At 43.7% G+C, this 144,179-nt stretch overlaps 3 protein-coding genes, 1 long non-coding RNA gene and 1 other non-coding gene across 9 annotated transcripts in view; 3 read left to right on the forward strand and 2 right to left on the reverse strand.

Annotated features, from left to right (window-relative positions):
• Abca4 (ATP binding cassette subfamily A member 4) overlaps nucleotides 1-18,455 on the forward strand; it is a 134,899-nt gene extending 116,444 nt beyond the window's left edge. For 4 of the 5 annotated variants that reach the window (XM_076933199.1, XM_034500722.2, XM_076933200.1 and 1 more), the window contains 10 exons: nucleotides 1,888-2,008; nucleotides 2,464-2,526; nucleotides 3,391-3,497; nucleotides 6,282-6,423; nucleotides 9,631-9,765; nucleotides 10,506-10,609; nucleotides 10,689-10,781; nucleotides 12,185-12,434; nucleotides 14,578-14,664; nucleotides 18,105-18,455. In XM_076933199.1, the coding sequence (XP_076789314.1) occupies nucleotides 1,888-2,008; nucleotides 2,464-2,526; nucleotides 3,391-3,497; nucleotides 6,282-6,423; nucleotides 9,631-9,765; nucleotides 10,506-10,609; nucleotides 10,689-10,781; nucleotides 12,185-12,434; nucleotides 14,578-14,664; nucleotides 18,105-18,227 (1,225 nt within the window). In that variant the 3' untranslated portion in view covers nucleotides 18,228-18,455. Of the gene's footprint in view, nucleotides 2,009-2,463; nucleotides 2,527-3,390; nucleotides 3,498-6,281; nucleotides 6,424-9,630; nucleotides 9,766-10,505; nucleotides 10,610-10,688; nucleotides 10,782-12,184; nucleotides 12,435-14,577; nucleotides 14,665-18,104 lie in introns of those variants that run through there. The other variant, XM_076933202.1, reaches the window with a different exon arrangement.
• Nucleotides 18,456-32,128: 13,673 nt separating this feature from the next.
• Nucleotides 32,129-34,133, reverse strand: LOC143442122 (uncharacterized). Its single transcript, XR_013110103.1, has 2 exons — nucleotides 33,971-34,133; nucleotides 32,129-32,525 (listed from the first exon to the last, which is right to left on the reverse strand). It is a non-coding gene; the product is annotated as an uncharacterized LOC143442122 (long non-coding RNA).
• Nucleotides 34,134-54,670: 20,537 nt separating this feature from the next.
• Nucleotides 54,671-78,184, forward strand: Gclm (glutamate-cysteine ligase modifier subunit). Its single transcript, XM_034501362.2, has 7 exons — nucleotides 54,671-54,808; nucleotides 64,480-64,545; nucleotides 67,986-68,070; nucleotides 70,662-70,721; nucleotides 71,253-71,455; nucleotides 73,475-73,589; nucleotides 74,368-78,184. The coding sequence occupies exons 1-7, from the start codon at nucleotides 54,683-54,685 to the stop codon at nucleotides 74,535-74,537; spliced, it is 825 nt and encodes a 274-aa protein (XP_034357253.1). The 5' UTR covers nucleotides 54,671-54,682; the 3' UTR covers nucleotides 74,538-78,184.
• Nucleotides 78,185-82,063: 3,879 nt separating this feature from the next.
• Dnttip2 (deoxynucleotidyltransferase terminal interacting protein 2) lies at nucleotides 82,064-94,772 on the forward strand. Its single transcript, XM_034500989.2, has 7 exons — nucleotides 82,064-82,503; nucleotides 83,245-84,863; nucleotides 87,614-87,752; nucleotides 89,292-89,387; nucleotides 91,312-91,476; nucleotides 93,761-93,870; nucleotides 94,552-94,772. Exons 1-7 carry the CDS (start codon nucleotides 82,444-82,446, stop codon nucleotides 94,643-94,645), a joined length of 2,283 nt encoding a protein of 760 aa, XP_034356880.1. The 5' UTR covers nucleotides 82,064-82,443; the 3' UTR covers nucleotides 94,646-94,772.
• Nucleotides 94,773-102,243: 7,471 nt separating this feature from the next.
• Nucleotides 102,244-102,328, reverse strand: Trnar-ucu (transfer RNA arginine (anticodon UCU)). Its single transcript is given in 2 exon segments — nucleotides 102,244-102,279; nucleotides 102,292-102,328. It is a non-coding gene; the product is annotated as a tRNA-Arg (tRNA).
• Nucleotides 102,329-144,179: the final 41,851 nt, after the last annotated feature.

Raw genomic sequence — 144,179 nt, forward strand, 5'->3', positions numbered from 1 at the left:
CCTGTCTAGGGCAGAGGTAACTCCAGCCAATCTAACTTTGTTGCTGTATCTTTTCCTCAAGGGGCGTACCATACACAGCCCCAATCTTAAATGACACATAATTGTCTGAGTATAGTAAGAGGCTTTTAACCTGATCTACTGCCAAATTTTCTAGCCCATCAAATCTTGTTTATCTGTTACAGTTTACTTTGTTCTGATTATCTTGTTCCTAAGTACAGGGCCAGATAATAAGTAATACTTCCAAAAGTATCTTGGAGTCAGAACCTCGTAAGGAGATCTCTGGCATCTTTCTTTGAGTCATAACCTTTAGGGTGTAAGAAAGACCTTCAAGAAAAGTCAGATAAGAATATCTCCCTAAAGACGGGAGGGATAGTATGCTCAGGACTTTCCCAGGAAGCTTAGAGGCAGTTCTCTTGGGATGGGGTGTAAATGAGTCATGAGGACATTTTCATCAATCCTATATCCCAAGTTGTACAAATATTAAGAGCTCCCAAGCATCCAACACATGGAGATCATAATGTGACGTGGAAGATGGCAAGACGGTGATTGCATCACTTGGCTCAGCTTTGTTGATCTTTGCCAAGCATCTGTGCTGGCTTTATGTCTTTTGCCATTCCTATTAGATATGGCTGTGCCAGAAATTGCCTGCACAAAAATATGGCAACCCCAGAGGGTAAGACTGGTATACAGAATGAAAGGACTTCCAGGGAGCCATGGAACAGGAAGAGGAAGTAGTAGAGAATGAGGGCAGAGGGGCACAGCATTGGGTCAGGAAATACTCCTCATCTTGATGGCTTGGGACCCAAGCGACATGAAATCCCTGGGGTATTTTAACCCCGGTGGTGACATGACCTTGCCACACTGAGAGGTGAGATAGGAGTCCATGTTGATATGCAAAGAGACAACAGAGACCTGGGTATGAGGGGGGCATTGGAAGAGATAAAGTAGAAAGGGCTTTAGACAAGACTTAGTGATACGTCAGATGCAGTCAGTAAGGGAGAAAGGAAAGACTGGAACCCTAGGTCGGGCATGTCTAACTTACAACCTACAGGCCTCTTGCATCCGAGGAAAGCTAGGAATACAGCATAACACACTTGTAGATGAGGATGTCAGGTATCCGTGCCAAAAGGTTGGTCATTCTAGACGTAGGTAGTCAGGAACATTTTCAAAGAGTCTGTGCCTTTAAGGATGGGAAGATTCTGTTGGCAGGGCAGGAGCAAGAGAACACATTAAGGTCAGCAGGTGGGAATGGCCTGTGTGAGGTAGAGACCAGGGGCAGGTGCCAGTGGTTGGTGGAGAAGTGAGTGCAACTTAAAAAAAAAAAAAGTACAGATGGCAAAGGCATATGGGACCTGCCTGCAGGACAGAGAAGCTCAAAGAGGTTAGACTTGGAACTTAACAGATTGGACCAAGAAAGATTTGGAAGCATGTATTAATAAGATGCCAAAGCTATCCTGACATCGCACTGGTAAGGAGGGCTGGAGGAAGAGGGAAGGTAGTTAATAACTCACCTACATTTCACTTGCCACAGAGCAATGCTTTTATAATATAATGCGGCTCCCGAGTCTTTCAGACTCTGTCTTCACCCAGCCCTGAGGCAGCCTTCATCTCTCACCTTTATGTGGTCGAAGAAGACAAGGCTCAGAGAGGTCCAGGGACAAGGTCATGCATGAAGAGGCAAGATGGCGGCGCAGAGAGGATTTCAACAGAAGTGCTTGACCTTCCTGCCTCGGGTCCCTCCTGACGGGAACCGTTTTTTAGACTAGGTTTAGAGGAAAGAAGTCCAGAGGAGTAAAAGTGGGGGAACGGGAAGGACAGTTGGGTGAAAGGGACAGCATGATGGTTACTGCACGCCCTGCACAATCCTGCCCGTGCTCCTTCCTCTAGGATTGCTGAGCCCGCTAGAGAGCCCGTTTTTGATGAAGATGATGATGTGGCTGAAGAAAGACAGAGAGTTATGAGTGGGGGAAATAAAACTGACATCTTAAAGCTAAACCAACTAACCAAGGTGAGGAGCGGGTGTGGGCCATATTTTCCTGGCGTTGCAGGCTGAGTGCACAGATGGCACAGGACCGTTATGCTGTCCCATACACCCCCATGCTGTCTCTGTATTGTCACTTGCCTTCCTGGAGCACCTAGTTCCCATGATATTATATTGCCCCTGCTGTTCATCTTGGGTACCACAGGGTCTCCAGAAGAGCTTCTCTAACTGAGCACTGGCATCTGCTGTCTGTTCTGTTTGTGCATGGCATGGCTCGCCCTCCGTACCTCTCTGTGCCGTGGCTCCTCTCCCAATGTGGTGTTAATGTGTAGCCTTGTAGTGTCTGTGGTTTTCTTCCAAACTGCTCTGTGCTGCCTTTTGCTCTCACCCCTCTGCCCTGCCCTGTCAGAAGGGACCCTGTTCATGCACACACTGCTCTACCCTTGTCTTGGTCGTCAGCCCAGCTTCTTTGAATTTTACAGGTTTACTCAGGCGCTTCCAGCCCGGCAGTAGATCAGTTATGTGTCGGAGTCCGCCCTGGAGAGGTGGGTACCACACCGACTGACATGAAACAGCTCTTGAGAAAAATCAGCCCTCCGCCATGAATCTTCTCCCTCTAAGCAGAGCTGGACAGTAGAAATCGAATGAAAGCCAAACTTTCTGGTAGATATGGTAGCAGAGGGTATTAAATTTACTATTCTTATTTTATACAATATATCTAAAACGTAATTTTGATGTATAATTAATATAAAACTGTCTTAGTTGGGGTTTCTATTCCTGCACAAAACATCATGACCAAGAAGCAAGTTGGGGAGGAAAGGGTTTATTCAGTTTATACTTCCACATTGCTGTTCATCACCAAAGGAAGTCAGGGCAGGAACTCAAGTAGGTCAGGACGCAGGAGCAGATGCAGAGGCCATGGAAGGATGCTACTTACTAGCTTGCTTTTCCTGGCTTGCTCAGCTTGCTTTCTTATAGAACCCAAGACTCCCAGCCCAGGGATGGCACCACCCACAATGGTCCCTCCCCTCCTTGATCACTAATTAAGAAAATGCCTTACAGCTGGATCTCATGGAGGCATCTCCTCAAGGGAGGCTCCTTTCTCTGTGATAACTCTAGCTTGTGTCAAGTTGACACACAAAAGCAGCCAGTACAAAAATGTTACTGAGATATTTTTCGTTTTTCTTTTTTGTTCTTGTTCTAAGTCTTCAAAGCCAGTGGGTTACACAATTAGTGTCCATGTCAGTTAGGATTAGATGTATTTTGTGTTGGTAGCCACACATGACCAATAATCTCAGTAACGGCAGCCAGGTATAAGATGACTCTTCCAGCTCTCACACTGGCCTGGGGTCTGGCAATGAAGATGCCCTTGGTCGCTAGAGTAATACCTGGTCTCTGTTTTCTCCTAGTGCTTTGGCCTCCTGGGAGTGAATGGTGCAGGCAAAACCACCACATTCAAGATGCTTACTGGGGACACCACAGTGACATCGGGGGATGCTACCATAGCAGGCAAGAGGTGAGTTCTCTGCCCTTCCTGTTGTAGGGTGTCCCCACAGGCCATGTCCTTGTCCTAGCATAGGGAAAGCCATCCAGTGACATATGCCAGTATAACCCTGAGACCCAGAGAGATCTATGCAGAGAAGGGCGCCTCCCACAGAATGTGATTCAAAAGTACACAAGACATATATACACTGGAAAAAACCAAACCAAAATGTGATGGTTGAGAGTATGCTCTTAGCATGAATTCCCAGAAAGTTCTGGAAAACACTAAGTCAATGGTTCTTCATCTCTTTGGGTTATAGATCCTTTGAACAACTGATGAGCCCTGCACTTTCTTCCTCTGTAAGAATATTCCACACCCTCCCTTTCACTCCCTCCTGACAGCTTGCAAAGCTTTGAGGGGTTTACTGAGCCCTGGTACATCTGTGATCCCACTGCAGCCTCTGAGTCCCAGGTTAAGAACTCCTAGGTTGATATACCCTTTCTCTGGGTTGAGTTTTGCAATGGAGGCCCTCATCTAAGGGACTTCAGGAGGACCTCAGCAGCATTAGCCATTTGTGTGCCAATCCTTGTTCTTATCAGACCAAGGAAAGGCGAGAAAGAGAAAGTTGGCCTGTGTTGTTGGCCTCTGGAAAGTGACTATTGGCATCTATAATAATGTGAGTTTAAACAGACTTCTACTCTATGCGGCAGGCCATGTGGGTCCACGTTCCACCCTGCTGCTGGGATGCTGGGCAGCACCACTAGGCTGCACTTACCCTGCACCTCTGCTGTCTAGTGCTGGGCCTTAGCAAGGCACCAGGACACCTCTCAGGGAGTGGGAAAACACAGCGTAGGATGTTGGAGGCCGAAGCTGAGGTTCCCACGCTTCTGGGTGTCCAGTCGCAGCTGGGGTGTCACACAGAGAAGTGGGGAATGAAGTGTTGAGGCTCCACAGCCTGTGACAAGGCCAGGACCAGAGGCTCCCAAACTCCTGGACATCCAGACCCCTGCTGGGTTGTGTGCAGTTGGGAACAAGCTGGAGGGTTGTGAGCTGAGAACTACAATGACAAGCTCGGGGACAGGGGAGTGGAAACTTAGTCTTAGCTCATCTGCAAAAGTCCTTAGCTTAGGGACAGTTGTCTGGGAGCGCAGATTGTCCTTCTGCAGGAGACTTAGTCATCGAAGGCTTTCTCCATGCTCCCCACTGCAGTTCTTCGAGACAGTCTGTGTTTATCCATACCATTTATTGACTGTTCGTTGTGGAGAGTAAATCCATACCAACTCCTCCAGTGGAGCAGAGATTAAATACTTTATGCAGGGAGGAATGGCCGAGAAGGGAAGCTTATTGGCTAAGCCCTCAGGGCCTCTGAGAACATGGAGAACTCTGTTTTTGGCTACATGAACCGGGCACCCACAGTTCCTCTATTCCAGGCCAGGAATCTAGTAGGGAGCAGAGAGCTGCCTAATGTCTCAGGTGGGTGCCTGGGTGTCAGAGACTCTGAAACCACTCAACCATACCAAGTTTCCTCCTGGCACAGACCACTGTCATAGAAGGGCAGGAAAGAGAATGGCTTGATTCCTTGCTGGCTGCCCCCCGAACAGCAGCACCCGCACAGAGTGTGCTCACGGCTGCTCCATACTGGTTTGTTAGTGGAGACAGACTTTGTTGACAGCTCCCCAACATCTGCTTGACTACGACCTCCTTCTTTTACCCAAGAGCCCTGCTCAACACAGCCCCAAAAGCAGGGAGAGTCTTAAGCATACCTCCCGGATTCTGATAAGACGAATCTGGGATTCCAGACCCCTCCATGGCCATGTCTAGTGGGTCTGAAGCAAACACTGACAAAGATAGAGCCAGGTCATGGCTGAGTGCACTTCATCTGCCACCCAGCTATTTGCCACCAAGCAAGTGGTGGTAACAGTGGTAACAACAGGAATTACGGTGAGAGGGCTCGGTGGCAGATATAATAGGACATTATTAGGTGACACTAGTTTTAGTATAGATGAGACACAGTCTGCTATCCTTAGGTAAAACTGAGCTGCAATTTAGAGAGAAAGCAAAGATTTAAAACGGACTTGTAGGTGGGATAACTCCTGTGAGTTTGGAAAGGTTCTTTCCTTATTTCCCTGAGTGGTTTTAACTGACCTACCTATACCTTGAGTGATTTTTGTCACAACAGGGAACTGCCCTGGACTCTCTGGATCCCATCCTGTTATAGCTATCATTTATTAATAAGCTCTGACCTGTAAGTGGTTAGACAAAGGTGATTGGACAAAATGCTCTATGCACAAGTTTTTGTTGTTGTTCCAGTCAATACATTTTCTAGTAGGGTATTGATAAGGGATTAGTCAGCTGGGGAAGATAGAAACATATTCTGCTGCATGCCAGCCTCCTTTCTCTGGGTAGTTATCTGATTATCCCTCTTTGTAAATAAATACAGAGGAAGACGTTTACTTCCCCTGAGAGGTATCACATTTTCCAGGCTGCCCTTAAATGTCTGGAAGGGGTTAAGGTCCCTGAAGATTCATTGATCATTTCTTAAACCTTTGCTTCTAAGCTCTTAAGACAGGAGATCCAACCTATTCACTCAAGTGGCAGGTATCATCTTAGCTGTGTGAAACTTGGAAGAATCCAACTATTTAAAGCTCAGCACTCTGGAAATTCATGTTTCTAACTAAGGGATCCCCACTTTGATTTCCAAATTCTGTGTGTTTCTAAATGGAGAAGGTCTTGTCCCATGGCCGAAGGCTCTCTGGCTCCTGCTCTCTGCTCACCCCTCTATGAAGGAAACTCACTAATTGTTCTTTCTTCTTACAGCATTTTAAGTAATATTTCTGATGTCCATCAAAACATGGGCTACTGTCCTCAATTTGATGCGATTGATGACCTACTCACAGGCCGAGAGCACCTTTACCTCTATGCCAGGCTGCGGGGCGTGCCATCAAAGGAAATCGAGAAGGTGAGAAACAGTTTGTCATGGCCATGTGGGAGATTGGCAAACTATGTGCCTACATTATGGAGTATAAAAGTAAAATCATGTGGAGACAGAAAACTGGGTGCACTCTCCACCCACCCCAGCAATGGTCATGTCTGCTGTGTGCCAAGTCCTGACCTAGAAGCTGGATATAGCACTAAACAAAATGGACACACGCACAGTAAATTCTTGCCCTGAAGTCTTCTGTCTGGTGATACATGCATTTTTGTCTTTTAACCCATCAATTAGTATAGGATGAAATTTAAAAGTGGCAGTTTTTTCTAACCTGGCTAGCTCCTAAATAATTGAGATGGAGACTTACAGATTTATTCAACAAGCTTTAAGCACAGTAACTGAGCAGATATTTCTAACCTTTTATGCTACCCAGCTACTTCCCAGACATATGGCCAAGTTAGTTGCATTCAGTCTCTCCTTGGCTCGCTCTGCTGTAGTTATCTGTGCTCTTGGAGAACTCCCTTGGCGACCTCCCCCTATTCCTCCTCCTCCATCTGCCTCATGGCCCTTCTTTCCCTGGACACTTTCCTATCTCATGGTGAATTCCTCTCTGACTCTCCTCCCTGAGTCTCCTGGCTGGGATTGGAAGTCCAGCCTTCCTATCTCCTCTGCCCAGTCATTGGCTGTTCAGCCTTTTACTAACCAATCATAGATAATTGAGGAACATTCTTTATTCCACATTGATGCAGGAGATTCTTCAATATTCATAACAATGCCCGCATCCATGCCAGATCTCAGGGCTCAGAAATCAGCATCTGCAACACGCTGCCCAGGACCAAACCCCAACAAATCAACATTCTGGAGACTTATCCTAATGATCTACAAGTCACAGTACACAGTGCTTATGCACAAGGTCATTCATTACACTTGTGGTTGCAAAGTACCTGATATCACCTAAATATTTAGACATGGTCAGCTAGATGATACATGCGCCATTCTGATGCTGTTGTAGGAAAAGAATAAGGATGGCCTCTGCAGCCTGTTAAGGACTTATTGTCAGGGTTCTTTCTAATGTTACTGTATGAGAGCAGGCAAGGTGTGAAGGTGAGCATGTGGGTCGCTGCTTTTATGTAAGAAATAGGAAAACAAGAAGTGGATGTGCGGGTGCTTAGCTTTACAGATAGAGCCTACGAGGGGTAAGCCAGCACACCAGATGACAATGGTTTGGTAATAAATGGCAATTGGGATGAAGGGCAGATGGGAGGGAGTCATGGTTCTCTGAGGTTATCCTTTTGTTTAGCTTTGACTCATGCAGGTGTGTGCATGTTCTACAGATTCAGAACTAAGACTGCATCAGTAAGAATAAGAAGGGAGATAAAAGTGGAAACAGAAACAAAAAGAAGTCAAAGGGATACAAATAGGAAAGGAAGAAGTCAAAATATCTCTATTTTCAGATGATATAATAGTATAGTTAAATGACCCTAAAACTTCCACCAGAGAACTCCTAAACCTGATAAACAACTTCAGTAAAGTGGCTGGATATAAAATCAACTCAAACAAATCAGTAGCCTTCCTCTACTCAAAAGATAAACAGGCTGAGAAAGAAATTATGGAAATGACACCCTTCACAATAGTTACAAATAATATAAAATATCTTGGAGTGAATCTAACTAAACAAGTGAAAGATCTGTATGACAAGAACTTCAAGTCTCTGAAGAAAGCCATGCTCCTGGATTGGCAGGATTAATATAGTAAAAATGGCCATCCTGAATCTTACTTTTAAAAAAATAAGACAAATTCTAAAGAAATAATATTCCTTATAAAAGAAGGTGAGAAAGAGGGATTATGTGTTTTGAATATCAGAGTCTGTGGAAATATCCCTGATCACAGGGTGCTAAAGAAGAACAGAGAGGGCGAAAGACAGGTCTTTATGTGGGTAAAGCACTTGTGCAAATGTGAGGATCTGAGTTCAAATCCTCAGATTTAGATAAAGTCAGTTGTGCTGGTGCATGTCTGCAAACCCGGTGCTCCTAACAGCCAGATGGGAGGGGAACAGGAGAACACTCAAAGCTCACTGGCCACCTAGCCTGTCATACACAGCAGTGAACAAGTAAGAGATCCTGTCTCAAACAAAGAGGAAGGGGAGGAACAGCATCCAAGACTGTCTCGTGTCCCTCACGTGGGTGCTGAGGCAAGTGTGAACTAGGCTGGGGCATGACACTTCCATGCACGTACACACATTGGGTGTGGGGGAGGGCGCTTGAAAGCATTTCCAAACAACAAGTTTCAAATGGAGACTGCATCCTAATGGAAGAATGACAACAGATCCAGGAAAATATTCAGTGAGTTAGAGAGCCGCAAGTTCTGAGAGCAATAGTAAGCAGAAGACGATGTTGGGATGAACTCTGTGCTTGTCCATAGAGTGGCCAGTCCAAGTAAAGGCTCACAGGAAGTGATGAAGGCTCATAGGAAGTGACATCTAAGTATAGGACTAAAAAAGGGAAGTGAGTCACAGAGCTACCTACAGGGTGAGCTGGCCTCAGAATACTTCCCAGTGTGTTCCTTTCCCAGTGTGTTCCTGGGTATGACTGTGGGTGCATGCTTGCACACACACACACACACACACACACACACACACACACACACACGTGCACACTTGCATGTACACAGTTCCCTGTTGGGGTCCCTCAACACACTGTTCTGGTCCATCATTCTTTTTGTTAAAAAAAAAAAAAAAAAAAAAAATCTGTCACCTCTGATCTGGGAAGTATAACAATGGCAATACCCCACTATTCGTCCCACTGCAGTGCCTGCTACAGTGCCTGCCTGGCTCATGCTAGATGCTCTGTAAATATTTGCTACATGCACAAGTTACAAGGTTCCAGATGTATCCCTGCTTGGGGGGGGGGGGTAGAGCCAATGGGTTTGAGGTGCACTGTCTTCTCAAAGAGACCCTAGAACTCTTGGTGAGTTGTGTAGTCTTTGGAAGGCTGAAGGTTCTTTCCAACAGGGCTGCAGAACTCAGGAAAGCCACACTAGTGAAACCAAAGGTCAAGAGTAGAAAAGCTACCTTCTCACTTTAAAGTATGTGCTGGTGGATACTGGCCAGCAGATGGCCCTGCCACACCAGGCAGGATGACAGTAGAGAACACAACCTCGAACCTAACCAAACCACGCCTCTTCCTGGGGTCTTCACTTGTTCATCATCCACCAGCTGAAATTTCTTCTCTTTCCTAGGTTGCCAACTGGGGCATCCAGAGCCTGGGCTTGACTCTGTACGCTGACTGCCTGGTGGGCACCTACAGTGGAGGCAATAAGAGGAAACTCTCCACGGCCATAGCTCTTACTGGCTGCCCGCCCCTGCTGCTGCTGGTGAGGACATCGAACCCTGCAGAGTGGAGATGTCTCTGCACGTCCTGCGTTGGGGAAATTAATTCAGGGCTTGCAGCTTTAGAAAGACAACAGTTTGCTTTTGTCTGGATCATTCACTCACATGTTGTCCCTTTAAGGCAAATTAGCCAAGTGTTTGATCACAGCACAGTCTGGCCTTCAGTGCCGGGAAGTCTCTTGAAGGGCCAGAAGCTCAGAATGGGAAAGAAAGCCCTGTCAGCTCTAGGGAATGTTGTTATCTGGTTAGAAATTAGGATGAGGAAGTAAGTCTGTGTGTACTGGAGCATCTACTTGAATCAGAGGCTCTGGGGACCCTCTCATGAATTGGACCACAGTAGAGTCCCTGAGTCCATGCAGTCTGGGTTTTAAATGACACAGGACATAGAGGGGACTGTAAAGTTACTTGGGCTATTTTCCCTCCCCTGACCCTTCCTAAGGATAATTTTACTGTTGTCTCTATTAATTATTGTTATTGTTCATATTATTATTATCTTATTTATTTCTATTGTCTTTAATTTAGTCAGAGCTAACATGGACCTATAGGTGTATTCCATGTTTCCGTACTCTCCGATTCCCTCCTGCCTTTATGTCCTACAAGACATGCTTCTGCCTTGCTTGCTGGGAAGTGGTTGTGCACATGTCCATTAGCCCAGGAAGGATGTAACGATGGAGAAAGACCAACTCTGAGTCCATAGCTCCCTGTTTCCTCTCCTACTTCACAGGATGAGCCCACGACAGGGATGGATCCCCAGGCACGCCGTATGCTATGGAACACCATTGTGAGCATCATCAGAGAAGGGAGAGCTGTGGTTCTCACCTCCCACAGGCAAGAGATCCCCAGGGAGGTGGAGGGAGGGAGGAGCACCCCCTACCTTCTGTCTCACTTCCTCTCTCCTGCTTGATAGCATGGAAGAATGTGAAGCACTGTGTACTCGGCTGGCCATCATGGTGAAGGGCGCCTTCCAATGTCTGGGCACCATCCAACACCTCAAGTACAAGTAAGCACATGAGGGGCCTGTCTTCTACTACATTCTGTGGGTTCGTCCAGGCCTTGAGGTCACTGTGGACATTGGGACAGTTGCCTCTTCATCCCACAGGCATTGGCTAGTGATATCTAGGCCAGACTCTCTAGAGGCAGATGAAGAAAGCTGATAAGATATTCTATGCTGGGCTAACTGCTTGTGGTTAGAAGCTCACAGGAGTCTCTGGATAGGAGAGTTCTGACTGAGACATTTACAGAGCCTGGCTGGGATGGGTGAGGGCCACTGTCATTGACCCCGTATCAGCCCACATTTCCCTACAGATCCAGGACCCGTAGCACATTTTGTGAGGGTCTACAACCAATGTAAGAATAAATAAGAGACCAAACAGCTTGAGAACCAGTTTTTCTTTCTAGAATATTATATCCGGTTGGGTCTGAAAAAAAAAATGACCATATGTCATATGACAAACTAATAATCTTGAGCAATATTTCCTTGTGACCATAAACTTATAAATGGTTAAAGATAATTCCTTATTACGTATAACTTGTGAGGTAAAGCTAACAATTCATTAAAATGAGATTATCAGAACATTATCTTTCCTCGCATCCTAATATGTAAGGGGAAGAGTGGATTTATAGTTATCACTCTTTCCCAGGCCTATTAGAATATATTTAACATGGCTATGCAGAGCCCAGGATATAAACTATCAAGCTAGCTGGTTAGTATAACAGAGAATGTCGCTTCTCTGTGCTGAGATCAAATCTTAAGGAGTTCATGAAGCATGTTGCACAGGGGCCACCATCCTTCACATGGGTGGAATGATCGCATGTGTGCACATGCACACACAGACATCTTCAAAAACATGTCCCCATGATCTGCTTGCTTCAGCTGGGTCCCACCTTTGATGGAATCATCCACTGATAACATAAGAGTGCCTCATGATCACCCCTTAAGGTCCTACCTCTGATCAGTGCTGCAGGGAGTGCCAAGCCTTTATACGTGAGTCTTCAGAAGTCTATCATATCCAGACAACAGCAAAGCTCCACATTCCTCATGAACTTTCATCAGGGAGTAGTGCCTTCCCAAGCCTCTGTTCTTCCCTGGAAAATCATATAAAAGCCATTCAGTCTTCCCCACATAGAGCCGAGTGCTCTAGTCATATGTCTTTGTGGGTGGACCCAGGATCTCTACAGGGGGCTACAACCACCTTGGACTTTAGCAAGTATGTTCATCCAACTTCACCACACAGACATTTAGACCTCCAGAAACTGATGCCAAACATTTTTTTTTCCTAGTTCTAAACACGCATAGAAGGTCAATGTTGTGGGCTTTTAATCCCTATTACGCCGGATGAGTGTACTCTTTGTCTGGGGATTGCCTTAGCTCTTACAGTACTGTTCACACTGTGCACTTGCTAGGTTTGGAGACGGCTACATTGTCACAATGAAAATCAAATCCCCAAAGGATGACTTGCTTCCCGATTTGAATCCTGTGGAGCAGTTCTTCCAGGGCAACTTCCCTGGCAGTGTGCAGAGGGAGAGACACCACAGCATGCTCCAGTTCCAGGTCCCCTCATCCTCCCTGGCCAGGATCTTCCAGCTGCTCATTTCCCACAAGGACAGTCTGCTCATCGAGGAGTACTCAGTCACCCAGACCACACTGGACCAGGCAAGTCCACCCAGGGTACTAAGTGCCAGTGGGCTGTGCCCACTGTGCTAACACCTGACAAGAGTAGAGGGTAACATGGAAGGCAGGCAGGATGGCCTCAGTTTTAACACAGTCTCTGTTCCTTAAAGTCTGGCATTTCAGAAATGTTTTTCCAACATCATTTTAGTCATCCACAAACATTACTGACTATTTTTGCTTCATTTTCTTCTTATATTTCATGCTTGCTGTTTTATGGTGGTAGCTGATCTCTTTTTCTTTCCAAATCAACTTTTCCATGTGCAATTTGAAAAGAACAAATAGACATATTTAATTGTACGGCTCAGTGAGTTTTGACAAATAATTGCTTTTTATGCAGGTATTTATTTATTGGCATAAATGTGATGTTTGTGTGTTCATATGTGTTTGCATATGCATGTTTGCATGTGTGCAGGTACATATGAACGTGTGTGCGTGTGTGCATATGCATGTAGAGGCCTAAGGTTGACATCAGGAATCTTCCTTGATTACTCTTCCTCCTATTCTTTGAGGCAGGGTCTCTCAAATCAAACTCAGAGATTTCCAACAATATAGATACCCTTGTGAGCCAGCTTGCTCCAGGGATCTCCTGTCTCTACCTTCCAAGGCTATAACTATAGTTTGCCATACTTACCAGGCATTTATGTGGGTCCTGAGGCTCTGATCACTGGTCTCCATACTAGCATGACAAGCATTTAAAATATTTTAATGACTGAACTGTCTCCATAGTTCATCTTTACTCTTTTCATCTTGTGTCACTGAAATGCTATCTTCTAAACACCACATCCCCATTCTTTTTTTCCCCAGACAGTCCCTGGCAATTACCATTTCACTTTATTTTTGAAGATATTGTTATGTGTAATGCAGGACTATATGTAAGCCTGCTTCAGCTTCCCTAGTGCTGGGATTACACGTGCTAACATGTCTGGCTCTGTCTACTTTTTTCTATAAAATTGTTGATATCTATCTATCTATCTATCTATCTATCTATCATCTGTCTGTCTGTTTATCCTTCTATGAACCCCAACTATCTATCTATCTATCTATCTATCTATCTATCTATCTATCTATCTATCTATCTATCAATCATCTGTCTGTCTGTTTATCCTTCTATGAACCCCAACTATCTATCTATCTATCTATCTATCTATCTATCTATCTATCATCTTTCTATCTATAGATATATAGATACACACACACACACACACACACACACTCCTAAACATATAATTACAACCTGATCTGTCCTTGTAATGTTACTTACATATATATGTTTTTGTCTAACTGCTATGCTCTCCCTTGGCATTCCTTAGATGTATATAGTTCTTTTTATAGGCTTGGGGCTACAGGAGCTCCTCTACAATCCACACTAGTATGTCTATTGGTGTCTTCCTTGTTCAAGTCCTTCTATTGTCTATAAACCTGACTACTCTAGATTCCTCATATAAGTGAATAGTGATTGTCATTTTGTGACTGACATAATGACCCAAGAGTTCATGCCTACACTGTATCATGTTCAAAATTGCCTTCCTTTTTAAGACTGAAGAATATTCACTTATATCCACATTTTACTTATCTGTTCATTCATCAGTGAACATTTGAGATTTTCCTGGGTTGTTAGGGGATTGGCTCTTTTAAATTTTCTTTTTGTTGTTGTTGTTTTATTTTGTTTTAAATAAACATTCTTAAAGACCATTTGGTAAAGCAAAGAAAGTAGGCGAGTGTTTATCTCTAGAGAAGCTCTTGCCACACTTAGGCAGGTGACAGTCACATTGGACTCCTTCTGCGGGAGTTCTGGCCACACTACTTGTAGAACAAAGAACACAGCATAGAGCAATTGCCTTTGCTCAGTTGATTTTAGAGAGCCTGGACTCTGACAGCTGTGTTAGTTATCCCAACTTAGCATGCCCAATGCCCTTTGAACTCTCCAACAAGCCCTTGGGCTCAGGAGTCTAAGAAGCAAGCCTTGTCTAGGGCACTACTGTGGAGGCCTGTGACAAGCCACAGAAGGAAACAAGCTACACCTGCCTGCCTGTCCATCAACTATGAGAAACCCAGAGCAAAGCACATAGGTGTTGTGGCGTCCCATTTTTCTGGAAACTTCTACTTACTTTTCTCTTTCTTGCAGGTGTTTGTAAACTTCGCTAAACAGCAGACTGAGACCTATGACCTCCCTCTGCATCCTAGGGCTGCTGGAGCCGGCTGGCAAGCCAAGGTATTTCTACTGCTCTCTCCCTGCCCAAGCCACGTCTCCACCTGCCCAGATCATGTCCACAATCTTCTTTGCTAGGTCCCAGGGGTTCTCTATTAGGAGCCGGTCTCAGTTGAACACTTGACACAGTTGAATACCTGAGTGGCTCCCCACTGTCATCTAAAAACCATTTGGATGGTGTGGGTGAATGACATTTTAAAAGCATTCATCTATGTGTGCTTGCCTGTCCAACTCAAGTTGTCAGGCTTGAAGGCACATGCCTTTATCCAGGTATGCCACCTCACAGGCCCAAGGATTATTTTTGAAAGAAACTGTTCCACAGATTTTTTTGCCAACAGCATAAAACCCAAAAATCTCCAAACTTTCATGTTTTAGGAATAAGCAGGGAAAGAAAGAATATTGAAACATCTTGGCTGTTGAGATATTGACAACACTTCTTGGTCACACTTTGGAGCTTAAAAGGATGAGGGCTGGGATACTGTGCTTCAGTGGTAGACATGTCTGGTTAGAGACACGCTTGGAAGGTGGATTCTTTGTTCTTCATGGAAATATCAAGATGGTAAAGGAAGTGATAGAAAGTGACAGAAGGTACAAGTTCTGGCCCAAGATAAAGCCTGGGATGGACGTCCCCTCCTGCTCTGACACAGTGCCCACACCAGACACTCACCTCCCAGTTTCCCAGGTTGAAAAAATGCTGGAGAAAGTAGTGGCATCGATGCCAGCAGCCAGATGGCTAGGCTTACTCATGAGACTTCACAAGGACAAGTAAGTCGGCCATTCTGTCCAGACTACTGGACAGCAAATCAAATCAACTATTTTATCAAGTATTTTTTTTTCTTTTTCGAAAAGAACAGATATGAAAAACCCTTATTTCCCATAAAGTTCCTGCTCTTCCAAACAAATTTCTTGATTGCCAAGAAAAGCCAAATACAGCTGAAAAGCAAAGCATGTCTTTCCAAGGGCATGCTTCTAATAAATGTGTCACCACCCCATGGCCACTTGCAAGGTTGACTTTGACTCTCTCACCCTCCAGAGGGCCCTGAATGCCTGTCCAGGGCAGCTTACTTTGGCCAATCTTCTAACTGTTATCTCTCATTTCATTTCTCCATCTTACAGTTGCTGTTGATACAGGTTGAAAAGTTATTCCCTGAGAGTCATTTACAGTCATGCGTCCTTTTTAAACAGAGAATACATAGATGGCAAAATTATTTCTAAGAACTACCAGTGGCCCCTTCCCCATACCATGGCATACTATTTATTTATTTATTTGCTTGTTTGTTTGCTTATTGACTGGATCTCACTGTGTAGTCCAGGCTGTCTCCAAGGCCATGGTCTTTCTGCCTCAGCTTCCTGAGGGTTGGGATTACAAGTGTTTGCTGCCATAGCCAACAGTCTTGTTCCTTCTACAGGGATAACACCAGATAACCTCTAGAGCAGGCCACGGTGTTCATGGTCTGTGATGTGGACTAGTCAGTTCCACCTTTCCCCCTTGTCGGCTGTGATCATTACTGTGATGTCACTTTGTTTCTTACCAATGTTCGAGAACCTATTGTTTCACATTGGTTAAATTATCATTTTATAATGAATGTTTTATTCAAAGTCTAACGCTGACCTAATAACATACTATCTTCATAAAAGTTCACAGAAATCTTTTATATGGCATCATATATAAATCTGTCATAAAACAAATAGGAATTAAGTGTGTATCTACAATATACCACTTACGATAATTTTCCTTAAAGTACTCTGAAAACAAGATAACAGATGAATTATCTCAAGGGTTCTAGAGAATATTCCTAGCTTATTCAAGCAGGAAAGCCAGCTTCTGGAAGTTCCTCAAGCTGATGGCTTCTGAGCTCCTGGTTTTGAGCACAGATTGAACTGATGTTTTATTATCTGGAAATCTGCTTGTGGAGGATGTTTTAAAGCTCTCCAAAAAGATCTGGTCTTAGGAAATGTCTCTTGGAATTTGGCTTTATACACTCTCAGTCTGTTTTATGGAAACAGTTGAGTGAGTACCAAGGACTTGCTAAAATTGGCGATCAAAGATGATCTGTTAGCCTAGACATTTACTGAGCAAGCCAGTCATTTTACACCCATCATATTGGCTTTAGACGATCAGGAGCAACTCAGAACAACAATTCTTATTTTCCTACACGGAGCCCACCCCCACCCCCCATCATGTTTATCCTTTAGTTATATCCCTATGTGTTTAAAGTACCTGCAGCCTTGACATCCTTGTATAAACTCCGTCTTCAGCTGGACTTGGCTTTTCTTGAAATTAAGAAATTGGTTTGGAGGAACAGGAACTCTATAGGAAATTAGGTTTTTACACTGGTTCTTTTTGAAAACAGATCTCAGAGTCTGTTTCATCCCTATATGCAATTGTTGACTTCTTCCTGGTGGTGGTGGTGGCAGCAGTACACACCTTTAATCCTAGCACCCAGGAGGCAGAGGGGGGAGGACTTCTGTGAGTTTGAGGCCAGCCTGGTCCATAGAGCAAGTTTCAAGATAGCCAGGGCTACACAGAGAAAGCCTGTCTCTGGGTGGAGGTGGGGGTCGGATTGGGGGTGTGGATCCATAAAAGTCTGTGTGTTTAAACCAGATAACTGGACAAGTCACATTTTGCATAGACTGGAAAGGGCTACTTCCAACCCTCTCTTTCCCCACCACCCACCCCAAAGCTGATGTGTGATTGGGAAGGTAACCTACAATTTATGATTAGGGATTGTATGTCTTTAGCTAGAAAGCTAGTGAGAGAAATGTACATTTTTCCAGGTTTAGTGCACAAGTTTATCTAGATTCATTATCAAAATGCCATTTGAATCTCTCTTGATGATATATATATACATATACATATACATATATATATATATATATATATATATATATATATATATATAATCTCCCAGTCAAATGTTTCTTCTTTATAGGAGCTCACTCTAAACAAACTGGACAAAGAGAAGTATAAACTCAGGGCTGAACTCAAAATAAAATTTCTTGGCTTTTAAGCCAGCAAGGTGATGGTAATTTTCTCGAGTTAAAAAAAAAAAAAAAAACCACCCAGGGCTGGAGATTTAGCTCAATGGTAGAAGCCTAATACAAGGGCCTAGGTTTGGAGCCCAGCATGGGAGTAGGGAGTATTGTCTCCAAAACATCCATTGGAAGAATACCAAGGGTATAGCTTTCTTCTAAGATGTAAACACACACAGAGGCATGTAAGTCTCCGTAACAAACCCATGGATCTTAGAGTCAGATAAGAACAAGGCAGCCCACTTGGTGTTCTGACAGGATCCCAGTTCCTTCAGCTGAGCCCCCTCCAGACACTGCCAGTGGTTCCTCTTTTAAACCTAAAAGTTTATTACTCCAGAAACCCAGAATGAGAAGTGTCCACGTGATCTCCCACAGATCTCATTTCCTTCCACATTGCTTTTTCCACGTAGCTTGAAGGGAAATCTGGACGACTGGAGACACAGGAGCCTTTGCCCACAGGATCATCTGAACAACCGGCTAAAACAAACAACCCCACTGCAGCAGAAGATAAGCACACCAGGAGTCCACAGTGAGCTGGAGGAGGCTCTTTCAGAAAGAAACCAAACTTCACTGGCTTACCCAAACTCCTAATGGCAAAACTGACCTATTGGAATGGTCACCTTTTCATCCAGACCCCTGACTAGTGGCTTTGGCCTTAGTGATACTTTCATTCTGAATGGATCTGCTTTTGTGGAGTGGGAGGGGTGTGGATGTGTGGGTGTTATTTGGGAAGAGGAATAAAAAGCAGTCTCCTAATGAGATATTCTGCTCATTAATTGCCTGCTCTGCACGAGGTCATCAGTGTTCAGTCTCTGGTACAGTTTCCAAAACTTTCTCAGAGGGTTGAGCTTCCATGAGAGTCATTGACACAGCCATACTAGTTGCGGCAAAAATCCTGCAACACTGGGGAATGGGCTCGTTGTAATGTCATGCATCAAAGTCTTCATAGGTTTGGGCTAAGAAACACGCCTACCTGGTAATGCATGTGAGCACTAGCCACAGGTAATACATGTAAAAACTATCCACAGACATTCTCTGTATGTAAGTTTGACATCTTTTTTGCCTGGCATGTTTATGCCTACCCATCAGGTACAATTAGGACAGGAGGCAAAGGGATATGAATGAGCAGAGATGAGTGGATTATTACACCTAGCATGTCGCTATGAAGAAGCCAAGGCCTCCCCTGTTCACCAGTCTAGTGGCAGTGCGAATCAGGAAGATCAGGGTCTAAGAATGAGGCAGACTAAAGTCCTTTGCAATAGGCAACTTTATTCAGAGCATTAGACAATTTATACTTGAAGGGTTAAGAAGAGTCACCTGAACCATATTTTCTATATCCATTCTTTGGTTGAGGGACATCTGGATTGTTTCCAGTTTATTACAAATAAGGCTGCTGTGAACATAGTAGAACATGTGTCCTTGTGATATGGCGGAACATCTTTTGAGTATATACCCAAGAGTGGTACAGCTGGGTCTTCAGGTCGAACTATTTCCAATTTTCTGAGAAACTGCCAGATTGATTTCCATAGTAGTTGTACAGGTTTTGCAACCCTGTGAACAGTTGAGGAGTGTTTCCCTTTCTCCACATCCTCATCAGCATGTGCTGTCTGTTGAGTTTTTGATCTTAGCCATTCTGATTGATATAAGATGGAATCTTTGGTTGTTTTGATTTGCATTTCCCTGGTGACTAAGGACTTTCATGGAATGTACTCACTGATAAGTGGACATTAGCTATAAGGTACAGAATACCTATAATACATCCCACTGACCCAAAGAAGTTAAGCAAAAGGGAAGGGGACCAAGCAAGCATGCTTGAATCAGATTTGAAAGGGGAAAAATAGTCATAAGAAGCAGAGGGAGGGAGGAAACTGGGTGGGCGAGGGGAGGAGGGGGGAAAGGGAAGCAGGATCAGGTGAGGGGAGAGATAGGAGAGAGGCCCAGAAGGCCCTATAAAATAGAAATCTGCAACTGCTGGGGGGGGGGAGGGGGGGGAGGATCTCTAGGAAGTCCCAGAGACCTGGGATAGGGGAGGCTCTCAGGAGTCAAAGCAGGTGACCTTAGCCAATATGCCTAACAGTGAGGACATGGAACCTGAAGAGACTATCTCCTGTAGCCAGGCAGCATCCCCAAGGGGAGGAATAAGGACACCAGCCCACTCAAAATTTGTCCTGTCCTGTCTAAAAGAAAGGCAGGTATGAAGCAGAGACCAAAGGAAAGGCCAACCAATAATCAGCCCAACTTGAAACCCATCCCATGGGCAACACCAATCCCTGACATTATTAATGAAACTCTATTATGCTTAGAGACAGGAGCCTAGCATGGCTGTCCTCAGGGAGGCTCTATTTATCTGAAACAGATGCAGACATTTACAGCCAAACATTAGACAGAAGTCGGGGACACTTATGGAAGAGTTAGAGGAAGAGTTGAAGACACTGAAGGGGTTGGGAAACCCACAAGAAGACCAACAGTCAACAAACTTGTACCCCTGAGAGTACCTCAGAGTTTGAGCCACTTACCAAAGAATATATACAGGCTGGAACTACTCCCCACCCCCCACCCCCAGCCCATAGGCACATAAGCATCAGACAAGTAGCTAAGCCTCCATGGCTCTGGCTGCCCTCAGTGGGAGAGGATGCACCTAATCTGGCAGAGACTTGATGTGCCAGAGTTAGGGATACCCAGGAGGGATCCCACCCTCTCAGAGGAGAAGGGGAGGGGATGGAAGGGAGAGACTCTGCAAAGGAGGGACCAGGAGGGGAAGCAGCATTTGGGATGCAATAAATAAATAAATTTTTAAAAAGATTAGGAGGAGGAAAAAGAGGAGGAAGAGGAGGGGGAAGAAGAGGAGGAAGAAGAAGAGGAAGAAGAGGAGTAGGAGGAGGAAGAAAGGGTCACCTGAATAAGGACAAGCCACAAATGGTAAAAACATGTTTTTTCACAGAGGCATATAAACAAGTAATGACAGCCAATTGTAATGTAACGTGACTTCACTCCTATTCACTACACCTGTGAGGAGCACAAAAGCACATTCCAAGAACAACCCACGTTATGGAGGAATGGAGATTACATACACACTCTTGTCTTGTTTACTTGGAGTTTTCTCAGTAGGTCTCAGAAATCTCCTCACACAGCTTCCTTTATGGACGAGTTCTGACAACCCTCTCTGGTGCTGAGTGCATTTGCTGCAGGGGTATCAGAAGACAGTGACGTACATGGCTTCAAGCAGTGTACACCAGTGCTTACCAAGAATTAGAAGCTAAACGGTTTCAACCCAAACTATTTCAAGTGACTGAATAAAGATGGGGAACAGATTTCTTTTTCCAAGTTAGTCTGACCCATCAGGCCTACAGATGGTCTTTGTTATATAAACCCTCTTTCAGCAGCACTTCTCAGGCCCATCATGGTACGGCTGTTCTCCAGAGTCCTGGAGGGCTTGTGGGAGAGGAACACAGCGGCCGAGGCCCAGCAAGTGCTGCTGGCAAGGGAACATGGGAAAGTGAGCTTTTACCTGAGGTAAAGCCTTTCGTTCAGCCTTGCTGGAGGTAACTTAGCCTGTGATGTGGGAGCGAAGACTAGGCAAGGAAGGGATGGGAGTAGTCATCTACCTAATGGGGTTTCAGAAAACCATGGAGTCAGTTCTCTTCTTCTCCCACGGGGGACCCGGGGTCAAATTTGGGTCATTGGGCTTGGAGGTCGGCATCCACTGAGCCATCTTGAAGGCCTTGTGAACTCTTGAGTGACGAATTACCCTACTTCCCTCATTCCTCTACTAGATCGCAAGATATAAATCTTGAATTTTCACTCAGTTTTGTATGTTCTGTTATTTATGTTCTTTCCTGATATTTTACTATGTAACTGATTTTCCCTAAATACTAAGTGGGCAGCATGAAAGTGTTTGTGTGGGAAACAGTGCATAATTGGTTGGGCACAGTGCAAAAGAAAACTATGAGAAAGCAGCTACCTAGAATTTCAAGATGGCAATAGTGGAGCATCAGTTTCAATACAGGACCCTCTCAGGGTACAGGCCTGTGCATCTCCACAGCTGCACACTCCTGAAGCCCCTGGCTGACTTTGGCCTCACAGCTCAGAGGCACCTGACTGCTACCATGTGGTACTCGGTCATTCTCCTTAGAAATGGGTATGACTTGTTGCACGGTTGCTCACATAAGATCTGCATTTCTCAGGCTCAGCGGTTAAGAGCACTGGCTGCTCTTCCAGATGTCCTGAGTTCAGTTCCCAGCAACCACATGGTGGCTCACAACCATCTGTGGTAAGATTTGATTCCCTCTTTCTGCTGTGCATGAGACAGAACACACACACACACACACACACACACACACACACACACACACACGATAAATAAATAAATCTTTAAAAATAAGAACTGCATTTCTCAAGCTTATACTAAATGTTCTCCCTAGCTAAACAGTGGAAGAAATGCATGCAAGGTCCAAGCAGAAGAGCCCCTACGTTCTCTTTCCCAGCTCTGTAATCTAGTAACCCAGCTTCGACCATAAACATTCTGAATGACTCAGCATCCAGAACACAGTTGGAAGGGCTCTGGGTCCATGAGTGGTGTGATGTGTGTGGAACAGGCATGCTCCTGAGAGACCAGATTTTGGGTTCAGACTCCATCTTAGAGAACCTGACCTAAGGTTGGATTTGAATTAATGAACATCCGGTCCCTAACACCAGTTTCCAGGTTACTCCCCGACTACACTTGGCATTTGTTTCCAGGTTACAAGCTGGCACCACCTATCAGGAGGAAAGCAGAAGTTAAGTTTATGGTTTGGCTCCCAGTACCAGCTAATTATGTTAAAGGGCAACAAAGTTTCATAATACCCCTGCCATCCCCCAAGTCACATATGTGCCAAGCTAGAAACCCCCTTGCTTGCTTGCTATTACCGATAAAACCTGGTCCCACTGAGAGTTCCAGGCTTCACACTCCGGTTCTGCTGCGTCAGAGATGGCAGTGTGGCCCAAGCTCATGCTTGTAATAAAGATCCTAGTGCCGTTGCATCGGAATTGGCTCCTTGGTGGTCTTTTGGGGTTCACAAAACGGGCACAAAACCCAGAAACACAGCACGCCTCAGAGTAGTGGCTCAAATCAGTGAGAAGATCTCCTATCAATAGCTTTGTTGACAGATAATATGTCAGAAACATCTTTTTCATTCACTCAGCAGCCAGATACATGTCACTAGACCAGTGGCTCTCAACCTGTGGCCTGTGACCTCTTTGGGGGTCAAATATCAGATGTCCTGCATATTAAATATTCACACTACAGTTCATAATAGCAGCAGAATTACAGGTATGAAATAGTAACAAAAATAATTTTATAGTTGGGGGGGGGGGTCACTACAACATGAGAAAGGTGGAGAACCACTGGTGTAGACGAAGCCAAAGCTGGAACGTGCCTGGAGCTCCTGTGTATGAATATCAATAGATACAGGCACTTCCAAAGAAGGCACTTGGCTTAGTGTAGGGGAGATATTTAGAAAACGGCACCCAGTCCGGCTTGTTCCTGGGCAGCCGCCATGTTCCCGCTGCTCCTTGCCTCTGACCGGGGCTATGGCTAGCTAGATGCACAGGCCCTGCCACCCACGACACGCCAGTGTGGGGGATGGCAGCATTCACAAAGCTCAGCTGAGCCCCAGATAATACCCGCCATCCTCGTGGTACCTGGTAGAATGAAGACTCTTAGAGCTTAAAGCTTATCCAATGGATTTATATATTTGGAAATGCTCAAATAACGAGATGCCCACACAATCAGAATTGCTACCCAATAGCTAACCTTTTGATAAGTAGCTACCCCGGACTGCTCTCCAACCATGTGACCTCCTCCTTCATTGCTAAGCCTCCTGTTTTTCCTCCCCTTCCTCTCCCAACTCCTCACTCCGCCTACCTCTCATACTGCCCAATCACCGAGCTCTGCTGCATATACAATGTAGCAGTAGCAGGAAAGTATCCTGCTACAGCTTAGTAAGGGAGCAAACCATGCTTAACTATGATCTCACCTGCTCCCTCCCAAGAAACCCAAACATCTTAAATTAAATTAAGCTAGCTTTATGTTAAATTAACCGAATAAGACAATATAGTCTCCAAACTAGTGGCTGAAACCTGGCTAATCACAAGTTTTCTGCCAGCTACAGACTACAAACTGAGGAGCTATGTCTATTTAAGGGACATAGCAAACTGTATGTCACCAGGCTATTTCTCTGTCTTTCAGTAGCATTTTCTAACAGTGTGGTAGCGCTGTCTGGATCACTTGTACCATCTGATTCATCAGTCTTTCATCTGCTCAATTAACTCCTGTTGAGTGTGTCTTTTTCTTCCTAAGAGAAATGAGTCGGAAGTGGGATCTCAGGTAGAATTGCAGGGTGCTAACACGGAGCAGAGCTGCTGGACCAGGGCCCACTGCATCCTTGGCCTCTCCCGGTGACTAGAGGTCAGGGGTGAGTTCACTCTTGGATTCTGAACCCCACAAACCTGTGTTTTGAGCTGTTTTGACTGATTTAAGCAACCCTTAGATTAGACTGGGTCTAGAATGAACTATATCCAATATCTAATTGGATCAGATCCAGTTAGAAATCTCAGCTATGTACATTTCACTAATGGGTTTATCTATCAGAGCTTATCTGGGATTCCGTATGATTTAATCTGTAAGAATTTTAGACCTAGACTTTTTTGTAGATTAAGAAAAATGTCTTGCTCTTACTAGAGATTGAATTGCACTGATATTATCATAGTGGTCCAGATGTGGTAGTGCACACCTTTAATCCCAGCATTGGAGAGGCAGAGGCAGGCAGATCTCTGTGAGTTCCAGGACAGCCAGGGTTACATAGAGAGACCCAGTTTCAAAAAAACAAACAAATCATCATAATGGAGATATTTTAATTTGATAATAGGGGCTATTTAGGGGATATATTAGAAAAATTGGATCAAAGACCCCCACAAAGACAAAGTGCATTTTAATTGATATACAGAAATATTTAAAAGATTGAATGGATCAATTCCCTCCCCAAATCTTAAGCAGTGAACGGAGTATGTTATACAGGTTGACAGCTTTGACCAAATCACACTATTCATTCCATCAGTCACTAGCCATACCTACCTTTCTGCTCACCATCTTTCATGCTGAAGATAATAAAAAGAAGAGTTTAGGCAAATGCCATACAAAGCGAGGCGCTCCAGTCAACCTCCCGGCATAGCCACTTTTACTCCATAGTCTAAAACTGAACAACATTTTTAAATTCAATCTTAAAAGTTTTCTTAATAGATTAGTCAGGCTGACAGGATGGCTCGGTGGTAAAAGGCACCAAGCCAGAAGACTTGAATTTGATCCCTGGCACTCTTATGCTATAAGGAGATCTTTTATCTATCTGTCCTCTGACCTGCATGAGTGCACTGAGGTCAAAGAACAACCTTTGGCAGTTGGTTCTGTCCTTCCATCACTTGGATCTCACACTGGTGCAGAGCTGACCAAGCAGGCTACCAGCTATTGGCTAGCCCCAGGCATCTACCTGTCTCTGCCTCCCCAGCACTGGGATTACGAGCATAAGCTCGTAATTCATGAAGATGAAACTCAGATCTTTCTGCTCAAACAGCAGACATGTTACCAACTGAGCTCTTTCCCCAGCCCTGAACTTGTGGATCTTAGCTGAATATTTTGAGAGGGCTATAAAAAAAAAATCTAAAAGGCCAACCATATTACATCTCTCCACCTACAACAGTTATAGGGGCCAAGACCAAAGGGACTTTCTTGTCTACAATGAGATCCTAAGAAAAGATATTTTTCTTTTCTTTACACACACACACACACACACACACACACACACACACACACACACACACCTTTATTGCAAACAATCAGGAAGAAGGAAGATAAATGATATGCTTTTATGAGTCTACCAATGAGCCCTCTCCTTCCTTCTAGAATGAACTATATACTATTGTCCCCTTCCACTAGGGGGAGCCCATGAGACCATCAGCATCCAGGGAACTCTGGGATTTTCTGCTGAGTTGTTCCCTATAATATCTTTAAATAAGCATAGAAAAACAAAAGTTAAAATAAATGGGTGTGTGTTGGGGGGTCCTTCTGCAAAATCCTGGTGAAGACTGAAAACATTTTATCTACTCTAAACTCATTCTACTAAGTTAACAAACTTCTCAGATCATTTCTGTGACAGAGGTATCAAATCAAGTGTGAGGACAGTCCTTTGGCTGAACCAGCCCAATTGGGGTCATGCACAGAAAATCACATGTTACATTATATAATATTGTTCTTGTAAACCTATTAGGATGAGACTTGCCTCTGGAGCCAAGGGGGCATACAAAACTATTCTCGGGGCAGGAGAGATGGCTCAGTGGTTAAGAGCACTTTCTTTCCAGAGGTCCTGAGATCAATTCCCAGCAACCACATGGTGGCTCACAACCATCTGTAATGAGATCTGATACCTCTTCTGGTGTGTCTGAAGACAATGACAGTGTACTCATATACATTAAATAAATCTTTAAAAAAATAAAAACCCTCTTCTCAGATGAAAAAATAATCTTGAGTTTTTCCAGTTCTCTTAAACCACATTAATGTTTCTCTATTGGCAGAAATCAATAGATCAAAAGATATTCCAAGCTTTCTAAAAGGCTTAAATGGGAATCTTCCCTAGTTGATACAGGAAAGGTTGAAAGTCTGGGGCCTCCGTTTGTTTGGAATCCAAATGGATCACTTTAAACCTTTGTCTATAGCCCTCTGACATCCATTAAAGTCTAAAAAAAAATTCAAAAATTGCCACCTTTTATAAAAGATGTAACTAAATAAAGACTTAGACATCCAGGTACCAATGCTTAACCCTCTAGTCTTACCATTTGAAAAATAATAAATGAACTTAAAGATCTAGCCAAGATTTACAGGTAATTAATAAAATTGTCAGAGGCTGAAGCATTGGCTGCATCAGCATGAGGGTCTGAACTGATGCTCAGGGGTCGACACAGGACACAGGACACCATTCAAGAATCTGGGACTCTTGTAAAAGAGCTGAGTGTGGTTGTGTGAGCCCATAATCCCAGTACTGGGGAAATAGAGACAGGGGGATATCTGGGGCTTGTTAGCTGGCCACCCTAGCCAAATTGGTAAGCTTCTGTCCAGTGAGAGAGCCTGTCTCAAACAATAAGGTGGAGAGCAGTTGAACAAGACACCTGATGTTATTGTCTGGCCCAGTACTCAAGGCATGTGCGCTCTCCTGTACACACACACACACACACACACACACACACACTCACACGTACACACGTACACAAACAAATAATAAACCAACTCTGAGACAAAGATTTTCTATCACCGTAACCCTCTACTGTTTTATTGTCCCATGTGCCCCTAATTCAAAATGGTTCATAGTAAATGAACTCTGCTTAATCTTCTTTGGAATTCCAGTTGAGAAAGTCGGTTTTGCCTTTTCCTGGAAAGGTCAACAGCACACACCCAAACAACAATGACACAAAGCTTCACTGAAGCCATCATTCTCCCACACCCCCCCAACCCTACTCCCACCCCCACCCCTACTCCTCACTCCCAGCCCCCACTCCCCACCCCAGCCCCACACTCCCCACCCGCAGCATTGAATGGGGACTGAGTATCCCAAGTTTTCTCTGGCTTATAACCAAAAGACAATCAAGGCTCTTTCAGACTTGTGGGGTGATGGAGATTCTGGGTCCTGCATGTTTCCTCAGCAGCCTCGTCTTTCTCACTAGAAAGAACCACAGCCTTTATTTTAGGAAGAGTATCACGGTAGCCCTTTAACCAGATGACACTGGCCTCTGACCCTACTTTTCAACCTCTCATGTTAAACCTGTTAACCTTAGTTGTCCCTATATGATAATCATGTGCTTTTATACCAGGGCCTGGGGATGCTATGTCCTCATATATTATACTGTGCAATTAGATTGAATAGCTTAGGCATGTCTAAATTATTTAAAAGCACTGCCCGAAGCAAACAGATTGGCAGAAGTTTCAACTAAGGTGGCTTTAGGAATAAATCTTATTAAGAAGTCTTCACATTCTATGGAAAGTCTGTTAAAACACAAATAGCTGTTTTCAGTCAGTAGAGTAGTGACTCGACTCCTAAAACTCCTCTCTTGCCTCCTTCCAATCTCCATCTAAAGTGTTGCATCTTGGGCTGCCTCTTTGTTGCCTTTGTCTGGATGATGAACCCAGTCAATCCAGTGACATCATATAAGCAATCACTCAGCCATCAGTGGTGGGTCTCAGGTCTTGATTATACAGTGTTCAGAAGCACAATGCATCTTTTATAGGTATCTCATAGATAGCTTTTCTGTATTTGGTAACAATGATGTTGGGCTTTGTTTTGCTTTGTTTTCCCCTTTCTCAGCCCTGGAAACACAAACCAGAGCATAGATGTGCTAGGTAACTGCCCTGCTACTGACCCACAGCCCAGCCCATAATTGGGATATTAATGAGGGTGTGGGTGGGTATTGTGTGCATCAAACTAAGTCCATTTTGTTTTTTCTTTTCTTACTGTATGTGGTTCTGTACCTTAGCAGACTGCTATCAAGCAATGCTTCTCAACCTGTGAGTTGTGACCCCTTTGTGGGGGTCAAATGACCCTGTCATCGTGGTTGCATATCAGATGTCCTGCATATCAGATATTTACATTACAACTCACGTAGCAAATTTACAGTTATGAAGTAACAACAAAATAATTTTATGGTTGGGGGTCACCACAACATGAGATTTAATACACAACATGTATTAAAGGGTCTCAGCATTAGGAAGCTCGAGGACCACTGCCATAAATGGACTATGGAAAGTGATTTTATCATGGGACTTTGCTCAGGAGCCATGTGGACTCACAGGCAAACAAATTTAACCCATCTGATCAAACATCCGCTTGCAGCAGCCACCATGGGGCATGTTAGGTCAGCAGCCCCACCTCCACACTGCTTCAGATGCTACTCCTCAGTTTTGTCTCTCACAGTACTTGCCCTGAAATATTTTGTCATACATTAAGTGGGATGCACTCTGAGAAATTCGTCAGTAGGTAATACTGTTGTATGACTATCACAGAACACACTTATATAAACCTACATAGGGTAGCCTATATAGGACCTAGACTGCTTGGACTAGCCTAATCTTTCCTAGGTATAGCATGCTACTATCTCAGCACTGCAGGCAAATGTGTAAGACAGGCGAGGGTGTGTGTAGCAAGATACTTATTCTGCTACATAGTATTTGCAGTGGAGCTCGGTGATTAAGCAGTGGAAGAGGAGGTAGAGCTGGGAGAAGAAGAGAAGAAGGGGAGGGGAGAAAAAGAGGAAGGGGAGGGGAGAAAAAGAGGAAAAGGAGGAGACTACTGGAGAGGAGGTGGTGGGAGACTACTGGAGGAGAGAGGTGGAAGGACAATGGAGGGGAAGGATGTGGCCTGGAAAAACTGCAAGTTATAAAGGATCTCATAGATGGGGAATAAAATAGGGTAGTGGTAAATCTGACCAATTTAAGCATGCAGTTTGTATTCATAATTATTGAGTTGTGTTTTCTTTGATCGGTCCTATTTGGATTGGAGATTTACCCCAACAGGTGTATTTGTATAAACAGAAAGGACACTGGGAAAACAGTCTGAAGCTTTAAGGAACTCAGCAGGAAGAGAGGGTGCCAAACCTGGAGTGTCAAAGAGAGATGAGTGGGGTGGGGTGAGGTGGGTGAGTGTACTTGGGGGTTCAGGACTTCTGCACTACTGTAGACTTTATAGACACCATACATTTAATAGTTTTTCTTTCTTATTTATCTGTTTATTTATTATTCTTCAATAATAAATTCATCTTATTGTACAGTAGCTTTCCCCCACTAAAACCTTTTTTTAAACCTTCAACTTTTAAAAACACTGATAAAATCACAAATGTATAGAGTTGCACAGAAATAGTTTCTTTACACCTTTATTCTATAAGCTTTTTGTGTCTACTTAAAAAAAAAAAAAAAAAAAAGAACCAGGCTCTCATGCAGTCCAGGATAGCCTCAGACTTCATATGTAGTCACCAGTCCTTCTGAAGTCCTGATCCTTCTGCCTCTGTCTCCCAAGAGCTGGGACTACTGGCATAAACTACCATGTCCAACTAAACTTTTTATTCTTTTACTATTTTACTTATAAAAAAAATGTTGGTTAACACTGAAGACAGAAGCCTGGAGCTCCGCAGGGTAGACTGTCAGTGGTCTTGACCTCCACAGTTCTTCTCACCAGAGTTTTCTGAGTAATAACTCACACGGAGCTTCACCTCCTAGGACAACAGTGCCTTCTGCTGGAATCGCTCATGAAGGCCTTGCCTGACGCTCTTATTGGAAACGTTAATAAGATGCAGCAGGAACATGGTGTAATGGTTTGTATAGCTTGACCCAGGGAATGGCACTATTTGGAGATGTGGTCTTGTTGGAGTAGGTGTGTCACTGTAGGTGTGGGCTATAAAACCCTTCTCCTAGCTGCCTGGAAGCGAGTCTTCTACTAGGAGCCTTCAGATGAAGATGTAGAACTCTCAGCTCCTCAAGCACCATGCCTGCCTAGATGCTGCCATGCTTCTACCTTGATGATACTGGACTGAACCTCTGAACTTGTAAGCCAGGCCCAATTAAATGTTGTCCTTATAAAGAGTTGACTTGGTCATGGCGTCAGTTCACAGCAGTAAAACCCTAACCAAGACACATGGTGACTGGCTCTTTTCCCAAGATGCTTTCTTGAGGTGCCATGCCAGCAAAGCAGAGAAGCATTGCTTGGAAAAACATATTTCAAGGTTTTCCTTTCTGTTGATAATGTTGCCACACAGCTCACCCCTTTACTGGCAATGTGCTTGCCTCACAAGGTCACAATGATATCTTTCCTCCAAACACCACTCTCATTTCTGTAACGTGAAAACACCAAAAGACACCATGGAAGCCCATGAAGCTTTTCACGAGTCTCCTATTTCCCTGACACAGATTTGCTTTAAAACAGACAGCACACCTTGAACATGCCTCTTAACTCATGAAAATGTTTGGCCTTGGGGTCATGTTTCCAAACTCTTGAGGCTTATTGAGGGCTACAGAAACTTCTAGATTCTGAGACTCTTCTTGGCCTTCTACTCCTTTTGACTGTTCTTTGACTCCCTTAGTTTCTGTTTTCTTGTCTGTTCTTCAGCCTCGTGTTCCCTCTTCTTGTGCCAACAACTCCTCATTAGTCACTTCCTCGGGAGCTCCTAGATGTCACCCTCAGCCATGTGCGCCCAGGTCAAGTTTGCTGTTACAGTTTTGCAAGCTCCTCATCCATGGTAAGCCCTTTAAAACCATGGGCAAAGCCCTTGTGTTCCTTCAGATGCCATCCTTACTTACACTCCTTAATGAGATCACCTCAAATCCAAACAAGTTACGATCCACTCGTGGATGTTTTAATCTCTCAAGAATTCATCTGTGTCTTTAGGTTACAGCAATGACTTGGGCAAAGCAGAGAGTTGTGTGGGGGTGGGGTGGGGATATAGTTCTGATGTTGTGATGTGAATGCTAGTAAAGGAACAATGTGTGGAGACTTTTTAAAAGTATAGAATAATGTTTATTTAGGGCATGGGAAGGGAAGTTGAGGGGGTAGTAGAGACAGAGAAAGAGAGAGGGAGGGAGGGAGAGAGAGAAAAGGAGTAGAGGCTAGCCATGAGCACGTGGAGAGATGGGGGGTGGGAAGGGACAGAGGGGGAAGAGGGTAAGGAGGCAAGAGAAGAGAAGACAATTGGTGTAGGGACATTATTAACATCAGAGAAACCCTAGAGAGCTCTTTCTCCAGGCAATGCTTCTCTGCTTTGCCAGTATGGCCATTCAGGAGCACCCTGAGAGAAGAGCTGAGTTACCGTGACTTGCTATTCCCACCACACACTGGCAGTGTAGGTGCAGTGGTATGCTCCAAAGCCCTAGGGAAACTCACTCTGCCAGATCACAAAGGGTTTCAACATGTAGCCTGCATCAGTACCCTCAAGCCAGCCAGACTGTAGTCTGTCTTTGGAAGCCTTAAACCCAGTATTGACATGCCCTCCTAAAGGTGAAAGTCCTGTCAGGCATTCATTTCCAAAACAGAGGGTTTTCATCTATGTTAAACATTTGCTCTAGTAAATATTTTTTCCCTGAAGTCATCCAACCCAGGGTTTCTAAATTTCTTCAACTGTCTTCACGTTGGTATTCAGAGACTCGACATTCTGTACACATTACATAGTGAATAATTTCCTTGTTTTAAAACCCCATAATTCACCCAGAGTTAATAGTAAAGCCAGCATCATTGCTTGATCTAGCCTTCTCTTTCAACGTTGAGATCATCCTTTGTGCTTTGGTTATGATTGCCATGTGCTGGCAGGGATATGCTTCTGTGCCTGGGCTTTAGTCAGATCACTGGGAGCTTCTCCTTAACTGATATAGGCCATCGTGGGATTTTTCTTAGTCTTGTTGCCTTCTGTGAAGCAGATTATTTAATGGTTCCCATTGCTCTTTTTTTTTTTTCATCAAGATGACAACTTTGATCGAATGGGACATGACTGACTGACACTCAGTAACCTTTACTGATTTCCCACCGCCGTAGTCCTTACTGCTTTTAATTCTGTTTCCAAGTCTATCATTCCTCTTAGTCTCTTGATGGTGAAATTAGTAGAGGGTTTTGAGGTCCTGGTGAACAATACAAGATTCAGTCAAGCACAGTGGGAAGTGGGAACGCTGCAATCCAGAGATATTCGACAGAGGAGACATTCGAAGCTCCTGACGCACTAACATAGCCTACTGTTTTACAGGAAGCTTCTTTTTTTTTTTTCCTGATGGAGAACAGCACCTGTAAGAACAACAATAAAAAGGATATTATATTATCCACTTGCATAAAACAGTAGTGTAGTCATTTATTATCATTGTCAAGTATTAGTACATTACATAGTTGTGGTTCTCTGTTTTTATTCGATGGGCACAGAGTTGAGGTGTTCGTACCAGCATCACCACAAATACGTAAGTAATGTCTTCTGCTGCAACTTTAGAATCACTTTGAGATGACTGCGTGCCAAGAATTTTCCAGCTCCAGTCTAATCTTATAGGACTGTCATATGCATGGCCTATCCTTGACCAAAGTTGTCAGTATGTAGGGTATGACTGCATGTCCCATAACCAGAGCCCACAGCTGTCCATAGTCAAAACTAGCACCAACCTTGAAAGAAGATGTGTTAGACTCCTTCAGTAGGGGAATATTTTTCATTTTTACTTTATTTTACTTTGTTTGTTTGCTTTTGAGATAGAATTTTACTATGTAGCTTAGGTTGTCCTGGAACCCACTATACAGCCCCAGCTGGCCTCAACCTTGAGGCAATCCTCCTGTCTCAGCCTCCCTGATATGTTATACTCAAGCTTGATAGTCTTGAAGATTTGTATGCTACCATTTTTTGTTCAATAATGGTCTGTATAATTAGGATGGTAAAAATACGATCCAGCATGGTGGCACACGCCTTTAATCCCAGCACTTGGGAGGCAGAGGCAGGAGGATCTCTGTGAGTTTGAAGCCAGCCTGGTCTACAGAGAGAGAGAAAGAGAGAGAGAGATAGAGAGAGAGAGAGAGAGAGAGAGAGAGAGAGAGAGAGAGAGAGAGAGAGAGAGAGAGTTAGTTCCAGATAGCCAGGGCTACACAGAGAAAATCTATCTTGAAAAAAAAAAAAACAAACACACAAAATTAGGAAAAATATGAAGGAAACATACAGAGTCATAAGAGTAATTTGTGTTATAAATTTATGTATACTCCATCCTGAAACCAAATGAGTCCATTCTGACCAGTGAGACAAACTCACACTTGGTGCACAAGGTTTTGACCAGTCTCTCAAAACTGAGGAGCAAATGACACATTGCATTTATCCCAAAGCTGCCTTTTTATGTAGCAAAGTATAACTTAGAAATATCCAGACAAACTGTAACCTAATTTGAGAATACATTCTTTAACAAGTAGCTGAGTCTTCGCCAATGATGGCAGATGGGCATTTAGTCAGTCACTGACTGTAAACCAATAAAGCAGCTGCCGACTTGTATCTATATGTAATTTCTGTTTTCTGCCAAATTGTTGAGTAGAATCTCCAAACTGCCTTTATCCCAAGGGATAGCCAGTAATAAATGGATCTTTTGTTCAGCTCAAAGTGATGCTATTAAATGTAATGTGCCTAAGGTTTTTCTTCTTACTGAGCGGCCGAGCTTGTTAAAGTCCAGCAGAACGAGCTGAAGTTGCCGCATTAAGAACATAAAGCATACCACAGAGATCTTGGGAACATCCAGAGTCCCTGGTGCAAGTTTGGAGCTGGCTCCTCACTGGCCCATTCAGAAAACTTTGCCTGGGCACTCTAAGCAAGATCACCATGCCTGAAGACCAGCAGAGCCTTGTCAGATATATCAGCAGAGAGACTGTTTGCAAACAGAATCGAAACTCCAAAGACTCATCTAATACCCACCAAGGCTACAAGCAGCTCCCTTGGCGGCATCCAGCTACTCTTTGGATGGCATCCAGGGATCAACGGTCAGATGTTACATAACGTAGCACGTGACCTACCAGCAGTGTACACATACACAATCATCCTTTGGCAACGGGCCTTGGCTTTCATAACCACATTCTTGGATTTGCTCGTGAATTGTTTAAACAGCCACGATAAATGAATGCCCATGCCTGATGATCCTATTTTGCTATGAAAAAGTGAATTGGCTAGTTGAAGGTGCTCAGACAAATGTAAACCGAGATATCTGACCCTGACTGTACAAACAAAACCAGATAAAGACACAAGGATTTGGAAATTGCCAAAGAACATAGCTATATGGTTAAGGATATTTTCAATATTTAGCATTTTCAGCAATATTTAACATATTCTCAAGAAACAACGTAAGCTACTAATTAGAATCAGCAAACACTTACACACACACACTCAGCTAACCTGAGGGCAACAGGAAACTTAATAATGCCCGCGCCACGGTCAGACTCAGGTCCTAACAGCCCCAGTCCTGTCTCCAGCCCACATTCACAATATGCTCTCCTTTAATGAGAAAGAATGGCAGAAACAGGCAGCAATTGAACAAGGTCCAACACCACAAGTGTATACTAGTCAGGCTCTGCACAAAAGCATGCCATTCCTACAACCGAATAGCAAAACGGGGCTGGAACAGTGGTAGCGCTTACGAAGCTGGGAAGAAACAAACGCTGGGACTGGCTGAGTACTGGCTGAGTAGGGTAGGATGGATAGCAAAGCTGAAAGGATGCTGAAGGGCACTCCAGGAAACCCCGCACCAAGGGCAGGTACATCTACATCTGAGAGGAGGTGGGGAACCAGACCAGAAGCTTTCATGGGATCCCGCAACATCATAATTCCATGAGAAATCCATTGTTTTGATTAACCTTTGCATGACGTGAAAAGACCTGTAGATACAGGCCGAGATGGAAGAACAAGACAAAAAGATCTACAAAAGCTTTAAGTGAGACTCTTAGAGAATACCCATGCCTCTGGGAGCAGATTCGCCAACTCAGAAAGGGCAGGCATAGGCTCTTTGTCCAGCTAAGATCGAAAGGCCTGAAAAATAAAACAGGAGGTGGTATTCTGGGGAAGGTCAGAGAGATGTTTTTCTCTCCAAGGCTCTTGCAGGCCCCAAAGGTTTGTAGCACTAGAAGTGTTACTATGGCTTCACACGCGCGAACTCACTGGCCTGCCATCACCTGATCCGACTTCATTTCAAGAAGGCAACCGATAAAGAAAGGGTCGTTTATGGTCGGTCAGAGCAACAAGACAGGTGGTGGCCATTTTGTAAATGATCAATAGCAGGTCAGAGAGAGGAGGCTGGGATGGGTTTTTTCTTTTTCAAGAGATTCTTAACCTCCATGCCTTCCCACCCTTAGGCCAATGTTGCCAGGAACATTCACCCAGATCTTCAGGTTAATTGACAGCCCCAAACAAGGCCTTCATTATAAAACCTCGTTATGAGTTCTGCTGAGTTGGCCCAGGAACCCCGCAGAGCAGTGCTGGCTCTGCCTTCTTCATTTCTTCACTCTTCTCCGCCCCAGTTTTGTCTGATCCGCGACTCTTGGTGATGATGTTTTATGTAACCATGGGCCTCTCACTACTTCAGGACTTGGTGTGATTAATGGTCTTAGGAACACTGCCCCTTGGCACTGTTGTGGGAAACCAAAAAACACAAAACAAAACAAAACAAAAAAACTAAAACCAAAACCCCCTAGAAAGCAAAAAATCAAAAACCAAAACAAACAAAAAGCTCACAACTTTCACCTTTGAAGGGAATAAAAGATTTTATTCTGGAGCCAAATATCACTGCTCAGGATCCAGGTTCCACAGTGGGAGAAGTTTCTTGAGAGATGGTACTAGTTACAGATCAAGGTCATAAATCGAAGGACTTTTGGAATACATGAGTGGGGGCCATGGGTGGGTGGGGTACAGCAAGTAGGGAAACTGTTCTAGGTTGCAGATGTCACCTGATGACGTTCCTAGCTTTTGGATTGTGGAAAGCACTAGAGTCCTTGGATTACATTCTAAAGACTTTGGCAGTCGCCAGGGTGCTAAGTCTGATTTGAGGTAGACAGTGGGAGGATTCAAAGTGCCCCAAGATACGGTGGCTCTGGCCTGCAACCTCCCACTTCTAACCAAGCCAGCACATCTCATGAAGCCTGCCAGTTTCCTGACTGTCTGTCTGTCTGTCTGTCTGCCTGCCTGCCTTTACCATTCCCTTCCTTCTCCCTCTCTCTTGCTGTTATTCTTTTGTTCTTAACAACTGGCTTAACTACCATTTCCTTTGGATTAGGCAAGCTTATATATTTACTTCAAGAGGGTACTCACACAAAATCAAAGCCATTTGGGTCTCTCTCTCTCTCTCTCTCTCTCTCTCTTCCATTGGACTACAAGTCACAGAATGAAAACTGTGGCATAGAGTTGGCTCTACTCTTTTCCATAATAAAGAAGTCCAGTCATTTGGTCCCAAAGAATCTTTTTTTGTAGCTTTCCCCCTCCCCCATCTTACCCCCACCCTCTTCAGGTTAAGGACTTCACTTGCCAGCGCCTTTACCAATGCTTACTCAGACCTCTGCCTTCTGTCCACTGTCCCTACCAGTGCTACACTGGTTCTGAGTCTGGCTTTATTGCTAGTAACGCCTCTATCTGTAATGTATCCCATACATTATGACCAGCTTAATCCTTAGCAAACTGTATGTGTTTTTTTTTTTTTGATAGCTTATGTTTATTTCTTGTTTATCAGTGTCTCATCTTTTAGAGACCAGAGTTTGAGATCACAAAGCTCTGAAACCTCTGACAAGATATTGAATCATTCCTACCTGTCTCTAAGTTCTTACTCAGGGCCAAGAAGCAGCCATGCCTAAGACATAGTTTTCTTTCTGTGGGGCGGTATAGTCCAGCCGGAGAAGGAAGGAAGGACGGACCAAATGGTTATGATTCCGTGTGTGTAAGAGGTAAGTGGAGAAGGCACACCTAATCTAGAGGAAACAGATAGCTAAGCCAGTTATTAAGAACAAAAAGAATAACCAGAGGGAGGGGGAACTGGGCGATGGCACGGAAGCTATTTTAAAACCACAAGAGTAAGGAGGATGCTCAGACAAGTTTTCTGAGGTGCATAGTGTGGCTAGACGTGGAGATGTGGGTTTCACGGGCGCCTCCAGCAAACAGGAGGAGATCCACAAACAGAACCACATCCTGCTAGGCTCGGGGTACTGTGCTCTGCAGCTGGGCTTTAATCTACCCTGTACTTTACTTCTTAAACCTCATTGAATGGAAGAATAAGAAGGGGAGGTTGTGTTAACTGCAGATTCCCGAGCTCTGCATGAAGAAGCTCAGATTCAACAGGTCAGAGAATAAGTCAGAAATCTGTATTTCTCACCACCCCTCCCTTCTCAGGGTGATGCCTGGTGACGATTGGCTAGGTGATTCCTTTCCAAACACAGCTGTAGGTAGCATGATCAGATCTGTTTCAGAAAAGTCACTCTAGCAGAAAGTTCCCTGGGTACCTGCTCACTCAGCAAGAGACCCTAATCCTCTGATAATCCTCCCATAACCCTCTCTGTGGCTTAGGGGCTGCAAAGCTTAGGACAGACTCTGAAAGGCTGCTAACAAGAGGCCTCTGAGAAGGTCTGAATTATATTTTAATAATTTAATTCAAGACCACTCTGAGTGGTCTTGAATTATATTTTAGATTTTTTCTATTCCAAATATGGATGTAATATGTATGCGGTGAAGGTGGCTGGTCGTGAACGCTTTGACCCTGGATCCTCTGAAGTGGATTCTGGGCTCTGGAGGATGGGCTGTACTGAAGCACAGAGCCTGGAGCCAACGATCCCTATTCCATCTAGTCTGGGCTGCAGGAGCTCTTAGCAGAACAGAACCTGCGCTCGTTAACACAAGTCCAGGGGGTATTTGGGTGCAGGCCACAAAGCTACTTACCCCGAAATACCAATTATATCATGTTAGAGAGCTGAACCCACTTGGACTAACGTAGTCTAGTTTCTTGCAGTCAGTGATTAAATACACTGATAACTATTTCGTGTTGGCTACAATCTTGGCTTTCCGACCAAGCCTGTACGTCCACTTTTTGAAACTGCATACCAGGAGCTTTCAACCTTTTGCCTCATTTCTTACCATCTTTAAATTTCACACTAGAGAACCATGTGATCAAGTTACCAATAGAAGGAAAAAAAAAAAAACCCTCATGTTTTAAGTAAGTTACAATTTTGTGTTCGGCTACATGTACAGCTCTCAGTGGCTGCATGTAGTCCATGGGCACAGTATGGATGAGCTTTATAAAGGTAGCTTTCTTTTAACCTGGTCATTCGAGGTAAGAAAGCCAGGCCACTGGATACTAACTGATGACGGAGAAGGCAAGGTGATGGCCATCTTACTTGGTCTTCCAACCTCCATCCACTTCACGTTTCAGGTCTTCTGATGCTCAGGGCTCAGCTTCTGTCTCAGCTTCATATAACTTTTCCACAGTAGGTCTCAGCTCTTCTGAAGGCGGACAGAACTTCTTAAAAGTAACATTCTACAACCCCAAAGGGCAAGAATTACATCTTAAAATTCTTTTTTTCCTTGGCTCTCTGTGTTAGATTTCTGAGGCAGTATAAAGAAACAGAAGGCAGAAGAGACAGGCGTCTGGCCTTCAGCAGACCGAACTGAACTGCGTTGATTAGTGTTCACAGAGAGGGGCAGTCTTTCTCCCTTGGGAAGCTGAGGGATCTGTCAGAGGGAAAAGCTGTGACTCTCTATAGTGGTGGGGTGAGGGTTTAGGAATGAAATTGTTGCACCGTAATTCTGTCCTGCTAACCCACATCTCTCTCCTTCCTAAAGCTGTTTGCGGAAAAAGCAAGACAGGTTGTCCCGACAGCCCTTCCTAGGATGACAAAGCTGAGTGTCTGTGATATTGTAGGATCCTATTTTATGACTGAAGCACTCTATTACCCTGAGCTTGGGTGAGTGGGGCTGGAATAATCAAGAGGGTGAGCTGAGACCCTTTGGTTTCCTTTCTCTTTCTTGATTTTAGGATTTATTTATTTATTTAAGATCACATGTATATGTATATGTATATGTATATGTATATGTATATGTATATGTATATGTATGTATAGCTTATTTCAGGCAGGAGTATTTGGATTGGGCTGTATCTATGACTGAGCTCAGGGTTCAGTGCAAGCCCCCTGTGTACTATTCAGGATAGTCATCTACCACCTTGGCAGGGTCTCAGCCAGCGAGTGACCCAGCCCTGTATTTTACTCTGGGGACATTCACGCTTACAAGGTAGCAGGATTTTCATAGTCACAGATAAAAGAACCTCAGTCTTCAAACCTCCTTAGCGGGGCCTTGCAACCCTTATTCATTCCTAGGAGACTGACTCTGAGAGTTTTGTGCAGGGAGTCTACAGTCTCCGAGACTCCAGCCAGCATTCTATGCTTCCCATGTGCACAGTTTTCAGTAGAAGACATTTGAACGAGTGCACTTCTGATGAAGAGGCAGGGAGGAGGGCAGTGTAGCACAATGCCCTGTACCTGACTTGACCAGGATGCCAGGCCAATACCTTATTCACTAAGCACATATTTCCTGAGCCATTTTCCCAGAAGCAGAGGCAAGCATGGTAAATTCTACAGCCCTGGCCAACAGCAAGCACACAGTATGGTAGGGGTCACTGCAAGCAGTCAGGGAACCTTTCTATAAGGATGCTTCCTAGGATAACCCCAGAGTGTTCCGAGAGGAGAGCTGACGGTGTTTAACTCGGAGGGGTCCCAGGGAGGCCTCTGCAAAAGGCAGTGACACAGAGGTAGTGAGGGAATGAGCCACAGGGTAAATGTGGATCAAGGAACTCCAGATTACAAAATGATTGCACCTAGTGTAGTGGCTGGCTGGAGAGCTGAAGGGAGCGAGGGGGTAGGGAGGAAAGTGGGGCAGATCACACAAGCCTCTGTCAAGAGCAGATGTTTTCAAGACAGCAGTGGACATAAGACTTATTCCATCTCCTGTAACCTAAGCACACATGAGAAACTCTAAATCTACTGTTTGGACTACTGTTTGGAGGTGTGCTCTCGGAGCTCTGGAAGCAGGGCGTGTCTGCTAGGGATAACAGCTCATTTTGGCACCTCACAATGGTCACCAAACCAAGTTTTACCCCTGGGCGTGATTGCATTTCAGACTCTGGAGCAAGAAGAGCTTGAGATCCTCCCGCTGCCTTGCGTGTCACCCACCTCCCCCAAGGGTCTGCCCTGCACTACACAATTGTGGGCTCCTTCCTACTTGAGCCTGGCCCCAGAGAAAGGCTCAGACCCTCGAAGCAGAAGCTGTAGCCTGTGTAGCTTTTGTTTTCTAAATGTGAATACCTTCTTATGAGTTATCTGATAATATACATGCTCTGTTCTCCTGTGTCTGATCCTACTTTGCTGTGTCCCAGTCTTGGAAAAGTTCATGGAAGACAAATGTCCATGCCATCATTGTGTCTCCCTATCCGCTAGAATTTGGTAAGCAGAATTGGATGTGAGTTCCAGGCAGATGTGACAGAGAGCCATTTGTTTATTGTGTATCAGTAACCTTTGCCATCTGGGTCCCCATGAGTTCTCTGCTTCAATGTTGAGTCTCAGGAGGTCTCTTTTGAATAAACCAGTCAACTTCTACTCCAACAAACGATGTTGGTCGCCTCACAATTAGTCTAGGGGTTGAATCTCAGGATGCAGGAGGCCAAGGCAAGGGGATTGTGAGTTCCAGGCCAGTCAGGGATACATAGTCCCTAGCTCAGAGGGGAAGGATTTTAATTAGGTCCCTATAGTTGAGTTACATTGAAACATCTCCTTATGGCTATGTAAAGCACCTGAATATTATTACTTTTTTCATTTTATTCCTTCAGCTCCTTAATTCCATGCACACATGGGTGCATGAGCCTGAACACAGACATGCACATACACCCACACAACCACACCACCACCTCCACACACAGTCAGTGTCATGGCATTCCAACCAATAAGGATCCAGCTGATGAAGGGGAAGGGGGAAATCCTTGTTGAAGTTATTTTATGGGTGCTGGGAACCAAACCAGGTCCTTAGGAGAGCAGCAAATGCCTTAACCATGCAACCTTATCTTTCCAGACTTATCCACTTGCTTTCTAAACACTTCCCAGAATCCTTTTTATACGTATGCTTAAAATGACTTGTTGGGGTTGGTCTTGTCTGTTGTGCATTCAGAAGCTGACTTCTGTGCCCCTTCTCCAGATGGCAACCTGATCAGCACCAGCTTAATGATCAGGTGACCCTCATCCCAGACCCAGGGATGAGTTGGCAGGAGCTCTCTGCCTTGGCAAGCTTTTGCTTACTCATAGCCAGAACCTTTGCAATAGTTACATTTTAATCTCATTAAAAAAAATATCCCTGTAGCCTAGGGGTGGGGGCAGGAATATCAGGAGGCTGAGAGCAGCATCCAGGCATGTGACAAAGGGTGGCATCTGGAATGAAGAGGCAGGTCCTCAGTTGTCCATGCCAGCACTGGGGCCAATAAACTTTATCGTTCTGTTTGGACTGGCTTCAGGTTTTTGTGTTTAGAAAAACCTAAAGGCTCTAGATGGAGCTGGCATGGGGGTCAGTGAAGATTAACGACCCAAATGTTAAGTTGGGGTCCTCAGCTAAAGTTTCCCTGACTTGGTTAATAAATAAACCAGTGATTAAGCTGCTCCAGCACATTCTATCCTGCAGCCCAGAAAGAATCTTCCTTATTGCCAGCAGACACAAAGACTAGATTAGTAACTCCAGCCTCTGTCCAACCTCATTGTGGCTGTGTCTGCTCTACAGAGTGCATGGCAAGGCCACCCCCAACTCCATCCAGGGTCACCATGGGAGCACCATGGAGGCTCGGAGGCAAAGGCAGGCCCCTGGAGCCCTGGTGTGTGGGACTGGCCCAGGAGGGTTTGGGTGTGTCTGCCAGTGCTCCCCCACTGTGCCTACCCCCATGCCCACTGCCTTACGTACACTTCTTTCATTACTCTCATGATGACCCCACACCACAAAATTGCTGTGTGTGACCTCTGCAACATACGGGAAATTTATAGCTCAGAAACATTAGCTAACAAAAGTACATTGAAGCTGGGCATGGTGGTGCATGCCGATACTCTAGCACTCGGGAGGCAGAGGCAGGCAGATTTCTGAGTCTGAGACCAGCCTGGTCTAAAGAGTGAGTTCCATGACAGCCATGGCTACACAGAGAAATCATGTCTCTAAAACCAAACCAAACCAACAAACAAAAAAACAAAGTAAACAAAAAAACAACCCCCCAAACAAAACACCCAAAAAACCCAAAAAATAAAATAAACAAACAAGTAAAAACAAACTAGCAGAAGCTGAGGTCCCAAGTCCCACGACCTAATGTCAGAGACATTATGGGCAGAGAACCTATGGGCAGGGAAGCTGCAAAGCACCTAATCTGTATGTTGAGATCTACTGGAGCATGTATGAATGTGTGCTGTGAACGGCAGCCAGGCCCCAGCACTCAGGGAGAGAGCGGCAGAGCAGGCAGGTGGTCCCCATGCAGTTCTTCTGGGCCAGCCTTTGTAGACATGTTTTCTGATATCTGGGGCATGGAAAACTGGGCCAGCTCATGATACTTCCTCTATGAAAGCTCTTTAGACTCAAAATCCTTTCAAAAAAAGAAGTTGATCTTTCCTGGTGTTTTTGAACATTTTGTTTGGATACTGCTGCAAATTTTGTCATTCTTGCAGAGATTGATTTGTTTGTAAACAAGTCAAATATGTTTTCTCTTAAAAGTAGTGTTTTGAGTGACTTGTTCAAGATTCAAAAAAAAAAAAAAAAAAAAAAAAAAAAAAGATGAATCCCAAGTGTTTCAGTTACAACTAAGCATTCTAACTGTGAAGCTAGAGCCTTGTGGTTGACCATAAAGCCCACATGGTCAGCCCCAGACAGCAGGACTCTCTCTCTCTCTGTTCCTCCCAGCACCGCAGCCCAGAAACTGTCCTTCTAACATCTCTGCCTGATTTCATATCCCGTCTCTGTGACGGGCCCATATTCTTCTGAGGTGGCCCATGCTTCATTCACTCTTCAGGGAATATGCATTGATGTCTGCTAAGTGCCAGGCAAATCTCCCCACTGGGATTGTAAGTTCTATGAAAGCTCTTTGCAATGGAAAGGCGTCTGGATTGACACTACAGATGCTGGAGACATTACCTGGATCACAGTCTCAGCTTGTTAGATATAGGGCCCTGGGAATATCATTCTGTAGCTTGGTATAGAGGTGGCAGCAGTACCTGGAGGTAGCCCAGCCTTTGTTGGGAAAAGTGCATGAGTGTAATGCAGATGATGGCAAGGTGTGAGGAGTTGGGTCCCCACACGGCAAGGACCTGTGGGGATATTCATGCAGAATCTCCTGGCCAAGAGAATGCTTTGTTCTCTTTTGCCTTGTGTTCGTGTTCTTGAGTTTGCTATCAGAAGTCTCTACTTTCACTTTGTCTGTTACAGCCATTTCCCCAGAATTAGAGAAAGAAAGCTCAGACTATGATCCATTCTTGTTTGTCTCTGAGGATCATGGAACAGAACAGATCACCACTTCTCTGCCGATGATGGTGATGCGGTTGAGTCAACACAAGGCCTGGTCTGGGTACATTAGCTAATGTCCGAATGTTCTCTTCCAGTGGGAACTTAATTCGAACAACAATTTGCCTACCAACCTGTTCCCAAAAAATGTTAGATGGTTATCAAAAAGTTATAAAGGTCTTGCTGGATCACTGGCTCCAAGATTTAATAGGAACACTCAGACATGAGGCAAGCACGAATGATGAACTGACCCAGGTTCCTAGTTTGCTGAGACCACTGGGCATTAGGAGAATTAGATCAGAATATGAGATGCTAGACGCCAATAATTAAATCAGAATTTTCTTGGTATGTGTCTATCATTTCTCTATACTGTGACCACAATTGCTAACAACCATGGTCAACTGGTTATACATCAATGTGCTGAGTTAGATATTAACTGCTTGTTGAAGCTGTGCTTCCTCTTCTTCATCCAGTTCATGGGTTGGCAGGAAACCACAGAAATTGAGGAGGAGGGCGGGAAAAGTACAGTGTGCACATTACTGTCAACCGTAGGGAGGGCTTAAAAGAGATTGTATCTGAGAAAATGAATGTGAAACCTTTTCAGCTGTGAAAACACAGATGCATAGGTAAAGGCGGCCTGAGCTGTCTCAGTGCCAGAGCATGGGAATTGCCTCTTGGTCAAAGTCTTCTTTCCCATGTTCCACACATCCTCCTTCAGGTTCTGAACCCTGCTGGGGCTGGACCTTGCCAAGAATCACATAAGCTCACAGATGAAAAGTACATCCGTGGTTACAGCTAGCACTAAGTTCTGCGGATAAGTCACCTGTAGGGTCATCTCGACACAATACAAGTTAGCAGGAATGAGCAGACTAATACAATAAAGAATAAACACTTCTCGTCACAGTAAACACAGGCTGTTTTAGGGAAACACAAAGAGGCATGTGTAACCCAGGAGGTTTCCCAAAGATTCACATCCTAAACGAGAATTTTAAAAATCAGCTAATCATAAGAAGGGAAAGCAATGATAGGGAGAAGAATGTTCCAGATGGCTTGCAAAGAAAGACACAGAGGAAAGGATGCTTGCTCTCTATGATATGTCCATACAAAACACAAATCACTAACAACCATGACTACATGCTTTCTGTTTCTGTTCGATTGGCATTGTGACTAAAATTCCTTAGAAAACCATTTAGAAGGAGGAAAGATATACTTTATGGTTTCAGAAGGTTCAGTCCAAAGGAACAAGACACCCACAAAAGCCTACCCTGGCCACCTACTTCCTCCTGCTAACCCCACCTCTCCAAATGACCACAACCTTCCAAACCAGCACCCCCAGCTGGGGACCAAGCATTCAGAACACGAGCCTGTGAAAGACATTTGATATTCCAACCAGGACACTGTATCCACTGAGCCTTTAATGTATAATTCCAGAGAATTCAGACTCAGATGTCAAAGGTCAAGTCTAAACTACATTCATCTCCAGCAAGGTCAAAACGGCTCACACATTTTCTTTTGTCTTCAGCGGCAAACAAGCATGCAAGCTTCTCCAAGGTTAATCTACTGGTTTTTTGGATGACTTTTGCTACAGGCTCCCTGGGACACAGTGTGGTTGATGCTTTTCACCCCACGCCCCCAGCACAATGCATTACACATAAAAACTGCCCAATAATGTGCTAAGTTTTCATCTGCTGGCTAATTTTTATTTTTTTTAAAGAACGATTGCTTTCATGGCAAATGTTCAGATGGGTCCTGCCAATGCATGCACTGTTTCTCTCGCCATTAAACTCGCAAAAGGCAAGTTTGGGCCTGGCTCCAACCTCCAACAGTCTGCTGATCTTCAAGATGAAGTCACCACAGAGCTGTGTTGTAGGCCCAGCAAGCAAATCTCAGCGTGAACAGTGTAAACATCAGAAGGACAACAGGCAAAGTGGGTTGTGCACATCGAGAGTGTGCGTCAAGATTGCTCAGGGAACCAGCTGGATCTGTGATTAAATGTCAAATTTTAAAGACAATAAAGGGTTAAGAAAATTTTCCAGCAAGTAATAATTTTTCTTAGAAGGCCGATAAAACTTCTTTCTTAATTAAACAAAACAAAACAAAAGGATTTTTATCCAGACATAATGAGAGGAAAGAGATTTTGTAATTCATCTGAATCAATGATTTTTCAAACAACTTTTGGCTGAGGAACCCTTTGTTTAAACCATTACCAAGAAGTGTAAGCAAGCAAAAACACCAACTGCTCTGGCAGGGTCAGGGGTGCCCCTCTAACCCTAATTTAATCTACTAAAAGAACTTAAGGACGGGCAGGGGATAGTTCCCCTAGCAAAAGGCTCATGGTCCAAGCCAAGAGTGAGTACAGTCCTGAACGTCCATGTAGAGAGCCAGGTACAGTCACATGCATTGTCACCTCAGTGCAGGGGAGGCAGACAGCAGGATTTCTGAGGTTCACTGGCGTGTCGGCCTAATCAGCCAGACTCTGTCTCTGATGGTAGAATCATGTTCTTTTTTTTCTTTTTCTTGTCTGCATTTGCATCTTTTCCATGGTGAACAGGTATTATCATAAGAGAGGTGGAAGCTTAAAAATGTCAACAGTTAGTAGTCAAGTTATCATCCAGTGACATCTTCTTGCAGTACACCTCATTAACTATGCTCTAAAATGTTATTGCAAAGCCAGATGCTGGCCACCCCAGCTACTCTGTTCTTTCTAAACTGTCTTTTGTTTTTGTTTTTTTTTCCAGTTCCTGGAATCAAACCCAGGGCCTGACATGCAGTAGGCAAGCATTCTACCATGAGGCATAGTGTCAGCTCAGCACAGTCCCTCATGCTTAGGAAGCCAAGACAGGACAATTGTGAGTTCCAAGTCAGTCTGAGCAATATGGACACCACATAGTAAGTAAGACCCTGTCTTAAAGAAAAATGTTACTTAAGAATAATTTTAATAGTATGAGGAAACATTTGTTAAGATGTCAAACTTAAGAAACATAGTTGTTACTGGGTAGTGGTGACATATACCTTTAATCCCAGCACTCAGGAGGCAGAGGGAGGTGGATCTCATCTAAGTTCAAGGCCAGTCTGGTTTACAGAGTGAGTTTCAGGACAGCCAAGGCTACACAGAGAAACTCTGTCTAGAAAAACAAACAAACAAATGAACAAACAACAACAAAAAGAAACAGTTGTTGAGGCTATGAATAGTAGTCAAATAAGATATGTATTTTTAAAAAAAATAGTTGCCTTTGAGTAGTATAGATGTTTTTTTCTTCTATTTTCTGCACATTCCAGATATGTTACAATAAAATTAGATTATTTTTATAATTGAAATATGGGGCAGGCCAGATGGCTCAGCAAGTATAGCATTTAGCACATAAGTCTGATGACATGAGCTTGATCCCCAGAACCCATGTGAAATATAGAGAGAACCAGTTCATAAACATTGCTTACTGACATTCACATGTGAGCTGTGGTGTGGATTCATACACATGCCCCCTCCATATACATGTGTATACACACACTACATTCTAAAACCTAATGCTCTTCCAGTTAGTGTCCTGTCATGTTGCATAAGCTTGTCTGTAATTCAAGTGATCCTCTTGCCTCAGCTTGTCAAACAGCTAGGGTTATAGGCACATACCACCTCACTTGACTCAGAAGATAGACGTATTTAAGGGAAAATGCTGGGCAAGACAGATTCCTTAACAAATCTATGACCAGATGTCAAGAAAATATATCTGCAAGATCAACAGTTCTCAGAAATTATAAGAGATACTTGTAGTTATTTTAAAAGTAGAGTTCCGGGGTTGGAGAGATGGCTCAGTGGTTAAGAGCACTGACACCTCTTCCAGAGGTCCTGAGTTCAAGTTCCATCCACCACATGGTGGCTCACAACCATCTGTAATGGGATCTGATGACCTCTTCTGATGTGTCTGGAGAGAGTGACAGTGTATTCACATACATAAGTAAATAAATCTAAAAAAAAAAAAAAAGTAGATTTCCAATCTTTGTCTTCCCAAAGTCAAGACAATCCACCTGGACACATACAGCTGACAATCTCTGGTTATTAGCATTCAGATTATACTTGGTAATCCACATCGGGAATAGTTCAATATGCAAATATTAATATCTCAATTCAATATCTTCTGATGGGAGCAATTTCTTATCATACCTCTAAATATTAGGATATAGCTTACATATTTTAATACTCTTACGAAAATAGCTCCTTTATAAACTTTGAGTTCTCGGGTACCAGTTATTGAGAAGAGTCTTTCTTTGGGGAAAGTGAGCTAGCCATAGGAAATAGTATCATGCAATTCAACCCTGTCACTTCACAAATGAGATTCTAAACATTCTTGGAGTGAGTGCCTGAGGTCCCTCTGCTATTTAATATCTCTGCCTATTCTATGACTCTGGATTCTGGTTCCTGAAGCCTGTGATTCGCTTTAGTGAATGAGAACTATTCTTTATTTAACGGCAAATATATTTTCCGATTTTGTGTTCATCTTGGGGTGGTGCCCTATTCAGGGACAGTTAATTTAGGATCCAAGTTTCCATATTCTTTCACCAATTTTTGAATACTGTTGATGGTAATAATCTCCCTTCCCCTTCCCTACCTGTCTGTGCATCCCTGACTGGCCTAGAACTCATTATGTAGACCAGGCTGGCCTTGAACTCAAAGATCTGATTACCTCAGTCTCTCTAGTGCTGAGATGAAATGGATGATCCACTGTGCCTAGAAAGTTTTCTTTTCTTTAAGTACTTTGTTATAGTAATGAAAGACAAAAATACTCAGTATTAATTATTAATCAACATTAATTAGTCCACAAATAGTCTTTGCTTTAAGGAGTGTTGTTTGTATTTGTTTGTTTGTTTGTTTGTTTGTTTCAGACAGGGTTTCTCTGTGTGGCCCTTGCTTTTCTGGAGCTAAATTTGTAGACCAGGTTAGCCTCGAAGTTGACCTCCTAAGTGCTGGAATTAAAGGCATGGGTCACCATGTCTGGCTTGTTTGTTTGTTTTGAAATTGAATCTCATGTATTCTAGGGTGGCCACAAACTACCTACATAGCCAAAGACGGCCTTGAGTGCCTTATTTTCATGTCTCTAGATGCTAGAATTCAGTTATGTGCCACCACATCCAGTTTCTACCAGATATTTTTAATCATGGAATTTATTGCCAAAAAACTTAATCCTATTCTATATTTTCTTTGAGGCAACATAATTCCAATTTAATTATTATCATCTACTGAAGAAACCAAACTGAATAATTAAATGGAGGACTTTTATTTGCTGTTTTGTATACTGATTGACTACTCAGAGCTTTAATCTATATCGAATTTAAATTGTTTGATAAGCTACTCTTGAGTTACCAAGCTTCTCATCTAATAGACTCCTCTGATCAGCAAGTACGATTGCATTCCCAGTAAGAATGCCCCTTACATCCTGTGCTTACGGGAAGCACTTGTGCTAGCCCAAATTACCAGCTGCAGTCCTTAGAGCTGCATCACTAATAAAACAGGAGACTCCAGAGCAACACTTCTCAATCTTCTTAATGCTGTGACCCTTTAATACAGTTCAGCTGTGGCGACCCCAACCATAAAATTCTTCGGCTGCTACTTCATAACTGTAATTTTGCTACTCTTATGAATTGTAGTATAAATACCTGATATTCAGGATATCTGATATGGACCCCTAAGGGGGTCACAAGCCATAGGTTAAGAAACACTGCTACAGGGCTGGAGAGATGGCTTAGTGGTTAAGAGCACTTCCAGAGGTCCTGAGTTCAATTCCCAGCAACTACATGGTGGCTCACAACCATCTGTAATGGGATCTGATGCCGTCTCCTGGTCTGTCTGAAGACAGCTACAGTGTGCTCATATACATAAAATAAATAAATCTTAAAAAAAAAAAAAAAAAAGAACCACTGCTACAGAATAATAAAAACTATTATAATTCCAAACACTGACAGAACATATAGCTTATCATTTCTTATATTATCCCAGCGAAAGATCAGGCTCTACAAATATCAAGTGCTACTTGTTTAAATTTAAACAGACTTAAAATCGCCAGTCGTGAGTCTGTCAAGTCGTATACAGCTAATTACAGTCATTCTTAGCCAAGCATCGTTAAGTTTTTCGGGAGCCACAGTCCTGGTGGCCCACAGTCACAAGCTCTCATTGCTTCATCTCACAGACGTAAAGAATGAACGAAGCCATAGTCAGACTATACTGACAGTTTGTCTATTACAGATTACCTCCCTCTCATCTATGTGACGAGGTAGCTTCACTATTATCCTAGTAGGACTCGATATCCTAGCTATGACCCTATATTCTTACATGTTAGTCACACCATAAAGATGTTCGTATGCCACTTTAATAATATCGAGGCATCCTTCACACCAGACAATACTCTGATGGTCACACATCTACCTTCTTTCACATGATGCCCAAATTATTTGAGGATGTATGTACTATAAACATAACTTCAACTAAACATTACACTGCTAATTCAATAATAGAAGCATAAAATTCCTAATTAAGTGGTCAAGAAATTACAGAAGAATCACTAAGACCACGCGTCCATTTATAACCATATGACCACCCCAACTTTAAGCAAAGTGTTGTTTCAGACCCAAAATATCCATCAGTACAGCTCTACACAAAAGTAACACATTTATTCTTTTCCTCCATCACCTACCATTTTAATACTGCCAAATATTATAACGCAGCAGCTCTCCGGATATTCTTACATGACCACACTAGACAATGGGTTAATTAACGGTATCAGGTTTGCTAGACTCAAACATGTGGGATTATTAACAAATTTCCATTTTCAGACCCAACTCTCACATGTGTTGTTGCACCAGTCTTCCTTTCAACCCCCAATTTTTTGGAAAAGACTATCTTTTTTTTCTTTCTTTTTTTTCTTTCTTTCTTTTTTTTTTTTTTTTTTTTTTTTTTTTTTTTCTGGCTTGGTCTTGGTGCTTGTGAGCACTGTCATGGCAGTGTTAGTCTCCTTTCTAAGTAGGGCCAGATGAAGGCTCACACCGTTCCGACACACCTTTTTACCCTTTATTCACTGTGGTTCCCATTGAGCCATGATAGATAACACCCAAAGTCTTCTTGCAGGACTCCAGATCAAATCATTTCCTACTGTAATTTTACAAGCCACTTGTGGGTTTAACGCTATCTGCACCTTTCCTTTGTAACAACCACCACAGGATAATTTGCCTTGCTTCTGTTCTATGACTGGCATCGGCCTCCTCCATTGGATTGCAAGTTACAACAGAACGGGGAGCACTGTGCGCTTACTGGGAATTTGCCTGTGTAGCCTCCAGCTGAAATCCTGGATACTTGAGAAATATCTACTGAGTGGCATCTTAAATAAAGATGTTTTGCAAGTTTCTCGGTTCTGTCAATACTACCTGCCTTACACTCGTGTCTCAGACACCAAACCCAAAGCCTCCTTTTGGTCTTTTGTTAGGCACACTCTTGTTCATGCTGATGAAGGGTACCAGTGCTCAAGGAACATGCCTCTCTCCTGTCATCAGACCAAACCGATTTCTTGGCACTTGCCTAGCTCTGTCACAGACCACATCCTTAAGATGATGTCACTTAGTGACTCCTAGGCATGGAAACAAAACCACAGTAGTTGAGGAAGTTAAAATAAAAATAGAGAATTTCATAATCTACTTTACCTTATAAGAAAAACATCTCAGGTAGCCTCCTAATGCTAGAAACAAGTGTGGGGTCACACACACAAAAAAAATCATTGTTTCAACTGAAGGATCTGGACAGTGCTTTGCTCTTGATCAATGGGGTGTGCTCAGGGAGACAGAACACACCTGGGCAGTTTTTCTTCTGAGGAAGGTGGTGACTGTGTTTTCCCCGCTGGCTGGGATCAGACCTCACAGTCTTAATGGGTTAGTCTGGAAAGAGTTGACCCACAGGAAACGGAGAAAGGGAAAGGTGTCTGGGCTCCACACGGAAAAGAGTCACTGCTCCAGGCCAGCCAATTCCTAGAAGGAAGCAGTGGGCCTTTGATTTAAACAAAGATTTCACTGGGTGAGAAGAATCAGGACGTTTGCCAGTCAAAAAAGACTGCTATCTGATATTTCTTGCACTACTGACAACAGGAATTTAAATCCTTAGATGTTGTTTGTTCTCATTTATAACAAAAACAACAAACAAAAACTGGGTGGAAAGTGTTATCTCTTTCTACAGCAATGAATTCTCCATGAGTTTTTTTTTTTTTTTTCTTGTCTCCTTTGATGTAAATACTTAGAACTTGTGAGTTGGTTAGGCTTTCAAAATGGCAGAGCTTGTCACAGGCCAAGCAGAGGACTAGGTTTAAAAGGAAAGTGCAAACAGTGCTCTGAGATTCTACCTGATGTCAAGGAAAATGAAAAGAACTGAGAGGCACTGGGTGTTAGTGACTCCTCCTATTTACACAGGAGAGTGTTAAGGCTCCTGAAAACAGAGCTTACAGTGTACCTAAGGAGGAGGCCTGGCCCGCTCTCCCTGAGACAAAAGGGGAGACTCACAATGACCTTGCAACCGAGTTCTTCCGGTTTGTATTCCTTTCTTTTGCACCCAGAGGAAATGTAGATTACTTTTCTCTTCACCTCGAAGCCTTGGTGTTACTGCAACAGTATCATTAGGTAAAATATGTAAGGCACTGAAAGCATATAAATCATGCACAGACACATTAAAGAATTTAAGTTACCTGGATTATATGTACCAGTAGAGTTTAAAATAAAGCACATGCAGGTTCCTCTGCCCACCCACCTGTCTTGTTTGTTTTGAAGTAGGTTTCTCATTACATAGCCCAGGCTAATATCGGATTCCTGATCCTCCTTGCCTCAGCCTGCTGAGTGGAGGAACTGTAAGTCTGTGTCAAAGGGTCTACAGATGCAAATCTCAGAAACATAATGTGAAGCCTGCTATGCATTCCTCTTACAAGTCTGTCAACCTGTGATAGCTAGGTTGTGGCAGGAGAGAGTAGACCAGGATAACAATTTTGAGGGCTAGAGATGCTCACGGTCAGAATGAACATGTAAGCTTTCGACCCCAGCATCATAAATAATAGTTCTCACTTACAGAGCATTTACTCTAAGCCAAGTTCTGAACTGAGAACTCACCAGACCTTCTCTTAGTCATTCATCACAATTACCTACCCAATGGAGGATCTGATGTCCTGTGGCCTCCAGGGGCCCTGAACATATACGGTGCCCATAAACTCATGAAGGAAAACACACAGATACATAAATAAACAATATTTTTATATGTTTGTTTTGAGACAGAGTCTCTTTACATAGCTCTGGCTGTCCTGGGGACTCCCTATGTAGATCACACTGGCCATGAATTCACAGATTCACCTACCTCTGCCTACTAAGTGTTGGGAGTAAAGGGGTGTGCCATCACTGCCTGGAGGCTAAACCGATTTTTAAAAATGATCCCAGCCAGGATCTAGGAGAGATCATTTTAGAGACAGAAATAAGTTTAGGAAGTACGGCCACTAAGTTTTAACCAAATATTTACACGGACTTAAGAGAATATAATCAAAAGTCTAACAATGACCACAAACAATTCAGAAAAGAATCAGTTGTTTATATTTAGTAAGGACATGTGAGGGCTGCTTCTGGGAAAACTCTTCTTATCCATGGACTCTCGTTCATTGGATGTGCACAAATATGTACTCAACATTAACTTCACTTTTTCTGGAAGGATCGTCTAGCCTTCCCCATTTCTTACCAGTTTACCAACTCAGATTCATTTTTCTTTTGAAAAGATTTTGCCCCCTTATAATGAAAATCACATTTGGCTCTAACATACCTGACTCATTTCAACAAAAGTTTAAGTTTCTTGTGTAAAACTTAATAAATGGTCAGTTTGCTATTATACCCAGCCAACTCCAGTGGAAGGGTGAAGAATCACAGTTGTGGAAGTGAGAGTCACAAAGCGTTGTCTGTTACCATCTGTTCCTTATGCTTAACTTACGGGGAAACTAACTGCCCCTGTGGTGTTTTTCTTGTTTAATGGTTCATGGACTTAGCCCTCTCTCTCAAAGGATTAGGCTTCTGTAAGGGAAATATTAAAGTGTTCTCTGATTTCATACAGCACCAGCAAATAGGGTAAATCAACACGCTGGAAGAAAAATGATCAGTTTGGGAGTAAGTGCAAAGCAAAGGGGGGGGGGGGGGAAAGGGAGCAGGGCGCGGGGAAGGAGGCACTCGTGCATTCTCGTCGGGTCCTGAGAAAAAGATGCAGGAAAGCTTTCAAAGCCAGGAAGGATGGACCTTTGGCTGTCCTTTTGAAGAGGGCGTGTCCAGAGCCGCAGCGCGTCCGCCATTGGCTGAGCGGCTCTCCCGGCGCCGTCAACTCTCACGCGGCGCCAGCGGCGTAGGCCGCGCACCGCGCTCTGGCCGGCAGGGGGCGCCCGTCCGCGCGCTGCTCTCCCCGCGGCGCCGCCCGAGCCCCGCCGCCCGGCGCCACGCCCGCCGCAGGCCGAGGGCCAGTCACCCGCGGGCCTGCGCCCCGCCGGCCCTCCGCGCCCCGCCCCTGGCCCGCCGCGGGACGAGTAACGGTTACGAAGCACTTTCTCGGGTGCGGTTTCTGCTTAGTCATTGTCTTCCAGGAAACAGCTCCCTCATTTCAGCGGCGGCGGCTCGAGTGGTGGCCGCAGAAGCCGCAGCGACCGTCCGCGCCGGCGCCTCCTTCCCTCCCTCCGGGACCGCCTCTCCGTCGCCGCCCGGCCTCCTCGGGCCCGAGCGCACACCGGGCTGTGGCCGCGCGGTGTCGGCAGCCTCGCGCTCGCCTCTGGGGCCTGGGGACACCGCCGCGCCCTGCTAGTCTGCCCGCCCGCCCTCCCTCTGCGGCCCCGGCGCTGCCCGGTCCCCTCGGGCGGCAGCTGCCATGGGCACCGACAGCCGCGCGGCCGGGGCGCTCCTGGCGCGGGCGAGCACCCTGCACCTGCAGACCGGGAACCTGCTCAACTGGGGCCGCCTGCGGAAAAAGTGCCCGTCCACGCACAGCGAGGAGGTGAGCACGGTGGAGGCCGAGCCCCGGGGGCTGAGGGTCTCGCAGTGGAGACAAGCAGGGCACGCCGGGTCCCGGCCGGCCCCGGAGGCTATCCCCGGAGGTACCGCGGTGAGCAGGGTGCCATCCCGGCTTGGCAGGTGCAACTGCGGGGCGAGAGGCGCCTCCGCTTGTCTCAGAGTAGATCGCACAACTCTCAGGTTCTCAGGGTCCCCTCCCTGGCTGGACAGAGCCACTGCAGCCCTGTGTCCTCATCTTCCGTCCCTCTCCCTTAGCTAGGTAAAGGAACATTAGTTTAGTAATTAATTAGGTAATTAATTAGTTAGGTAAGTGAACAAACAATACGCTTAACTTTGATATTATTGACATTGCTTTCTCTATTGTGCTGAATTTGGATTTGGGACAGATACTTACTGGAAGTTAACATTTTATTTGCTTCAAAACTAACCATTTCAAAGAGGAGCATGGAGGTACACGCCTTTAATACCAGCCCTGGGGAAACAATGGCAGTAGGATCTCTGAGTTTGAGGCCAGCTTGGTCTGTATATCGAACTCCAGGACAGCCAGGGCTACCCTGTCTCAACTTCCAACTACCCCCACCCCCATCCCCCAAACCATAATCACTAGTTGGAAGTGACAGAGATTAATCTAGAATTAAAATATATTACATTTGTGTTAATGGCCCATTCCTGAGCCAGTAGTTCTCCATGGACTGTGCAACTAATTGCAGAGGCATATTGGTAATATGAAACATGTTTACTACTTTAAAAAACAAAACAGATGTGCAGTTATTATGTGTTGGAAGTAGTAATCTGGACATTGTGGTGGACTCCTCTAATACCCAGACTAAATGGGCTAAGTCAATAGAATGTAGAATTTGAGGCCAGCCTGGGCTGCCATGCGAGATCCTGTCTCAAAAAATAAATAATATAAATAGGAACATTTTTAAAAGAAACATTTACACTTAGGAACTATATGACTTTGAGACTGTTTTCCTGGCTATAACTTTAACCTTGAGTAATAGCCTCTCATCAAGTAGTTGAGGTAAGTGAAAGATGGTGTATGAAAATACACAGGCTTTTATCAACTGGATCATCAGAAAAGTAAACAAATCCTGATTAACGAATACATTTCCTGCTGGGCAGTGGTGGCGAACGCCTTTAATCCCAGCACTTGGGAGGCAGAGGCAGGCGGATTTCTGAGTTCCAGGCCAGTCTGGTCTACAGAGTGAGTTCCAGGACAGCCAGGACTACACAGAGAAACCCTGTCTTGAACCCCCCCCCCCAAAAAAAAAAGTACATTTTCTAAGTTATGTCATATTGTAACATTAGTATCTGTGATCAGAGACAAGCTTCTGCTCTTCTAATGAGGCAGGCTATACAACAGCACCTGGAATTCTTCTAAGTTGCGAGCCTGCACTGGTCAGATTTAGGAACCTTACTCCCTAACCTAGTCTGTGTTCTTCGAGCTAAGTTGGTACGTTTCGTTTGAACTGCCCACTTTGCCTGTTTCTCTCAAAGGTATTGAGAGCCCTAGCTTCTCCCAGCACTGAGTTCAAGATAGTATTTTGCCATGATTATAAGTGTACCTTATCTCACCATAACACACTGTAGTGGCTTTCAAAGTTTGGGTTTTTTTTTTTATTTGTTTGTTTTGTTTTTATTCTTTGATAATTTCAGTGCATCTTTCAACCATCATTATCAGAGAGGCTTTAACTATTTTTTCTTTTATTGAAATAATGCATTTTATTCATTCAGTTCATATGCTTCTGTCTCTAGTTTGTTCAACATACTAGAAACAGGTTGCACTGAAAAGATATTACTAACTCTTGTATACTATGTGGGAGATGTTTTTTCTATCCCGTTGCACTTTGGAAAAATTGCCTTTTTAAGCTGGGTATGGTGGCCAGGCCTTTGATACCAGCACTCAGGAGGCAGAGGCAGGAGGGTCTCTGAGTTTGAGGCCAGCCTGCTCTAAAGAGCAAATTCCAGGACATAAAATAAAAACATAATCGACTTTTTAATTATATGTGTGTGTGTAGGAGTGTGTGCATGTGAGCATGTGAAATCCCCTTGGAGCCGGAATTACAGGTGGTTGGGAGCTGCCTTGTGGTGCTGAGAACCAAATTTGAGTTTTCTGCAAGCATGGTATGAGCTGTTAACATTACTGAGCCGTCTCTTCAGCTCTTTCAGAATGGATTCTTAAATGCACTAATGTATACAGCTTGAAAAACATTGTTCAAAGGATTAATTATGGTCTGTACCGTTTTTCTCAGTATATTTCATAAGAGTAGGAAAGCTAGAAAACATTGAAGAGTCCCAAGACTTGTCGTGCATTGTAAGGACACCCATAGCAGATTAGTTAGAATGCAGGGCATGTGTTCTATTTGTATACAGAGACTTCTCCTGTGTGTGTGAGCTCAGAGGCCAGAGGTTGATATCTGATATTTGCCTTTGTTACACTCTATCCTGGTTTTCAGACACAGTGTCTCACTGAATACAGAGCTCAGGGATTGGCTAGACTATCCTGTGTCTCTTCCCTCAGGCCCCAGCACTACCTACTGGCACCTGCCACCATGCCTGGCTTTTCTCTAGGTGCTGGGATCTGAGCTCAGGTCCTCATTGCTTGTCTGGCAAGTGCTTCATCCCATGAGCCATATCCTCAGCCTACGTAAAGAATTTTCTAACAACCAGAGATCAAAGTGAGATGTGCTATTAAAACAATTCCACTTCACTGAAGAAATGAAGGAAACTGGAAAACAAAACGAAAATAACCTCTTTTTTTTTTTTCAAGGCCTGATCATTTTTTCTTACAAATTCTTATTTTTTGATTTTAAATTTGATTTATTTTGAGTTTATTTTTTATTTACTTTTATGTGCATTATTGTTTTGTCTGCATGTATGTCTCTGTGAGAGTATTAGATATTGGAGTTATAGACAGTTGTAAACAGTTATATTGGTGCTGCGAATTGAGCCAGGGACCTCTGAAAGAGCAGTCAGTCCTCTTATCACTGAGCCATCTTTCTAGTCCCCCAAAATTTACTTTTATTTATTTTTTTACACATTTATGTATTTTTGTGTATGTATTATATATTTATAAATTTATGTATTTTGATCATATTTTCCCTAATGTGATTCCTCCCAGATCCTTCCCATCGAATTTTATGTTCTTTCTTTAAAAAAAAAAAAAAAAAAAAAAAAAAAAAAAAAAAAAACACACACATGCCACAAAACTTCAAAATGAACAAGCAGAAGACCTTTGTTTTGTGTTGCCCTGGAGTGTACTTGATATACCCAGTGACACTCTATTGGAGAAAATTGATTTTACTGTAACCTTACCAGTTGGTATCAATTGCAAATTAACTTTTAAGGTTAGTCGTGAAACACTTAAACTACTTTTCATTCAGTGCTAGGAACTCGTCTGGCTTGAACCTGTGCATGCTGCCATGGTCTCTGTGAGTTCATATGTGCTTCATTCAGTCCTCTGTGTCTGGAGGACACTGTCTCCTTGGGGTCACCCATCCCCTCTGGCTCCTACATCTTCCCACCTCCTACTCTGCATGGATCACTGTGGTTTGAGGAGGGTTGACAGAGACATCCTACTTAGGACTGTGTGCTCTGCAGTCCTCCACTCTGAACATCGCCCTTCAGTCTCAAGGCTAAGCCCATCCACTAGCAGAGACAGCCACGCGATGGAGTGGAGCGTGGCACTGATCTCTGGGGGTTCATGGGGTGGAGATATATATATATATGTATATGTATATGTATATATATACATATACATACACACACACACACACACATATATATATATATATATATATATATATCTTAAGTTTTTAATTTTGAGTTTGGGTTTTTTTTTTAAGTGGTTCTAGTTCTTTGTTAAATTCTACTTTCATATCCTGAACTGTTTTCATTATTTCATTCAGCTGTGTCTTCACAGACTTCATTTATATCCTCTTGAAGGTCCTTGAACAGTTGCTACTTTGAAGTCTTTGTCTTGTGCTTCAGCTAAATTACTTTTCTCAGGGCCTTTTACAGTAGAGTTGCTGCCTTCTGGAGGAGCCATATTGGCTGTTCATGTTTGTCTTTAAGTGTTGGGACCTAGGCATCTGGAGTTAAGATGTTTGAGATGTTTTTAGTGTAGATATCTGTTCTTGTCTTTTGGGGCTGTTAGTGTTCTGGATCCTAGCCATAGTCTGGTGGCAGTGAAATCTCTGGAAGAGTGTTTCTGTGGATTGGTGGGTAGTACAGTGGTTCCCAACCTTCCTAATGCTGTGACCCTTAAATGCAGTTCCTCATGTTGTGGTGACCCCCAATCATAAAATGATTTTTGTTGCACTTCATAACTGTAACTTAGTTACTGCTATGAATTGTAATGTAAATATCTGATCTGTAGATGGTCTTAGGTGACTCCTGTGAAAGGGTCATTCAACTCCTAAAGAGTCTCAGCCCACAGATTGAGAGTGCTGGAAAGGGGTGGCAATGAGCCAGGAGGACATGCTGAGAGGGGCAGCAGAAACAGGCTGGGAGTGTCCCGGGTCCTTGCCAAGAGGTGGAGCTGCGGTGGAGGAGGGCCTTCTACGTTGGGAGAGTAGAATGGATGAGAATAATAGTGTAAATAAATCACTTAGCTGAGTCTGAGCCCAGTGTGGCCACGGGGGTCAGTGGCATTTCTGTAGTTCAGTGGCTGACACAAAGGAGATGGGCTAGAAAGGGATTCTTATTTTTGTCAGGACTCAGGTAGAAGAGCTCATCAGTAACAACAGTCTGTTCCTGACATTCTTTGGCTTCCTTCATTTCCTTGGTCAAAACTCTGCAGCCTTTCCTTGTTTTTCTTAGTGCATTGTTTCTTCGGAGCAGTACTTAGTGATTGTGTTACATCACATGGACACGTGAGTAGCAAGATGCTAAATCTTGGTGCTTCTCATCTTCTTTGTTTAAGCGCTTTATGAAAACATACTGGTGGATATCATCATCTTTAGAGGGACTGAAAAGTTTGAGGATGCTACTAGCTCTTTTGGGTCCTAACTACTGAAGCACAGTAGTATCTGGCAGTCTGGGAATACTTTTTTACCCTCTTCTTCCTCTTTCTCCTCCTCTTCCTCCTCCTCTTCCTCCTCTTCCTCCTCCTCCTCTTCCTCCTCTTCTTCCTCCTCGTTTTCCACATCCTCTTCCTCCTCCTCTTCCTCCTCCTCTTCCTCCTCCAAACAGACTTACATTTTCTCACTCCAGTTCTTGGTCTAGGTCTACAGTAAGATTGCCCCTTGCAGGTGCACACTGCTGTGGGGCAAGACAACATGCTTCATGAAAAGGCCTCATTCCCATCCCCACCACTGGTTGAGACCACAGTACTCTTCCACTCCTTATTCAAGCTGTTGGCAGTAACTCCTGTGGCTATGTGGTCCTCATAGAAAGTGCAGAGTTCGCATTCATTGTTGGTGCTGATCTTCCTGATGCAGCTTACCTCCTAGGAGGATCCATGAAAAAGAGAAAAAAACCCAAAACAAAAAACGCCCTAACTAAAACAAATTCACATGTTAGTAGAGTTGATTATTTGTTTTGATTTTATGTGTGTGGGTGTTTAGCCTGTACATAGGTCTGTACATACATGCATACCTGGTGCCCATGGAGACCAGAAGAGGGTGTAACTCCCAAGACTGGAGTTACAGGTGGTTGTTAGCTGCCATGTGGGCACTAGGAATCGAACCTTGGTCTTCTAGAAGAACAACCAGTGCTTTCAACCATCTCTCCAGCTCCCTAAACATACGTGGCCCAAAACACAACTGTATATATACTTAAAATACTCATTTGTAACTCTGTTGTGTGATTCTGCAGCCTGACTTTTGTAAGTGACATTGCAATGTCAAAAGTTGGACAGGAAACCTGGGCTTGGTGGTGCTCACCTATAATCAAGGTTCTTGGGAAGTAAAAGCAGGTGTCAGCCTAGGGCTAGATCACACTCAACAACTCCTCAACCCCCAAAGGACATGCATGGTTGGTGTTTGCCAATTGAACTATGTGATAGTTTTGTTGTTGTTTGTTTGAGACAGGGTTTCAAACAAACTCTGGTGTAGTCCTGGCTGTCCTGGAACTAACGTTGTAAGACCAGGCTGGCCTCAGAGATCTGCCTGCCTCTGTCTCCTGAGTGCTGGGATTAAAGGTGTTTGCCACCACTGCCCTATATATGATATATTTTTTTTTAAATTATTACATAATTCCAGATCTAATGACTGGCTAAGTTGTAATATTTATCTTTAGTGGTATTGTATGAATATCATAAAAATAAAGAGAATAGGAAATGAAAAATACAAGGCACTATAGATAATAAGTAATTTATAAGATTAAAAATCACTATTTTTATGGTAAAGCAAATGAATTAAGTAATTAACTTTGGAAATTTCCTATAATTTGTTCAGAATCCAAGATTGATTAAAGAAATAGTTTCAGAAAAGGGGCCACTACTTTGAAGATAAACTAACATCTTGAATTGGAGAGTTCATCAGCAGAGTCCCAATATGTAAAGCAATCGTCTTGCCAGGGAAAACCACCTTAGACTGTTTCCAACATCTGTGCTGAAGTACTGCTTGTAGCATTGTTAAGCGGTACTCGGTCCTGCTGCTTCAGCAGTGCTAGTTTGTAAGAGACTATGACTCACAGACACACACTGTGTAAATAAGGAATTGTGAGGATGAGTATGGACTGTGAACTAGAAGGCCATGACGGAGAAGGACAAAGGCATGTGTATTAAAACCACTGGAGAAGCGCTGAGGGTGGAGGGAGGGAAAGGGATTGGGAACAAGGAGGAGAGGAACACCAGAGACAGATTTTGTTTTGAAAAATACAGTAATTTGTATGCTAAAAACAAAACAAAGAACTCCAAAACTTAAAAAAGAATAAGCAACAAAAGAATACATTGACTTGTAATTTTTATCTGACTTTAATTTAATTATGCTTTGCATAGCAATGCAGATCTTGTGACTTGACTCCAGGTGAGTTGTTGTGAATGGCACATAAAGTACTATTGTTGACTGCAGAACCTGACATAGTGGCTCTGTTACAAGTGGGTACCCCCTTGCCCCTTGTAAACTATCTGTACTAAGAAGTAGTAAAATACATGTTGTATCAGTCTTTATCTTAAGCAGTCATAGTGAGATAGTGAGTCACTGCTGTAAGAAAGTGCCTTTGCAGCTCAGGCTTTTAGCTTCTTGGTCATGGATTGCTCACAGAATGTGAACCACTGTGCCCTTGGTTATCTTTAAAAGCAGTGATTGGTTGTGAATCACTGGTTGTGCCAGAGTTGGTTAATTAGTGATCAAAAAGAAGTTTAGGGTCAGGCTACCAAGATGACTTAAGCAGGCACTTACTTGCCTCTAGGCAGGACACCCTGAGCTTGATTCCTAAGACCTGCATGGTAGGAGAGATTTGATTCTTAAAAGCTGTACTGGGCTGGAGAGATGGCTCAGTGGTTAAGAGCACTGACTGCTTGCTCTTCCAGAGGTCCTGAGTTCAACTCCCAGCAACCACATGGTGGCTCACAACCACCCTGTAATAGAATTTGATACCCTTTTCTGGTGCTCTGAAGACAGCTACAGTGTACTCATATACATTAAATACATCTTTTTTTTTAAAGCTGTTCTTTGACTACCCCCACACAGTAAAAGGATGTAATGTGGTTTTTTGCTGTTGTTTTTCTGTTTTTAGTTTAGTGAAGAGTTGGAGAGATGGCTCAGCAGTTAAGAGCATTTGCTGCTCTTGCAGAAGACTGGGTTTGATTCCCAGCACCCACTTGGTGCTTCACAACCATCTGTAACTCCAGTTCCAGGGAGTCCAGTGCTTATTCTGATCTCTGTGGACACCAAGCACATACATGGTGTACATACATGCATGGAGGCAAAACACATAAAATCAAATGAATAAATCTAATAAAATGCTAAAAACAAAAAAGCGTAGTGAATAATGAAATGGTGTATTTTCCCTAATAGAATAGTAGCCCCTGGCATGCTTGGTGTTTAGTGATAAATAGCATTTTATATTTTTTGTTATGTATATCTAGGTCTTCATTAAGTAAATCTGCATTTTATATGAGACTGTCGTTGACATTGACATAAGTACAAATGTGTATTTTATAACATAAAGTGATGTTAGAATAAAAATATTTATAAAGCCCTGCAGATAAGGTAAGAAGTGTACCCAGTGTGTTAGGAAATAACGTGTGGATTGTCAGTGTTGCAAGTTGGTCCATGCTGGTGATTTTCACATTGTAGAATTATGTAGCAGTTACTAGAATGTTAAAAGGAAAGTCCTGGCTGTTCTTAAGAGTGTGTTTGGCAGATCTCTAATTGAGCAGGAGTTTGAATGCTGAGTTTTGGTGCTAGGGACTGAACTAAAATCTGGCCTCAGGAATACAGGCAACTGCTCTGTTACTGAGCTATATCCCTCAACCAAGAGTGATTTTTTTTTTTAATGTATATGTGTGTTTTACCTGCATATATGTCAGGGAACCAGTTGCATGCCTGGTACCCATGGAGGCCAGAAGAAGGTGTTGGATCATCTGAAACTGGAGTTAACAGACAGTTGTGAGCTACTTGTGGGTCCTGGGAATTGAGCCTCGGTCCTCTGAAGAATAGTCAGTGCTCTTAGCCACTGAATCCACTCTCCAATCCTAGGTTTGAATTTTTAATAATATAACACAGGTGAGTCTATGTAGAAGTTCCTCTGGCCATACTTATTTTTTGCTGCTTTTTAAATTTTTATTTTTATTTATGTATAACATGTATGTGTTGCTTCTTGTTATGTACACCACATGCATGCAGTTGCCCAGGCCAGACACAGGTATTGGTTGCCCTGGTACTGGAGATGCTATTGTTTGTGAGCTGCCTGATGTTGGTGCTGGGAAATGAACCTGGGTCCTTTCAGGAGCTACAAGTCCTCTTAACTGCTGAGCCTTCTCAGCAGCCCATTACTTGTAGCATAGTGACAAAGTGATTTCTGTGAATTCTGCTCCGACTCTCCATGCTTAGATCGAAGTTCTCAGTGATTTAGTTCGGGAATACTAAGAAATACCAGAACTAAGAACTAAGAAATACCAGAACTTGTGGTATTCCTGCTTCTACCTCCTGGATGTTGCAATTATAGCTTGGAGTTATTACAGCTTGGTCCGGGTCTTTTTATAACAATGTCTTTGAAATAATTGTATATAATACATTGTATATAATTGTATATAGTAAATTGTATATAATAATAAATTATGAATACTTTAATATCTCAAAGTTTCACTGGTACAAAATCACCATCAAAATAATTAGACTGCCACTTTCAGCCAAGAATGAGTTAAGGGTTGGGTATGATGATGCATGTCTTAATGTAGCATTCAGGAGGGAGAAGCAGGTGGGTATCTCTGAGTTTGAAGGTAGCCTGCTCTACACAGTGAATTCTGGGACAGCCAGGGCTATGTAGAGAGACTGTGTCTGAACAAACAAAAAACAGGAATTAGGAATAGAACAAGATTTGAATTTATAGTGTAGGAAACAAAAAAATCTTAATAAACATGGGTTTGTATGGTATTTCCTATTACTGTCTCGTTCCCCTCCTCCACTTCCTGATGCATCTTTACTGAAGTACTAGGTATGCAAAGCTGTTGATTAACTTTGAAAATGCTTCTTTTTGCAGCTTCGAGACTGTATCCAAAAGACCTTGAATGAATGGAGTTCCCAAATCAGCCCTGATTTGGTCAGGGTAAGTGGAATGTGAATGCAGAAATCCTGCAGGCCTAAGCAGATGTGAAATTAACCTCCAGTTTGCTGAATAAGGCCCAGCAGACGGTTGGCCATGAAGCTCTGTGGCTCTTTTGCTGAATGGCGATCAAATCTAGAAGAGTTGAGCATAAAGCAGAATATCTGGTCTCTAGTCCGATCCTTATCTAGTTTTCTCCTGCGTAGTTCCCACTACAGTTCCTCGACCATCAGTGCTTTGTTCCAGTTACTGTTCGATCTAGAATAAAAATGATTATCTGCCTTGGTTGTTAGAATATCGCTCCAATAATACAGCTAGGAACAATTCTTTAAATGTCAGTTCCTCAAGACACAGTAAGGAGCTCTACTTTATTAAATGTCAGTACATGGCTATTTTCAAAGAAGTTAACAGACACAATAACTGTCTGCAGCTGCTTGTCTTTAGTCATACATTACTTTAAAAGCATGGAAGAGCAACCAGGCATCAGGGTACACGTCTGTAATGCTAGCCCTTAGGAAGCTCTAGGCAAGAGGATTGAGTTTGAAGCCAGCCTGAGCTACAAACAAAGAATCTATGCTGGTGTCTTAGGGTTTCTGTTGCTGTGATGAAACACCTTGACCAAAAAGCAGGTTGGGGTGAAAAGGTTTATTTGGCTTATATCCCCACATTGCTGTTCATCACCAAAGACAGGCAGGACAGGAACTCAAGCAGGGCTGGAACCTGGAGGCAGGAGCTGATGCAGATGCCATGGAGAGTGCTGCTTACTGGCTTGCTTCCTATAGCTTGCTTAACCTGCTTATAGAACCCAGGACCACCAGCTGGGGGATGGCACCATCCACAAGGGGTTGGGCCCTCCTTCATCAATCACTAATTGAGAAAATAATTTACAGCTGGATCTCATGGAGCCATTTGCTCAACTGAGGCTCCTTCTTTTCTGATAACTAATTTGTGTCAACTTCACACACAGAACCAGCCAGTGCAGCTGGAAATACTGGTTTCTTTGGGCATACTGTTTTTAACCATATAGCTGCTGTACAGAAATTGGTTGTCTGTTTATGTGACATAACCATCTTTTCTCCCTGTGCCTGACTTTGCCAATACCCTGTACTGAATGGTGGTAGGTATTGCAATGTGTGTGTGCAGAAATCTCAAGAAAGACATTGTTGCTTTGTTAAGTCTTAGGTAGTATGTTTCTGACTGCTAGATACTATTTATCCTTTTATAATTATTCTAATAGATCATTCATTGGGATGGCCCCTGCCTTTTTAAAAATTATACTTGGGAAAATAAATATTTTAAATTAAAATATTTATAATTACAAAACTTAATATACTATTATACAGCCCAGCAGTCTTATGCATTGGTATCTGCCCGAAGGACTCGAGTATTTATGCACACATAAGTCCTCCACATGGATGTTTTGCCAGCTTTATTAATAATTCAAACAACAGTTTGAAGTAACTTAGATGTTCTTCAGTAGACAAATGGACACAAAAACTGTGGTGCATCCAGGCAGTGAGATATTACTGAGTCCTGAAAAGCAATGAGCTATCAAGCCAGAAAAGATACGAGGGAACCTGAAATGCGTATCGCTAAATGAAAGAAGTCAATTGGGAGAGGGAGTGTTCTAAATGATCATGGTGAAGCATTCTGATGAGGATGTTGATAGTTGCAGAGGCAAAGTATTTGTGGGAGCAGAGGTGAATGAGAACTCTCCGTTCCTTCCTGCTCCGTATTGCTGTGAACCTACAATGCTCTTTTGTTTTTTTTTAAAGATATATTGAGGAAAAAACAGTTAAGTTACCTTAACAGGTCAAAACTTGATGACTTCGAAATAGCAAAGAAAGATAAGATGTTTTGTTTGTTTGTTTGTTTGTTTGTTTGAATTGCTGTGGTGAGAATGAGAGCGGCCTCCCATAGGCTCATTGTGTATTGGGAAGGATTAGAAGATGCAGGCTTGTTGAAGGAGGTATGTCACTGGGGAGTGGGCTTTGAGGTTTCAAAAGCCCATGTCTAGTGTCTCTGTCAGCTTGTCATAGGGCTCACCCTGTGAGTCTAAGGCTGTATGTTTGGGAGCAGAAGCCATTGTAACAGAAGTAGAAACCATAAAGACATTTGGGCAACTTCTTCATGTAACTTGTATATGCCATCAGGAGCTGCTCAGGTCTGATCGTGAATATACCACTTACATCTGATAATGGATTGCTACTGTACATGTCCTACTTTATAGTTTGGTAGGTCAGATACTAAGTTCATGATGGGCAGCTCAGGTCTCGTGGTAACTTGGTGGCCCATTGTAAAACATTCAGTTACTACTAAGGTCCAAAGCAAGCTAAGAGCTGTCACTCTAAGGGAGAATAGTTGTCTGCAGATGATGGTACAGCCTTGCTCCAAATCCTAAGGATCTCCTCTGTTGTTCACCTATAGGGACCTGCCAGAGTCTCCAGATAGCATCCCTATCTGCCACTGACAACTCAATACCATTGGGTTTGTGGATCATATGATCCAAGTGGTAAAGCGCCTGCACAGCAGCCTGGACCTGTTGAAGAGCCTTTTCCTGTTCCAGGCCCTAGACAAAGCCAGCAGCTTTTCTTGGCACTTAGTATATGGGCCAAAGTCACACACCCAAACTGAGTGATGTGCTATCCCCAGAATCCACCTAGGCCTCCTAACTATTGAGCTTCTTTCTTGGTTGTGGGAGGGCCAGGTACAATAACTTATCCTTCACCTTAGAAGGAATATCTCTGCACGCCCCACACCAGTGGACTCCTAAGAATTCCACTGAGGTAGAAGGCACTTGAGTTCTTGTTGGATTTATTTCCCATCCTCTAACACACATATGTGTGGGTGTGGACGTTTCGGAACCCTAAGGCAGCTGAAGTCTGTCTCTCTGCCTGCTGCCTGTGGATCAGGATGTAACGCTCTCATCACTGCTCCAGTGCCATGCTTGTCTGCTTCCTGCCATAAGAATCATGGATTACCCGTCCAAAACTGTGAGCAAGCCCCAACTAAATGTTTTCTGTTACAAGAAAACATTTGCCTTGGTCATAGTCTCTCTTCACAGCAAGAGAACAATAACTAAGGCAGTTGATAATTAATATAGAAGGTTTTAAAAAGATTTTAGCATGTCTTTATTCAAGACATGTACTTTTCATTGATTAAGTTTTTCATTGATTAATTGATTGATTAAAGTAAACCTACCTCTGTGCCAGCAATTCTGACCCTCACATAACTCTATGTGCTTCTATTTGTTTATTATTTGTACTTTGGGTCATTATTAATACGTCTGAATAACTGGCCAAAATGAGACCTTTTTACTCCAGAGAACAGAAACATACACACACATATTTAACCTTTATATCTGTACTATGCTTGTAAAGTCTATTAGACGTCACAAAGAATCTTGTCCCATGAGTGTCCATTGTATGTTGTGTTTCCTGCAGGAGTTTCCAGATGTTTTGGAATGCACCATGTCCCACGCAGTGGAGAAGATAAATCCTGATGAAAGAGAAGAAATGAAAGTTTCTGGTATGCTCTGCCCTTTACAGTACACTTTCCTGTGCAGTGGATTTTCGGAGTGGGGAGTATAAATTCTTCCTCTGACAGTGAATGACTCAGTCACCAGTGTGGAAAACAGACTCTAACATAATGTAATGTCAAGTCTTCAGGGGGAGTTACAGGATGTCATGCCATGCAGTCAGGATGAACCTTTGACTGTGTTTGTGTGATCTGTGTGTACTCAGCAGTAGAATGATTAAAGTGAGAAAATGGAGAGGATAAAGGGAACATTCAGGAACAGTGTCTATGCAAAGCAAACATAAGTCTTCCCTTCCTGAGATACAGGGATGCAGTGGCTTGGGTTGCCTGCAAGTACAGAAGGTTGTCTGGGCAACAAGCCATGTGGAAAGACAGACAGTGTATATTAGTATTATATATACATCAGCATATGTCAGTGACTGCTACATTTCAGAAGCAGCAGTGAAAGTTAACAGTTTCTGCCCTTGGCTTACATAGCATAGCAAAGTCATTAAAATCTTGAGCTTGCCTATATTTAGGTTCCTGCATGTGTAGATTACCGACTAAAATAATCTAGGATTAGCAACTGTTCAACCTTTCTGAGCCTCAATTTGTTTATCTGTACAGTGGGATACAATTATTTCAGGCTACTTTATAATATGGATAAAATAACAAAAGAGGCACATAACCAGGGCAGTACTTGCCACAAAGTAATGATGGATAGTGATTGTTTATTAACATATTGAGATGGACATGTTCATTCCAGTCATAATACCATCTGTTGAGTTGTGCTTTATGCAAAGCACTGAATGTTCCCTTATGATTGTATTTCTTCATACAGTTATCAAAATAAATGTACTAAGGAGGGCTGTTCTTCCCACCACTCGAGGATGTTAAGTAACGTGAAAGTTAGCACAGACCTGGGTGGTACATGTACACAGCAGTAGTTTCAGCTACTTAGGAGGCTGAGACAGGGAGATCAGAAGGTTCACCTGGCCTGGCAACATAATGAGACTCCACCAGGTAAAAAGGAAGAAAAGGGAAAGCTTTCTTTCAGCCAGTGAATTGATGAACCAGCGGGCTGTGAAGGCATGGTTGACTCCAAAACCTGATTCTTCTGTTAACTTCACATCGATGCTTGTGTAGGAAAGGAAGTAAAGCCAACATTTTTGTGTAGTTGATGGTAAATCATCATCATTTTGGGTTTCCTCCAAGTTGTCCTCCATTCCTGCACCATTAGAGAATTTTAATAGGAATAAAATTCTCAACTGTAAGAAGCTTTTCTCTGTCTATCTCAGAGTACCCCATCTTTGAGAGAGGGAAAGAGAAGGCCATATCAGATGGCAAAATCTAGGGACCAGGGATTAGTAGTGAAAGGATTTTATTTGTGGCTAGGGGCGAAGCATCAAACCCAGGGCTTCACACATGTAAGGCAAATGCCGTCACTCAGGGTTGTGTTTGCATCCATACATATGAGTGTAGTTAGCAGCACTGAAGGGTAACCAAGAAATGACTACAGAAAAGTGTTGAGCAATGGGACTGCTTGCTGTCTGTTTGGTCTATCCGTTTTTATTGTTCTTCCTCATTTGTGTAATAAGCACATTATTTCTAAGAAAACTTTAAGATAACTACTGTATAGAAACACATACAAAATGTTTAACACACAAAGATAAGTCAAATGGGGCTGGAGAGCTGGCTCTGTAGTGAAGGGCACAGACCCCTTGCACAGGACTGGAGCTGGACTCCCAGCACTCATGCCCGGTTCACAGCCTCCTCATGCCTGAGGACCTACACGCATGTGCACTTGCACACATGTACATAATTTTACAATTTTAAAAGATCAACTATAGCTTTAAAAACTTTTAATGCTTTTTTTCTTCAGTTTTTGTCTCATTATACACTTTGAGGCTTTCTTAGATTTGGCTTATTGTAGAAGGCATGTAAAATGCTCCATTATGGGGCTGGAGAGATGGATCAGTGGTTAAGAACACTGACTACTCTTCCAAAGGTCCAGAGTTTAATTCCCAACAACCACATGGTAGCTCACAACCATCTGTAATGGGATCTTTTATGGTGTGTCTGAAGACAGCAATAGGACAGTGTATTCATATATATTTATTATATAAATAAATTGTTTTAAAAAATGCTCCATTATGCTTAGTTTATAAAAATAGACATTAACAGTAATTTCAGGTCTTGTTTATCTACCATGCCCTGTAATACATGTATTTGTTTTATTCTTGAGAAACAGACATCTTGACAATTAGCATGTAATTTAAAATTTACAGTTAAAGTGCATGTGTCTGGCTTAAAGTGGACCTATACAATTACAGAAATAGAAAAAGAAAACCAATTCTTTTTTTTTCTTTCTTCTAGACAGGGTTTCTCTGTGTAGTCCTGGCTGTCCTGGAACTCACTCTGTAGACCAGGCTGGCCTTGAACTCAGAAATCCGCCTGCCTCTGCCTCCCAAGTGCTGGGATTAAAGGAGTATGCCACCACTGCCTGGCTAAGAAAACCAATTCTTATCATGGTACTCCTGCACAGTAAGATGTAGGCACATGAGGTGTGGATACGCACAGTAATTACTCCTTTTGTTTTCCAGCAAAATTGTTCATCGTAGGATCGAATTCTTCATCATCAACTAGAAGTGCAGTTGACATGGGTAAGCAAAAATTTATTTTTTTCATAATAATGGATTTTTAATTATCATAATTAGTCATATCCAATCTAGATAAATAAGCTGATTTCAATTTTACTGTTTAAAATTCTAGACTAATTTTTTAAGACTTGAATAGAGTAAGTCTTCACTTACATATAATGATATTTTTATAGAAATGTAAAAGATGTATTTAATGTTATCTGAGAATAGAGTTTCTCTTTAATCATTATTAGCCCTTTAAATATTTAACTATAGATGAAATACTGTAATTAGAGACAGCAAAATACAAATACTTTGGAATAATTTTCAGCAGCAGGCTAGTAAAAAAATAAAGGAAGAAGGCAGGTCAGAAAGCCACCTGTCTGCTGCAGAGAAGTAGGTGAGTGGGCACTTGCAGATAATGACAAATTATGCAGAAATCTATTGGCAGAAGTGGTTGGTAACAGACAATTCAGTGGGCCATGTTGAAGACAGTAATAATTGGTTTTAGTATGTAACACTCACTTAGCCTTTTTGTGTCTTCCTTTCCTTCAGCATGCTCAGTCCTTGGAGTTGCACAGCTGGATTCTGTGATCATGGCCTCGCCTCCCATTGAAGATGGAGTTAATCTTTCCTTGGAGCATTTGCAGCCCTACTGGGAGGAATTAGAAAACTTAGTTCAGAGCAAGAAAATTGTTGCTATAGGCACCTCTGATCTAGACAAAACACAGCTGGAGCAGCTGTATCAGTGGGCACAGGTAAAGCAGGTCCGGATCATGGTGCTTGCTTCAGCTAGGGAGCGTTGTGCATCTGGTGCGTGCTCCCTGTGGGGTGACTCGAAATGTGGGAGCTTTGAGACAGGCTTTATCTAAAGCATTAGGTGCTTAGAGTTTCCTGTTTAGTATGCTTAGTTGAACTGAGTATTCATCCACTTAAAATGAATGAAGAAAACACTAAACATTAAGTTTTCAGAGCTAGTGAATTAAAGCTATTTGTTCAGTGGGCCATGTTTACATGTGATGAAAATACTACACTTTGTGTATTAGGGCTCTAATTTCTTTTGTTTTGTTTTGTTTTTTGTTTTGTTTTCCGAGATAGGGTTTCTCTGTGTAGCCCTGGCTATCCTGGAACTCACTCTGTAGACCAGGCTGAATGTAATTGCTTAGTTATAGAAGTATAGAAATTCGCCTGCCTCTGCCTCCCAAGTGCTGGGATTAAAGGCATGTGCCACCACCGCCCAGCGGGCTCTAATTTCTTAAGTAAGGAAATATATGTCAACATTTTTCTATTATGTTAAGATAATTAGACTTAGTTTATAGAACCTGATATGGGGAAGGCATCATAAAACTGTTGTCCCCTCACTCTTGCTCTAAGAACCTACAAAATTATGAGGGAGGTTACCTACATGTTAACCTTTACTTTCTGTATTTTGTCTTTATTCCTTTTATTTCATTTTCAGCTGCTTCCTCAAAACTTTCAGAATCAATGACAAGCAGGAAGACTATAGAGAACAGTGTCCTTTCTCTCACTGACATGGTAGTAATATGTGGCCAAGAAGCAGCTGGAGATGTAGTGATCCAGGAAGGATAGAACAGTTAGCCAGTGCAGCTACTGAGGATATGAGCCTCCTTAAATGCCTGATTAGTAGACACAGTGTCTACCTTGAAGATATATTCCCTGTTGATAAAACCATTGTTACCCTTAGAGTAGCTGCTCCAGAGGCAGATGTGCTACATTGCTAATGTTTTCAGTAGGCTTTATTTTTCATCTTAATTTAATTCTCTATTGGCTTTTCTCTCATCCTAGAGTTTCTTTCCTTGTGATCACTAACATGGATTATGAAGGCATATATTTAATACAGATAGTCATGCAATAGTATTTTATAAATGAATAATTGTCAAATGTAGTTTTATATTCTAAAATTTATTGCCTTCTTTTTTGTTTGTTTGTTTGTTTAAAAAGTGGGGGTTAGGGAAATGGCTCCTTAAGGTGCTGCATTCAATTCCTAGCACCCAGAAAGCACACATAAAAACACCTAGCCAGGAAATGCCTGCCTGTGATATTAGTGATTGGAGGAGACGGAGACAGGGAGAGTCCCCAGGGATTGATAGATAGCCAGCCAGTCTAGCTGAATTACCGAGTGCCAGATTTGGTGAGAAACCTTGTCACAAAATATGGTAGAAAGTAACTGAGGAAGACACCTGATACCAGCCTCTGGCTTCCACATGTACCAGTATACACATATGCCCAGACAAAGGCACAAAGTTAATTGTCTTGACTATGAGTACAAAGCAATAAGCTTCAATATAGCATTTTCATACTGTGTCACTATGCCATCTTCTAATTGATTCTCCTCTCACCACTCTCCCTTGTGGGCCTCTTCCTTTCTCCTCATTGCATTCCATTCCCTTCTCACCCCTCAAGGTTCTTCCTCCCCTTTCTAGCTTCATGACCTAGACATGTACATACACATACATTGTCTTTTATTGGAAGTCCCACATGTGAGAGAAATATGCAGTCTTGCCTTTCCGAGTCCTGCTTTTTTCAGTCCACATAATAATTTCTCAGTATTTTTATTTTTCTGTCAATATCATAGTTTCATTTCCTTTATGGAACTCAGACTCCATTGTGTTTATCAGTTTCTCTTTACCCATTCTGTTGATGGACTCTTAAGCTGGTTCTGTTTCCTAGCAACCGTGAATATTAGCTTGAGGCTTTCTGCTTTCTATTTTCTGTGTGACATAATTTAATAGAGTTCACTTTATTTCCACTTTTAGGTAAAACCCAATAGTAATCAAGTTAATCTTGCCTCCTGCTGTGTGATGCCACCGGATTTGACTGCATTTGCTAAACAATTTGACATACAGCTACTGACTCATAATGACCCAAAAGGTAAGACTAATATTTTAAGAGTTGTGCTGTGGCCAAAGCAAAAGATCAAAGTAATAATAATAATAATAAAAAAAGTAGATCTTCTTTTGCCAGTGATGAGGACTATGTTATGATATATATCTCATATACTAATGGGGCAGTTAAATGGTGTGACTTCAAATTCTCTTGTAGTTACACCTATTTGCACTTACTAATATTTTTCCATGTAATTAAGTATAATATTATGTAAATCAGTCTCTCTTTGTCTCTCTCTTTCTTTCTCTCTCTTTCTTTTTCTCGTGTGTGTGGGGTGTGTGTGTGTGTAAAAATGAACACATAACCAGAAAAAAAAATCTTGATGAAATACATAGTAATAGAAATACTGTAGATAAGATTAGGAACATTTATTTCCTATTTACTCTCTTGTATATTTCACACTTGTGCAAATTCCAATCTCCACTAACTAGAAGTTATGAGTTAAAATAGGCTAGGATACACATATATTCAATTTTGTTGTGTTTTTTGAAATAGGCTCCTTTGCAGCCATGCTGGCTTGGAGGTCACTATGTAGCCAAGAATGACTTTCCTTCTGACCTCCTCCACCTTCCCCAAGTGCTGAGGCACACTGTGCCATCAGAGCTGTGTATTGGCTGTGGTAAACGAAACTAGATGCACTTGAGGCAGGCGCACTACCAGCCACTAACCCCTGGCCCTGCATTCAGTTGTGTTGTTGAAATGCTTATGTATACAGTAAGGAGTCTTTGTCTTTAAACCTAACCTGTTGGGGTTGCTGTTTTAGAACTGCTCTCTGAGGCAAGTTTCCAGGAAGCTCTTCAAGAAAGCATCCCTGACATTGAAGCCCAGGAGTGGGTGCCGCTGTGGCTGCTGAGGTACTCAGTCATTGTGAAAAGCAGAGGCATCATCAAGTCAAAAGGCTACATTTTGCAAGCCAAAAGAAGGGGTTCTTAACTACAGCTCAAACTCACAACTCACTGACCTTGTATTTATCTGGAACATAAGATAAAAATTGATGATAAAATTGAGATGTGTAAAAAAAATCTAGCTCCCGCCTACAAGAATCGTCCTGAGGTGTGAGTGCAGTTGTTGGCAGTGTGTTGGGTTTTGAGCACGTCCTTGCCTCTGCACAGCACTCACAGGAACCACTGTATTCTTTTCATTAAACTGTTGTTTTCTAACTGAAATTGTCTATAAAGAAAAATACTTGCAATATATTTCCTTTATTTTTATGAGTAATAGAAATCAAGAAAATTTGTTTTAAGATATATTTTGGCTTAGGCATCAGGGTGATGTATATACATATTTTTTATTTCCAAAATTAATTAATTGCTTCTTACTCTATACTTCTATAACTAAGCAATTACATTACAGTTGTTAAAACATATGGGAACAGAGTTTTTTTCCTGTCATCAGCAAAATAATCTATCTCAGAGTAACTAAGCAGTCTACTAGTAATGTAAATAAAATTCATTCTTTGATCCACCAATGGAAATTTAATCTGTGTGTTCTTGCTTACAGCATAGCTATACATTGACCATGTGCCCTGGGTCATGTTTCTTGCACCTCTTATCTACAAAGGCAGAGTATATCTGAGAAATGGGCTTGATGCTTTAACATTATTGTTGGGAGTTTCCTAAAAGCAACTGCTGTTGTTGTCTTCAGACTCTGGAGCTCTTGCTGCCCTCGTGTTGCAGTTCATTCAGGAGGAGTCACTAAGTCAGATGGACTCACTCACACTGCTTAGCACTGTGGGCTCTGGAGAGACGAACTAAGAATCAGCTTACAAGTAAAGCTCTGGTCTCCGCACCCACCAGTTACTGACAAGCAGGGATACAGCCAGGAAAGGCTGAGGGGAGAAAATAATTCAGTTTTAATGTCATACTCGTTTAAAAATCAGAGAATTGCAAAGAGGCTATGATCCTTTTTGTTTGTTTGTTTTTTGTTGTTTTTGTGTTTTTGTGTTTTTTTTTTTTTTTTTTTTTTTTTGAGACAGGGTTTCTCTGTGTAGCCCTGGCTGTCCTGGAACTCGCTCTGTAGAAGGCTGGCCTCAAACTCAGAAATCCACCTGCCTCTGCTTCCCAAGTGCTGGGATTAAAGGCGTGCGCCACCACCGCCCTGCCTAGAGGCTATGATCCTTACATGCAGCACTAAAGGGTCTCAATCTATGAATGTGGTTGTATAACCCAGTTTCAGTTTTTCTTTAAAAGGTTATCTTGTATGCCAATATTTTTAACTCACAGACCTTTGTAAAACTAATTTTGCTCAGAAAATTTCAACGTAGAAAAAAGAACTAGAGTTCTATGTTAAGCCAATACAGTAGATGTTTGTCCTAAGTGAGAATTTGTGGTTACTGATTGGATGGTATTCTCAATTAAGAGTTACGTGAAAACAACTGATTTGCTTACTGAAACTTACAGAATTTGACCTGAAAGCCTGTAATTATATTGATTGTATATAATGCTAAATATATAGGTCATGGTTAAATTTGGAAATGTACGTGTTTTCATATAGCATATATCTGTAAGTATATGTTTAAAATCTGTGCAGTGAGGTGTCTGAAGGAAAACTTTAATATCTCCTTTATTGTTTTTAAAACCCAAGACACACACACAGAAAAATTTTTTGAAGGGTTACTTGAAGAATGTAAGAAAACACAAGCAAAACCTTCCTTTGCTGATGTAGCCAGATGCTTGTGAACAGCATCGGACGTCAACAGGGAAGGAAGTACAGTTATGGGTTCATTTTGCAAAGGGATCATGTACAGAAGAAATTTTTTATGTATGGAATTTTTAAAGTGATTTTTATTGTTGTTTTACTCCAGATCTTTACATTATTGGATAACCTTTCAGGGATGAAGAGATGGCTCAGTGGTTAAGAGCATTTGCTGCGCTTGCAGAGGATCTAGCATCAACATAGTGGCTCACAAATATCTCTATCTCCAGTTCTAGGCGACCCGGTGTCTTCTTCTGACCTAGTGGTACCAGTCACATACATGGTACAGATATATACACACAGGCAAAATTCACACACACACACACACACACACATACACACATATACACTCCCCTACATCCATCTATCTTATTTATCATCTATCTATCTATCTATCTATCTATCTATCTATCTATCTATCTATCTCAAAAATACTCCCCAAATAGCTTAGCTTTATCAGTATTGTATATGAAAGATGTATATTTGAATGCAGTGACCCAGAGTAGAAAAATTTTGTGGATAATTTCTAAGTAAACATTTAAAAAGAAAATTTTAACTTATTACATTCCCAAAATTGAGTGGCACCTTATTCAGCAGCGCTCTCTGACTTGGGATTCATTCCTTGTGCTTACCTTAGATTCCACCAAAGAAACTGTAGACACCAGACGGACCAAGGTCTCTTACAAGCTAGGTCCATGTGCTGTAAAGTCTGAAGGCCTTTTTTGTTTGTTTTCTGAGACAGGGTCTCTATGTAGTCCTGGTTGTCCTGGAGCTTGCTGTATAGACCAGGCTGGCCTCAAATAGAGATTTGCCTGCTTCTCCTCTCTAGTTCTGGGATTAAAGGTGTGTGCCATCACACCCTGCCCGACAAGCATATTGATGGGAGAACACTAATACAGCATCCATTCAAGGATGAGCAGTGCTAGAGCGTGAATAGAACTAGCTGATAGACATTCAGTCCTGAAAAATGGTCCTCTGGATGTGTGAGTTTATGCTTTCATCTGGTTGTCGGTGATGGGAGCATCTAGGATCTGAAGCACCACATTAAATTAGAACTATTTGGATTTAAACAGTATAATTTGAAAATAAATTATGAACTAGTCTTAAAAATATATAAATGTAAAGTGAAAACCGAAGTTATTCTGTACTGCATAGGCAGTACAGATTTTCTATGAAAACCATAAGCTATTTTGTTTACATGAATACATGATATAGAAAAGTCTATATCATGACTTTTCTATATCAGGGCCAAGTAGTAACTAAAATATGGACCTTGTTTTTCAGAGGTAAGAGTTCCAAGGCTCATCTTTATTATATGTCTTTAAGTGTTTCCTTCTAGGCTTCCCACCAAGTAATTTGATCTTTGAAATGTAAGCAACTGATCACTGGATGCATATTGGCTGGCAATTCATTCTGCCAAATGTACATATAGAGAATTGTGAAGTTTTTTTAAAAGAATTTAAATCACTTGTGCAATTGTGTTCTTATTCACAAATATGCCAGCTTTTGACTCTAAACCTATTTCTCCAACACTAATTTCCAATGCTTCAAAATCAGCTCCCTCTCTTTTCAACATAAGATTGATGAAGGAATATGGCAGAGTTGGATTTTTCAAACATATGTAACAATATTTTTATAGTTTTCAGATTGAGGGAAGCAGAAAATGGAAATGATTAACTATTCTTATTTGTCTATAGTAGTATACTAAAACAAAATATAATGCATTGTTAAACTATTTTATTTGCTTATATTACTTAAAATGTGAGTTGTATGTTTTTAATTTGGGTTGTTTGAATAATGGGAACATCCTAAAAGCATCACAGTGATTTTGAACCATTTAAATTCAAACACTATGATTTGGAAATAAATGAGTTATTTGAAAAGTATCTAAACCATAAAGTGATTCATTCACTCAGCAGTGTGCTGTGTGTTATACAAGATCCTACAGATTGTCACATGAACAATCTTTAAAAAGTAAGTTTACAGTATATTCATGGGGAGGAGAGCAGGGCATAAGCAGAAAAAGCTATCTTGGTTGATGGTAGAAGTGAGGGAAAGGTTGGGAGAATGTGGAGGAAAGACTGGGCAAAGGGTAAGAACAAGACTTTCCTAAAGGATCAACTTTTAGAGTCAGGTTGGGACAAGGTGTGCTGAGCATTGTGGGTAGAGATTCTTCTCTCTCCACCTGATTTGTAACTATTTTATCAAATGATTAGAAATTTATATGTAAGCATGTCAGTACAATGAAAGCATCTTCAAAATCTTATTCTGGGGCTGGGAGATGGCTCATGAGTACGCCACACAAGCATGAGGATGTGTGTTTTCAGAGTCCCCAGCATCCACATGAAAAGCTAGGCATGGCAGCAGGGCAGTGGTAAGTGCTACTTCCTAGCACTGTAGTCAGCAAGCTCCAGGTTCACTGAGATCTCAAAAAAATAAGGTGTCGAAAGGCGCGTATTAGAGAAGTAGAGCTAGTGAAGACCTCTGGTCTGTGCGTGTGCGTATGGGCATTCGAGTACACAAACACAGTTACACATACAAAAGTCTGTTGGGTAAGGTTGGAAAAGTAACATAGAAGAGACTAAAGCTTGTCAACACCCCCTTCCCACACATATACACAAAGTTAGGATATGGTTGTATGTCCATTGCAAGAAAGTTAAAATGCGTTGTTAGCATGTATGTCATATATGGTTTTGGTATGTTCACCTCCCATTATTTTAAGATGGTTCATATCTTATTACTGTGAGGTCTTTTTGCTTTCTTTGCACTGTGCTCATTAAATTGACCTTTCTTCCTTATATCCTTAGTAATTTTTTTCACCAACATCTTGGGAGTAGTGTTATGGTTTGGATCTTAAATGCCCCCCAAAGGGTCATGTATTGGAGACTTGGTCCTCAGCTGATGGTGTTGTGGGGATGTGGTAGAAACTTTAGGAAGTGGGGCCTAGTGAAAATTAGGTCATTGGAATTCTTGAAGAGGGCTAGGGGCCTTGGCTTCTCTTCCTGTATGCATCTCATCTTCCATGTGGTGAACAGCTCTGTGATGAACAGCTTTGTGGTCACATACGCCACATATTTTGTCTTGCCATCAGACTAAAGGGACAGAGATAAGTGACATGGACTACAACCTTTGAACTATTACCTTAAGTAAATCTTTGAAATTAGGTGAGAATCTTGTCATAGTATCAGACAGCTAACTAGCACATGCAGTAACCTTTGTAGGTTCTGTTTGTCTGAAAATGTATTTCATATTCAATCTTTATTTGTAATGGTGCTGGAGATTGAATCCTGGCCCCAGCAACTGCAAGGCAGGCCCTTTCCCACTGAGTTACACAGTAATCCAATGATCAAATGATCATTTACATAATCCCCAGGTGGTTGTCCTCAGCATCTTGGAGAGTACTCCATCTGCTTCCAGAGAATGCACATTCTTGCAGAGGAACATCTGGATTTTTCTTCCTAGCAGCAATTTGTCCTCTCTCTAGAGGACAATTTTTTTTAATTAACATTTTCTATTTGTTTTAGTGTTAGTGGCATCAAAACAAATCAAGGAAATGAAAACTTTAAAGCGTCCTCACAAAAACATTAATTCCCAAAGAGAAAAAAAATGCTGATGAACACAAACTTAAAATTAAAATTGTTTCCTTGACTTTTTGTTTGTTGATTGATTGATTGAGACAGGGTTTCTCTGTGTATCCCTGGCTATCCTAGAATTTACTAGGTAGACCAGGCTGGCCTTGAACCTAGAGATCCACCTGCCTCTGCCTCTCAACCACTAAAGGCGTGCACCACTACCACCACCCTATTTGGCTTTTTAAAGAAAATTATAAAAACAGAAAAATTGCAAATATTTGAAACATAAAAAAATTGGACAACATTTTCTGAATTTGTGCTTCAAAAGATACTGTGAAGATAATGAAAAGACAATTCCCAGAATAGGTAAAAGTATTTAGAGACCCTATCTGGTAAGGTCCTATATTCAGAATATGTAGAGAGCTTATAATTTAGTAAGGATGACTAATAAAAATACATGAAAGATCAGTACAGCCTTTTCTCAAAAAAAGACAGACAAAAAACAAACAAACCCACCAAACCCCTGGGTAGCCAAGAAGCATGTTAAAAGATGTTCAACATTATTATTATCGGGGATTGCAGGTTAAACTATAGTGAGATGTCATTAATGAAAAATGTAAAGACTGACGTGTTACTGAGAACATGTTGCAGATGCAACTTTCTGATGTTGGTGGGACTGGAACTATCACTATGGAAACTACCCATGCATTTCTTTTATTGTTTGTTTGAGACACAATTTTGTTATGTAGCTCAGACTGGCCGAGGTCGTCCTGTCTAAGCATTACAAGTACTGAGGTTTCGAGCTATGTACTACAATGCCTGGCTTTGGCATTTCTTGTAAAGTCAAGTGGACACTTACCTCAGTCTCTCACTGGCTATTTTGGCCAGAAAGAGTCCTCACCGTGCTCACATCGTGCAGTGACCCTCCCCCAGTTGGCAGAGAGAACAAGATAGAACCCTTTAACTGAAGCCCGCACTTGTCATAGGGCTTTTCACTAAGCCTAGCCTGTGTCAGGAGCTTTAAGACTCTTGTCTTCAAGTTCCACAAATGAGCAGGAACTCATATTCTTGTCCTTCACTTTTATGTCACTCCTAAAGATAAGCTGTTTCCTCATGGCACACAATGACTGTGTGAAAAACCAGAGACCACAATTCTCCAGGAAAAACAAAAACAAAACCTTATCCTTAGTAAGTAAGCATGAGTCTAGTGTTTTAAGACCACCTCTAGCCGGGCGGTGGTGGCGCACGCCTTTAATCCCCGCACTTGGGAGGCAGAGGCAGGCGGATTTCTGAGTTCGAGGCCAGCCTGATCTACAGAGTGAGTTCCAGGACAGCCAAGGGCTACACAGAGAAACCCTGTCTCAAAAAACAAACAAACAAACAAAAAAAAAAAAACACCTCTAACAATCAAAACTTGGTCACTACGTATACCTAGCCCCAAGGAGAAAGAAAAGGAGCTACTTAAGGTAAAAGTAATGTGTCCGCGGAAAGATGTTTTTTAGGAAAAATTATTTTGTGTTAAAAGGTGAAGGAAAATGAACCATTTTTTACTTGCTTCCAGCACTAATTCCTTTATCCGCTCCTCCATCCCCTTTGTAGCCTTTCAGCACATTCTAGTTCCCCATCTTTCATCTACAAAACTAAAACTAAAACACCTCAGCCGGGTGCGTGGTGGCCCAGGCATCGCAACACTTAGGAAGGCAGATGGGTATCTGTGATGGGATCAGGCTGGTCTACATAATGAGTTCTAGGACAGCCAGGGCTATGTAGAGAACTCTTGTCTCAACGAAACAAAAATACTAAAAGTCTTCTGGTCAGTCTCTTCCTACCATTGTAAAACAAAACAAACCAAAAAAAACCCCAAAACTTTTTATCCCTCTCCTTCACAATTTCTTTCACTTTTTTAAAAGGCTACTTCAAATCCCGAAACATTTTAAATCCCACAGCTCTCTAATTATTCTCCGAGAACTTGGATGCATTTAACATACATCCTTGTATCCTAATCAGATATCGAAACCTCATTTATTACGTTATTAAAATACTGCTTTTGATTTTTCGAGACAGGGTTTGTCTATGTAGTCCAGGCTGTCCTGGAACTCACTCTGTAGACCAGGCTGGCCTCGAACTCAGAAATCCGCCTGCCTCTGCCTCCCAAGTGCTGGGATTAAAGGCGTGCACCACCAGTGCTCGGCTAAAATACTATTTTCTAAAAGCACTAAATAAAGTCTCCTTTGGCTTCGGTAAAGTCTCAAGTCAAAGATCTCACAATTACTGCACCAGGGGAGACGGATGGAAAACAAAGTAAAGGATGCGACTTCCCATTTTGTGTTAAACGACGAGGAAGACCTGTACCGCTGCTGAGAGCACAGCGGAGACACTCGGAACTAGAGACGGACCCGCACTAGCCCTTTGGCCGAGATGTCGCTCTAGAACTGCAGCAGAGCTGGGAAGGAACGGTTCTCCCCAGTCGCGGTTTCCGCGGGGAATCCTAAACGAGTTCCTGTTCTGACGCACTTCCGAAGCGTCGGAACAGAGGAAGCCGCGCTGGCTGCCGGGAATACGGAGTCGGAAAAATGGTGGTCACCAGATCCGGCAGCTCTCGGACCAGGCTCCAAGAAAACTCCCAGCAGAAGGTGAGCTGGGTCCCAGGTTCTCCGGGTCTGCTTGCCGCTAATTAGAGCGGCTCGGCGGGGCGGATGAGAGCAACGGGGAACTGAGCCGTGCGAGCGTGGTACTGCGTCGGGCCGGCTTGGAACTTGGTTGGTTCCGGGGGTCTTTGAGAGCTCTTAGGAGAGTTTAGGTAGCTTGCCTTGCATAAATGAGGCCTTTTAAGTGTACTGTTGAGACACTACCAGGGAAGGTTAATTCCAGCCACCTCGACCGAGCCTAGTTTTGGGGATTGGAAGGAGCATCGTTTTCACGTGGAGAGACTGGAAGTGGCCCAGCACTAACTCCTCCGGCATATGAAGGACGGCAGTGGTGTCTCTCAGAGCCTCTGATTGTCTTCTGGTGGTTCTGTGCTCTTTAAATTGTGTGATAAGGATTACAGAGCAGCCCTTTCCTGTATGTAAAAGTCCAGCCAAGTGTCAGATTATCTCGTACACTCCTAAACACGTGCTCAATTAGTACTTAACTCCCCCGATCCCTGAGCCTCTATAAATGATTTTTTAAATTTCCCCCTTTTTCTTTAAGTAAAGAAAGTTCTCTTTTTTCTGCTTTCTGAAGCCTAGGATGAGGCAAGTAAAAAAAAAAAAAAATTATCGTGAGTTTGGCTTTGTTTAGTACCTTCTTCAGTTTTGCTCCTTAGGCCATTCTACCTTTGCTCTTGCCCCTGCCCTATCTAAACTATATTGTGTTGGTTTCTGGTTTTTCAGAAGTCTGTTCCTCGGAGAACTGGGACACATCTAGTAAGCAAAAGAGAATCCGAATCCGATGGCAGCACTGCTGAATCACAGTCTGCAAAGGAACAAAGCTCAGTCCTCTCTAGAAGCAGGAACAGCAGAACGACAGGCCCAGCGGAGATCACTGTACTCATTTCTGATGGAGAAGCTTCTGAAACAGAGTCTCATGCTTCTGAGGTTTCTTCTGTGTTAGAGGTCCAAGAGCCCATTATAAGAGTAACCAGGAAACGGCGGGTTGTAATTACACCTATCCCAAAGTCCAGTGTTAGGAAAAAGCAGAAAGTAGCCCCTCAACATGAACCTGTTGATGAAGGAGTTGTTTCTGAAGCAGAGTCTCATGTTTCAGGAGTTTCTATGGCTGTACCTTCCACAGAAAGAAGAATCAGAACTAAGGCTAAATCTCAAAGAGATTCAAGCCAAGAGTCATATTCGGAAACTATATCTGATGCTGAGTCGTCCTGCTCAGGCATTTCATCATTAGAGATTGCACCCAGGAGAGCAGCCAGGAATGTGCAGAAGAAATTAAAGTTCCAAGCTGAGAAAAAAGATACTAAGATTACACCAGGAAATAAAAAGCAAATTGTGGGTACATCTGTGCATTCAGAGGACTCAAATGCTAAACAGTTATCTCAGTTATCAGCAAGACCACTTTCTCAGATAAGTATGCCAACTATTTCTGATAATGAAACTTATAATGACTTTGATGATCCCATCCACAGAAATTCAGGGGGAAAACTGACAACCCAAAACCATCAAAATTTGCATATCCAAGAGGAAAAACAAGCCCATGTTGTGTCTCTTACTGAAGTCAGGGAGGAGAACTCTAAGAGTCTGGATGAAGAGGACCCCAAAATAATAGAGGAAAAGGTAATTAATGAGAAAGATTCCCACATGAGTTTTTCTGAAGCTCAAGACACCAGCCTTCATCAGTCAGCGTCTCAGAATCAGTCAGTCGTCCCAAATAAAAACCCCACATCCCAGCTTTCAAGTCCAGATCGGGAGGCTGCAATGAAATCATTAGAGCACAAGTTTGCAGTTGTGAAAATAAAAAGATGGACTGATGAGAGAGGGAGCAGCGTAAACAAGAGTGACTTGCCACAGCTCAGTGATCGTGGTGACAGCATCGATGAGCTCACAGATGCAAGTGTCAGTAAGAACAGCAACAGCCAAAGTGATGTTGCTCTTGAATGTGATACCCGGCCATGCAAGTCTGAACTCAGCATGTCTCAGGATGTAGACAGTTCTGTTTTATTATTTCTTAGCAGTGATGAAAGCCTACAGTCTGATAGCAGTGAGAATGGAAGGGACACTTTGTGTTCTGTTGAAAACAGTGGCCAAAAGGAGGCATCAACTGAGGACTTGGACGATGCCGCGGGTGATGGTGCACTCTTTGTAATTGACAAAACTCCTGGATTGAGTGCTGACAAAAACTTTTACCTAGAAGACAAGGCACCAAGTGAAGGTGCTGTTGAGGAAGAAAAAGAGGAGGAGGAAGAGGAGGGAGATAGTGAAGAAGAGTCATCAGACAGTGATGGGAATAAGGATGAGACTAGTGATGAGGAAGACTTACTCAGTAACACCAAGTCTAAGCTGTAAGTACTCCCTTTTTGAGGACATTGGAGAGGTCCTGCTGAGGAGCACACCTATGGCCTCAGCAAGACAAGCGTGCCCTTTACCACTGAGCTATACCTCCACCTCCAAAGTAATCTTTACTAGCATGTCTTACAATAGTTTCATATGTGTATATAATGTATTGAGATTTAAGTGCCCCTCAGACTGACATCCTCACTTGATGCCTCTTTCCCCAGCTAGTCCTCTTTCTACTTTTCATGTCTTCTGGTGACATGGGTGACCCAGTGAATTTAATGCTTATGGGACTATGGATTAGGGGTTATTTACAAGCTCATGAGATGCTTACTAGTGCTATACCATTGAAGAAAATGTCTCCCTCTCCTCAGTCATCACTAACTGCCTATAGGTCCTTAGAGAGAGGTGGGGCCTCATGAGCACTTGGACATTTCATTACAAAATGCAGACTGGTGAGTTTCATATCATGCACCTCAGTCCCACACATCTCCCTGTACCTGATATGAAATTCACAGAGAATCAGTAGAAAGTTAAAAAACAAACAAAAATCCAAAATCCTGAATGCTCCAGTCTTGTGCGGTACTCAACAGCCGCTCTGAGTTCTGGGTGCAACTACCATGTCATACCCAGAAGACAGTTTCCATATCACTGCTCCCGCTCTTCCTTCCTCCTGTTCTTACCTTCTGTCTGCCCCCCTCTTTTGGAAGAGGTGACATAAATGTCCCATTTAGAAATGACCATTTTGAGACAATTATTCTCAGCACTTTAACCAGTTTTGAGTCTTAGTAGTAACTGTTACCCACTGCCAAAGGCGGGGGGGCGGGGGGGGGTACTTGTCTCATCATATCTGAGGATAAATCTAAACGTTTAGAAAGTATTTTTAATGGGTTCAGCATATCTAGCAAAAATAGTAAATTCCCCACTAGGGGCTATTTCCAACCACAGACTTCTGACAAGCTTTATAGTACCAAGTATGAATTTCAGTAAGTGGGCCTCAAACCCAATTAGTGGTTGGTTACCCCAATTAACAGTACACAAATAGGCAGGCATAGCTTCTCTGACAAGTCAGTAGTACAACGTGTAGGTCCACGGCTGAGTAAGACCCATGATGGCTTTTCTTTCCAGGCAGCCTACATAGTACCTTCCAGCACTAAAAGTTTGCAACAGGAAAGGTGTTTCCAGCTCAGTTCCAGCTTGACTTCTGTGACCTGAAACCAAAGCCTGTGATAACCTTAAGCAGCAGAGTCTAGGAAGATAAACCTGTTCCTGTTCTGGGAGTAGCTTTATTCATCCATTTACAAGGCAGTTTTTGATATATCTGTCAAGTGGTTGATTTCCCATAGAAGTACAAACAGTAGTGTATTAGTACGCTACTGTTAGAATTAGTAGTAGTATTAGTGTACACGTCAGAATGTACATGAGTTCCACCTGACATCTCCCTTGTATTTATTTGTGAGACCTTTGGCAGTTGTGTTTTTCTCACCAGTGAGAGCTAAAATGTTCTTTTGGTAATCTGTTAGAAATCATCTGTGGGAGTGGAGAGAAATGGCTTAGAGGGAAAAAGCTTGCCATGCAAGTATGAAGACTGGATTCATATCCCCAGCCCTCATGTAAAATGACAGATCAGCATGATGGCCTGCCTATAATGTCAGTGCTCCAGAGGTAGAAATGGGATCTCCAAGCAAGCCAACTAGCTAGACTACCCGAGTCTGTGAGCTCCGGGTTCACAGAACCCAGTGGGAAAGTGGAGATGATCAGGGAAGATACCCAAAGTCGAACTTGGGATACACGTATGTGCATGCACACTACACACACACACACATGTAAACACACACAAACACATAAATGTATAAAAGTAAAAACAAAACAGGAACATAATTTTTATGTTAATTGTAGAAGAACTGAGAAATATGGAAAAGTATGAAGAAAATAGTCACCTGTAATCCCATCCACTTTTTGTTGAAAGCTCTAATGTTTGAGGCTTTTTCTTTAGTAGTTGTCTTGTTTAAAAAGCTCTCTTAGATTAGGCCTTGATTGGCATTAGCCACTAGAAATGTAGGCAGCCATAGAAGACTCTGTCTTAATAGGTGCCCTACAGTGGTGGCACAAACCAAACTTGTCATGGAAAGCAAACAAAAAAGATGCCCTCCTTGACTCTGAGGTTGGATGTTTATTGTTGTTAGAGGACAACCTGCAAGATCCAGGTGTCTCCACCCTGTCAGTTCTAGGGACTGACAAGGCCATTAGTTAGAGATACGGTAGGTTTTCTGAACTGTGTCCTTCAGTGTGAAGCTGAACCGAATTGCTCTTCTTGAAGTTCTTCATGAAATCTGTGGGTATGTTACATGCTTAATCGTCTTAGAAAATCTTGGGACTCTGGATGTCTTCTCTGGCAGTGTTGATTCATTATTTATCCCAGACTCTTCTGAATGAATGTATGAGAGAAACGTTTATTCGGTGTTTCGGTAACTACATTATAAAGATAAGATGTTCTTTATCCATGTATGGTTTTGGTTTTTGGTTTTTGGTTTTTGGTTTTTGGTTTTTGGTTTTCGAGACAGGGTTTCTCTGTATAGCCCTAGCTGTCCTGGAACTCACTCTGTAGACTAGGCTGGTCTCAGAAATCTGCCTCTGCCTCCCAAGTGCTGGGATTATAGTGCGCCACCACTGCCCGGCTCCATGTATGATTTTTAACATGCAATCTTGTTTCTATTTTGTCTTAATTACTTCATCTAAGTGATCTTTTCTCTTTTAGTCTGAAATTGACAAGTAGCAGCATAGACCCTGGACTAAACATCAAGCAGTTGGGTGGTTTGTATATTAATTTCAATGTAGGCAAACCGCAGCCTCACAAGAAAACTCTAACCCAGATCAAGGAGAAAAAGAAAAACGAGGTAAGCTACATGAACTGTCCCCATCTTCAGTCCTTGGAAAATGAGTACTTTTCCTAAGGCAAAACTCCATTGGTCTTTTCTAGACAAGGACCTTGGCTTGGAGAGGGGTTCTGAGACAAGGGGTGTCTGAGAGTAGTAAAAGCAAATGACTCAAAGTCAAATTCTGAGTCCAAGCTGACAGCTTATGTTCTGCTTTCCAGACTCCTTTCTCTAAGTTCTGCTCTCTCTGGGGATCTCCAACCATCTCTCTCTTTAGACAGCTTTCTTGTACTATTCTCTGTTCAAGACAGTTCTCCAAGCTGATCTCTCTTGATGTTCTAAAAGTTCTCTGGATTGCTCACCTCTGAGATCTTGCAGATCCTAAACGAAGTCTTCTATTTTACGTATCAATCCAGTCATTTACTCTATGTCTCCATTTGATTATCCTGTGAATCTGCATTCTGTGACCCCAGCCCCTTAATTCTTAGGACACAGCAAGTACATAAAAGAATTCAGAGATCTGCCGAGCCTGTTAAGCACAGATGATAAGCTGGCTGGGTGGGGCCCCATCCAGAAGTTAGCATTTCTACCACACCTGGTCCTAACCTTGCTCTGTCTCGGTGGATCCGGAACTCAGGAATCTGTCTGCCTTTATAAGCATAAACAGCCAAACAAACAAATCTTAGCTGGGTGGGATCTCCTGTGACTACTCCTTACATCCCTTTATTTCCTTTCTTAGTATCTTTCTGAGAAGTTGGCTCACAGTGCAGCTGCTTTTGTTCCTTTAGATTCCTGAAGCCCCTCATAATTCACATTGCATCCTTATATTTTGCATGGTTGAGAAATTATATATTTTCAAACATGTCTTAGAGCTCTTTTCCTCAGCCTTAAGGGCTGTCCTGAAGTTTCCCACATTTACCATTTTGCTGAGACACTGACCACACCTTCACCACCTGGACTCCGGACTATCATGGAGTCATTAACATTAGCAAGGCATTCCTTGAAGGAGGAATGTAAAATGGACATTATATAAACAAGCTTTATGCCCAACTTCTTTCATGGAGGCCCACATCTGCTATCCCTGTTCTGGGGTAAACACCATGTCATTCTGTCCCTACCGAGGCCATGCCAGACCAACATGGTCTGCTCTTTTTCCGTCTTATTAGGATGCTTACTTATTATGAATAGGGATCTGTAAGAGATGCTACTTGAAATCAATTAATTCAAGATCAGCATTCTTTTCTTTCTCATCCACCACTTAATCCCAGGAGTCCTCTATTTTCTTGTATTTCTTTAAATACTCGTGCGTGCATGCGTGTGTGCGTGTGTGCACGCACAGTTGTGCTGTGGTGTAGAAGGTTAGAGGGCAACATGCAGGAGCTAGGTGTCCCCACCCTGTAGGTTCCAGGGATCAAGAGCAAGGCCATGAGGTTTGACAGGAAGTGCTTTTAAAATGCAAAAATCATTCACAAATAGATTAGTAGATTTGCCTATACAAAATGTAAAAGCCTACGTTTAAATGAAGAGGAAAAACAAAATAATTATTTTGTATTTTCATAGCTTCTTCAGAAAGCTGTCATTACACCTGATTTTGAAAAAAACTATTGTGTCCCACCATATAGTGAGTCAAAGCATCAGCTTCAGAAACGACGCAGGGTAAGTTGGGACTTCATATTTAGATTACTCGAGTGTGCTTCGTCTTTGTATTTTCAGGTTGTGTAATACTGCAGTTGTACTGCAATTTAAGCTTTATCTATGGATTGGCTATTATAGAAGGACCAAAGTTCTTAGGTACCAAGGGCCATAAGCTGTGGTTCCATCAACATGTTTAATGTGGCTTTTTATGTCTTTGCAGCTAAATGGCACATATAAATACAGTTTGGTGTGTGTGTTTGGAAGTGAACCCTGAGGTCTTGCACATGCTATAAGCGTGTGCCCTGTCACTGAGCTATGCCTTGAAAACATACCTTAAACAGTGAGAGCCAGCATACAGGTCACCATCCACATCGTTTGGCTTTTAAATACGTTACAGTAGGCCAGGAGCTCTATTGTGTAGAGTTAATACCGCCAACTTAAAGCTCTGATCCACTTAGTCTGGCGAATGGAGGAATGGAAGCAAACTGTTGTTTTAGTATTTGAACTAACAAACAGATACAAAAGGTGCTGATACAGAGCACACTGGCATGTGGCAGGCACTAAGTTTTGGATGAATGAAACAAAACGTTAGGTAGAGTTTTCAAAAGAATAACAGTTTTGTTTTGGGCATAATATAAAGTTCTGGACTTGAGAGTTAAGTAGTTTCTAAGACCCTTAAGACTTAAATAACCGAATTAAAAAATAATGCTTATACCAGCTCCTAAAATGATCTTCCTTTTGTATGAGCTCTTTTTTTTTTTTTTTTTTTTTTTTTTTTTTGGTTTTTTGAGACAGGGTTTCTCTGTGTAGCTCTGGCTGTCCTGGAACTCACTCTGTAGACCAGGCTGACCTCGAACTCAGAAATCCGCCTGCCTCTGCCTCCCAAGTGCTGGGATTAAAGGCGTGCACCACCACTGCCCAGCCTTGTATGAGCTCTTTTAGACAAAGTGGGAGCTGTGTGTTCCTTTCCCTCCAAGTCATCCAGGGAGCCTTCGTTTATGAAACTGATGCTGTGCCAAAAATTTTGGGTGGGGGGGGGTGACTTACTTCTCTCTCTCTCTTTCTCTCTCTCTCTCTCTCTCTCTTTCTTTCTTTCTTTCTTTCTCCCTCCTTCCCTCCCTCCCCCCTCTCTCTCTCTCTCTCTTTCTTTCTTTCCTTTCTTTCTTTCTTTCTTTCTTTCTTTCTTTCTTTCTTTCTCCCTCCTTCCCTCCCTCCCTCCCCCCCTCTCTCTTTCTTTCTTTCTTTCTTTCTTTCTTTCTTTCTTTCTTTTTCTTAGTATCCTTGATGTTAATGCTTACTGTAAAGTTGGGTTTTGTTTTATTTATTTGAGACAGTATCTCACATATCCTAGGTTGGCTATTGGGGATTACAGGTGTATATTACCATGCCCAGTTCATGTAGTGCTAAAGATTAACCCCAGGGATTCGTGTTTGCTGGGCAAGAACTCTATCAACTGAGTTATGTTCCCAGCCCTTGTAAATTCTCCCGTATCCAGAGCCTGGAAGAGTAGCCCAGGTTGGTATCGTGAATTCAAAATCATCCATCCTCAATCCCAAGTATTGAGATCACAGGTATACCACACTATCACACCCAAGTAATTCACATAATTTTCTGTTTCATGATTTTAGGGGAGGTTACCTTATAGCACAGTAGGCAATGTGCCTGAGGGGGTTACTAGTCTCTATACTCTTACAAAGTTAAGAGTGTTTATTTGGGGAGCTGGAGAAATGGCTCGGTGGTCAAGAACACTTGCTGCTCTTACAGAGGACCAAATTTTGGTTCCCAGCATCCACATGTATCTCTTAACTACCTATAACTCCAGCTCAGAAAATCCAACACTCCTCATCTCCACAGGTACCTGCACACATGTGCATGAACATACATAAAAGTAAAACAAATCTTTTTTTTTTTTTTTTCTTACTTTTTTTTAACACTTGTATTTCAGAAAGAGCGACAAAAAACGGCAGGTAATGGTTGGTTTGGTATGAAAGCCCCAGAACTGACAGATGAACTGAAAAATGATCTCAAAGCATTAAAGATGAGAGCAAGCATGGACCCAAAAAGGTTTTACAAGAAAAATGACAGAGATGGTTTCCCTAAGTACTTCCAGGTATGATACTTAATAGTGGTTATGTTCTGTGGAGAGGAGCTTAGCAATGTTGTGTTTACTATGGAAGGATTTGCACATGCATACCAAGCTTGTGGTCAATGCCTTCTTAGGCTCTATACTGTCTAGAACACAACTCTGCCACCATTTTGTAATGGGTCCTCGATACAAAGAGGCAACATTAAACATGGCAGCTGGGATCAAGGGTAGCTCTAGTAAATTCACAGAATCTTTGTGTCTAGTGTATTGATAGTACTAGCCTAAGAGCAAAAGTTCACTCAGGATGCAGAGGAAATTATTTTGCATTCCTTTTCCTTTGCAAGGTAGAGAGGCATTGGGCTGGAGAGATGGCTCAGTGCTTAAGAGCACTGACTACTCTACCAAAGGTCCTGAGTTCAATTCCCAGCAACCATGTGGTGGCTCACAACCATCGATAATGTGATTTGATGCACTCTTCTAGTGTGTGTCTGGAGATAGCTGCAGTGTGTGCTCATATAAATAAAAATAAATCTTTTTTTAAAAAAAAAAAAGGTAGGCATTCAAACGTTGCTTGTTGGTGTCTCCCAATGAGCGTGCAAGTGGAGGTTTCTACTCTTCTCAACCTTCTTCTGCTCACTTGGGTTATTACGAGTTAAGTGTCTTGCCCTCTGGTTTCATTGTAGCTAGTCTGTATTCTGTAATTTACTTAAATATTTGTTTTCCAGCTGTACTTCTGAGAAACTGAGTAATTCTTAGTGACTTTTAGGGTACTCCATTTCACTTCCTTTAGACCATCATAATCTGCACCCAAACTAGCTTGCCATCTCTTTGTTATCAAGCCCTCAAACCTTCACCACACGTAGTACTCAGCTGTCTCAGAGCTTTGGCTGTTAAGGGTCCTAAAATCACTGAAGGAAGACCCCCAGATTCAGATATCATGCAAAAATGAAGGTCGTTTATTCTGCAGAAATATCTAGCATGTGGGAGGGTCAACCATTCTCCAAAATGGCGACCCCAGACAAAGGCATGCAGGCCTTCTTCTAGGGAATTGGGGGAACTCTCTAGGAGGATTAGGTAATCTAAAATTTCATTGCTGGGTGCTAGGGGATGACAGGTGATGAGCGGTCCACATTCCTGTCTCACAGATGTTCAGCCATGGGATGACATAGGGCTGTCCAGCACAGGTGGCCCATTTTCCCATTTTTGTGGTTATCCCCAGGCTATTCTTTGGGAGAGGGTTTTATGATCTTGTTCTGGATTTTATGGTTGTTCTTAGAGCTGGTGTCTTAATAATCTAGTTTCTGGGACTCATTCCTGAAGCTGGCACCTTATGAAATCAGGCCTGGTCCTTAAAATGGAAACAAATGGGGTATATATTACCCAGTCTCTGCTGTTCTTTCACTTTATTCTCCCTTGTTTGCTTGGTGAACTTTGAACTATATAGAGCCAAGTTAAAATGTCATATTTGTCGTTCTTAACTCCTTTAGTAAACCAGGTCACTATGTCTTCAGAGCCATGTGAGTGTTCTGTTCCATATATGTCGTTTGTACTGTAATGTTTTTAGTTTTTAGTGCTGTGATGTCTGGCTCTGCCATAGATTGTGACCCTCACTGGCACAGACTAGGTCGTCTTAGTCCTTGTTTTCCCCATCATCACCTAAGCAGAATGCCTGGCACATGGTAATCATCCTATAACTGCAGTCAGCTGAATGAACAGATGAAAACCTTTTATTAAAACAGGTTCTAGGCAGGCAGTTTTTATAACCTCTAAAATCAAATAGGCACATAGAATTTATATGTACATTATTTAATTAGAAAGCATAGTTTATATATTTATTTGTATAGTTTATATTATATTGTGCTATTCATCATGAATTTACTGTTTAACATTGAAGTATATAAAATTTGGACCTATAGGCTGGAGAGATGGCTCAGTGGTTAAGAGCACTGACTGCTTTTCCAGAGGTCCTGAGTTCAATTCCCAGCAACCACATGGTGATTCACAATCTGTAATGGGATCTGATGCCCTCTTTTGGTGTGTCTGAAGCAATATACTCATATACATAAAATAAATACAATTAAAAGAAAATTTTGGACATACTACACACTCATAGGGAAATACCACTAGTACCAGTGTACTGGCTAATAATAGGTTTATTTTTGCTTTTATAAAATGGCATAATTTTAAGACCTGTAGAAACTAGGTTGTGCTTTCTGTTCTTTTCTACAAAAAGGCTTCAGATCTATTGAAATGTGGAGCAACTTAACATCCAGGTACCACATGATTTATTTCCTTCAATTGTTCTTAGGTTGGAACCATCGTTGATAATCCAGCCGACTTCTACCATTCACGAATTCCCAAGAAGCAGAGGAAAAAGACTATTGTGGAAGAACTGCTGGCTGATTCTGAGTTCAGGAGGTAATTTACATTCTGTAATGTGTGTGTTTTTCTTGAAGTACACATAAGTTTATAGATTACATTTGGTGACTATGTTTTTATGAGACTACCACAACAAAAATAATTTGGTCTTTGGCATAAGGAAGCTAGAGTCTCCTATCTGTTTCTGCCAAACCACCTGTCATTTCCCCCTCTCAACCACGCTTGCCCCCTCCTGAGAACGAGGGTGAGGGGCAGGCCTTACTGTTCTTGTGAAAACTTCTCTTAACAGACCTTATCTGGAGAGCAGACTTTGAAAATTATTGCTCTTTGTTTCTTAAGGTTTTGGCTTTTGTTTTGAGACAGGGTGTCCCACTCTATAGTTCTGGCTGCCCTGGAACTCAGAGATCAACTCCTGTGCTTTCCAGCGGCCCACTGCGGCCGGGTCTGTAACTGCAGTGCATAGGATGCTAAGTAAAGGGAGTTCAAGGCCATAACAGGACAAACTCAAAACCCAAGTAAAGTGAATACAAACCGAGGACAGAAACCACTGCTGCCCTCAGCCTCCTGACACTTGGTAGCGATGTGGTTTCTACAAGAGGATTCAGTACAGAGCATTTTGGGATTGAGCCTCCTCCCTAAAGCTGTATTAACGATAATACCTGACATACTTGATCCATCCTGCTTTAGATAGAGCGTAAAGGTTTGGTTTTTTTCTTTCAGATTTAATCGAAGGAAGTATTCGGAAATCATGGCTGAAAAAGCAGCAAATGCAGAAGGAAAGAAGTTCCGAAAAAAGAAGAAGTTTCGCAATTAAAAGTTACAGAGCAAACCATAGCATTTTATAGATCTTGATTTTTCTGAAGGTTATCACATTATTTATATAAATATGTATAAGTATTTAGTGATTTCTATTTGGAAATAAAGATTACTGACAAAATCAATTGTGTGCCCCTTGGAATAAAAGTAGGTATATGTATAAGATGATATATCTGGTTTTAGACTGCTAAAGGGAAAATGAATATCAACTATTTTCATGTGTGTCTAATTTTCAGCATTTGGTTATTTAAGGAAAATAAATTAATAGATAAATAAGCAGTATAAAATCAGTTATGTTTAAAGAACTCTTGAGGGCTGCTGAGATGGTTCAGTGGTTAAGAACATTGGCTGTTCTTCCAGAAGTCAGCTCAGTTCCCTGCAACCAAATGGTGGCTCATGACCATTTGTAAAGGTATCTGATGGCTCCTTCTGGCATGTCTGTACATGCAGACAGATCACTCCTGCATTTAAATAATAGTAAGTACATAAATTTGTTCTAAAAAAAAAACTGAAATAATCAAAAATGTGTAGATATTTTAAAACTGCCGTGGTGAGTGGAGGATGCAGACACGGCTTACGCATACCTGCTTCTTGCAGCGTACAAGCTATGGTGTGTGGGTAAGGTAAAAGTGTTCCTGGAGTAAACGCATGAACTGTGCAGAAACAAAGAACTACGTGAACCTCGAACAAGCCTGAAACGACAGAGGTCTCCCAGGAAAATAGGGAGTAAAAGAAGATGCAGCAAGGCTGGAATTTATCTTAGAAACTGAAACCGGAGGAATGATTCACTCATTTTGTTCTAAACAAAACAGGGCTAAACAGTAGAATTTTCACTGGCCAGTAGGTCAGATGACCCAGTTTACCTCCTCCAATGGCTTAGGCAGGCACCCAACCTGACCTACTTTTTGGTACTCGAGGAGTGCTGATCAGACCTACTAATGCTTCTTGGTTGGGGCTCCTTTATGTTATATATTGCACCCCTTATTTCAGTAGTTATAAAATCTTAACATTTTACCTTCACTATTTGGGGTCACAAGCAACCTAGCGTCTATGCTTCCTTTATTAAAACAGTAATATGTGTTGCCTTTGTGTGATGACTGCAGACAGGAGAAGAAGGCTAAAGTTTCTTTACACACCAGGAGACTCCTAGTAAACATTTCTTGACTGAGACTCAAGGGGCAAACCGTTGCTTTATGATTTTTCTGTTCTGTGAATGCTAGAGGGCCAAATAATTCTTTGCTTCAAAACAATAAGTATTTTTGAGTATTGACTCACTACTTTTCCATTAATACTTCTCATTTTGTCTTCATTGACTTATTTGAACTTTCTGAAAACTTTTTTTTTTTTTAATAAGCAACTTGTAGTCTGTCTTAAATGTACCTCAAAGGCCCATGGTGCTATTGTGAAGTGGTAAGCCCATTTAGGAGGTCCTAAGTGAAGTTAAGTCTCTGGGGACAAGTCCTTGCAAGAGGGAATTAAATCTCTGGCCTCTTCACCTTTCTTAGCAGCCATGAGGTGGTTAGCTTTGGTTCTATACATTTCCTTCCTTGTGTGGATGTCCTGCCATGGGCTCACAGATGACAACCTGTGGAACAAAGACAAAATAAGCCTTTCTTCCCATTACAATGTCACATTTCAGTCATAACAATGGAAAGTTCCTTTATTTCCCATTTAATTTGTAGTAATGGAGGGAATGTCTTAGCTAAATATTTCCATTAAGTAAACTGAAATTGCCTAAAAATAACCTTTAGTCACCTATTAACATTCAAAGTTTATTAAATCTTCCAAAACAGAGTAATGGTACATGCCTGAAATCCTAGCACCCTGAAGTGCTGGAAGCAGGAGGATCAGACACTGAAAGTCAGCTTCAGCTACTTTTTTTGAGTTTGTTTCATATGCAATACTGTCCCTAACAACAAAAACTTTCAAACCATAAAGAATAATGTCTTAGAAGTGTAATTGTAAGAAGGTGTTGAGGTATCCACAGAGAAGTTTGCTCCAGCATGGGTTCAAGCCATAGAAATTCTTCATTAAGTCAGCTGGTGACTACCCTGGGTGTGTGGGACCCTGGTGCACCTCTGAGCCTTTCTCAGAGTCCACTTTTAAGTATAAAAACCACATCATGGGTTGACACACCTCAGCAAGAACAGCCAGGTTCGGAACTACAGAAGCCAAAAAGCAAGGTTAGTATATTTAGGAACGCTTTAGAACTATAGACTTGGTGGATTAGGTCTTTGTTCTTTTTGGCGGGTGTTGCTGCCTATGTTCTGATTTTAAGGCCTGAATGGTACTTCTGTCATGATGTCAGCTGTGTTAAGTCTGGGGTCTTGTTACAAGGTAGGAACTTCTGTTTTTATTACACGTTTGTGGGTGTGTGTGGGCATGTGCATGTACTTGCATGGTACTCAGAGGACATGTGACAGTTGGTTCTCTCTCACCATGTGTGTCCCAGGGATCAAACACAGTCCATCAGCCTTGGCCACAGGCTTTCCCTGTTGAGCCATCTCACCAGCCTGAAACTTCTGCTGTTGATCCCCACCATCCTGGCCTGCACATATTTGCATATGTCCACTTAGGGTGGGTTCTGCTCTAATAAACAGAGTTTAAGTTCAAAGTAGTGTAAACTGAAGATGCATTTGATCTAAAGTACCAAGGCCTTACCTGGTTTCCCTAAGTGTTCAGAATATGTTAGTCTGCGGTTGCACAAACTGATAACATGCCCAGCATGACAAGAATCATCACTAGCCCAAGAAAACAACTCGAAGTGCAGTTTCTGCACAATCCAAGTTGCTTTCTCTCCACTGTAACACCTGTAAGTCACACCTGTAAGGGACCAGCTATATTTGAATAATTCGTGAATTTATCTTGGCTTAGTGATATCCTCAAAACTTGATTCACTCAATTATTAGATTTAATGACTAACAAAGTCAGACTTACTGCTATAGCCAAGTGTGGAGTAGTAGTCAGTTAAGGAAGTCCAAAGCCTGCATCTGTCTACTTAGAGTTAAGTTTTTCCTTCTCTTCACACCTTCAACTTTTCCATGTTCTTCCATTCTGTAAACATTATGTTCTGTCATGTCTAAGTACCAACAGTATATCTCCAGGATGTCCCAGAGACCTCAAACCCAACCCATGCATTCTCTGAATTCATTATTTTCACACTCATTCCAGTATTTTTATTTTTCACCTCAATTGTGTCAGCACTCACCCACTAGCCTAAGTAGAGACAGCACATCCCTGGTACACTAGCTAGCTGCTTCTGCCCTCCTGCACCTTAATTCAAGGCTCACCTCTTCTGGGAAACAGCTCAAGTTTGTATTCTCAGCCATATCTTCAACCACCTCCCTCCTTCCAGCTCTCAACATTTTCTTGCTTTTGTGTCTTCAATAGCTCCAGTCCATGGTGTACACTGCAGTAGAGGAATGATACCAAGCACATCTTCCCAGCTAACGATTCAGCATCCTCCCATGGCCTTTAAAGAAAGTCCACACTCCGCAATATGTATGAAACATTTGGGATATGGTCCTGGGTGGACTCTTAAAGTCTGGGGCTTTAGTTTGTTCATTTGTTCGTTTTGGACAGTCTCACTATGCAGCTGTCCTGGAACTCACCAGACAGACTAGGTTGGCCTCTAGCTCACAGAACCACCAGACTCTGCCATCCAAGGGCTGTGATCAAAGTACAAAGTACTCCACCACTTCCAGCTGCTTCTCCAGTTCTAAATAAGAGGGAGTCCTGTAGGTGCTTATCAGATGCGCTCCTGTAGCTTAGTAATTTAACAGGTGGGCTTCCAGAGGGCCCATTAATCACTGAAGCCCAACTATAGACGGCAATAAATGCAGACTGGGGATGAAGTTCAGTTGGTAGCTTGTCTAGCTAGCAAGCACAGAGCCCTGGATTTGATCACATCACATGATCTGGTTATACATGCTTGTAACTCAAACACTCACAGAGGTAAAGGGACCAAAAGTTTAAGTTTGTCCTACAGAGTTTGAGCTCAGGCTGGGCTACATGTCTAAGTAAATGCAGGGGGAAAAGATTATCTCATGAGGGCTCTGAGCTATCTATAGATTAACCCTTTGATGGGATATTACATTGCGGAAACTTAGGACCCCGTTGAGAGCAGGTATTTGAGAACATGCTTTTTGGGAAGTCTATTATTTTGCTTCTGCTATCCCTGCCCTCCTTCTGTCTGCTGGTGTGACCTGCTTTGTTTCATGTTTCCTTGTCTTGGTGTTCTGCCTCCTCAACACGGACACAGAAGCATCCAAGCCAAGTAACTGGACTAAACTGAGATCTGATAGCAGGATTTATGGCTTGGGAACAACAGAAATGAGATCAAGTCACAATAATTGCCTTTTGCATTTCTGGGTTCTGTGTACAGGCTCTCAGCTATATCCTCAGGTCTCTTTTAGACTTCTGCAATGGAGTGTTTCTACAGGCAGACCTTGATCCTGTGATGTTCTTGCCTCAGCCTCCAGAGTAGTTCAGGTTCGAAATCTATGCCTTCGAGCCAGCCTCCAAGCATATAGTATGAACATGGACAGGCAAGGCAAAACTTCCATTGATTGGCTCTTCAGCATAAAAGAGACCTAACACCTACCAAAAATGTGACTGTGGTGCCAGCTTTACAAAATCAAAGTGTAGGCTTTCTGACTTTTCTGGGATGGACTAAAGTTTTGTCATTGTCCTTTAGTCCCAAGTGTTTCCAAAAAATATGCTTCTTATGTACACATACACACACACACACACACTCCTTTTATTTGGTGGGCTATTTTGGTGGTCAGTTTTGCTCAGGAACTGCTGAGTTACTCATCAAAATATTCTGGTCTCCTGGTAGAGACTGTAGTTGCATAAGCTGCCTAGAAAATACAAGGGTGGGTTAAAAGAAACAACAGTTCTAACAGACAACAGGCCAAGTTATACTAGTCTTGGACAAAACATTTAAAATGATAAACATTTATCTCTATGTAGAGCTGACCCAGGAGTTAAGACAGAAAAAGGGACAGACACTATGGGAAGACAGATGCCAAGCCTTTTCACTTCACTTTATTGTATTTATCCATCAGGTATGGAGGAGACTTTGTCTTAGCAAAAGTTCACTCAAGTTTCTGCAAAGTAACCCAGGCAACTGTTCCCAAAGCCCACGTGTCAGAGGTCTTATTTCTCCAGCTAGCAGGAAGCTAACATACACTGCCTGGCTGCCTAAGTCCCAAAGTTCGCCAAGGAAGAGTAAATGCGGTGATCTGCTGACCTGTGGTCGGCTGAGGTGATCTGAGGCTTACGCAATGACTTGCTTTTCCCTCAGTAACAGCTTTTCCTGCTCGTGGATCCTTGTGTAACTTCCTCATTCTCCACCAGCCCTCAGCTGGTGAGGTCATAAAGAACTCCTAGGTCTGTAAACATCCTGGCCTTTTGCCTAATCCACTGTTTTATGAGGAAGCTGTTAAGAGCAGGCCTGTAATGAACACAAAGGGTCCATAATTTGCCTTTTGTTTCTTTGGACTACAAGTTGGTAGTTCCTTTTTCAAAACCTCTGAAACCATGAGTCAAAATGAACTTAAATTTGTTTATCTTGTCTTGGCAGAGACAAAAAGATTTCTAATGTCCCAACTAGAGACTAAACTTCCTTTAGTCTCCCCAGCTATGTGTCAGAATGCCTGTTTCCCCACGGTCCATGTTACCAAACAACTGGAACTTGTTTATAATTTATAAATCACAGCATGGGTAGCCTTGACCAAACTACTTTATTATTATTATCATATTAATGAATAATTCATGATTATGCAGGGGAAATATTTTTTAGAAAACCTGATCCCAATAGACTGTAAAATAGCACATAAAAATTTCAGAACAATGCAGCAAACTACAAAATCCAGAAAGAGAAGTGTGTCCAGGACTTCAGACAATGATGAAGGTGGCATTTTAAATTAGTACAGAAGACACAGGGGCTCAACACCAGCAACTCTGGGGCAGAACTCCTACTTCATATTTCAGATGGGGCAAAGGTTTAAAAATAAAATCATTGAAAGGAAATTAACACTTTGAGGGCCTTCACACTTAGAAGCTAGCAAACACTGATAAATACAATATATGAATTTCTGTGAGATGAAAAAGTTTCATAAATGAACACTCAAGTAGACTGGAAAGTAAGTAGCATTTATTAAAAACATAAGGCCGTTTTCTCTCCTAGGTAAAGAACTACAAACTAATAAAAACATCTTATCATAGCCAATCTAAGTGGGTGTGAGCAACACAATATGGTAATGAGCTCAATGACAGGGCAGATAAGTCACAGAGAAGAAAGTGCAAGTTACCCTGTGCATGAAGAAGTGGGGTGAAAACTAAAGTTAGTTTTTAGGTGTTTGGGAACGTGGGTTGTGCAAAACAGGCATTCTCCCACATTGCTGGGGAGAATAAAGTGAGCAGAGTCTACGAGGGGACGCTGCCAAACCTTATCAAAGCAGGCACAGATTAGGAGAGCTGGAGCCAGCAGTACAACTTCCTAGGAATCTATTGTAAAGATATACTTGTGCACAAAGAACAGGATGTCCACTCAAGGACTGCAATGGGCAAACACTGGGTGGGTGTCTAAATGTCTAAGTATTAGTGGCTATTATAGCAACAGGTTACAACGGCACAGTGCAGCTGTACTTGTATTAACTGAAATAGGTGAAATATACTGCAAAAGTGTGTTTTATAATATTATATATGATCAAGAATGCTAACCAGTGTACAGAGTACTAACTTCTGCATTTTTAAATAAAACTTTGAGAACATTTTTAAATAGCCTTTACTCACTACTTTGCTCACTTGTGGGAAGAATTTCAAGTCTCTAATACAGGAATACCAAGGATGTCTATCTACTCTTTTCGGGACTTTACCAACAATTTTGATTTTTTTTTACGGCTTATATGAATTAGGGGTTTGTCGGAACTGTGAATTTTTTTAAACTCCATTCATTCCTACACGTGTTGACACTTGGTGAAGTGGAACGCTAAGCCTGTGCAAAGTTGGTCTTGTCAGAAAGGGACAAGACAGTAACTATAACTTGCCTTTGCTGGCGGGCAGGGCATGTCAGCTCCAACCTTTGCACTAAAACCGTGGAAGAAAGCAGGCAACCCCAGAAATGCAGATTTCTGGGCCCCGTTCCAGATCCATCGAAATGGCATCCTGAAGTGACCACAGAGATCTACTTTTTTTTTTTTTTTTTTAACAAGATCCACTCGAGAATCCGGAGGTGTGGTGGGGTGAGGTGGTATACTTCTAATGCCTTCGGACTAGCCTACGCATCCTGTTTTCTCGACCGACCCTGTCAAGCTCTAGACGTGGGATGTCACTCGAGACCCAGGCCTGTTCCACGCTCTCATTTTGGCCCACGTCAAGAGCCTGGATTCTCCACTGCCTCCCTCTTCTCCCGACTGGGATCGGCCCGGGTCGGCTAATGGGGTATAAAGGTCCCCGGAACTAAGGGTTGCGGAACGCAGCGGGAGTGGTCCGTGGCTGTGCCGGGAGTTAAGCTGTTTAGATTACAAAGAAAAAGGAATAAAAGACAGAAGCCACAGATAATTTCTTAGAAACAAAAAGAAAACGTTGCGACTCCGCCGGGACTCGAACCCGGAACCTTTGAATGCCTTCAACCTCTAGAAGTCCAATGCGCTATCCATTGCGCCACGGAGCCACCTGTTGGAGTTTCCGCGCATCTGCCGTATTAAGCCAGAGGCAACGGCCCGGCGCCCCGGCCCCGACAATCTCGCTTGCCTCCGTCGCCGGAGCCCAGCCGCCGCGCCTAAGACACCTCCAACTGTAACGGTGAGGCCCGTGGGCGCCCAACCGCCCGGGAACCGCCGCTGCTGAAGGGCGGCGGCTGCGGGCCGCGGGTCCGGAGAGCGCAGCGGGAGTCCGTCCTCCCTCGCCGACCACGCCTGTCCCTCCCCGGGTCCCCGCCTGCCCCGCAACCCCGCCTACCAGCTGTGTCCGGCGGCCGCTCCCGTCCGGCCCGGGCCGCCGAGGCTGCAGGCCCAGACCGGCCGTTGCGCCGTCGCGCCGGGCCGGTGACGCCGGACACTTCCGTCGCACCTGCGAGCGGCCGCGCCCGGGAGCTGCGAGGCGAAGGCGGCGACCCATCTCGGGCCCCCGGCTCTTCCGTCACGCCGGGTTATGCGGCTGCGAGTACGAGCCGAGGCGACGTCTGTGTGCGTGCTTGTGCGTGTTTATCTGCGCGGGGCTCCGGGGAAACGCGCTTTGGGTTGCATTTCGCTCCCCACAGACCCAGAGCCGAATTTCTGAGGTATCCGGGCTCTGGTGGCCTGAGGGGGGCGACGCGCCCCGCACCGAGGCATCCTCCCGGGAGCTTATCCACCGCTACGCCGCCGATGAGCGGCCGCCGCGCAGCCGCCGATGCCCGCGCGCTCCCCACGCGCGTCCGAGTGGGCGGACTCCGGAGGCGGACGGCGCGCGTGGGGAGCGTGCGGGTGCGAGCGCCTCGCCCGCAGGGCGCGCGGCCGAGCGCGATGGCGGGGTCCCCCACCACCACCAACGCCCGGATGCCTGCGCTCGACCCCGCACCTCTTTGCTCAGAAGGGCGGAGTCACCGTGAATCCGAGCGGTGGCGTGGGAAGGAGTGGGTCTTCAGTTTCCTCCCCCCACACCCCAATCTCCATCCAAGCGACCCCGAAGCCCCGCGAAGAGAACTATCTAAATAAAAACCCGGTTGCTAGGCAACGGCCGCTGCCAGACAAAAGCCCAGGCTCCGGCTCCAATCAGCGTTCGGCTCTCCCGGCCCCGCCTGCATAGGACACGCGTGGCGCGACCTGACGCTGACACCTCTGCACCAAACCTGCATCAGACTGTGCCCACGGGGTTATCTCAGCCAGGCAGACTCGGGCATCAAAGGTTAGGGTCCTTGCCTAGCACAGTGTGCTAAAGGGGAAGAGGGAATTCTCAGTGGGGGGAGGGCATTTTTATGTTAAGGGATAAGTATCAGCGTCCTCATTATAGAAAAGAAAACCGCAGCTACAGTAAGTTAAATCACACACATAGGAGCACCCCGGCTAGTGAGGCAAACTGTAAAGAGTCAGACTTTATTCTACCTTGCAAGCTAAATACATTATCTTTCATGGCTTTATTGATACTGAGAGAACACGAGTGGACTATTGACACAAAAGCAGTAGCCAGAGGGTCAGCATGTTTATGTTGGTTCCCTGAACTCGGATTCTCTGAGGAACAAGGCATATGGGCCCCAGATGCATGCTTGCACACAAAATGGTTTTCATTATAGGAGAGGATTGCTGAGCTCAGAAACTACTATGGTGAGCGGTAAGCAAGCCTGTTCTTTGTTCTACAGGGAGACATTACCTCATCTCTCAGAATTGCTCCTTGCAAACACAACTGTGAAAAAGGGTCCAAAGAAAGTGATCGGCCTTGCATTCTTGGCACACCCAACAAGAGCATGAAATGACACTGATGGTGAATTGTCTCTACAGTGACAGAGTTCTGTCTGATGCCAGGCCCATTTCATTCCATAAGAACACTTTCCTTAACAACAAGGATCTTAAACATTGTTATGCTTCTTAAAATGGGCAATGTTCCTTAAAATAGAGTAATACAATAAAACCAGGTATTTATAATAGTATCTTTACTGAAGGCTGCAGTATGCCACACACTGGTGACACCTTAAGTGCTCCAGTAGTTCTTAAACTTGTTCACAGCTCAAGTAAGGAAAGAGATGCTCAATGCTTGGTGTGAAAGCCATATACGCAGAAATTTTGCCTGGAGGCATTGGTGCAAAATCTCAAATTCTGAGATGTCATTGATGTGCTTGGCAATTGTGACTCATACTCAAACGTTCTGAGGAGGGGAACAGAGAAAAGCATATGCCAAGGAAAGATGTGCAGGTAATCATTTCAACATAACAAATTAAAGAATTGTAGACTGTTGATTCCTCCTACCAGTTGAGACTTAACAATTCTTATCAATGAACAGCAATACTGAGACAGCATTAGCAGAGACTGTGGGGAAACCATGTTTGAGACAACGAAGGTCTTACAGCAGGATGCACAGCAGATATGCCGAGCCTCTCTGCCGACAAGCAGCTTATACAGTCTCTTTTCGAGGGGCAGATGTGTTATCCTAGAAAAAGAACGTGGATGTGTACTGGGTTGCTATATGAGAATATTTTAATGGGGTTTTGTTCTCTTTTATAAACTAAGAGCTGACTGGGGATATAAAATAAACAACAGTTATACATCTGAACCAAGAACTACAAGGACAAAAAGCCACCTCTTCCTGTCAGCAGAGGGAGCCAGAGAATGGGCTACAGTCACCTTCCACAGAGCCCGGCTCTGCCCTTCCCTAGAGTACCCCACCCTCCAACCCCCAAGACAACTGCAACTCAACAAGGATACCTTGCTTGGGTGTTCAAACCTGGTACATAGCGTTAGGGGTCTGCAGTAATATTTTCATGTTTGTCGGCAGGATTATTTCTAAGTTGCTATATTGTCCTATGTGCACTTGGAAGCATTTCTGCATTCTCTGGAATCTCCAAAGATGTATAGTGCTAACAATTTTTATTGGCTTTGCTCTACTCTAGAGGTAACAGTGTGTATTTTGGTATGACACAGGCCTACTATGAGAGGTAAAGTCTAAATTTATCATCAAAGACACTGCACATTCCCTGAGAGAGAAGTAGTTAAAGGATATGAAACAGTGTAAATATCATGTAAATATAAATTTCATATATAAGGTAACATGAAAAGTAGCAAGTTGCAATTGGGTATCTATACCAACAAAGTGTCTTTTAATCTGAACCCCCAAATAATAGGCACAGACTACTATATTGATTGTAAAATATACCCCAAATTTGCAAAAGGTAGATTCTTAGAAAACAGTGTCTGGAAAAAAACAAAAAAACAAGAAAGAGGGAAAGAAAGGAGAAACAAAATATCTGGTAGGAGTTTGAGATCATGGACTGATGTTCAAGTCTGGGCTCTGCCTCTTATTTTCAAGACTTGATTCCTAACTCTGAGCCTCCTTTCCTGGTCTGAGAAGCCATAGCAACTGCTGTGAGGACTAGTGCCTGCCAGAGTGCACCTCAGGCCTGGCGCCATGTAAACCTGACAACTGGCTTTTGTATTGTTATTAGCAGTCTTCTGCCAATAAAGAAAGCAAGAACTCTCAGGTCCTGGAGAAACAAAGTTCAGATACAGCATCAGTTAAATTTGTTGCAACTTCCCGTCTCCCTGCCCTACCCCTACACAGCATGTACCAAGCCTGCTAACATTTATCTCCTCTGCCTGAAAACATCGAAATTCAAATTCAAGATTTTCCCAGAATTTTTCTCTTAATAAGTTTGAACTGCTAATTGTTTTCATTTGTTCAACTACATGGTTTCCACAAACAAGGGTATAGGCCGCCCCAAAGGACTTTTGAAAACAAAAGTCTTGGCAGATTATATCTGGAGCAACATTTAAGAATTGGAACTTTTTTTCCTAAAATATTTAAGTGCTTAGTTTCAGCCAGGCAAATAACCAAACTATACTAAGCATCAAGATGTAAAGAAAGGAGAGAGAGTAAAAATTCAAAGGTGAAGAAATGTAGACATTGGGCCAGAGAGAAATCTTCGCTTGTACCTGTTGCCAAGCCTGAGGGTCCAAGTTCAATCCCCAAGACACACATGCTGGAAGGAGAAAACTGATTTCTGAAAATTATCATCTGATTCTCCACACACTACACACCCACACACCACACAATTTTCAAAGAAATTCAGCTATCAGGACAGACAGACAGACAGCAGAGCAGAAAATGGAGGTGAATGGATCCTAATGGAAGGTATGGGGTGGGGGGAGGGGAGGCTGGGCAGATAGGAGTGCAGGCCAGGCTTGGCAGAGGAGTTGGAAGCTTGATTCAGATTAAATGTGGACCTACTGCAATAGGCAGTAGGAAGCTGAGTAGCGTGGTCAGCGGCCAGTGAGATGTTATACTCCATTTTTGCTGCCAAGAGGTTGGACAAAGGCCCAACCTGACCTAGATCTTCCAGACTAGACAAGCATTATACCCAAATAAGCCAGAGAGCACATGTGTCCTACTGGTCCCTGGGAAAAGATTTCAATTAGCAGTAATTGTTCCAGGAATACAATTCATTGGTGATGATATACTGCCTCTGGACCCAGAGGAGCCTAGGAAACTAGCAACGTCAGACAAAAGAGCACAGAAAAGCACAGGAAATGGCTTCTGGCTTAGGTGTTAAAACTCATTATTTTTACTAGGGCTTGTCTTCCTAGCTCTAAATCCATATTAAGCAGATCTCAAGATTCCACTTCCAAATCTCAGAATTAATCTGATCATCCTCCCTGCTGCTCTCCATGGCCTTAGAGTAACTGTGACCTTCCGCCTTGTACTGGAAGGAGGATGCCGGCTGAGGAAGGAGAAGTCACATCACTAACGATGTCCATCCGAACCTTTTAGTACATCATTTGTGTACTGATATACAGAAGATGTAGAGTATCTCAGGATGAACCAGACAAGACTGAGCATGGAGCTTCAGCTCAGTGATGACCACACCCGGGCTCCGGAGATGACAGTTAAAGAAGATCCTAAGAGCCAGAAATGTCTGTTTTTTCGGGGCTTCAGCTGGTTGTTGTTGGTTTTTTTTTTTTTTTTTTTTGCTTTTTTTTTTTTTTGTGCCACATTTCTATCATAGAGCCTCACAGATGAACCCAACAGAGGATCCCAGCAGACCCCCACAGATGACCCCAGCAGACCCCCACAGATGATTCCAGCAGACTCCCCACAGATGACCCCAGCAGACCCCCCACAGATGACTCCAGCAGACCCCCACAGATGACCCCAGCAGACCCCCACAGATGACCCCAGCAGACCCCCACAGATGATCCCAGCAGACCCCCACAGATGACCCCAGCAGACCCCCCACAGATGACTCCAGCAGATTCCCCACAGATGACCCCAGCAGACTCCCCACAGATGACCCCAGCAGACCCCCATAGATGATCCCAGCAGACCCCCACAGATGACCCCAGCAGATTCCCCACAGATGACCCCAACAGACTCCCCACAGATGACCCCAGCAGACCCCCACAGATTACCCCAGCAGACCCCTACAGATGATCCCAGCAGACTCCCCACAGATGACCCCAACAGACTCCCCAGAGATGACCCCAGTAGACCCCCACAGATTACCCCAGCAAGTCCTCATCTCAATTTTTGTCATCATGTTGCTTTCTTTTCCTTTCCTTCTCTCATTTTCTTTTATTTTTTCAGACAGGGTTTCTCTGTGTAGCCCTGGATGCCCTGGAATTCACTATGTAGACCAGGCTGACCTTGAACCTGGAGATGCACCTAAGTCTGCCTCCCAAGTAGAGGGATTAAAGGCGTGCACCACACCCACCGCCTCCTGGCTAGGTTTCACATCTAACTAGAAACAACATCCATTTTAAAATTCCTTCATGTGTACTACTGCTTTGTAAGAATCACTTCTTGGTTTGTTTTTTAAATAGTTTCCTGTGCTGGCTTAACTTGGCTATGCAGCCAAAGATGATCTTGAACTTTTGATCCTCCTGCCTCCACCTTCCAAGTGCTAGTATTACAGGCCTGCACTTGCACTACCAAGCTCATCTGTATGCAGTGGTGAGGATGAACCCATCACTGCGAGCATGCTAGGCTAGCATTCTACCAGGCATTCTTCATCCTCAGCCCCCATTCGCCATAGCTTTCAAATGCCATTTGCTTTACCTTGTCTCCGCCAAGTTCTAGCAAGTTATTGGAAGAGCTGGATTTTTTTTTTTTTTTTTTTTTTTTTTTGCAGGCAGTGGTAGTTTTCAAAACCTCATCCATTCCCCACCCTGTGATCACATAATCTTATCATTAAATTTAAGACCAACTATTGTTGAGGTAGCCTGGCTGGTCTCTGAAGACAGTGAGAAAAGGGGAGGAGAATGTCTCAGACATGCCTGGCTTAGGGCAGAGATCAAGGGGCAGAATGATGGGGTAGGTGAGTTTGGAGACAGCCATATGACCCTGGGAAATTCATTTTTTTTTTTTCACATCTTAAGAGAGAGAAACTTCATTCATCCTTCCTCTCTCTCTCTGGGGATCAGACCGAGTTCGTTAGGTTTGCTCAGCAAGCACCTTTGTCCACTGCTGTCTTGCCGGTCCCTGCTTGTTTTTGAGATAGGATTTCTTTGTAGCAAAGGTTGGCCTGGATTTCACCACATAGCCCAAGCAGAGTTTCAACTTTTTATGCTCCTGTCTCAGCTTCACAAATACTGGGATTACAGGCTTTTGTGACCCTGCTTGGGTACAGAAAATCATTTCTAGTTCCCAGAGTTGTCAGGAGGATGAGCTGGGATGCTGACACACTGACATGCCTGCGAGATCTGATAATAGATATTTATTGTTGGCTTACAGATTATTCCAGGTGTTAGCAGCTTAAAACAATAAAAACCTATCATCTCTGCTGCCATGGGTCAAGGAGCAGCTGAGCTGAGGGGTTCTGGCTCAGTGTACCTCTCTAAGTTGTCTGGGATAGTAATTATCTGAAGATTTCACCAAAGCTGGGAATCTGCTCTCAAGATGACTCACGTTGCTGTTGGAAGGAGCATATAGACCATATATGCCTTATAGATCATATATTCCTTGCCATATAGACCTCTCTGTAGGAGTCTATATGCATCCACTAGAGAGATTTATCTGACAGAGGAAAGTAGGAATACACACACACACACACACACACACACACACACACACAGAGAGAGAGAGAGAGAGAGAGAGAGAGAGAGAGAGAGAGAATAAGAAAGTGCAATATACTTTTGACTTAGCCTCAGAAGTCGCAAACCCTCACTTGTATCCACCATGCCACAGTATATGAGGCCGGGAAGACCAGCAGATGAGGTCAATCTTGGAGGCTGGCTTCCACACTATTTATAATGGTAACATTAGAGCCTGCTTTTGGGGGGTGGGGAACAAGACCTCACTATGTATCCCAGGCTGGCCTCGAACTCACAATTCTCCTGCCTATGACTTGAGTCCCTGGTGCTCGTATAACAAGCAAATGCCATCACTCCTAGCTCAGCTTCTGCTTGTGTAGAACATGGCACTTATGTTCGTCTCCCTCTCCTCCAGTCAACACACTGAAAAGGAAGACAGTTAGAGTGATTTGATTATTTTCATACTTAATTACTTTGCCTAACCTGGAAATTCCCATCTTCATATAAGGCACAGTCGTGACTCAGACATCGGGAGTGGAGTTAGCTTTAGCTCAGTTAGTTTGAAGGACATAGTACATTCTGGGCTGTTCCTAGTTTCATTGGTACTTCTCACTCTCTTCCCAAAATAATCCATTCTATTTTATTAATTCTTTTTTTTTTTTTTTTGAGACAGGGTTTCTCTGTGTCTTGGCTGTCCTGGAACTCACTCTGTAGACCAGGCTGGCCTCGAACTCAGAAATCCACCTGTCTCTGCCTCCCAAGTGCTGGGATTAAAGGCGTGCGCCACCACCGCCCAGCCCTATTAATTCTTTAAGATCTCTGGTTACACAGTCATAACTAGCAGCAGATGTGCTAGCTGAGATGACCCTCTGTGTTCTAAAAGTCATAGTTGAACACAAATGAGAGTTCTTCAATTCCTTATGCTCTGGGTGCATCACTGAATTCATTTGTAGAATGGCAGGGACATCAAGTTTACTTATCTTCCCAGTAGCAGGTGTAAATTCTCAGGAAGACAAGGGTTGTCTCCTATCAAGGTCTCCAGTATAGCAAGGGATGAGCCAGCCCTTCCTGTTTCTCTGAATCTTTTCCTAGTAGCCAAGAGTTTGTCTTTAACCTGTGGAAACAAATAACAAAAGTGGTAAGACCTTCAAGGTACTGACCTAACGGATTCTCTGCTCTAGCCTTAGACATGACTCATGGAGCTGTTGATACATACAATGGATGGATTCATTAACTCAAGTACAAAGTCACCCAGGTTGACACTTAGCTGGCAGGTGCTCACACAGCACAAGGGCTAGGATCAGTTTCCATTGGACAGGCGTCTATGTTGCTGGATTGACCCTCACAAGGATCCTCCTTTCAAACCAGGCTACAAAGAAGTGCTTGAAACCAATCTGATACATCATACGTACTGATAGGATCAGCTAATGGAGAATAGGTGGCATTTGATTAGCTGTGGATCTGGAAGGACATGGGAGTCTCAGAGATGCAGTAAAATGGATTTGGGAAACAAACTAGAAACAGATGAATATAGCTCGTTAATAGACACAGAGACAAAACCTGGAAGTGTTGCCAGGAGAGACCAGCAGCCAGAGTGAAGTAGGGAGAGACCGGCTCAGGTTGAGGGGAATAAAGAAGTAGCAAGAATGGTGTCTCAGGTTCAACAGTATGTGAGCTAGATCTTTATTCTAGATTAGGGCATAATCTGGAAATAAGCCGTTCGTCATTAAGTACAGTAAATTCAGGGCCATCAGAAACCTAGACTCCTGTCCATCACTGACGTGACTTTTATCTCATGGGCTAAGCAGCCCAGAATCCAACCATCATGTCTACACTTAATAGTACAGAGGAAGGAGCAAGCTATGCGTGTCCTGTCCCATTTGAGGGTCTGTCCTGTCCATTGTAGGACACTTAGCAGCAGCCTTCTACCCACTAATGGCAGAACAATTTCCACTTTCTCTAGTGTGACAAGCGAAAGTGCCTACAGACACTGATGGTTGTCACTTAGGGGACAAGCTACCCCAGGTCTGAGAGTCAGTGCTCTTAGCTGACTTCTCCAAGGCTGTCTGTGATCTCGCCGCTAATAGACTGTAGGTTAGAACTTAACCACTGAGGCAGCAGCCTGGGAAATGCAATCATCACTCCAGGCAACCATTCACCCAGCTAAAAGTCAGGAGTTCTGGTGTGAGAGAGGAGGAGAGGCGAGAGATTGGGAGGCAGCACAGTGACAAGGACTCAGCTGAACTCTGGCTGCTTTGTTCCAGGTTTCAGCTACTGGGCGAGACGTGCGGCCCCAAGCACAGCCAGTGACACCATAGCACCTTTGTCTATGGATAGCTCCTTCCTTTAGAGCCCCCATGAGATAATTAAGACCACTTCCTTCCCTCCCTCTGTCTCTCCTTCTTTCCCTCTTACCCACATTTCCCCCTCTTTTCTAATCCTCACTCTCTCTCTCCTCTCAGTCTTCTTCTGTCCCCCACAACTCTCAAATGATTCTATCCTTTGAAGCCTGTAAGAGGGATTAGCAGAAAGAGCCCCTCTTGGTGAGTTGCATCAAGATGGAGCCTGGCTAGTCTCCATCCCCTCCTCCAAATCTCCTGCCAAGTAAAGTCCTATCCTGGCAGAGGTCATATGTCCTAACCTGTCCCTCCCCTCCTTCGAGGGACCTCCTATAGAGGTCTGCTTTAGATAAATGACACAATTGTCCTAGTAAATGTGACCGAGTGAAATCATGCCATATGTGCCTCATTGCAAACCTGTCCCTGTGATGGCCAGACGGACATGGCACTTCCTGGCTGCCAGCTAAAGGGGTGACATGGCTCTCAGGGTGGCACAACTCCTTTGACGACTTGGAACTGTGGTTTCATGAGTGCATCAGACCCCCTTCTATCTAAATTTTTCTCTATTAAACTGTTTGTACTTCTTTATTTGTTCAAAAATACCCCCCCCCAGGTACCTGTCTGGGCTGGCTGTTTTGTGGGGTTCAGTATAAAAATGAAGCGCTGCCGATCTTTCTGGAACTGACACCGGCCATGATCTCCCTGGTTCCTACTGTCTCTTCCTTCCCAACTCTCCTGGCTCACGTCCCCTCACTGGGGACATTGTCCTGTCACACTTCATTTCTCCTGTCTCTTTCCCTATGGAGGTTTTGAGCATATCCATGTTCACCCTGAACAGGGACTCCTGCCCTCACTCCCAACACATGGCATAGCTATGCATATAGTCATGTGCAAACAAGGGCAAGCATATATACACATAAGTATGAATGCACACAGTCAAGCATGTTCATGCGGGCATATACATACATGAATATGTATAAATACACATGCACATGGACACAGCACACACACACACACAGGCACACACACACTCATATGCACACTCTGCCACTTCCACCTGTCTTTCTGGTCTTAGTTGCCTCATGTTTTACTCTTCAGTTTCAACGTTCCTTCCTGAGAGAGAGAGATAGAGATAGAGATAGAGATAGAGATAGAGAGAGAGAGAGAGAGAGAGAGAGAGAGAGAGAGAGAGAGAGAGGCTGTCCCAAACGTCTTCCAGTCTCCGGTCCCACACACCACTCTTGCACATTTGTGTAGCATCTTGATTCCTCCAAATACCCACAGTCTGGAAGGTATTTGTTCTTTGTGTCTTCCTCCCTCACTGGACTGTATACTACCTGACACTGTGAGAATCCAAGCATCCCTGTCACTTTCAGACCAGCCCCCCAGCCCCCTGGGACAAGCAGATTCATGATAAGTGAAGGTCTGTAGCCGAACGAGTACTCGTATGAGGGAGAGAAGTGTGTAGCCGAATACAAGTGCGAGGAAGGGGCCTGGCCACCAGGCTGGGGGAGGGACTGTGGCAGGAGCTCCCAGGACAAACTCGTGCTGGTATGGAGGCCGGATAGGAAAAAGCAAAGTGTAGAGAGAACAAGCAGCCAAGGCTGAAGAAACAGTCTAAGCAAGGACACCAGGCAGAGGCCTCTGGATCTAGGGCCTGGGGGCTCAGTTAACACAGGTGAGGTAGGTACCCAGGAGCGTCAGGACCTGGCAGCCCTGGTGCACTGGCTAGTCCTTCCCTCTCTTCCCTTCCCAATACTCATTCAACCCCTTCCAGAATCTTTAGCTCCAGAGTCTTTAAGGTGCCAGGACATTCTATAGAGAGGAGACTTCATCCCCACCCTTGTCCTCCCTCCCTCCCTCCCTCCCTCCCTTCCTCCCTCTCTCCCTCCCTGCTTTCCTCCCTCCCTCCCTGCCTCCTTCCCTCCCTCCCCTCATCCTTCACCAAACCCTCATCCTTCACCAAACTCAATTCCCTTTGTTAGGCTTCTTCTACATCTCAAGAGGTGCAAAGAGTGTTTTCTTCTTACTCTGTTTTAGAAGATGACTAGAGCCCTAAGCTAAAATTGGTCTGTCTGTTCATCCCCGTCGCCCACTATCACCACCATTACAGTGGCCAGAGAAGCAGATCGGGTCTAGCATGTGGATCACGAAGCGCAGAAAGGAGGCTCTTGTTGATTCCCAAAATAGGCACAGATATAGAGGGCCCAGGTTAGCTGAGCAGAAATTCAGCAAAGAAAGGGTAGAACAAGGCCATGCCCTGAGGGAAGCCTGTCAGGTGCCTCCCACCTCCTGCTCCCACAGCCTGAAACTGACAACGTATCAGCTGTCGGGTGGTACCTCTGAGGGTTTGGGCATGGAGAAGGACCTGATGCATGCATGGCTCAGGCCCAAGAAAGGGGCATCTTGACTCTCACGAGAAGGGGTATAGGCAGGGAACACAGAGGAGCAGGAACTTGTGAGCTTTCCATTTTCATGCCAGAAATGTGCCAGGGGGAAGCCCAGGTTTTCTCTCTGCAGAGACTTGATGTGTCATCTTACACTCGAAGTGCTGAGGTCAGACCCGGAGCCCTGTGCTCGCTCAGCACGCTTTCTGCGCTTTCTGCCGCTCAGCTGCGACCCCAGATGAGGCCTGCTGTTTAAATGTGCTGCTTTTCTCTGGCAGGGAGGAGACTCCAGTGCTCACCGGCTCTGGCAGGAGGGAGAGAGAGATTTTGCAAAGGGAAGCTGCAACCCTGCAGCTCTTGAGAACAAAGCACGGTAGGATAGGACGGCCCACATTCTCAGGGCCAGACTGCCATAGCGAAGCACTGCAGGCTGACTTCAGTGCCAGGGCTACTGGCTACGGTTGTTAAGGATGACGACCTTGGAAGGGAGACTGCAGTCCTGAGGTTGGTGGCAGATATAACTGTAGCAGTTGTGTATGGAGACAATGTCATACATTCATATCTCCCAGAGACTCCACGCCAGAGTTGGCTAGGCCCGGGAGGGATCTTAGTATTGTGAGCTTTGATGGATGTAGGGAGCAGAGGAAGATAATGCTTTGAAGCAAACCTAGGTTCGACCCACAGTTAAACCCACAAAGGTCCCCTTGCATTGAGGTTTGCGTTGGATGGTTCTTCTGTGGGAAGAGGTTGCCCCCCGGTTACCTGGGCATGCAGAACAAAGCCAGGGGAAACAGGTTTGAATCTGGAGTAGGTGCTTTTTTTTTTTTTTTTTTTTTTTAAATGAAACAGAAGAAAAGAGGGGGAAGAGGAGGGGCCTGGGCCTTGGGAAGTGCTTTGGGCTTACAGGGGTGTGGGGGGTCATTTGAGAACTGAAAACTGAAGACAATGAGGTTAGTGTGACAGAGGAATACAGCCCGGAAGCAGTGTAGGTGGGGGAAGATCTGGATGAAAGAAGGGCCTGTGCCTGGAGGATGTGAGAGAACAAAGGGAAAGAGGCCATGTATGCATTCATGCATGTATGCATGTATGTATGCATGCATGTATGTATGTATGCATGCATGTATGTATGCATGCATGTATGTATGCATGTATGTATGTATGTATGTATGCATGTATGTATGTATGTATGCATGCATGTATGTATGTATGTATGTATGTAGTATATAGAGGGAGATGGAGGACTTGGGAAGCATTGTCACAGGGCACCTCAGAGGTGTCATCAGCAGGGAGCTCAGAGGAGGGCAGGAGTGACAATCTCCGTCTGCAGAGCTTGCTCTTTGGTAGCCCTGGCTGTGCTCCAAACAGTCCACAAGGCTAGTGCAAGGTCACCCGCCGCCAAAATACAGGAGGCAGAGCAAAGATTTGTAGGGTGCCTGGGCCAAGCCTGGAGTGATGGTGCACTGTTTATTTATTCATTCAACAAGCATTCCCTGCATGTGTACTAGAAGTAGAGCAGACAAGACAAAATCCCTGATCCCTCTGATGTCTGTCTGTCTGTCTGTCTGTATGTATGTATGTATGTACTACGGTGTTGAGCAGGACTGGGGGTCAATTCCAGGTCTGTTTACTGCTAAACAGACATTACTGCTGAGATTTTTCAAAAGTAAATGGTGCTGGTGGTCAAACCTAGGCCCTCAAAAGTGCTGGGTCTGTGCTCAGCCATCAAGCCACATCCGCAGCCTCTGTAGCCTAGGTTACCCTTCAAGGAGAGAGGCTGGACAATGAGCAGTGGGATACTTTTATGCATATTCAATACACTGCTTGTTTCTCTTCACCCCACCCCCATCAGATCAAAGCTGCTTGGAACCAGGTCTGTTCAGCTCTGATGGCACAGGAAGGAAGCACAGTCAGGACTTTTCTTGACGGGACTGTGAATGGAAGGAAGCACAGTCAGGACTTTTCTTGACGGGACTGTGAACGGAAGGCAGCACAGTCAGGACTTTTCATGGCTGGACTGTGAACGGAAGGCAGCACAGTCAGGACTTTTCATGGCGGGACTGTGAACGGAAGGCAGCACAGTCAGGGCTTTTCATGGCGGGACTGTGAACGGAAGGCAGCACAGTCAGGACTTTTCATGGCGGGACTATTCAGGGTTCACACAGCACTTCTGTGTGCTTTCTTCTTTCCATTTCCCAGACACGAATCCCTTCAGAGTGAAGGGAAAGGAAGAGTTCAGATGTCTGTCCACCCAGAACTATCTCCTAACTTTACTCCTTCTGGCAGCTTCTATTTTACCTTCTCTCCGTGGAATAATAGCCTTTAGAACAGGCTAACCCCGGAACTCCCTGCATAAAAAAACATTTGGATGATAAATAAGTTGGTCCGAATGTGTTTGAGTCCCAAGAAACAGAAGTCTCGGACAGTTGCCCCCACTGTGAAGACTTGGCATCTCACATGACAAATAATTTGGGACAATGACCCCAGGAGGCGATCGGTGATTCCATTGCCAGGAGCCCAAGTCCTTCCTGCTTCTGGCTCTGGTATTCCTAGGATGGACTCTGTCCGAGTTAGCAGGGTGGCTACTATATCCGGACATCACGGGCCTGGGAAGAGGTGGGGCGCCTTGTTCATGAATCTGCAACAGTAACGAGACCCTTATCCAAGGACTCAGCAAATTGCCCTATGACTATGTATAGTGCTAGCCTGAGTCAAACTGCCACCATCTTCCTTCATAGAACAAAGGGAGGACATGGGACCCTCACTTGAATATCCAGCCGCTTCTCCCAACTAGCTGTACGCTGTTCTGGCCTAATTGCACATGGCGGTGGGGGAGGGGTGAGAGGGTACAGGCGAGGAAGGGTCGGGCCACCGGGTTTGGTCCACAGCCACGGGTTACGTCATCCCTGTTGGCCTTGCCGAGTGGCTACTTTAAGGTTACCTCTGCTCCTGCCTGTGTTCCCTCACCCTTGCTCTGTAGGTAAGCCTAACTCATAGCTTTCCCCGGGTGAGACTATGGTGGACTTGTACTTGGTTTGTCAGTGGAAGAGTAGACATAGTTTGCTTTTCTCCCAGAGAAAGGATTTTAGTAACAGCTATACCTGCTAATGTCTTCCTAAATCACTGGCAAGGGAACAGGTACTCGGTGGCTGCCTCAGAAAAACAAGGGCTAAGGACAGGGTAGATTTCCTGTTTAAAACAAAACCAAAGGCCTACGATAGTGGCGCACAACTTTAATACCAGCACTTGGGATGCAGAGGCAGGGGCTCTCTGTGTGTTCAGGCCAGCCTGGTCTACAACCAAGACAACCAAGGCTACACAGAGAAACCTTGTCAAAACAAAACAAAACAAAACCCCACCAAAAAAGCTCTGTTGCCCAGGAAGTCAAGGGTAAGAGGGTTTTTTTGATAGGCCACCACCCCTGTCTGTCACTGGGAAATGTCCTCTTTCAGCACGGAAACCTCACTTTGTAACAGACATCAAACGTCGCCGCCTGCTGCTCCAGCTTTGTCAATCACACACAGCTATGAGCTCCACCCACCACCCAGCACTGACCTGAGCCCTCTGATCTCTGAAGCTCTGAGCCTTTGACCATTGTTGTCTTCTTTCCCCAGACCGGCTTTCCTCTGCTCACGCTGTTCCAAGCCCTTCCCACACGTCTGTGTCTGCGTCCTCTATGGACAGGTGGTTACACACAGCCAGACACGGAACCCCTGTGGAAACTCCCGCTCTGATGCTCACGAGCTAGGTGGTCTCAAGCCAAATCTTTAAAATTCTATCAGCAAAGTGATTGATTCTTCCACAAAACAGTAAAAGCAAGTTTATTAATGATAACAGGGCTTACTTTATTGGTTTTTTTTTTTTTTGGTTGTTTGTTTTGCTGTTCTTGTTGTTTTAGTTAGTATACGATGTAATGGGTTACATTGCCACATCTTTGATTTTCATGCCCATGTGTCGTAATGCTCTGCTTCTATTTGCTTCCGTTATTAGATCATAACGAGGGCCAGAGCGTATGTCGCATACTCAGCACAATTGTCTAGCATATCAGGACTGCTCACTGCATGCCAGCGCTTATGTAGCCCTGGATATGATTAGCATTCTCACAGAGGGGCATTGGTTGGCACATGCCGGGAGCAGCCTAATGCCAGAGGAGGTTCTAAAGACCTTTGAACACTGTGCAAATAATCCTCACACTTTACCACCCCAGGATCTGTGTATTGAAAGATAGGCCAGATAGGCCCCTTATAACTAACTCTCTCTTTCTCTCTCTTTCTCTCTCTCTCTCCTCTCTCTCCCCTCTCTTGTTTTCCTTTTCAGTGTTGGGGGCTTAACCCAAACCCTCAAGCATGCTAAGTAACTACTCCAGCATGTGCTGCCCCCCAGCTTCCTCTTCAGCCTTTGGGGTGCTGTTCTCCGAGGTAGACAGGCGGCCTGATGTTTACTGCAGACATTTCTGAAGCCTCCTTGGCCACTGCCCATATCTAAGGGTGGTCTCTAAAAAGAAATTAAGGGTGCCTGGCCATGCCTCCCCTTTCTCCAGGCCCCTTCTGACACCTCTTACTGGTCACCTAGATAAAATCAAGGAGGTTTTGGTCCTTGAAGGATATACCAAGACTCTCATCTCTGAACCTTAAGGATGCCAGGTTAGCAAAATGTCTGGGGAAGTCTCAATAAAAAAAACTCTTCAGTGTAGGAGGAAAAGTAGATGATCACAAGGTTCAGTTGTCTGCTGGGCGCTTGAGACATAACAAACACACTTTTTGATCTCTACCCCACCCTCCAGAGTTACTATGACTCTTCTGGGTTTTGGCACCATCAGTGATAAAGGCTTCTTTTATTGTACTGCTTGGTCCTTCTGGGATCTGACACTCGAAAGACCCTTGGGATCTGTAGAGAGGAAGGTGTGGCTTTTTGTATGCTAATGAGGTACCTTGACTGGAGAAGGGAGGACTAGATGCACATTATGGTGGCTGCTAGAGGAGCCAATCACCGAGCTAGCAGTTTACATTCTCTTAGGTGGGACTGGAGACTGAGTTCAGTAAGAGTGAACTTGGAGGCATCCAATCATGCCTGCATCACAAAACTACCATAAAATTCTGAAATAATGGATCTGGGCTTGTGGGCATGCCCAGGTGCCCAGGAGGGTGTGTGCCCGCTGTGTACACAGGACAGTGTGTGCCCAGGAGGGTGTGTGCCCACTGTGTACACAGGACAGTGTGTGCCCAGGAGGGTGTGTGCCCACTGTGTACACAGGACAGTGTGTGTCCAGGAGGGTGTGTGCCCGCTGTGTACACAGGACAGTGTGTGCCCAGGAGGGTGTGTGCCCGCTGTGTACACAGGACAGTGTGTGCCCAGGATGGCACAGATGCCCCGCTGTACACCTTGCCCTATCTCCCTTTCATTTGATTGCTCATTAGTCGTATTCTCTATCACAAACCAGTAACAGTAAGACAAGTGTTTCCCTGAGCCCTGGGGGCCATTTTAGCAATTATGGAACCAGAGGAAGGGAACGTGGGAAACCCCGATTTAGAACTAGTTAGCCAAATTTTGAGGTGCTTAGGATGTGTGATTAGGGGACATTCTTGTCAGGCAGAGCCCTTAACCTGAGGGTAGTGTCTAAACCAAGTTAAATTGTAGGAAACCAAGTTGAGGCCTAAAGAACTGCTTGGTGTGGAAAATCCCACATTTGATGGCAGAATTGCTGGGTAAAGGGGTAAATGAATTTTGGTGTTCTTATCAATTTCTGCAGAGATTTCTGGACTCCGAGTTCTCCTATAGCATCTTAAGCTTCCCTTGTGTGAGGATGTTCTGGGCTGGGATCAAGTCGAGTTTCAAAGAACTAACTTGTCAGCCATGTTGATAGGTCAGGTATACCAGCAGTTCTCAACCTGTGGGTTTCCACCCCCTTGAGGCAGGGGTGGGGTGGGTGGGAGTGGGGAGGGGGGTAGGGGATCCTTGAGAGAAAGAAACAAAAGACAGGAGAAAAAAAACCTAAGGTTTCTGAGAGCTAGATGATAAAAGAACCTCTGTGTGTATTTGGATAGTTAAAAGCAGGTGGGCTTTGGAGCAGAGAGGGGTAGGGGATGGCCAAGGGAGATGATCCTTAGCATGAACAGATTAGAAAAGTCATTTTCCCATAGACAATCCACAGAAAATCCAGTTGTAACAAGATGTCAATTGGTCCGTTTCTCCTTAAAATGATTGTAACATTTAATTGGTACCCTCCTTTATTTTCTGTGTATGGGTGTTTTGCCTGAATGAATGTCTCTGCACCACATGTGCCTCGTGCCCATAGAGGCCAGGAGAGGGCACACGGATCTCCTGGCAATGAAGTTACAATGTTTTCTGAGACTTGAACCTGGGACCCGAGGAAAGGCCGTTAGTGTACTTAACTCCTGAGCCATCTCTCCAGCCCCTGCTTTCCTGAACAGGAAACACGAAAACATTGACAGTGCTTAATAGGCAATCATTGTCTAGCACTTACTGGGTTCCAAGTGCCGTAGTAAGTACTTAGAGAATTACAGAACACTGTGACCTGTTTCTCAAGGTTCCTGGGCTACATTTAAAGCCATGGTTCCTTGCCGAACCACCTTGTTCTCCTCCACAGCACTTCGCAACCTCAGATGTACTACACGCTTGCTGTATGGCGTGTCCTGGACTCTGTGCTGGAATATAAGCTGGATGGTGAGGATTTTCACACCCTCCAGCTAGAAAAGGCTGCTGCCCCTGTTGTCGAATAAACTGACAAGTAGCAGCAATAGACCTGTTTAATGGGTTTTTCACTCAAGGACCAAGTAGTTTTCAAAATCCATGATCACAGATAAGCACGGGCTGAACTGAGGTACAAACCCAGACAATTCGACTCTGGGACACAGACAAGCATGGCAGGATGTTAGCTCAGGTGCACAGCACTGACAAGTCAAGGGCAGGCATGAACGTAGATCTCAAGTATTTAATGAAATAGCAAAGTCCGTGGTGGTAAAGGTACCAAACCTCACAGGCTTTGTAGCTAAACCAGAGGCTTAAGAAGCAGTGTTTCAAAGGAGGGCAGTTGCTGCAGCCTGGGTGGACTGGGGAGCTGTCTGGGGGAACTTGGAGGTTTCCCAGGGCCTGGCAGAGCCAGGGGGATTGGAGATTAGGGAAGAGTGAGCGTGGAGTGTATGTGTGAAAACAGGGAGGGGGAAAGGGAGGGAAATGGGAGAAAGCCCAGGCCTGGCTGGGTGTGGGAGGGTGAGATGCTTCTGTGAACTGGTGCCTGGGCTTGGGAGGATGGAGGACGGTTGGGAGTGGGGCTGAGTCAAATAGTAAAGGGCTTTGAAGAGCAGGAGGAAGAAAGTCTGTAATGTGTATGGAAGGGTGTCTGTCTTGGTCTAGGCAGCAGACCAGAGTCAGGTAGAGAAGGAAAAGAGAAGAGGAATAAGAATGTCACTATTGCTAGGGAAGACATGGAGGCCTCAGGGGAGGCCCGAGGCTTCAGGGAGCAGCCTGACTTCAGACTCCTCTCCTCTCAGTCTCCCTGGCTTTATCTGTAAAATAACTGAGAGAGGGAAAAGGGGAGGGAGAGAGGGGGGAAGTGAGGGAAAAAGGAGGGAGGGAAGAAAGGAGGAAGGGAGAATGAGAGAGGCCTCACATCATGAACTTTCAACTTCTAGAACCAGAGGGTAATGTAAGCCACCATGCCCACTCACATGGAGGCTAAGTCAGCCTCATAGAACCTATGCAGGAAGCCAGGGGATACCACGAAGAAGCAGTAGGGATTCCTGTCAGCATGTCTGTCTGTGCTGCTATATCAGGATGTGTAGGGACCAGGGAACAGATGGCTGAGGGATAAATGCTGTGGAACAATCCTGGAAGGTGTTGCCCTGCAAGGCTCAGGACAGACAAGCTAGTTCTGTTCTTATGAGTGTCTCTTTTGTCTTGGGTCTTTATACTTTTGGTTTCTCGTAGTGTTTGCTCACCTGAAGGCAATTTCGGGACTTTGGTAAAGTACAGGTTGGGACCTGTTTTTATAATTACAGCTTAGATAGTTGGGGTACTTGGTTCTGTCTTTGTTTTCGTTGGATTCCTCAAGATCCTGGGACCACGATGATTGTTCGGAGATGGTTGGGCCATAGCTGAAACGCCGTCAGTGTGGCCAGCAATCGCTTGATGAGCTGGTTTTCATTTCCAACTGGCGTTTTGAATTACTCACTAGTGAAAGTAAAGCTAGAAATTACAACATAATTTTAAACTATTACCTGGGGGAAAATATTGGGAGAACACACAACAGTATTCTCTCAGCTTCTCGGGGAGGCGATGCCACCATAAGAGAAGATCATGGCCTGTATCCCTTGTGACTGATATGAGTGTCTGCTAGATAGTCTAGTGCCAGAAGATACCTTGGAGGCAGCCCGACCCCGACCTTGGAATCCCACAGGTGGATGAGGAGTGGTTTTTATCTGGTCGCTGGGTAGGCCTTGCTGGTCTACTGCCCAGGCTACTTCCCCACCCAGCCAAGCTGCTCTCTCACATCCTCCTGTGGCTCTAAACCTACAAGGTGAGGCTTATAGCTATTCCACACACCGATAATGACTGCCCACGGTGTGTGAGTCTCCACCCCGTGAACACGTCATGTCACTAAGTCCATGTGCTTCCACCACCTCTCAAGAATGCCGAGGTCCCTATAATGTGAAGGGCCCCTGGCGGGAAAAAATGGGTCAAGTTCACTACTCCGGAAGTCGTGAAGGTAAAATTGAGATGAAAAACAAACACTATCTCCCTCTATAGACAGTTATTTCTGTGTTGAGAAGTAGATTCACTCTTAAATCTACTGATTTCTTTTTCTCTGAACTCCCTGGAGCGTGTGAAGGAAATCTCTCTTGTGTCTTGAGAGGGCAGGAAACAAACATAGAGCCATGAGGAGGAGGCGCTGGGCTTCCTGGGAGGAGGTAAGTATGCCTGAGAAGCACAGTAGGACCGGAAAAAAAACCCGCTAAGGGGGGTAAGGAGCACATTTGTCTGTAATTGAATTGCTGCTCTGCTTGCTTCTGCCATCCCATAATTATATTCACTTTATGAAAGCAAATTGTCCCTCCAGTTCTTCACGTAGCCCAACACAGTGCCTGGAGCATAGCTGGTGCTCGATAAACAGTTATTAAAGTAGGGAAGAAGGGTACCAGGGAGAAATCGTATGGACAGAGACCTAAGCTGAGAAGGGAGGGAGGAAAATATGGACAAAAAGCCCGAAGTTAGGATAAAGAGAATTTTATTTATTTATTTATTTATTTATTTTTGTTTTTTTGAGACAGAGTTTCTCTGTATAGCCCTGGCTGTCCTGGAACTCACTCTGTAGACCAGGCTGGCCTCGAATTTAGAAATCTGCCTGCCTCTGCCTCCCAAGTGCTGAGGTTAAAGGCGTGAACCACCACTGCCCGGCATAAAGAGAATTTTTACTCATCTTGAAAACAGATTCCTCTGCTGTAGTGTCATTGAAATCGCTGGAGCCAGTATCTGTCAAGAGGATATGTTTGGTGGGTGTCAGAGGGTATGTGCCTTTGCTCTTGTTACTTGGGAGGAGCAGGTAGCTGTGACCCTGGTGAACAAAGGGTCTAATGGCTGGTACACAGACCAGCAGTGTGAGACCACACTGACAGACACACTGAAAGCCAGCTTTCTGTTCTTGACTTGTGTTTGTGGATTCTTCAGCAGGGGGATGGCTCTTATCATGGTGTCCATAGAGCCCAAACTCATTGGAGGGTCTTCAGGTATTGAGTGGGAACCTCGAAGAACTGGTGTGGCACTCTAGGGACCACTAATCTGGGCCTATAGAAAAGTCACAGGAGCCAGCATGAACATAAGCTTGAGTATGAGACATCTGACCATCCTTGTAAATCGCGTTCACACTCAACCACTTTGAAATTTGTAAGGGAAGCAGAGAAGTCACAGTGATCCCCGTTCTATCAGCGAGGGAATCAAAGTTAATAAGGAGGAATAATTCTTAGGGTCACACGGCCAATTAAGTGTCCCTTCAGGGCTGTGGTTAGAAGTTTACAGCTGCAGTGCTGAAAATGGCCAGCAGAGGGCATCCTCCACAAAGTGGTTGTTAGCTGTCTTTACAGAGAGCAAGGCTAACTGCTAGCGTTGGTTCAGAAGACAGGCAGGGGCTTTCTCACCCGATAAAATGGATAAAACACTACTACCTTGGTGACTTTTCCTCTCAGAGAATGCTTACCTAAACTGAATCCTGAAATACCAGGTAAAAGAGGTCAGTCTGCTAGGCAACCATCTGATAGCCTTCGAAAACAACAAGGGCCAAAGAAATAAATAGCTCTTCCAGGTTTACAGAGATTAAAGAGACGGAGCAACTAGATATAATGGATGAATGAATGAATGAATGAATGAATGGTTTGAATGGGTCCTTGGGTGGGAAGAAAGCCACAGACATAAAAAATATTATTAAGGTGGTTGATAGCATCTTAATTTGGACTTCGGGTTAGATAAATTGTGTCAATATTATGCTTCCCAGGGTTGATAATTGTGCCGTGTTTTGACAGGTTTCTCTCAAAAATATTTAGGGGGGAAATGGGCACAATGTCTTTAACCTGTTTTTGAATGATACCTCCTCACCCCCACCTGAGGTGAAAAGTCATAATAGGAACAGATGTAGGTAAAATGTGAAATTCCATATACCATCCTTGCAACTTTTCCATAACGTTAAACTTATTCTTGAAAAACTGGGCCTCTTGGTCCTACTTGATTTGAGGCCTAAAGTTCCTTCAGTGGGATAGGGAGGACAGAGAGGCCTCTTAGTAAAGGGTGGCTTTGGCCCGCTGGAGAGCGCTGATCTTTGCCCTGGGCTGGCCAGGGTGCCTGCGTGCAGAGCTTATCTGATAACAGAACCACCTGACAAGCAGGCGACCTTTATTGCACAGGTTTTGTAAATGCAATACACGCCTGTACTTGGCAGGGGAGCATGGATTCCCCACCCCCTGCAAAAATGCAGATTGGAGCTACTGGGTCTGGGACAGAGGGCTCACTCCAAGGTCTGCAGTAGAGAATAGAAGTGTACCTTAGAGTGGGTAGAGCTGAGACCTACTGCTTTTCTGTCCTTCCAGAACATACGGCTCCTAGAATCTGAGCATGGGTGATATTCATAGTAAAATATTAACAGGAAAATGCTGCTGTCAGGAACAGCTACTAGAGAGGATGGAGGATAGGAGGAGCCCAAGGTATACTGGGGAGGAGGCGGAGCCTAAGGGCGACCTCTCCACCTACAGGATTCTGGTTCACATAGACCTGGGATATAGACTGAGTGTTTACATCTCTACCAAGCCACCGGATTGGACCACACACAGTTGCAATGGGATAGAACATGACCATCCTGGCCATCTGTAGGTCTCTCCACCATGGCTAAATTAAATATATTTTAAGAGATCCAAGGGGAATTGGGGCTACCCCGAGATGCACAGTAAGCCTTTGGACCGGATAGCACCAAGGATGGATGAACTCAAGCTGAGACCAGGAAGGTGTGGGATAGAGGAAGGTCTGGGGGGGGGGGAGGGAGAGAGGGAGAGAGGGAGAGAGGGAGAGAGGGAGAGAGCGAGAGAGAGAGAGAGAGAGAGAGAGAGAGAGAGAGAGAGAGAGAGAGAGAGAAGTAGAACGTGTAAGTAAGGCTCAGCTGGCCCGAGCTCCTCATCTGAGATCTCTAGGGAAGTAATGGGAAGAAAGGCAGGGGGTGTGAGGCAGGGGGCTGCTAGTCAAGGTCCAGATTTTGACCTTGGATTGGTGACTGGTACAGAGTGAGCCTGTAAAGGAGACGAGACCAGAGGCAGCACCTTCAAAAGACCCGGTAGAGCAGTGAAAGGTGGCCAGGGGGCGGGGAAGCGAGATAGGGGATCCCAGGCGTCGGCCCCAGTGAGATAACGGCCTGAGGAAAGAGACTGTCTTTGCGTCAAGAAGAGAGGTTAAACACCGTGGCTAAGTGGGGAGCTAAGCTCCGAAAAGGGTTCCTTGTTTTCTTAAAGACTCAGATACCATCAAAGGGGGCGTGGGGCATTCAGGTTTGGAAAGAGAATCTGTATACATATACGTTTATACTTTTCCCCCCTTTTTTCTTTCGTGGTGACAGGGAATCAAACCTAGGGCCTCCCTTACATGAAGCAAGTGTGAGTCACACCGTCAGCTGTATAGTGAGACCCCATGTCAAAAAAAAAAATAGTGATTGGCTCTTCAGAACTCTGACCTCATCAGTGGAGCAGCCAATCTCCTTGTGGGATTCATTATGCGATGATGTTATTGGGAGGTGGAGGCCAGCTGGAGGAAAAGGTCATGGGGTCACACCCCGGAGAGACAATGCCATTTACTTGATCCTGTTTGTGTTTCTCTCTACCTGCCTCCCGTCCACTTCCTGTCTCCTGTCCAACAGTGTCCCTCAGTGGCACCCGTTAGCCATGAGGGTCTGTCTTACCACAGTCCCAGAAACCCAAAGCTACCTATGGGCCAGACTTTCTGAAACCCCAAGCCCGATGAATCCATCCTACTAAGAACTCTCTCTCTCAGGTATCTGTCATGTGATTGACATTCATAGCTGCTGACTGCTGGCGACCTGGAGAGGCTGATGCTGAAGAGAGATGAGGATTCTAGACAGTTTTGAAGCTGTGCAGAAATCCTAAGGTTAACTCGCACTGACTTCTGGTTGATCTGACTTGGAGGGGTGTATGGGTCTGGGGAGGGGTAGGCATCTTGAGGCAGGCAGAACTACCTAACTACTGACCATGTACAATACTTTCCCTGTGTCCTAAGAGAAACATAAGGGGCTGATATTCCAGAATTATTTTGATTATAAAAGTAAGTACTGCTGTTGAAGATATATACATATGTAAAAGAATATGTTATCCAAGGACCTAGAGATGAGGTCTAATGCCCGTTTCATTTTTATTCTGCTGATTTGTATTTCATATTTTATCTTGCAACCAGTATATTCTAATTTTACATTCTGCTTACTGTGGAAATAAGTGCTCCATTAGTGACTCAGTTGTTAAGATATGCAAATAGTGGAGAATTGTGTGATAGCAAAGACCTCATAGTGAGAAATTAGCATAGCATACCCCATGCTTCCCCACTCTTATTCCTGTTCTCAGGCAAATTTTCAGTGATTTTGTCTCGAATACATGCGATAGTTAATGCCACATTCTGAAATCAGACACTATTTACTAATCTAGCAACCCCCTGGCTTCCTAGTGTACAGGGAAGTGAGTTTGCTTCTATGCCACTGGGCTACAAGGTCAAGGCAGAGCAGTGTGGCCTCTTTACAGCCCATATACAGAGGTGACTTAGCACCACTTCCTAAAGCCACGGCTTTGGGAATTTATAAAGTCCCACTCAAGTTCAAGGGGAGAAAAAGCAGCCCCCATCATATGATAGAAGGTGTTTCACAGCTAAGTCTTTTTTTTTCTTTTCTTTCTTTTCTTTTTCTTTTTCTTTTCTTTTTTTTTGTTTTGTTTTGTTTTGTTTTGTTTTGTTTTTTGAGACAGGGTTTCTCTGTGTAGCCCTGGCTGTCCTAGAACTCACTCTGTAGACCAGGCTGGCCTCGAACTCAGAAATCCACCTGCCTCTGCCTCCCAAGTGCTGGGATTAAAGGCGTGCGCCAGCACCGCCCGGCACAGCTGAGTCTTAAAAGTAGTGCATGGGATGAAAGACGCTATTACAACCATCCTTGGGAGCACTGGTTTTCACTAGACCTATTTTGTATTATGTTTATAGATTTTTCATTATGTATATATTCATGAATTAATTACTGTATATTCTGTTTCAATGTATTCACTTTATAGCCCTAGGATGTAGCTATGGTTCTTTCTATATAGCCCAAGGTGCCTCATTCATGTACATGCTTGCTTCAGCCGACACATTACTTAAAGATTGTGGATTTGGGACTTCTGGCCACTGGACACATTTAATGAGATGTTCCTCAGGTCATCTGTAGACTGGAGAGGAGTTGTGTGGGTGGGTGAGTCCATCAAAAAGTTCTCTGTTTGCCGCAGCCCCAGCCAACGAATTTCACCACTTCTTTTGCTTTATTTTGTAGCTCCCAAGTATTTGACTTTGAGACGTTCTGATTTAGAAAGAATAGATCCATATCCTACCATGGAAAATAATAATAGCGATATTTGGCTTTTGTGCTTTCTCGTGCTCTCTCTTCTTTTCTATCTGCTTGTTCTTTGGAAAAGACAACCACGTAGATGCTTTCTGGTTAAAGGGTACAGATAGCATGCTGCTCATCTGAAGAACAGGAACAAGTGATGTGCCAAGGTCCCAGAGTGGTTCAGCTGCTGCTCCATTCCACCTCTACCCAAGCTGGTCCTATTAGAAGTTCCCGGGTTGGAGCACAGGTCTCCAGAAGATCTTGGATTGGCTGTTAGTGCTGGATCTGGTGCCTTGGGATTCCCACTGGGAGCAAGGGAAGCTCATGGGGGGTGGGGGAGGGCACCACCAGAGAGCAGTGTTTCCCAGCACCAATCTTTCCTGGGGATGAATCTGTGCAGAGAGAACTCACCTTGCAGGATAAGTGTCTGGCGTTCACACCACCACTCAGAGCCAGTCCTGAGCGTTCCTAGCCGCTCAGAGCCACAATGTTCACTTTGTCCCTTCAAGGGTTCTTCACTGTTTCTAAAATGTCAACAGATAACCGTTGAGTGTTGATTAAACAACAGACAGCATTGGCTAAGGAGCACAGTCGCTGTGCTGTCTTCTCTAGCATCTCAGAGCAAGGGGGCTGCACTGAAAGCCTAGCAGGGGGGTTGTGCTTCTCCTCAGGATACCCTGGCCCTTTGGAAACCAGAATTTTCACCAGCTCTTCAATATTCAAAGAACCATTTCCTTTCAGCTTTTCATGGTTTCATTGCTCTTAAATGTCAGAGGAGGCCCTGCCGTTTTGTGGACTAGTCTATATTAGGCAGTTTTTCTCTGACTCTAATCTGAAATATTCCATCTCTTCCCTATCTTGTAACCCTGCCCCTGACCTCTGCTTCTCATCCCTCAGTGTTCATCTATTGTCTATGTCGGATGCATATTGTTTAGCAAGTTAATGGTGTAAAATCACAGTTGCTTTTTTTTTTTTTCTTTGCCTCACAAATCTATAATTGGGGCAAGATTCTGTACAGATAACACATCATCTCCAGAGCAGCTCAGCAATTGTTGGATCCAGTTCTAAAATGACTCACTGCTGGCTGGCTGGCTGGCTCTGGGTTTAGGCCCTGGGCACTTGCTCTTCTCCATGTGGGCCTCCTCGTGTAGCTTGGGTTTCTTCACACAGTGGTGAGTGAATTCTGAGTATGAGCAAGACCAGAGAGAAAACAAGGCAGAGGTTACACTGGCTGTTGCGACTTGGTCTCAGAAACGTGTAGGATTAGTAGTAGAAACAATCACAAAGTCCCACGTGGCTGTCAGGAAAGCATGACGACTCTGCTCCTTGATAGGAGAATGGTGGGTCCTGGAAGAGAAATAGGCCAGAAATAGTATCTCAGCCATTTTAGGGAAATGTAGTTTTATATATATATATATATATATATATATATATATATATATATATATTTTTTTTTTTTCCCATGCATATAATATATAATATGCAACATGCAATATGTAACATGTAATATGCAACATGCAACATGCAGCATGCAACATGTAACATGTAACATAATATATAATATAATACATAATATAGTATATATAATATAATATATAATAAATAATAATATGTAACATGTAACATAATATGTAATATAACATATAATATATATACTATATAATACATAATATAGTATATAGTATATAATATATAATATATAATTAATATATATCATGCATATAATATATATATTCCTGTAGCAATATATTATTTAATTTTACATGATAGTCTCTCTCTTTCTTTCTCTTCTCTCATTTGTTTTTGAGAAAATCTTATGTATGTCAGGCTGCCCTCAAGCTCTGTCTAGGTAATGATGACCTTGAACTGATCAGCTGCTTGTCTCTGCTTCCCGCATGCTGGGATTCCAGATGCGTGCCACCAGGCCCAGCTAGTGTTGGGAGCCGCAGTGAGCATGTCAGCATTCCAAGATGGCGCGGACATCGTGTCCTCCCCACTAGTAAACAATTAACTGTGCAGGTGCAAAGGCAAAAAAGCCCGCCAAAGTCACCGGCCAATCCCGAGGCGTAATATTGGGTGATGAGTGAACAGCCAATCAGAAGTGAACACATCACTCTAGGGTGTATTTAAGCTGTGCCTCTTCCTGTCTTTGGCCCTTTCGTGGTCTTCACTTCTGCTGATACAAGATTAAAGCCTCGCTGTGGTAACCACCCGAATTCTGCCTCTCTTGTCTCTCTTCCACGGGAGAAAGGGGACACGGGAGGTGCTCGGAACAAGCTAGTGCCTCACTATAAGTTCACCCATTTTTAGAATTGTATAATATCTCACAGCAATTATCTCTATTTTGTTCTCTCCCTCACTGTATGTGCACAATATTTTTCTGTAGTTCTTTTTCAATTTTGTATCATGCTATTCTGGATATTCTCAATAAATCTGACAGTGTATGTGAGTGTACTGTCATAGTTTTGGATCTGGAGTGAAGTTTAGAGCCTGTTATAGCAGTTCAGAATCTGGGTAAGGTTTAACAATGTTAGAGACAGTCAGCAAATGTCTCACACACCTTTGGTTTGCACCACTGGGGTACAGATCATGGCTGCTGTGTAAGACATACTCCCTTAAACAAAAAAATTATCTGATCCAAGATATCAATGTATTAAAATGGAAAAACTCAATTTAGAGTGTATAATTAGAAGTGAAATCTGCGGTATTTACAGTTTTGATTTTACTATGCAACCCTAAATCATTTGGCCAGCTTTTGGACCGGCTCATACTCCAACCCAGATGCTGCATATCTTTTGAGTCTTCTTCTCCAGGTTTTTCCCTTAAAAAAAAAATGCATGTTCACATGCTTTGTCCCCTGTGTGTGTGTGCATGGGTGCATGTGTGCATGGGTGCATGGGTGCATGTGTGCATGTGTGCATGGGTACATGGGTACATGTGTGCGTGGGGGGGGGGGAATTGAAGTTCAGCTTTATGTCCTTGCCCATGCGAGGAATGTACTTTTACTCTGAACACACACCAGGCTCCCATCTAATATTTGTCTGGGTGTTTGTTTGTTTGTTGACAGGCTCTCATTATGTAGCCCTGGCTAGCCTGGAACTTGTGTAGACCAGTCTGGCCTCAGACTCACAGAGATCCCTCTGCCTCTGCTTGGTTTTTGTTTTGACACAGACCCACATTGGCCTCAAACTGCCTCAGCCTTTCAAGTCCTGGCATTCCAGGCGTGTGCCACCGCTTGAGGCTCATTTTCGATAGTGCTGATTGCTCTTTATGTAGTCTCTGCATCTTAACCCTTATTAGCTGTATGCATTGCCGATATTTTCTGTCTGTGTCTTGTGTTTTCTTGTCTTCATGGTTCTTTCAATGAGTAGATGCTCTTTTCTGTTAAAATCCATCAATCATATACTATCCCTTATGGCCACGTGTCCCATCTGGACAGTCACCTGGCCAGGGAGAGGATAAACCTTAAAGTGGGAAACAAGGAGACAGTGAAAATAAGGGTCAACAAAGCTCAACTTGAGGGAGAGGCAGGATGGATGGAGTGAGGGGGTTTGAGAGTCAGTGTGGGCACACTGTGACACTCAGGAGCACAGGCTTTGTATGAGACGAGAATCTGCTAACGTTACAAGAAACCTGCTGTCTGTCACCAGTAATATGGGACAAGTAGTGATCACATGACTGTGTGACGACTAAGTGATAATCTCTGCATAGTGTCGGGCACGGAGTAAGTGGTCAAGGGGCAGTGGCTCTTATCAACATCAGCCCCGTAACAGACAGTAAGTTGTGAAGTTCTCCAATGGATGTACTGGCCTTGGTGGAATCAGCACATGTGGCTTACGTGTGTGGCTGTGGGCTCCATGAACTGAGAATGGTTTTTATACTTGAAAATGGCTGAAAATAGACTTAGAAGAGTATTTCCCTGTGTGTAAGAATGTTGCGTGATTTAAATGTTGCTGGCCGGAGTGTTTTATTATCCTCGCGTTTTTGTATCGTCTGGCTTTCAGCCTTTTAAAGATTTGCTGATTCTCGACATGAGCCTAGAAAGCTGAGGGTAAATAAACGCTTTCCTCAGCTGGATCTAGCTCGGCTGTCTTCCCACTGTGAAGCCTCCTGACACCCTCTCTTCCTATGGTCTTCCCTAGGGTCCCAGAGAACCTTTCAGTCAAGCCAGCCTCAGTTTGTCAGATCCAACTGACAAAGCCAAAGTCATTACAGTGACTCCTTCAGGGAATCAGGACAAAGTGGCTTTGATATTAAAAGAAATACACACAACTTCCCAAAGGCAAGGATATTATCACTCAGCAACTAATGCTTAAATTATGTTTAGATCTATTTTGTTCTTCCAGTTTAGAGAACATGTATTAAATCCATTCTGTAAAGTTATTTGTGGAGGTTAAATTTTATTTATTTTTAGGGGAGGGAGACTTGGCTCTCTTAACCCGGCTGCTCTTCCAGAAGACCAGGGTTTGACTCCCAGCACCCACATGACAGTTCACAGCTGTCTGGAACTCCTTTTCTGGCCTCTGTAAGCACTACTTGCATGCACACGGCACACAAACATAAACGCAGGCAAAACAGCCACACACAAAAAATTAATAAATAAAAAATTTTGTTGTTTGTTGTTTGTTTTTCAAGACAGGGTTTTTCTGTGTAGCCCTGGCTGTCCTGGAACTCACTCTGTAGACCAGGCTGTCCTCAAACTCAGAAATCCACCTGCCTCTGCCTCCCAAGTGCTGGGATTAAAGGCGTGCACCACCACTGCTGGCAAAAAAAAAAAAAAAAATTTAAGTGGAGTTTTGCTTTGTAGCTTCAAACTTTCCCTGAACCCTAGCTAGCCTTGAATTTGAAATAAAGTTGCCTGAGCCTCCTTGGTGCTGAGATTAAAGGTCTGCAGGGCAATGCCCAGCTTTTTCCAGATACAATTTTTAAACAAATTACTTACAAAACCTGTCAACCCCGCCCCCAGCTGGAATTATAAATTGCCCAGCCCTGTGTGTGGTTTGTTTATTTTGTTTGCACCTCTTCTCTTCTTTGCCAGCCTCTTCGTTGGAGCCTTGGGTGGCTGGCATAGAGATCAGATGAAGGTCACTGTGTTGGAAGAACACATGTAAGAACAAGCCAGGGTTTTCAGAGGATTGCTCGGTAGACACAGACATCCCTAAGATGACAGCAGTGGAGTGGAACACACTGGGCCAGGAGACTGTTTACAGAAGACAAAGGCCATGGGGGGGATGGGGGGGGAAGGATATCTATGAGGAAGAACAAGCTGGGGTGACATGGGAATCAAAGGATATTTCCCATAAAGAAGGCACAAGAGTAGTGTCGGGGGTGGGGGGTAGGACCATTGTGGGGCTGCACAGGACGTGGAGAACTGAGCAGTTTCCCTGAAGATGGTAGGAAAGAAAGGCTATAAAGGCAGCCCTCACGGCTGAGGGAAAGAAGAGCCCTGGGGTATTTCACCTCTTTCATGGGGCCCCAGATGGCATACTGAGGCAGGATAGGAGGGGATTTTGGGAGGGGTGAGTGTGAGGCCTGGGTGGAGAACGTTGAAACAAGGTGGAGCTGACAGTCAGGACACCTGTCCTGAAGGGTTTACATTAGGGGAGGTGGCCAAGGACAGGAGGAATCTGAGTCACTTACGATTAGTTGGCCTCTGATTCCTAACACTGGAGTAAGGTGATTTGATCCCAGGTTGAGGGGCAGAGGCAGAGGAAGGGGATAGAGGCCCTGGACAAGGCAGGAGGTGAGTGTTTGGGCTGTCACAGGCCTTGCCCTCATGAATTGCTAAAGCAAAGTGCTTGTTAGCCGGCAGTGCATGCATTGCTCAGTGAATTCTCATTTCCTGAACAGCTCACAGAGTAAAAGTTTAAAGTGGTAAAGGAAGAGGCTCAGATTCTTAAAGATTTTGTGTCAACATGACTAATGCCAGACGCCCTGCCCCCAGGTGCCTCCGAGGCCCGGTTCCCCCTCAACCAGTGTTCTCTTCAGCAGACTCCAGGTCAGACAGCCCTGCTCACTCCTCGATATCCTCTTTGCCTCATCTTGTTTATTGTTCAGCTTTATGTTTGTTGGTGCTTCCTGTGTCCATTGGCACTGTCTCTTTCTTAGATGCCACCTGCCATTCCCATGAGCATGGAAGCCCCGCCCCCGCACCCCCCCAGACGGAGGCTGTCGTCTGTCAGCAGTGAGTGCCTGGCCTTGAGCAGGGTTCAGTTAATAGTTAAGAACAGATGACTGGGTGAACAAACAAACGAATGAATGAATGAATGAATGAATGATTGGCCTAGGCGAAACTTCCACCATATACATGATGGTTGGGGGTGTGGCCACACGATTGTGACTCTGACGGTTTGGTTAGCTTAGCTGTGACGTTTCCCACACTACACATCCTATAGCAAAACGGATTTCCTGAAATTCAATGCCCACACCTCTCCGTCAAACTTTTTGTCCAATCTAGGCTGACAGCTAACACTCCAGCTGCTCGCCTTCCTCGCTGGTGACCCTTCGCTCGCCCCTCCTCCCAGCCTGCTTTTCTGATGTTGGTCACGATAGCAGAACCTAAGATTCGATCAGAAAATTGAGCCCCTACCATGTCCTCTTCCAAGGCCTGTGGGGGATTTGATCATTACACACATATGACCATAAGATAATATGATAAAGGCAGGAGAACAGCTCCCTTCAGAAAGATTTCCCTCAAGGAATGACCCCACGATACCTGAGTATAAAAGATAAAGAGGATTTTGCTGAATAATAAACTGTTGGGGAAACTCACTTCAGGTCAAGTCCCTGGGGCTAAAGTAGAGCTTGTTAGAAGAACCAGCCATGTCCTAGAAAACTAGTAAGTCCACAGGAGATAGGAATAGTGGGATTAAAACCGGGTAGCCCCAGGTCCATTGCTTACTGTACAAGTGAATGGTCCCTTTTACGGATCTGTCCTTATTGTGAATGAGGAAGGCAGTACCTAGGGCAATTGTAAGGGTGAGTCAAGGCTTAGCAAAGTGCCTCACAGAGCAAATGCTCAGTCACTACCTGCTCCTGTGTGCTGTGTCACGCGTGCTAACTCCCAGGAGCTAAGTGTCCAGTGAATAGTGTGGCAGGTTCCTAAAGACTCTGTCAGGTCACTCAACTGGACCACGAAGAATCCCATTGCCTTGCTACAGGCTCAGACCTTTCCAGGGCAGTAAACCTGAAGAGCTTGTTTCATTCTGGCTGGTCAATCCACCGGAACTTTCCTCACCTTAGATCACGTGACCTGCCACCTTACACAAGCGGTAAAAGCCTCAGACTAGCCATGAGACTAAAGGCCAGGTTATCTTTGGCCAAACTGTACAGGCTGAGTCTACATCCGAGGATGTCAACTAGGAGGTTTCATTCAGGCAGGGAAAAGCCATGTGAGTTACCAGGGCTATCTCCTGGCCAGGTGGCTCCATGCTTTTGTTTTTCTAGGTTTAATTTGGGCTGAGATAGACCCCTGATAATTGCTATGGTGAATTATAGCTCCCATGGTTTTCATAGGTCCCATGGGGGAAAATCAGGGGTTCAGGTGTAAGTAGGTTCACTTATAATATTATTGCTGAGAATGTATTGTCCCGAGCACCGTAAGAACAAAGCTTTAAACCTTTAAACAAGTTGAAAGTTTCAAGTTCATAATCCAATGAACTCACGTAATCCTTTGCCTAGAGTCACATCAACTGTCAGGATTTTGCCACATTTGTACATTGTAATTCGCCTGACAGTAAGCTGCAGACTGTGGCATTATCCTGAAATCTTCAGCATAGATTGCTTATGAGTGAAAGCTTTCCCTGGCATAATCCCTATAACAAGACCACACCTAATGAAAGTCAACATTTCCCAACCATCCCCTACCCTCAGGGCAGTGCAGGGCCACCAGGTGCTGTTCTCATTCCCTGGGTGACATGGGGACTCAGTTAGCCCCACAGTGGGTTTACTGGCTCCCAGGGTGACATGGGACTCAGTTAGCCCCACAGTGGGTTAACTGGCTCCCAGGGTGACATGGGACTCAGCCCCACAGTGGGTTTACTGGCTCCCAGGGTGACATGGGGACTAAGCTATCCCCACAGTGGCTCTACAGGCCCCCAGCTGCCCTTCAGTTCTCTGTTTGGTCCGAAACAAAGGTGAAAAATGTTCCCAGAAGAGTCACCTGGAGCCTGGGCTTGTTCACTTTCATCCTGAGTATACATTTATGCTCACAGTAGCCATCAAAATGAGATATTGATTTCTTATTAAAGAGAAAGAGAATGGTTCTAACTTGAAGTTTAAAACTTTTAAAAATCACCTTATATTCAGTTCATATTTAAATTTTTCTACTTATCCTCAAAATGTCTTTTATAGCTATTTTAATCCCATGTCTAATGATGGTACATTTGCATGTGGTTTTTAGGCCTCTTTAGTCTATTTTAACCTAATACTTTTCCTTTCTTTCTTGTTTCCTCCCAACAATATTGGTTATTTTGATTCCATAAAAATGTCCCAGCTCCAGACTTTTCTGATAGTGTTTTCTTATATAAATAGAATCCAGTAAATTTTGGTTTTTAAAGATAGGCTCTCATATATCCCAGGCTGGCCTCAAAGTCACTATGCAGGTAAAGATGTCCTTGACTTTGTAATCCTCCTGCCTCCACCTCTAGGGTTCAGGGTTATAGATTTACCATGCATAGTTTATGCAGTGCTGGAGATTGGACCTGGGAATTCGTGCATGCTCGGCAAGCACTCTCTCAGCTGAAATGCAACCCTAGCCCAGTCAACAACTGCTTAAATTAATTATTTATTTATTTTACTGGAAAAAAAGTAACTGGACACGTGGCTTATGTCTGCAATCTTAGGACTACGGAGACCGCGACAGGAAAGCCCCTCTTAGTTTGAGGCCAGCATGAGCTGTATAGTGAGTTCTAGAATAATATCAGTCTACCATCCCTTTGTCCCAAAATTAGACATCAGTTGTAGTTAATAGTTTGTCCTTCCAGGCGAATCCCAGCTACATTTGTGCATTCAGCCTCTGTAGGCTGAGTTTTCCATCATCTGACTTCCCAAACTTAGAGTTGGGGGGCCATGTTACCCACTCTTTCTCACTTAACTTTGGTATCCAGGTTGTTTTTATTCTTTTAAATATCTATATAATTTCTGTTATATGTATTATCATAATTGGACTAGTGTATTTCTAGTTTTCTTTTTTCTACAAATGTTACAATGAACATCCTTGAGCACAGACATGTCATATTTTTTGTGATATAGTAAATTTGTATATGAAATTGTTGTTTTCACTTAGAACTTGTAAGAGAGCCAAGCATGACCATCCTAACACTTGAAAAGCTGAGGCAGGATGATTATGAATTCAAAGCTAACCTGGGATACATAGAGATTTGAGCTATAATTTATAAGAAATTTAATAGAAATATTGATTGAAATTTGCTCCTATAAAAGTTTTTTTTTTTAAGATATAAATTGAAGACCAAATTGTATTTGCAGTTGCATTTAAGGAATATCGGTCCAAGGGTTAGGTGAAATATCTCCTCTTTGTAAGACCTTAGGAGTTAAGGACTAAACTTTTTTGAATGCCTTGCTATGAAGCCATGAATGACCTGGAATTTCTAATGGAAGAAATGAATGAATGAACCCCTGCAGGGGTTTTAGGGAGCTGGGAAAAGGGGTGGGTAGGTGGGGAGATACAATTGCTGAGGAGTGTCTTAGGTCGTGGTGGGACCATATGACTCCAGTCAAAACAGAAAGATCACAGTGTTCCCATAAAGAGACCTCACCAAGTTGTTAATACCACTGTGCGTTTGTTAGTGGGAAAGGCACAGGGACAAGCTCCTGGACCTTACCGACTCTCCACCAGTAAACACACAATTGTTAAGTTCTTCAGGGGCACAACACTTTTTTCAGATCTGTGCAATCATTTTGAATAAAATAATATTCTCTACAACTCTTAACTGGCACGTAGTAATTGTGTATATTTACTTACAGGTACAGTGTGGTATTTCAGTACCTTTCATGCAATGTGTAAAGATCAGATCAAGGTAACTGGTACCTCCTGATAGTTATTGTGTATTTATGGGAGGAACACTGAAAAACCCCTCTGCAGGCTTTTTTAAAATAAGTGGTTGTTGTCAACCATAGTTAACCTACTTAAACATTAAACAGTATGTTTCTCTCTCATCCCACACCTGTATCTTGTGGAGACAATCTGCCTTCCTAGTGCGAAATCACTGCACACACGTAGATGGAGGGAAGGCTCTGTCGATGCACCAGGGCAGTTTGTTGGCTGGCAGAGAAGACCTCCCATTCCCTAAAGTGTCCTCCTGGCCCACCGGCTTTCACTGAGTTAAAAAAGGAGTGCTTTCCAAACCCCATTCTTACAAAAAACTCAAGACTTCTAGGAGGCATAAAACCACTTCTCCTTTCCCAGCTCTGCTGGACCTCTACTCTCCCAAGGACGTGTGTGTGTGTTTGTGTGTGTGTTTGTGTGTGTGTACTATTCCAGTTTTCTAACCAAAAACAAATGAGATTCAGCCCTTACTATAAATACTGTTTGCAAACTACCTTTGTTTTTTACACATGTTTATTTGTGTGTATGAATGAGTGCTTGTGGAGGTCAGAGGTCATCTTGGAGAGTGAGTCCTGAGGATGGATCCGGGTTAGGCTTGACGGCAAGGCCTTTAACCTGCTGGGACATCTCATTGGTCCACAACCTACTTTAAAACAATCTCCCCACTGCACCAAACCTGTAGCGGTGTATTTTAGAGATGTTTTTCAAAGCAGCAAATGCAGCCTTTTAAATTCTGATATATGGAAATGACAGTTGGGTTCAAGTTAGTTCCAACTGACAGATGTTCTTTCCCAATTATTTTCTCTTAGAGAAAACGTTGCAGGTTACCTTCGCGAACACATAGACTAAAAAAAGATCTTTTTTTAAAGTTTCCTAAGAAACTCTCCTATTCTTTTTAGCCCCAGACAGGATGTGCCCTGTGGTACAAAACATTTGCATAGTAAACACAGGGGGAGCGAGGCTGGGTGGCCAGGTGCTCAGCTGCTGAGAGAGCATCCACACGTGCTTCATGGTTTGGAGCTAAGTGCGTACTCTGCCAGGCTGAGGAAGCCTGATGTTCCTTAGCCCCTACAATCCTTTCATAAGCCTGGGGAAGCACAGTGGGAATCTGTGCCTTGAGAGTCACCTGTCCATGACATCAGGTAAGCTTGCTGGCTTTGAAAGAAAGTATCTGGCCCAGAGGGACATTAAAATACAAAAACCTGGCAGTATCCAGTTGAGTTGATAAGAGGGGACCCTTAAATGCTAATAAAAACTGATGGTGGACCAATGCCTGTGATGGTGGACCAATGCCTGTGATGGTGGACCAATGCCTGTGACGGTGGACCAATGCCTGTGACGGTGGACCAATGCCTGTGATGGTGGACCAATGCCTGTGATGGTGAACCAATACCTCTCGTAGTTCCACATTTTTCTTTAAGTGTGTCTCCAGAGTAAGCTTTCCTTTTAGCTCATTCCTTTTAGAATGTGGTTTGTCTTTAATCCTTTGAAAATCCTCTCTGTCAGCAAAGCTTTCCCCCATCTGTTTGTGGGGCATCTCTTGCCAGATTTTGGAATTTCTCATCAAGGAAGAGAGTCAGTCTGAGTAAACCAGATACAGACATAGCTTTTCAGGTGTCACAGAAGGGGTTGTGAGAAAACAGACTGAAAGCTATAGAAGAAAATCACCCTTTAATAATGCACTCTCTGTGCTGGGGGTATAATGTGGTGGTAGGGTACTGTGTAATGTGCAGGAGGCCTGGGGTCATTGCTGGGGGGTATAACATAGGTGTAGTAGACCCTGAGGTGACCCCTACTATCCAGATGTACACATGCACAATACTGAAACTATTACATTAACAGATCTAGTGAGAGTTTTAGCAGCCAACTGCAGAACAGGATAACTTTAGACCATTGTTCCATCAGGAGAGATTAGTTAGAACACTGGGAGAAGGCTCTGGAGACAGCAGCCACCTTAGACTCTCATGCTTCCCTTTCTGACCAGGACAGTGAGTTCCGAGGCTTGGTGTGAAGAGCATACAATTTGGTTTGCTATTAAATAAACAAACACCTGGAAAGCTTACGTGTCAGATATTTGGAAAAGGTTTATACAGTGTCTACACGAAGGGAGTATATTTTAGAATTATTCATATTCTTTTAACTGCCTTTTGAAATTTGGACAGTTGGCCATCATTAAAAGACAAGCTTATGTTCAACTTGAAGGGACTAATAAAGTTCTTGTTACTCATTTGGGAGGTGGAGGCAGGAGAATAAGAAAGAATTTCAAGAGTTCAAGGCCAGCCTGGGCTACCTGAGACCCCCACCTCAAATAAAAGGCCCAGGTGCTCAAGTTGAATGTGGAAGAAAAGGGAGCTGAGAAGAGCAGCGTGTCACCCCGTTACAAGTGATGTTGACAGAGCCCAGCTTCTAAGTCGGAGCTTAGAGTTCTGCATTGCCCTGGACACAGCATTTCCTGGCCCCGTTTCATCTCTACTTCCTGTCCTTTCCCTGCCTTCTCTGTCTTGCCAGCAGAATGCCTTTTCTTAAAACAAATAAAACTGTGCCACTCTCCCCTGCTTATAAGCCTTCCACGATTCCCATTGTCCTCAGAGTCACCTCATGTAATGTCCCTCAAAATCTGACCCCTTCTGATCTCTCCAAGCCCCCTCTTTATCTACAATCTATAATCCAAACCTGTGATCTTGATCTATAACCCTCACCCTTGAAATTACAAACCAATCGCAGCTCTCAGAATAGTTCCAGTCGTTCACTCTTCACTATTACCCTACACACACACACACACACACACACACACACACACACACACACACACACACAGAGAGAGAGAGAGAGAGAGAGAGAGAGAGAGAGAGAGAGAGAGAGAGAGAAACAGCCCTTCCTATGCTATAGTACCACTTCCTAAGAACATTCCACTCTCATACCTCAGGAGAGCAGGCTCTCAAAAGCAGAGAGGAAGGCATTTTCTACGAATTCTCAGTAGGCACTTAGTAAACATCTAAGGAATCAGTGGAAGGCTGGGCATTTCAAAAACACCTGACCCTATGCATTCAGAGAAAGATGATAAGAGTGACGGGGCAGAATGGCAAACACGTGAAGGAGGCGAGACACTGCATCGATAGAGGGGTGACAACTCACCTTGGTGTCACAGACTGCTGTGCAGAAGTAGGATACGGACATATCGATCCTCACAGGAAGGCAGCAGCAAAGCCCTGGGGGTGGGGTGGGGAGGTGATCTTGGGCTGAGATAGGAAGCAGCTTTGCAGCTTTGCGGAGTACTTTGACGGGCTGCATTTGGTTGCACCGGGAGAGGAAGTGGCACTCAGAGGGGAGACGGCTTCTTGGTGACTGGAAGAGCCTCCTGACTCTCAAAGGCCTCGGCACCATCTCAGGAATGTGCTGGAAAGATTCTCCTGCCGCAAGAGGGATTTGCCTAATAGCAAAACTCTTATGGAACTTGTGTTCCAGTGTGTGGTGCTTGGCAGCTCTGCACATCCAGTAATTCTCTCATGTAGCCATTCCACTGCACAGGTTAGAAACCTACACAGATGTCCTGCCTGTCTCTTAGCAGTCTTGGGGCACTTTACCTGTTCCAAACTCATCTAAGAGGTCTGGTCCGCTTCACTGTTCCAATGGGGAAGGAGACGGGTCTTGGAGAAGTTATGGGACCTGTCCTAGATTTGCAGATGACGAGGAGAAAGTCCTAAACAAAAACTCTTGGCTCCCAGGCAGTAACATAGATGAATTTCCAAGGTGGGATCATTTCACATGTCAACTGATGCTGTGATGTTTTATTTCTCTTGCTGTTTCCTATTTCTCATGCAGAGTCAAGAATACAGTTTACTGCCACAGCACCCTGACGGCTCTCCATCTCATCTGATCTTGGAGGTTGGGCAGGGTTGGACCCGTTCACACTTACACAAAAAAAATCCAGAGTAGCTTTGAGGTCGGGCTTTGAAATTTAGATTGCTTATATGACATCAAAAAAGCCTTTTAGGGGCTAGAGCAATGTCTCAGAGGCTAAGAGCACTTGCTGCTCTTGTAGAGGACCTGGGTTCAATTCCCCACATAGTGCTCATAATCACCTATAACTTCAGGTATAGGGGATCCCATGCTCTATTCTGAATCCTCGGGCACCAGGAACAAGTGTGTGCACAGACATACCTGCAGACAGAACACTCGTATACATAAAACAAAAATTAATAAAAATAATAAAATAAAATGGTTTTAAAATAATTTAATCTTTATCTTATTTCAATTTCTGTTTCATCAACTTTCAATTTTCCCACCAATAAAACTGATAAAAAAAAATAGGATTACTTTCACAAGATTAGTGTAGGGATAAATATGAACACATAATACAAAAATGCAGTACATGATTAAGAAGCACTGTTTAGTAGCGCTAGTACTGGCTGAGCACTAGAATTCGGAACAGAGGTTTAACTTGTCATTCTGTGTTAAAGTATAAGGCAGTGGTTAAGAGGTGTTTCCACCAATGTAATAAGCCAATTCAAGCCGAATTAAAAATATAAAAGCAGGTTTATTTGGGAGAAGCTTTAGGACGGGTTCACCAGTCTCAGGGGACAAGGTCAGAGAAGGCTCCATGCAGATAGGGAGACAGGCAGAGAGAGAGAGAGAGAGAGAGAGAGAGAGAGAGAGAGAGAGAGAGAGAGAGACGGAGAGGGGAGGGGAGGGGAGGGGAGAGGAGAGGAGAAGAGAGAGACAGAGAGAACAGAGAACAGAGAGGGACATTGATGGGGGCAGAGAGAAGGAGTCACCGTCACCAAAATGTCTGGATTCTATAGGGAAGAGGCTCTGCAGAAAGGAAGGGCAGTCCAGCTTCTGGGCTGCAAGTTCAGGGTAGGGGACAGGGTATGCCAGCCATACCCTGTAACAGGTAGGGACCAAAGGCTCCTGGGAGAACCTGGTGGCCAAGTGTACTTTGATATGTTAAATAAACACTTCAGCCACTTGTCTTGAGTTTGAAATTTAGCAGTGGTAATCACATCATTCCACACATGATCTTGGAAGTTCTTAGAGTTTCTGTTGAAAGCCTGCGCTGGTGTAATGAATGACCCCTTGGCATAGCACTGAATGGGGGTACCCTGGTAGTGTTCCTCTGCTGCGGTCACTGGTCCTGCATCCCGGTTTGTCATTAGGACCAAGGTAATTCTCTGAAGTTGGAGTGAGGGTCACACCTTATCTATCTATATCTTCCCTCCCTGCACCCCAATCCCTGATTACGGCTAGTATTCCTACCAACTGGAATTGGGCTAAATTGATCATTATTTTATCTCCCTTAATGTGTGATTTCCACTTCCCTGCAAGTTCATAAAGAGGTAGCAGGTTCAATTCCATCCTGTACATTCAATTCCATCCTGTACACTTAACTTTTCCCTGTCTGACATTCACATAAGAGAATGATAACAAAAAAAATTTTTGATACTGGGTTCCATCTTGATGGAGTAGAACTCTGAGCCCAGTGAAGTGGTGTAGCAGCTTCAGACAGAGTCCAGGAGCCTTATGTAGTTTTTTCTAACAAGAATTCCAAAGTTTTCCAAAGGCCAGGCTCAGAGCCTGTATCAACCACCACCTGCCTCCCCCATCACCAATGGCTCCCTTCCCTGCTGAGTCTCTCTGGCTGACACAGGGCAAGTCTTCCTACCGAAACCATAGCTCTTACGTTAGAGGATTCAAAGGGTTTTCTTGATATTTCAACTTAAAAAATTTTTTTTTGTTGTTTTGGGTTTTTGTCTTTCGAGACAGGGTTTCTCTGTGTAGCCCTGGCTGTCCTGGAACTCACTCTGTAGACCAGGGTGGCCCGGATCTCAGAAATCCACCTGCCTCTGCCTCCCAAGTGCTCAGATTAAAGGCACGCGCCACCACTGCCCGGCTCAACTTAAA

Source organism: Arvicanthis niloticus, chromosome 4 (genome assembly GCF_011762505.2).
Source record: "Arvicanthis niloticus isolate mArvNil1 chromosome 4, mArvNil1.pat.X, whole genome shotgun sequence".
NCBI lineage: Eukaryota > Metazoa > Chordata > Mammalia > Rodentia > Muridae > Arvicanthis > Arvicanthis niloticus.

Coding starts and splice junctions, on each gene's coding strand:
- Gclm (XM_034501362.2), top strand. CDS start 54,683: ATGGGCACCGACAGCCGCGCGGCCGGGGCGCTCCTGGCGCGGGCGAGC. Junction 68,071..70,661: donor AGAAGAAATGAAAGTTTCTG/GTATGCTCTGCC, acceptor TTTGTTTTCCAG/CAAAATTGTTCATCGTAGGA. Junction 70,722..71,252: donor TAGAAGTGCAGTTGACATGG/GTAAGCAAAAAT, acceptor CCTTTCCTTCAG/CATGCTCAGTCCTTGGAGTT.
- Dnttip2 (XM_034500989.2), top strand. CDS start 82,444: ATGGTGGTCACCAGATCCGGCAGCTCTCGGACCAGGCTCCAAGAAAAC. Junction 91,477..93,760: donor GTTTCCCTAAGTACTTCCAG/GTATGATACTTA, acceptor AATTGTTCTTAG/GTTGGAACCATCGTTGATAA. Junction 93,871..94,551: donor GCTGATTCTGAGTTCAGGAG/GTAATTTACATT, acceptor TTTTTCTTTCAG/ATTTAATCGAAGGAAGTATT.